Source organism: Diplotaxodon limnothrissa, linkage group LG13 (genome assembly GCF_057381915.1).
Source record: "Diplotaxodon limnothrissa isolate DT_005_m linkage group LG13, D_limnothrissa_male_GT1.1, whole genome shotgun sequence".
Lineage (NCBI taxonomy): Eukaryota > Metazoa > Chordata > Actinopteri > Cichliformes > Cichlidae > Diplotaxodon > Diplotaxodon limnothrissa.
Genome location: NC_140608.1, coordinates 18,053,582 through 18,197,760, shown reverse-complemented (window position 1 = coordinate 18,197,760; position 144,179 = coordinate 18,053,582). Strand labels below are relative to the sequence as shown.

Genomic DNA, 144,179 nt, shown 5'->3' with positions numbered 1-144,179 from the left:
TAGCAACTCTGAGTTACAATTCATTCACGTTTCACTCACTGCCACTTTATTATCACTTCTAATATAATTAGCTAAAATGAAATAAATGACTTTTGATGTGAGGTTATATCAGTGGGTGAAAACAAGCATCCGTCCATTTTTTTCCACTTATCCAATTCGGGGTTAAAGCTGTCACGGGGCGAGAGGCAGAGTACACCCTGGAAAGGTCACCAATCTATCACAGGGTTAACACATGGAGAGAGACAACCATTCACACCTTCGGTCAATTTAGAATTGCCAATTAACTTTACCCCACGAATGTTTTTGGACTGTCGGAGGAAACCGGAGTGCTCAGAGAAAACCTACACAGAGACGGGAAGAAGATGGAAATTCCACAACAAAAGTCTTCAACTTTTTTGAAGTTGTACTTAAGCTACTTAAGTTATTCTTTAGCAAGATGGAAATGAAAATTGGGAATAAATTTTGAGTAAGATGACAAAAATTGTGTTTGGTTGCCAAGATACGGTGGTGGGTCATCCTATCTGCTATAGTTCATTTGTCAGTATCAGTTTCAGAAAACATGTGCTAACTTTTATATACTCAGCAGGTTCGTCTTTCTGTTTGTACAGACTATATCTGTAACATAACTTGACCAGATAAAAATGTATTTTCTCAATAAATCTCCATAAGGGTTCGCATGGCAACCATGTTATGAAAACTTAATGGTAGACTTCACCAACCTCTCTGCCATTATACAGTACTTTCCATAAGTGGAGGCTTTCTGCTCCATTGTGCTCAGTGATTACAGGCCTGTGCAGTGGTGTGCACTTGAAAAAATGCTGCTCCTTTTTTCTTTTTCCTCCCACTGGCTTAAGTATTGACAACTGCTCTAAATTGCAACAGAGAAAAACATGTTTTCAAAGTGCAGTTTTGTTTTTATGTTTTTCTGGGAATACGGTCCAAAAACCTGAGATTAGATTACGCATGTCAGAAGTCAGACTGGTTTTGGATCTCTCTGTGTATCTGAGGTGAGAATCATTTTTTCTTGCGTCATCACACATTTGCACCTTTTTCCAATCTGGTTGGTTTTGGAAAATATACCCAGAGGTGACAATACAAGACCAGTGAAATGGTGTAGCCATGCTTGCAGATGTGCTCACACCTTATCCTGTCTGTCTGTCTCGTTCTGTCACTCTGGATATCTCCAGCATCAACACACACACGCGCTCGCGCACATACGCACAGAGAGCATATGCCTTCAGTCGCTCAAATGAGTATTGTGTGGTCAGATCCCACTACTGCGTGTCACAGTTTATGGGCCTGCTAGCTTTTAAGTGGCCTTTTAAGATGTTCTGCTGAGCCATTAGTAGCACTTCACCATAAAACTACATCATTTAGGGAGCTGACTCATTGGATTGTGCCTGTGCCCTTAAAGACTGAGGTTGCCCAGCAGGACTAAGCACAGTTCTGTCCTTTGTGAAGTGAGTCTGTGCCAGCGCATGCTATTTTGTTTCTGCACTCACTGCACATATATATATGTACCACATCTATGTCTGCAAGTAAGCAAATGTTTAACAGAGACACTGAAATAAATTGTAATCAGTCCCCCACATCTCCACCAGGGACCTACAGGGTCCAACTGACCCACGTCCATCCTCCATCCCTCCCTTTCTGTCCACAGCCACACTACACACATCACACTCCTGCCTGAGGCCATGACTGACTTTCTCTGGAGTTTGCCATGATGTAGCATGCAGTGTAGACAAGCTCTCTCCATGGTCCCCTCAGAGAGGGGTGTGTGTGCAAAGGTTGACCGATTTAACAGCTGCTGGGTAATACACAGAAAGTCATTTGTTAAAATCTAATTGATTGCTCCATTTCCACCTCTGCACTCAGTGGATGTTGTATCGGCTGTGTGAGTGTGGCTGAACAAAAAATGTCGTCTGTCCGGTGTAAGACAGCCCTTTTGTTTCAAACATTGAAGGACTTCTATTGAAGTCTATCAGACTACCCTTCACTTTGAAAAATGAAAAAGGGGTTACGCAGTGCATTAACATGTGATGCCAACAGCTTCTGACCAGTTTTCAGCCTTTGGATGACTGTGTGTGTGACAAATAGGGGAAGATAAAAAAACACTTTGCACTGTCATGTTGTCCTCATATATCTGGAAAAATATGAGTGTTTAATACCCCTTGTGTCGTATCCCTTAGCTATAGATACTGTGTTTGCACATGCAGGTATCTGTTTATAGTTAAATAAGTGCAATATAGTGACACAAGCCTCTGAAGTTTGCACTTTTATTGCATGCTCTACTACTTCTTGCACCATTTATTTTCACATCTAATCAGCAGTCCTTCTTCTAGCTATTCGCCGACATTGGAGGGATGTTTCAGGGATCAAAGCAGTGCCCTTGCTATCCCATGCCAGAGAGACCTTTCTTCCCGTTTCATTTTCACCTCCTTGCAAGTACCAGACCCTTTTATCTGGACACATTACCCAGAGATGCAGCCGGCAGCTGTGTTCTCACTCCTCATAACACATTTGTATACCAACAGTTGGATCTAACCCCCCCATCCCTTTGGACTCTTGGGGAGCAACTGGGATTGGGCTAACTTAAGCCTGTCTGACCATGTGACAATGACACCAGGGCCATGCCTGTGGTCCATGTACCTCAGAGCCACTTAAAACGCAATCATTTCACATCAAAGCAATCAGCCACCACCTCCAGGCACAATTCTCACCTGCTGAGCAATGACCTGGCGAGCACTGTGTACACACTTTCCCAAGCCTTCCCGCCTCCCTTTCTCACCTCGCTCCAGCATGTTTCTGTGACCTCAGTCGGCATATACCACCGTACGCCTACATATTATCATCAGCGGTGCCTTGCCCATGTTGAGTGCCCGCCAACCATACATATGTGCTCAGAAGGAGGCTCTTGTTCTCTGTGCATTGATGGCATAGAGCAAGCAGCTAATTATAAAACCCACTCCGGGTCCCTGGCTGTTCGTAGACGTTGCTACTGTGCTGCTTCCTGCAGAGTGGGGAAAATGAGCCTGTCAGCTCAGTCCCAAGTTGCTGTGTCGAGTGCAAATGAGGTACGACCCCGGAATCCTCATGGGGAGCTCCACGAGGGAAGGTGGCGCTGGAGGCTGCGTAAATACACACAGACACGCATACGCACTCTAGGCTGATGGCTCTGATTTGTGAGCTGTCAGCCAAAGTGGGTCAATATGTGACAAACAAGAGGGACTTTCAGATCCTCCTGCCAGCCAGAGCAGTGTGATCGACCAGCAGGTCTGTGCCACTCTGGGGCTCAGTTTAGACAGCCCAAATACCCACAGAAAATGAAGTCGCATTAGGGCGTAATGAGATTTTTCCCGTTCTTTATGTATACAATGTGTGATTAACCTCCTCCCTGAATGCCACCTTTGTGCTACTGTTGATAAAAAAGAAAGAATGTCTGGGGGACCCGATTCAAATAAAAAGCCAGCACTTTGCCTGAGTTCTTGTGTGATCAGTGCAGTGTAATGATGGCCAGGTGCAGCTTGTCATTATGGAAACTCAAAGGAAGGCACAATACTTTCTCAAGTAGGCAAATGGGTGACGAGAGACAGCAACATGCCACTGAATATTAGAAGTGTCCTGGCACCCCCAGCCCTTCCTGTCATTAAGTCCCATCAGTGTCTGAGCTAATTTCGTACTGAGTGCCCGCCATGATCACAGTCTCACATGTGCACAGACCAGCCGGCTTTGATTCCAGACTGCTTTCATTTATCCATCTCTGAGCTTCCCTTTTTCTTGGCTCTCTTCATCTACGCTCCTGCGTTCCCTTTCTGTAGCGCGGTATTATTAGCGGCCGTACAGAATTTTTGATTTCATTTATGTGATTGACAGCCAAGGTGATACCTTCCTTTCATTTGCATATTATGCCGTTTACTCTCCATACCTGCCACTAATGGTGGTGATTCCCAGACTGCTGTTCCTGAATTAGTATGCTCCGGCCTGGGAGTCACGGCTGCTAATCAGAGGCTGTGGTGAGAGGAGAAGGATGGCTTCAAATTATATCCTTCACAGTCAACAGGAGGTGCACATGAAAGTGCGACATCCCGCCGTTTTTCTCCGAGCTGAGGAAGTTTGCAGATCGACAGTGACAGCACCCCGCTTACCTCTGAGACACCCACTAGAGCATCTCCAATTAAAAGCGTCCTATGATTTCCTCTATTAATAATAAATGGTTCTGAGCTTGGCAGAGCTGTGATTGGTACGTGTCTGCGAGGCTTTTTAGTACATGTACACATTTCTGTCAGCAGCATATTTGCTCGCTGCTGTGCTCCTAAGCATGCCTGTCTATCTTTTTTTTTTTTTTTTTTTTTTAGAATAGTGCCCATGTGCAGTGCCTTTTCACGTACTTTCACTGCGGTGTTCAGTTTCATGTGGTCTCCACCTCCTATCTGTGGTGGTTGTTACCTCGTAATCACAACTGAAAGGCCATAACGCGCCTCTCTGGAAACTGAAGATGCCACATCGAATTTCAGCAGGAAATCCAAAGAGGTGCCACTGTCTTCACCGTTGAGGTAGATGCCGGGAAGCCAGAGACAGTTTTCCAGGAAAAATGTGTTACTGCAGACAATGTGTGTCCCTGTGACTTTTGGACAAACATTGATCAGGTTCCCAAACACCTGGAGTGATGCAGCATTTTACGAAAGGCATGGCTGCTCTGTTGTTAGCGTGATTGCAGATTAAGGGCTTCATAATCACCTCAAACCCAGATAAAAAGCCGGTCGTACAGTTGGTTGAAGCATGCTGACAGCTGCACCGCACCACCTCTCATCATTATAACGATAATTGAAGACACACTGGTGTGGAAGTAGAGGGCAAACCCTTGTTTTTGTTTTTGTTTTTGTTTTCAGGGCAGTTTGCACAAATGAAGCTAGTCAATGTAGTGGATAAAAAAACTTCCCCATAAATAAGCCGGGAAAATGTTTTCTCAGAGGACAATGAGGCTGTCTGGTGAGGGCATGACTTCAAAATGACACATGCACCTGGTTGCACTGTTTCTCATTTAGCAAACACAGTCCATCACAGTGGTGTATCGTAGCAGTGCAGGCTGAAGCTAATGCATCCTGATTGCAGGTTTATTTACATCTCCTATCTCTACAGAGCAGCCCTTTGTATTAAACTGTCTTTAAATGCCTTTCACTCACTGTTGCAGCAGTATTTCCTCAATGTCTCCTTCCTGCAGTTTCAACTGATTTTGCTAATGCCTCCGGGACTTAATCAGTATGCATGACTTAAGGTGTCAGTTATCAACTCAAGGGTGGGTTTTCAGGAAACATTATCCTTCTCCTCTGCCTGATTTCTACCTGAATAATAACGTCCGTTGTGAATGCATACAGTGGGTAATCAACTCAAAATTCACTGTGGCTGTCATGCTAACCAAGACCTTTTCCAGAGCATGTCGGCAGGATACAGTTTAATGACCACAGAGCATACTACAGGACCTAAGGAGAACTATGAAAAACACACAATGACAGGAGAGGGTATGGTTTTGGAGGAGGTATTTCTCTTTTTGCCCTCCTCCTCACCTCCTCTCATTTGACTTGTTTTTTTCTCCAGTCACTTTTCACTCTAAATCGCCAGACAAAAAAATATCCCTTGTGTCATTCTTATTGTCCTGCTTTTTCATGCTCTTGAATTTCTATTTGCTTTTTTCTTTGAATCAAATGAAAACCTTACTCACACGCTGAATAGTCATCATCAGTTTTTGTTAGCAATCCAATTTCAAGAAACGTGACTTCCCAGACCTCCATCACAAGCAAAGTAAAGACTGAAAAGTACAGACAATTTAAACTGTAGATTACGATGTTATTGCATGTGTTTATCACCTGATCGTGTTTATAGATATATTCCTGTGTGTCATTATTAATCTATGTTAATGGTGGTGTAATGTCACAGTCGGTTGAGCCTGTGCTGCTCAGGTCCCAGATTTTTCTTTTTCATTCTTTTTTTTGTTTTGTTTTGTTTTGGTTCCCGTTCGATTGGTCAGCTTTGTTCTCCTGCCTTTGACATCTTTCGGCCCATTAGTACCTAATGAGTATTGTTTAAATGACACAGTTTACTTGCATATTGTTGCTGACCCGTCTTATAACATTTCGTTAGAACGTTCAAAATCATCTCAGACTGGTTTGTTAAACATGACGGTGAGTTCACTGAACTCAAATGGAGCACTTTTAGAATGGGTTCGAGAGATTTGCATCATGGATGTGCAGTCAACAAACCTGCAGCTGCAGTGATGTTTTCATGTTAATACTGACCTAAATTCTTGAGGAATGTTTCCAGCACCGTGTTGGATTTATGTCATGAAAAAAAGGGTACTAGCAAGATGTACCTAACAAAGTGTCTTCTCTTTTGTCACGTAGCCTGTTCCTGCTGATGTTTTCCTAGTTTTGCACCCGGTTTAAGCTTTTCATATTTCCACATGTCCAGTTTAGTTTGAGTTGTGTCTCCAGGTCTTATTTTTTCAGCCAATAAGGTCACATTTCTGTTAGTTATCTTGTATTCCTCTTCTTGCCACATATTTCACCATCACTATCCAACAAAGGTAGGTCAAACTGCAATACGAGGAAGCAGAGGATGCTGAAGTAGCTGCAAAGTCACAATATGACAGATACATTATAAAATCTTATTTTATGAGCGATCAAAAGTGAACGAATTCATTTACATGATTACGCTTATGGCAAAATGACATACATATCTGATTAGGGCATTATTCATTGGTGTCACTCCTGACATTTCCTTTTCACTGATGACAAATGTCCTGCTGCAGATGTCAGCAACTCACTAATCACTCCAAAACATTAGCTAGGCAAGTGAGCTTGAAGTCTTCATGGTTCTGTAATAGCAGGTAAGACAAAGCAAATTCTCTGAGGTCATGTGTCCATTTTTGGATGCTTATGTGCTTATCTCACTGCTGGAGTTTCTCACTGAGGTTTTCATGGGATTTTTCCCACCCCAAAAGCATGATCACTTTATATGTATTTTTTTTTTAGTTTATAGAATACGTAATAGGTTAATCAAATCTGCCTTTGCTCTCTGAGCCTTAAATATCTATTCATCACGGAGTCTTTGATAAACTGCATAAATGATGTAGCTTCACTTCAAGACATTTGCTAAATTCTGTAGTGCAAAGTTAAGTGTTACAGGCTTGTTGCACACACTGCATGCTTAGAGGAGTGTGGGTGACAAAGTTGGTGCAATTTTGCAGGAAGAAATTATTTAAGGCAGAAAAGGTAGTGATGCATTTTCTGAGGGGGCACAATCACAATAGGACACGACTGGTCCAACACTCTCACAGCTGCTCTTAAAATGGAAAAATTTTTTTTTCACTTACCGCAGTTTTGCTGACAGCATCAGGCTCACAGTTGATGGTTCTGGAGTAACTGAATTCACTTCATCTAATACTAGTGTGAGGGGAAGGGGGTAATCTAAAGAAGTAAATCCCAACAGAGATCAGAAAATATCTGCTGGCGTGCACCGAATTAAAGAAATAGATAGTTAGGGCTTCTGTAAGGTTTCCCCAATGATGTGCAACTCCATAGTAAATACATAGCAATTAAATGTGGTTTTTTTCTTTCATAGAACAACAAAGAAAAAAAAAACAGTCACCCACAGGAATTACAGAGGTCAGTTCACAGCTCTAAGTGTTGGACAAAACAAATATATCACCACATACATAGACTGCATTTGGTTCGCTGAGCCTTCGCAGTCCTTTGCCACAAGCCATAACAGATTAATTAAATCCATTTCAGTTGCTGATTGGCTTCATTTTTCTCTCTGCCCAGATAAAGTGGAATGTAAATGCCAAAAATTAAAGCTTTCTAATCTAAAAGCAATGCAGTGCAGCAGTGGATTAATCTCTTCAGTGCCCCTCAACACCAACCAGTGTATAATGTTTCAGACAAGTTTTATTAGACTGGTTTTAATATGTCACTGATAGGATAAAAAGGTAGCACAGTCATGTGGTGGTCAGCCTCATGAAACCACCTGGTTTGAATGCACCTGCCAGCTGGGACGTTTCTTTGTGGAGCTTGCATGCTCTCCCCGTGGCCTTCCTCTGTACGAAAACATGCACGTTACGTTAACTGTTAATTCTAAACTGGTTGTAGGTGTGAATTCTTGTTCTCTCATTCTATCCCAGCTGGAATAGGTCAAAGCCCCACCCACCCATGACCCTAACTTGGATAAGAACAAGAAAAGGAATGGATGGAAGACCTAACTGAGAGTAAACACATGATAAAAAGGTAACAATTATACTATATCATTGCTTTACTTTACTTTTTAACGATGCCATGATCAAATGTAGGCATATAATACATAACTTTATATTCTGTTTTTGCAAGTTTCACTGCACTGATTAAATGTATAGAAAGCTGCTTCCAGCTGCTCCTTTGTCACAAAGGGTCACCGTGGGGTGTGTTTGAGTTGGCCTTCCTGACCCAACCCCAAATGGGATTAATGTCTCTGGCTGGAATCAAAGCAATAGTCGTTTGCCAAGCGAGTGTGTTAACCACCACACTATGGAGGCACTATATTAATTCAATGTATGTACACTAGTATTAGTAACATTATATGTATAATAGTTTATCATCTATTAATTAAAAAATGTGTATTGCTTGTTCAAAATGGGACAGATTTCCATCTTGAGTCGCAGCTTTTGTTTCATATTTATGTGTTTCTTTAAAGCACTTAAACTGAACATTCCAGTAATGATTTTCAATTATTTTTATTGAACAAAACTGAGGTGAAAACTTTTCTTTTAAAAGATTGGTTGTCACTCACGAGTAAGAAACATGAAAGAAAGCCAAAACATAATCATTCAAATTAGAAATAATTGCCAGTGAGTGACACTATGAGACATTTGGCTCTGTGCACTTATGGCCACAGTCTCTTGTACACAACAGGTATTTAGTGTCATTATAGCTGCTGTCACTTTCTTTCAAAAGAAAAAAAGAGGAACTGAAGACACTTTCCCATTTCAGTGGCTGTAGGACAAACCTTTGTATCTGCAGCGTTGAGAGAGCTTGCTATGAATTTTTGCTCTGACAGCATGTAGTACAATATGACTGTCCGTTGTTGTGGCCCTTGTTAGATGAAGAATGGCCCCCTCTACACAGAGCCTTTTGCCATCTTTTTGTCTGCAGGAGAGTAGTATGATGTGACCTTTAATGGCTGGCAGGCCAAAGGAGAGCACAGGACTTATAAGAAATGGCAGATCTGCAGCTGACCTTTAATAAAAAACCCTCATATTGCATTAAGACTCTTTGATCACTCGGATTATCCACTGCTGTCTGAGACCTCACTGGATCATTTCGAGCAGCCAGTCTGCGTCAAGGTACTGAAGAAAAGAAAATTACAAGCATCATAAACAAGGGTCAAACTTTAACTTAAAAACATAGTTTATCATTTATACTGGTGTGTTTTTGAGGCGATACACCTTTTAAACACGACAGCACATAATCGCCAAGACACACAATGTAGCACACATCAGCGATACTGTATGTATGTATCATGACAGTTAAAAAGCTTGTGGAATTTCTCTTTAAACTGCGGACAGTTCTCAGGATTAAAGCTGGCTATTTCAAGATGTTTTTTTACCCTCTGTGTCTGTTCGTGTGAGTCATTTGAAGTTGTGACAGTCGACAGATGAGCCCGTATGATCACGCTATAACAGCCGTACGAGTCTTGTCAGAGCCACTGAGAAGATGATAGACTATTATATAAAAACAAAGTTAAAGGTCGCTCTCAATAACGTTTAAGTCGACCACTCAGCTTTCATATAACTGAATCAATTAACGTGAAATCTGCCCAGTCTCCTTTCATTAGAAGAAAATATGTCAAGCTTGTCACTCCATTTGGCATACAGAAATGCTCCACATAGATTTTAATTAAAGACCTACACAAGTTCTTTGCAGAAAAATGTCATATTCTGAGGGCTACAGCAGAGCAAAGGACCTTTAACCTGATAATTACCATATTTGAGCTCTTCCAAGTCTGTGATCTAATGTGATGTATATTTTAAACTATTACTTCTCACTATCACTATATAAATGCCAATTCACTTATTTAAAATGAGATGCATAAGTGGAGGAAAAAGCTTTTCATCTCTTTACCAGCTCATTGTAATGAATACTGGGTTTCCACTTCAATGTAGATAATATTCATTGAATTGCCACTTTGTCAAAGTCTTCAAGTTTCTGCAGCCCTGACATCGAGTGGACCAGCCGCAACATTAAAACCACTGACAAGTAGACAGAATAACAAGCATGCGTCCTTCTCCAACAGAATAACGGCTGCTTTAGTAAACATGATGAAGAGCTCATACGAGATGACCAGGTCACCCCAGATGGCAACCTGATCATGCATCCCCACATCCAATAAAGGATGTGTTGGAACAAGTCAATCTAGGTCACCACAGGAACCCCAGAGGCCCCGTGTGTATTGTTGGCAATGAGGAGCTGCACAAGATTAAGCAGGTAAATTATTGCAGTAGCTGCACTTGTTCTTGTATAGTGCTATTCTACTCCACAACATGCTTCACTCACCCATTCACATGCATTCATGCAAGCACTTCTTTTTTTATACCTAACATTCACACAGTCACACTCGGATGAACACAGCCTGATGTTCAGTATATTGCCCAAGGTTACTTTGGCATGCAGCCGTGGATCAAACCACCATCCTTCCTTCCACCATCCCTAGTTATCAGATCACCATGTCAAGCTTCAACTCATTTGCCTTTTTACGTTCACAAGCTCTCCGTGTCTGTTTTGTATTCTCTGTGTTCTTCTGGTCCTGACCACCGAGCTGTTTACCTTGTGGTTCTATGTTTTGTGTGTGTCAGTCCTGCAAAATGTGATTCTAGACATCCCCCATTGCAGGAATTAAAGCAAAAATCTCGAGCATGTGGCTTTTGTCAACTTGATAGCGTCTGAGCATTTGATGATGCATTTCAGTTTCAGCCTGCAAAATTAAAACAAATGAGCTTACAGAAGCTGAAATGCTGAAGATGACAGACAGGAACTGCAAAGTCTGATAATAGACTGGGTTTATCACTGTTAGTGGATGCTTTCAGATCTATCCATCTATGCATTGCTATAAAAAATATAATGAGTTGCTTTCAATAAATGCTATGAAGATATTCTGTCATTTCCTTTTATCTAAAGAGATCTTTTCAGCAGTTTATCCGTCATACTGTGATTATAATATATGTAAATGTTCTGCACACAAAATGAGAACATGCAAATTGCACATTGAGTCTCAACAAATCACAAAATGAAAAACAGCTCATGGATCCTTCAGCACATCCCTCCACACCAATGCCTGTTGCTGCAGTTATTCTGCAAATTTCCAGAAATACAAAGTTAGTCTACAGAAGTCCTCACTAACTGTTTTAAGATACTTTGTGAGAACCATTTTTTATGACGTACAGCTTACTAAAAATAAACTTTAAATCTTTGTCTCAAGCATAATGTTTAGATGACAATCTGGCACATGACAATATATTTGAAAAAATCAGGCGCAGGTGTTGATGAGGTGCCAGACACATTGTGTTTTGTGTGCTATAATGTGAATGTGATGCTAATTATTGAAGTCCCTGGAGATGCTAGCAGTTGCTCCTGGACCAGGTGCTCCAGCTTCCATCTCATCTCAACTTGCTATTTCTGCCAAAGCTATCGCAACCAGCACAGCCGCGAATCAGAGTCAGTGAGGTGTTCATAAGTATAGCCTTGAGGGGCAAGGCACAGCTAAGAGACACTCCTTTGATACAGCCCCTTTACGCTCAACTCCACCCATCTCTGATATCCAAATCACTGCTGTCCCATATGGACGAGGTAATTGACTTAGTGATTTAAAGGGAGCCTGACCATCTCAATTCTCTGCATGAGTCTTGGAGATAAAATGTAAAAGATTGTCCTGTTAATCTGCTCACAGACCTCTTCCATTTTGCCGCAGAAATGCAGCGACCCATCAGCAATGCTAGGTTACCAGGATGTGCAAATCTTTCATTCTGCCATAATTACCACGTTACAAAGGGCTGTGTTAAATTACACCAGGAATAACGGCTTTGTGCATGTAGAATTGTGTCTGCATCTAGATACTTCTGTGTTTCTAAGCCCACACATGTAAAATAAATAAATAAATCTATATATACATATATATATACATATAGATATATATGTACTCAGAACAATGTCTTAACTACGCAAGTTTCAAATAACTATTAAAGGTGTTTACTTAATAGCATTTAGAGAGCTAAAGGCCACTACACAAGCGACACGAAATAGAGATTTTGGATTCGAACTTGTTGTGTAATGCATATACACACTGAAAACGTTAGGTTTTTTTTGTGGGAAATTCATCCTCAAAAAGCTCACAGGGGAAAAAATGGAGTCAACGTGAAGCGATGATGAGCCGATCCTGATGTTTCTAAACAAGAAAAGGAAGAAAGAGAAATTCTGCAGCTGCAGGGAGATTTTCATGGTTTGATCCAGGAGTGGATGCTGTATAGAGACGACTTTTGTTGTATTTCAGTGGGGACTATTTTCTGTCAGTGGGGTAGTCGGAGCTCTTGTCAGCAGAGTTAGGATAACATCTGAGGAGGCAGAGAAATAATTTCAGAAAACTGATTGACCCAAAACAACGTCTAGCTGTGGGTCCGAGGTAAAATAAGACAATTTTATTATTTTTGAACAATGAAAGCACTTGTTGCAGTGGTCTGATTGGCTACTTCTGTTTATTTCAATTGTATTCATCAGAATAGTCACAGAAAATAAAATGTCATTTATTGGTGCAATAAAACTATGTTATGTTTAAGGTACACGCTCAGCGCAATTATGATACAATTTCAAATGTAATTTTAGAAATATTACTGCTTGAAGACTGTTGCCAGGTCAAGGTTTGTGATGGGTAAATTAACAGAAAAGTGAAGAGATGAAGCGCTAATATACAACTGTCCATTTAAGCAATGGAGGGGACAATAAAGTTGATCACTTATGACATACTAAAAACACATAAAGCTCAGACAGCTTTGTGTGTCATTAAAAACTGTGCTTTTTAACTGAAAACAAATGGCACATGCCACTCACGTCCGTTTAATTCTAATAAAAATGAATTCCTCTGCAGCTCACTGGCTGCGATTAGAAAGTCCCTGTCTGTCAACCATGTTCCTCCAATGATTTATGTGCTCTCTGTTTAATTGCTGGTTTGGGAAATGCTCAAGCTTGTGGCAATTGGCACATTCTGACCTGGACACAAATGACATCCATTCAAAAGCAATGAATTTCCATCACCTTTCTTGTCCGTACTCTAGATTGGTTCTGCGTCAAACTGTCATTAGGATCACTCACATAATTCACAAAATGTGGCTGATGACATCATTCGTGTGGACTCTCAATTAATCAATCATTTCATGCATGCTGAAGCAGAACAGGAGCACTGGAAAAAACTTGGACTAAGACAGCAACCATAACTCGATATATTACATTAAACGTGTGGGAACAGTGTGCTTTTATTTGCCTGTTAGCAAGAATGTATCCAATTAAAAACAACTCTTTTTGGATTAAGCAGGAATACTGTTTCATGAAGCAAGTTGAGTGGAAAGCATCTGTAGCTTCTGAAGTGACTGCAACCTTCTCTGGTAAATGCTAAAGTATGATAAATGATCAAGCAGTGTTATTTTACAGTTGGTGTGTGTTGTCCCATTTTAAAGTCGAAATCTAGGAAATTTGTTCCGTAGTGGTTTTTGGAAAAGCTATTTACAGCGTGCTTGCTCTATACTGTATCGTGTAAGAGTCGAGGAAAAAACATCAAAAGCTTCAAATGTGTGTCCATTGTGCTTCCGTCTGGTGTCAAGCCTCAGGAAGAAAAAGGACAGTCTAACAGCTTCAGACTTTTTGTTTTTGCTGACCCCCACCTGTGAGATTCTACCAAACACGGCAGAATAAAGCTACCTCTAAGCTCTTAATATGTACCTCCTGCTCACAGATCTGTCTGGAAAGAATGACCCCTGGTGCACGGTGGGCAGTAAAGCCAGGAGGAGCTCTCTGTCCTGACTGTTAATGTCACTGCTCAGCTCAAACCTCTATGGATTTCTGTGTTTTTCACCATTATTTTCTCAATCTGTGTTGCTTGTCTTTTTCTTCCACCTCACCTGTTTGTTGTCTGTCTGTAACACATTACAAAAAAATGTGTTTCAACTGAAAATGTCCTGTTCTTTTTGCTGTTTGCAGTTCCTTACAATTACACCGGGTCTGTCTCCAGACAAATCGAAGGGGCCAGCTTTGTCTCGGTGACTGTGCGCAGCGCTGACCGATCAATGGGCATCACAGTTAATACCCTCTCTTGTTTTTGTTGAGTTCTGGAATGTTTGTTGCTGATGGATACGCCCATAGACTGCTTTCCTCTTTGTCAGATCAAGGCATTGCACTGCCTGGGGACGGCTTGTCGATCCCAGCCTGTTTAAAGTGATCAGAGTCACTGTCCACAGAATCAATAGGCATCTACTTCTCTCCCTCCTCCTCCCTTGTTTACTGGCTCCTTACAAGACTGACCAAAATACCCCTGCATATCCCAGCCGTCACAGGGCGAGACGCAGAGTACATCCTGAACAGCTGACCAATTCCGAGCAGGGCTAACACATAGAGACAATCATTCACTCTCCCATTAACACCTCCTGTCAGTTTAGAATCACATTAACACAACCGCATGCATCTCTTTGGATTGTGGGAGGAACCAGGACCTACTTGTTATGAGGTGACAGTGAAACTATTGTTTCAGTGCCGCGTTACTGTCTAATGTGCAGAAGAAGCATGGTGTGATAGACAACTGCAATCCTCACTCACTACTGACTTCATCAACAGATTTGCCTCTTTGCATCTTCATCCAGACGCCAACAAATGAGATCCGGCACCCATCACACAGAGACAAGTACAAGGAACAATAGCAGAACTTGCACTGCGAGATCTTGTTATGGTCCTGGCAGGTTTGGGGTTGTCTCTTTGTTCTCTCTTTCTTTCAGTCTCCCTTTTGTCTTGAGTCCATCTCTCAGTATCGGGTAGATTTGTGGGCAGGTGCTTCCTCATCGGCTGCCTACAGGTGAAGCTTCTCCCGCTCGAGCTGTCTTTCCCACACCTGTTTCCAGTCATCACATCAAGCTCTTAGTATTTAAAGGAGGGATGGTGATGCCGTTTTCAACCAGGTCTTTAAAACCAATACGGTGGTAACCAGGCCCTCTTTGATACCTGGAAGTTAACCCTGTTTTTCTATCTACACCTTGGCCACTCCAAGCATTGCTTTCATTTACGTTCCAGTTCATTCCTCCTTTTTAATGAACACTATGTTGCTATATACACTATGCTGCTGCGACTGTGATGAGTTTGATTCTTAAATTGTGCTTCAAACATAGTCCAGAGGTGTATGAGAAGACCCTGAATGTGAGTTTTAAATCAAGTAAAATTTAAATTTCCATGGGCTGTTCTTGGGACTTTTTGATCACATTTCCTGTGTGGTGGGATACACCGAAGGTATGATTCTGCAAACTGCTAAAAAACATGAAAAGGAAGTGGGGGAATAAGAGCTTGTAGTGGCTTTGTCGTGCAAGGCTCATCCTGCAATGCTTTGTGATGTGAGAAATTACTTTTTTGGGGGGGGGATGTTTAATTCCACTCACCTAGAATATTTGATTCCTATACCAATTCATTCATTTGATTTATGTTTAAAATAATATCACACAGTCTTACAGCTAGACATTTAGGAATGAAGATCTCTACTGCTACTGAAGCTGCCAGAATAACTGTCTACATTGTTTAAGGATTGTGCAAGTAACCTGTAAGCAGGATTGGTACCGGCTCAAAGAGATACAGACAGGTTGCGATATGGCCAACTCCAGCAGATTATTCTCTTTCCTACTGTCCAAGGAGCCCTTTTTTGACTTTCACATTTCTATAGTGGTAGTGCAATTATTTTAATCTACAGTTTTGTTTTTAATATGCAGTGGAAGTTGCATTTTATAAAATTCAACTGTGTTTTTATAGCAATTTATGAGGCTTTTAATAATTTAACACAAAAGTAAAAGACACAGGGGTTACTTGTTTTATTTGTGTTGACAAAGAAAGTTTTAGTTAGGATAAAACTAAACTTTATAATACAGATGGATGGAGTTAAAAAATTGTGCAATTAAAGAACTTAATAGGCCGAAAATATTTTGCAAAGCACTTGTAAAAAACCCCATTAGGAACTGAAAACCTTCCAATCAATAGGTCAACAAATTTATGTCTTTGGTGAAGCACTCAGTAGTCATCACGGGGGGGGGCAGTGACAGAGAAAGCTAAAGCTATTTTTACTCTGAGGAAAGAAAGTATTGTTTTACACAGAAACTGTCAATGGAGTTAAATTATCTTTGTGCACTACGACTCAGGAAAATAAAAGGCATCTGAAAAAGTGGGGCGAACGAAGATCAAAAACTGTCTTACGAACCTACTGTATGTCAAGACTGCAAGTCTACAGCAAACAAGAAGCTGTAGTGTTTTTATAGGTCATAGAAAGTTTGACCTTAAGACAGTTATAAAACATCCTGCAGACTTCAGATTTAATAGGTTCACAGAGGGGTTGGGAATGCCTTCAGTTATTTTTATGGAATAGGGGCCATTTATCCAAAAGTAATTATTTATAGTGGACACTTTGGCTTGATGATTATGCAGGCAAAAAAACCATCAAAAATTAACATCTTAGTTTTATTTACAGCAACATCTCTTGCCAATATTATAATATAGATAAAATATAGAATAGCTAATACTAGAAATAACTTTAAAGCAATTACATGGGATGCTGTCTGCTTCATGAGCCACATTAGTAAGGAATCAATATCTAGGCCATTTCCATATGCCATAAAACAGACAGTCCTCAAATCTTCCACAGACTGCACTGGCTCTGGCTGCTCTCCATTTGGCTGTGCTAGTGTACGGCGCGTTATGTAGCATCAAGGCTGATGATACCCAGTTTATTAAAGTGCATGTGGCATCCGATAGACAGCAGCAGGTGGTGGGGATGCTCTAAACTTTAATTTGAACATTTCAGGGCTTGTGTTGCAGATTCCTGCGACACCACACAACATTTCCTATTTGGAGTCAGTTATATTAACCCCAGTTTGTGCCCTTCGTGTCTCTCCCTGTGTTTTTATTGTTATGATCTCAAACATATGACAGGAATATCACATTTATATTATGTGAGTGACGCAAGATCCTATCCTCGGTTTGCCAGAATAGTGGAAGTAAAGCTTCACTACCTGAGAAATAATGGTCTTTTTTTTTTTCATGCACAATATGGGATTGTTTTTTTTTTTCTTTTTAAATCCAGATGTTTAGAGGAGTCTTTGAAGATTCTGGAAACAGCTTCTGAATCGACGTTGTCAAATGACCTTCTGGGTTTTTGAAAGATTATGGAACTGAAAATGGGATGCTTAGCTCTGTGACTTGAATTTATTACACAAACTGAGGATATTGTTATGTAGTCTGTGTGCTTTACAATGCTCTTGGCTGGTATTTTGACTAATGCTTTCCAATGACATATTACACATGCTTTCACCTTTGACATTAGAGCTTTTGTGTTAGTGGTCCCGACATGAAAAATGATACGTCACCAGATGCACGAGTTAATTATTCATCAGTACATTTGTAGTGCAGTCTAAGTATCTTGGAAGCTGTGCTGTGCACATTGTGTGAGGATTAAATTTAGAGAATCGAGCTGCAGTAATGCAAAAGACTGGATTCAAAAACGTTTATAAGTCTGAGAGGGTTGACAGCAACACAGGACTTCTGCTTCCTAGTGAGGATCACTAATGTATCAGATTAAAGAAACTGCTGCTGCTCGTGAACGCTCGGGGATTTAAGGCACACACTGAAGTTCAATCTGGAAAGAAAAAGCATTTTACCTCTGCGAACAAACATCGAAATAACATCATCCACACAAGTCTTTCCCGGAGGATTTTCTATGGTGATTCTCTCATCTCTTTATGAGACTTTTACATCTGAGCAACTTTATTCATAGCTCAAAGAGGAAACAATAGGGAATCCATCTTACGGTGTTTTGGATGTGAGAAGCAACGTGGCTCATGCTCATTCGCCTTACCTTGCCACTACTTTTCCAACAATAAAACATTACTCACGCTAAAAGCAGCTTAGAGAAATTAAATCACCATGTGTCCTGGCGGCTCAATAGACTTGCGTCTTCACTTGGATACACAAGAAGATACGATTAATCCTCTGGTGTTTGGGCACAGCGCAGAACTCTACATCACAGTAATTACTATCATCTATGCCAATTTACACCACATGATAATAGAAATCTAAAAAAAAAACTAAAAGAAAACTAAACAATTCAGGTAATTACACAACAGTGCTATCACAATAGTCTTGTTGCATTATTATTTATAAGTGCACGGGCCTGTGTTTGAGTCAGTCTCTAGGTCCCACTGGAGTCTGTGATATGTTTATGTGTTTATGCGAGTGTGTCACCCTCCCTTAGTGCCATTCTCAGTGTCAGTGTTGTAGTCATTCTGGCTACAGTTATCCCATCGCTGCGGTGGATTTACTGGCAACATGCCCCCCCTCCCAACACTCCCCTCCCTCCCCGGCCAGCTCTTTAATTACCCTGGCCTATTGATCCTCCAAGGGACATGGCACTCTGCAGCTGAACCTTGGCCTGCACCAGTTAATGACTGATTATTCCTCCTTAGGCCCTTGGGAATGAGCATGCAGTGTAGGGACAGAGGGAGCCTGAGAGCGCCATGCTCTGCAGCAGCATACCCACTTTCCACCGGCTCACCTGATTGCACAAGTGGCTCAAAATAGCATTTTGTACCTCTTGTTCTGCTAGCTCGAGGTTTTTGCCAAAGTGGACAACGAGTTTAAAAGTTTACACCATCAGGCTACTGTTACTTATTGCAACTGCTCCTGTATACGAGACATGTCTGTTTCTCCCAAGCAGGTAAAAAGACAAAAACATTTAAGTGAAATTGTGTTGTGTTGTACTTTTATGGCAGAGGCCCCGGGACACAAGTGCGACAGAACGGCGTGGAATCCAGCAATGACATAATGATGTGCGAGGAAGTAGAGAAGGTCGTGAGACAGCAAAGTGTTGATGTAAATGCACAGAGTCCTTTGAGGTCACAGTGTTAATCTATTTTTTCCTATAATCATTTCACACTGTGCTCACACCTTGACGTCTTCTTCAAACTTGTCGGCCTACTCAAAGCAGACGGGTAGCTTTTGAAGTCAGAGCGAGTGCTAATCATCGGCAGAAACTTTAATGCTTTTCTTACTGTTCTCTCTCCCTTTCATCCATCTTTTTTTTCTTCTTCTGAGAGCAACAGCTATGTCTGTTTGGAAACTGCAACTTTTCCCCCCTCAGGGATTGCCTGAGGGGGAAAAAGATAGTGCTCATGATGAGTGATCTTTAACAGTCACTCCTCTGGAACTGACACAAGTCAGAAAGATTAAGGGGAAAGTGCTGAATATTTCAAAGGAGAAGAAAGACAAAGATATAAATGCAGAAGGTAAAACGAGCCTGCGAGTTGATCTTATTCTTTGTATCACTGGTATAATATCAGGGACTTATAATCCTGATAAAGCAGCTTCTTTAAAGAGGCTATATCATACCAGTCTGTTGCTGCATCCGAATGTATAACTTTTTAATGTATTCATTGTTTTTCATTAAAGCCTTGCAGTTAAACTGAAATTAAATTATTTTTTACTTCTTTATCTTAAGTGTTTGATTTGATATCTGCATATATTTTGTCCAGGCTGTGATTAATGGTAATGGTTTTCCTGCAATGGTAACACACTGTTGATCGTGCACTGATCTGGGAAGCTTAATTGTTGCTTATAGAATGAAATCGATACTGTAAAGACAGTTTGGTGACTAGCAAGAGGCCAGAGGAGGAGCCAGAGTTTTATATTAGCCCACGTTTTTGTTTTGATTTAATGAAGCTACATTTCAGTTATTTCTGTTGTGGAGGTTTTATTATTGGCATCTTCCTCATCGTTCTCCTCAGTGGCACCACTCTAGGGAACCTTCTGTTCACTCCCTGGTTTCTGTCTGCGTCCCTTGCACTTGTTGTCGTCTCTCAGCATCAGACTTTTCTCCATTAAGTGGCATTAAAAGTCAGAAGGCCAAGCAACCATTGATTCAGCAACCCACATCTATTATTTAATAATGTGATTTTGACACACTTTAAAATGTACATTTCAAAAGGGAAGTATTTTACTGTGCACAAGGTCCTGCTTCAAAGATGTATTTATGGGAAATTCTTTCTGATATTAATCTATACAAATAAGCTACTTGCAATAGCTGCATGTTCATTTACCCTCTATAAGTATTATTGATGCAAAAACTAAAAAGGAAACAAAAAAGGCTAAAGCTGAGCTGTTTGGGCCATACCAACTTTGACTATATAGAAGGGGAATTCCCTCAGTTTTTAATATCCACCTGATGGACTGTGACCCACAGGCTGTGGTGTCACAGCTGTAGAACGTGTCGTCTACTTTTAGAGCAGATTAATCAACGTGGTGATTGAATTAAATTGGCCTGTTTTATGTATGACCAGCACACCAGTCCAGCTTAACAGTTTTTTTCTTGTTTGGAAGTGATTTCCCACGGCCACTCTGGCACAGCAGCAGGTATAGCATACACACTGTGTGATACACTTACACTGGTGAGCAACAGAGACACACTCTGCCTGTGTAGTTTGCAAAATGAACATATTAGGATGAGGTTAGTTTTACACTAGCCCCCAGGACATGTTCCTGATTTCACCCAAGAGTAAGGTTTTGTTCTGCTGTTTTTAACTGAAAATGCCATTTATCTTGACATTTTAAACTTTGAAGTGCAAATTTCTCCCTCGTCTCACTAGAAAAAAAAAAGTGTTATTTATGCAATGTCTATGTCATAAAAGCTGCTGAGTATACACATGCTGCTCTGAGGAAACGATATGCCCTGGGTATGTACACAGCTGACAACAGTTTTGTGGATGACACGTGTTTAATTGTAAAGCTGTGATTTTAATTAACATAAATTTAATCTAACACATGGACTTGTTACTACTTTAGATCACAGGGACATGTGATTGATCCACGCTGTTTGATGACCATTTTTTTACAGCAAGTTTTGTGTTTCCATAAATTTACTGAACATGTATATTTTCACTGTTGATCCATATTAAACCACATCTGGACAACGATTAAAAACATAGCTTCAGTTTCCTCTTGTTTGGAATTGATTTTATATACATGCAATCTAATAAGTGACTCAAAGCATCTAAAGAAAGAGTCATGGTCCTAAAACCGTTCACAGATTCCACACTGCTAAATGGAAAAACTTTATTAGACTGAATATCTGCACGTAGGCTAGTCTAGTGTGTTTCCTCTGTAGAGGTCCTCTGCTACGCCTTTACTGCAGCCTCCTTCAGTTCCTGCTTGTTTGTGGGTGTCTCTGCCTTCAGTTTTGTCTTCAGTAACTGAAAAGCAGGCTTTATTGGGTTGAGATCAGGTGACTCACTTGGGAAATTCTTTGCCTTGAAAAACTCTTGTGTTGCTTACAGCAAAGGACACCTTGAGCGTATTCCTGTGACACTGGTGGTATCAGAGTATTTCAGAGCCTGGGATGAGGATTTTGAGTCCTCCTTTTGCTACTCCTTGCTTACTTCTCTCATTTCATGGCCTCAGCTTCACAGTCCAAAGACACTGTCCAAAATAAACATGTCTGGAAATTCTGTCTACATCTGCTGCCGTTTCATCAATGAAGACAAATTCAAATTGGCAGTTCAATCTCGTTTAGTTCTTTAAACAGTATTATCAGTTCACCCAGCAGCTTTATCCTGTGAAGTTTTAAAGCCGAGATTGAAAATGACATATCCTGTCAGTTCAGTTACTGTTTGTTTCACTTTGTCAAAAAATGTGTGGGGAGCACAGTGGTGCTCTGCGGGTCTGGATATAGAGCACACAGAGTAGTTTGAGGGGGGCTGGTTGATGCAACTCGGAAAGTTAAGACAACATTTAAAATCACCCTTGACCAAAATGCGCACACTGTCATTTGGTTGCCATGCCAAAGGTTCACCAATTTAGGAGCCGATCATTATCTCAGAGGGAGACCTGATGCATTATCCCCATCTTATGCTTCACTGATATGTGTGACTGTGTGTGGCTTTCTTAAATCAACTTGTGGTGAAATCTTAATGCCCCTGTTTAGAGTAATGAGTAAAGAGTCAACATACGTTGAACAGTCACAAAAATTGTTTGACTCTCTAATAAATATGTAATGACAAATATAAATTAAAGTCCTTAAATATCATATAGACATATAGCTTAGCAGATTTTATTAAAACTGAAGATGTTTTGTTTTTTAATGTATTTTTATTAGTTTTTCTGTTTTCACAAATAATACATAATTACATAACATAATAAAGTGTACAATTCAGAACCAAAAATAAATTTAAAAAAACAAATAAACAAAAACAGACTGATAACTAAGCACAGAACACCAGCTCAGTTCCATCTAATAAATAAAAAAAATAAATAAAGAGAGAATGCAATACAGTACAATACCTGTGGTACGTTGCAGTTTGAACACTCAAGAGAATCCTTGTAACATAATATTAGAAACGTCAGGTTCCACATAATTCAAGTATGGTTCCCACACCTTAAAGAATTGATCTGTTTTTGAGTGCAGTACACATGTAAGATATTCCAATGGCAAAAACTGAAGATGTTTTTGATGGCTGTGTGAATCATTTGGCAAATATTGCTATATTTTATGGGACAGCTTATTTTTATTTGAAATGTTTTGTTGTTGGTTTTGATCACTGAACCTTAAGGCTACCTTAATACAGGCTCATACCAGGAGTTTTTGAGTGAAACAAATATAACCTCCACGCTTGTTTAGCAACTTCAATGCAAATCTAATCAATGAAAATCACATATTCAGACAATACACTCAGCTCAGAATTCAATGGCTCACCTGTTAACAATCACACAAAATATCTTAATTTCTTGGTAAAATTTGTTTTCTCCGTGGATTGTATTTTCAGGAGGAAACATAATTGTCTGCCATCTAGCTCCATGCTGGATCAGTTAAATTAATACTTTGACAAAAACGTAATAGAAATTTTGTTCACTGTTATGATTTAATTAGCTTGACCATGTCTCTACAATTGGATTTTAATAGTATACTGGAGTTAACTGAAACAAATGACAGTCTGGTTGATAGGAAGAAAAAAACAACTCTAATATTTGCTGCCCCAGTAGGATTGTTTTTTTTTTCTTTTAGAAAATTGTTGTCATTTACCAAGCCAAACATGCAAAATCACTGTTATGGTCATTTGTAGTGAGAAGAGCTCACTATGAACACAAGGTTAGCAGCAGTGAGTTTGCTTATTGTGTGTGGAGGAAAAAGACAATGCCTGAGAGAGGCTACCTTTGCTTCTTTGGTGTTTTCTTCATTCTGATTACTCTCCATCTGTTTCTTAAGTACTGTAATCATGTCTCAACCATGTCTCCAGACTCAAGATTCTATTACATTTATTGAGGTTTTCATCTTTTGACCATGCAATAATGACTTTACTTTAATTTAATAGAAATATGCCACACCTAAGAAAAAGAACAAAAAGAACCAGTGGTTGATTTTAGTCTCTCTGCCTTTTTATTATCATCATGTGTAGCATGTTGTTAAAAGGGTAAGGTGTACACTACAGCACAGGGATGAATAATGTTTGAACACCGGAGTAAATTTGGAATTAGTCCATTACATACAAGAGTCCATACATAAAAGCGGTTTGTGGAAGCCACCACGTCTAGAGCAGCAGTGAGTTTGCTTAGAGTGGTCAATGTTCCCTCTAAGCTGCGCGCGTGCGCAATTGCGCACTGCTGGCACGGTCTCTGCGCACAGGAAATCTGCGTTGCGCACAAAAAAAAATCCAACCTGAATTGAAATTAAAATTAATACTTTAACAATTCTGTTTTGCAGTGTTGGTCAGTAAGTGACTAGCTGCTCCAGTATGGGATTAGAATGATGTCACCTTATCCCATAGTCCAGCCAATTACGCGATTCACATTCGTACATAGGCAGCTAATCAACGTCGTCTATGACAGCGTCCTTATGTTCCGACACCGGTGCTTTAGCTAGCAAAGCCGCGTGGCTGATGTGGAATGAAGCCACGTTAATGACAACGTGTCACGGCGGGGTGCGCCGATGTGTGCGGAAACAGGACCCAAAAGCAGATGATGACGAGGAATAGTAATGATTAACAGAAAAGTGAACCTTTATTGCGATGACGGCAGGAAATGAACCAAGAGACCAACGCAAACAGGCAAAACACTAAGAAACAAAACACTAAAGGTACTAAGACCAAAAACTATAACTATGACCGAGGTAGAAAATAAACAGGCTAAGACTATGACGATGACTGTAACTCTGGTGAGAATAAACAGACGAACTGACAATGGCATGAAGAAAACAAAAGGCTTAAATACAGACATGAGGTGATCAGGGGAAGTGGCGACACATGAGGAAACAGCTGACTGACATGAATCTAATGACAGGACCAGGAGGAGTGAAACTAAATACAATGACCAAAGAACACATGACACTGTCAGAATAAAACAGGAAACACTAAAACTAGACATGACAATACAAACTTAACATACCAAATATGTGATGAATAATGCAAGAACTCAAACAGAAAACCCAGGAGCAATAACTGCCTAAACTAAAGGCAAATAGGAAATAACACAAAACTAACAACATCTCAAAAAATAAGAACAATACAAAGAAAACTCAAAGTGCTGGGTCGGAGACCCAGCCTGTGACAGAGCCCCCCCCTTAAGGGCGGATTCCAGACGCCCTAAAACCTCGAAAAACAAAACCAAAAACAACCCACCAAGGGCGGGCGGTGGGGGTCCAGGACGGAGGGCCAGAAACAAGGCCAAAAAAACAAAAACAAAACGTCCATCAAAATCACAGGAGCGCAGGGAACAGTTCATGACTCCTCAGGGGGCCGACCCGGAGGGTGACGGTCCAGAAAATCATAGTTCATGTGATCAGGGGGCCGACCGTGCGGACGGCAACGGCGGCGACACGGAAATGGTTCAGGGGGCCGACCTCGACGGCGGTGACGTGGAAACAGTTCAGGGGGCCGGCCGCGCGGAAGGCGACGGCGGCGACTCAGGCGATGGCGATCAGGGGGCCGGCCGCGCGGAAGGCGACGGCGGCGCCCAAGTGTCAGGCGTACCGGCCGAGGCTTGGAGGGCACAGGACCAGGCGACGCTGAAGCAGAGGCCGGACCAGGCGTAGCACAGGCAGAGGCCGGACCAGGCGTAGCACAGGCAGAGGCCGGACCAGGCGTAGACGATGAAGCAGAGGCCGGACCAGGCGTAGCCGATGAAGCAGAGGCCGGACCAGGCGTAGCCGATGAAGCAGAGGCCGGACCAGGCGTAGCCGATGAAGCAGAGGCCGGACCAGGCGTAGCCGAAGCACAGGCAGAGGACGAAGACTCTGACGAGGCCGGGCCAGACGAGGACGAAGACTCTGACGAGGCCGGGCCAGACGAGGACGAAGACTCTGAGGCTGGAGCCGGACCAGGTGGAGCCGGACCAGGTGGAGCAGGAGCAGCTGATGCAGAGGCCGGACCGGGCGAGGATGAAGGCCCTGAGGCTGCGGCTGACGAAGCACAGGCTGGAGCTGCGGCTGACGAAGCACAGGCTGGAGCTGGACCGGGCGAAGCACAGACCGGAGCTGGTCCTGGCGTAGCAGAGGCAGAACCAGGTGACAGTGAGGCAGCCACAGGTGGTGAAGCAGAAGGTGGCCAGACGGGCTCCTCAGGCCCCCCAGCAGACGTGGCATGAGGCCGGACGGGCTCTTCGGGCCCGCCAGCTGACGTGGCGTGAGGCTGGACGGGCTCCTCGGGCCCCCCAGCAGACGTGGCTTGAGGCCGGAAGGGCTCCTCGGGCCCTCCAGCTGATGAGGCATGAGGCTGGCTGGATTCTCCTGAACCTCCAGCAGATGAAGCATGAAGCTGGCTGGGTTCTCCTGAACCTCCAGCAGACGAAGCATGAAGCTGGCTGGGTTCTCCTGAACCTCCAGCAGACGAAACATGAGGCTGGCTGGGTTCTCCTGAACCTCCAGCAGACGAAGCATGAAGCTGGCTGGGTTCTCCTGAACCTCCAGCAGACGAAACATGAGGCCGGACGGGCTCCCCGGGCCCTCCGGCTGACACTGAAATTGGCTGCACCAGCTGTACCTCCGTCTCCGGCTCCAACCCGGCCTGGATAGCAGTCCCACAGCAGCTTAGCTGAGCCTGATGGCTAGCTTTTCCAGGGCAAACAGTCTCTGTATAGCCGGGTTGCGTTTGTGATACGGGGCGTCGGTGGCGCGCACGCCGCTTTTTCTTAGGAGTGGGAGACGGCGGAGCGATGGGCGGAAGTCCCTGGTAACTCCGAGGTCCCCCGAGAGCCAGTCGAGTTCCCCGGAAAGAGTACTCGTGCTCCGGAATGAGCCACGGCTTCCACCGGAGCTCCTCCTCCAAGAGAGCGCAGAATATAGACTGGCGCTCGTCGTCGTCCAAGTCTATGGTGTGCGGCGCTTCCTCGCGCTGAACTGTGACAGGAGTATGGCGAGACTGTGATGAGGGCGTGGAAACTGGTGAGCTGAGAGGTGGTGACGCTGCGGCGAATCTCAGCGAACCGACACGAACACACTCAGGTTCCGGAGGCAGCAATGGAGATGACTGATTGTGGGGTTGTTGTGACTGGTGGGTGCTGGAAGCCATTTCCTGACTCGACAGTCCCTGGGCCTGCAGCATCTCCTTTATCCTCGTAAAGGCATCAACTATGGCAGGTGAGTCCGGGAGCTGGAGAAGGCGGGGATCCCTCTCCATAATAGCTTCAGCAGCGTTAATCATTACCAGCTTGCGCTTCAAATCGGGCGCTGTGAGGACGCGGTTGAGGATCGCTTGGATCTGAGCCATCTCCTCCAGACACTCGGTGAGAGCAGAGTCTGCTGGGTCCATGACTGGTCAGTTCGTTCTGTCACGGCGGGGTGCGCCGATGTGTGCGGAAACAGGACCCAAAAGCAGATGATGACGAGGAATAGTAATGATTAACAGAAAAGTGAACCTTTATTGCGATGACGGCAGGAAATGAACCAAGAGACCAACGCAAACAGGCAAAACACTAAGAAACAAAACACTGAACTGGCAAAACACTAAGAAACAAAACACTAAAGGTACTAAGACCAAAAACTATAACTATGACCGAGGTGGAAAATAAACAGGCTAAGACTATGACGATGACTGTAACTCTGGTGAGAATAAACAGACGAACTGACAATGGCATGAAGAAAACAAAAGGCTTAAATACAGACATGAGGTGATCAGGGGAAGTGGCGACACATGAGGAAACAGCTGACTGACATGAATCTAATGACAGGACCAGGAGGAGTGAAACTAAATACAATGACCAAAGAACACATGACACTGTCAGAATAAAACAGGAAACACTAAAACTAGACATGACAATACAAACTTAACATACCAAATATGTGATGAATAATGCAAGAACTCAAACAGAAAACCCAGGAGCAATAACTGCCTAAACTAAAGGCAAAATAGGAAATAACACAAAACTAACAACATCTCAAAAAATAAGAACAATACAAAGAAAACTCAAAGTGCTGGGTCGGAGACCCAGCCTGTGACACAACGTGTACAACCATTGGAGATGTGAGCATGACAGATGGAACGACTGACGGAAAAAGTGTGGACTTTATACCAGCTTTTAAATTGTGTTGATAGGCCACATAAAACCAGAGTTATGATAAAAAATATCTGCAATGTTTGGTTTTCTTCCTGAATACTATCGTTGTTTATATGTACTGCGGGAGAAACGGTCAAAGCCAAATCCAAGAAAAATCCCACCCTTTCCTATTGGTCGAAAAATGTACCATGTCGACCAATCAGAAAATGTTATGTCAACATGACACTTAGTTGTTTAGGGAGGGGGAAGTTTTAGGAGGTGTTTTGAGATGTGAGAGATTTGCAACATTTAGCGCAAATCTTGTGTAGTTAGAGTGTAGTGTAGTCAATAGTTTTGTTGTGTGTGTCAGAACAATGAGGCGACTACTGAATGTTATGGGTGTTACAGGAGTGATACATCTCCTGTTGTCAGGCCTGCAGGTATCAGGCTTTTGATGTTCTCCTTTATCTCATAGTGGACAGAAATAATGAAATAAAAGTACAACACAACACAAATAATTTGTGTGGCATCAAATTTGATGCAGAACAGCGGATTGTTCTGTAAATAGTTTGAAATGTTTATTTTAAAAAACGCCTTGGCTGCATTTTTAGGTAAACTGCTGCAAAAAACTTTGTTGTTTGCAAAACTCAGTTACTTTTTTGAAGAAGTAACTATATAATTAATTGCCCAGCATTGGTCTTCATATACTGTATTTTGCAGACAGAGAGTTACAGGACTCTCACCCAGACCACAGACTCATAATACAAGTCAGAGCTTTATAAAAACAAAAAAAAAAAGAAAGAAAGAAAGTTTTGTTTTCAAAATTGGAGTTCAAGTACAAATTTTTTTTTTAAATTCTCATTGTAAGTGGGCTAAAGCAGTTAATTAAAAGTAGTATAACATAAATGTAAATGCTGTAATTTTATTATTTTAATAAACCATGTAACTTGGATGGATTTGATGCCGGTGTGACCACAGTGCACACGTCTACCGTTGCTCACAGTGGTCCAAGGGACCGCTCAGGGAGTTTGTGTGTTCACTCAGACACATGAAAAATTAGAGGGAACATCAGGATGCTCATCGCCATTCAGCCTAATTCCATTTTGTGTATGTGGCTAGACAAATATGTAGTATGCCAAAGCTCGGGAAGAGAATTTGTAGGTGTCCGTGTGCGATCAGGGTATATTTTAATCTGTGTCTGCACTCAAGACATGAAGTACAGTATCACACCTATGATTTATCCAACCTGATATCACGGCAAACTGTGTAATCAACACGCACGTAGAAGTTGCAGTAACAGAAATTCTATTACTGACACGAGCTGGCTAAATAGCAACAACTGCTTAGGTTTAGGTCCCATAAATATTTTTAAAAATCCCATTTTTGGTATCTTCTTCCTGCCTAACGATGCTGTTGATTTCTGCCCATCACAAAATTTTAACCCTTTTCCTACCTTCCCTTTGGTGTTATTTTTATAATAGCCTAGCCATAGCAATGTTGCTCTTCCCTGTGTAAAGTAGCCCAGCTTCAGTAAACCACCAAATCTCAGTGCTGTTTAGTTTTACATCTTTGTTTGCATACAAAGTTATAGCAAAGCTGTATGTTTTTTTTTTTTTTAGAGAGAACATGATATATCATCATTAAATGGAAACTAGATGGCTAACTCCCTGCTAATTTCTAGCTTTGCTAAACCTTGTGAAACCTCCTTTTTTATAGGTGCATACTATGAGCAAAGTTCAACACAGCCAAGCTTTCTTTTTGAGATGTTTGACAGGGTGTATCTGATATCCCAATGGGGGTGATCATAATAATATTGGTGTAGGATCAACATTCAATTCACCAATCATGTTGTTTTGATGCCATAGCTTTGCAATTTGGGGAAAATTAAATTCATTTATTTATACAAAACTTTCTTCTAGAACAAATGGTAAGCATTTCATTAAGAATGAATTTATACAATAAAATCAAATATTATCAAGTCAGGTTTACTGTTAACCAAATTTAGGTTACTCATGCTGGTTGATGGATTTTAACAGCATGAGCTAAATTATTTGCTACCGCTAACTAAAGAATCAAGTATAACAATATTTCTTCTTCACCAAAATAATACAAGAACATTCCCATGACTCTGCAACGCACAGCGCCTGTGCTTCACTTTGTAGTTTCAGTCTATATATATTATTTGGGCTGACACTGCCATTGTCCTAACAGGTTAAAAATTAAAATTGGGAAAAAGTAATATCCTGTCGGTATCACTGCTGATATTAACAAGTTAGGCTCAATCACCTTCTGAATAGAAACTTGACTTACATGCTATCTTTCAACACAACATTGGGTCAAAATACCTTTATTATATATTTCCTTACACAAAAATATTCCCAATCTATTATTTAGGTTAACATGTCTAAATAGCAGGACTTCGGGCAATGCAGGTTCAAATCCACCAGTTTGTCTCTGGGAGAAAACTGAAGGACTGAAACATCGAGATATAAACAATGTATTGATCATGAGTCCCCCTTACAGTGAGGTGACAGTACTAGCACATGAGAGATCACAACTGATGGTCTCCTGGGGTTTAGTTACCCTGAAGATGATGAAATTACCCAAGGTCAAGAACCCGAAGATTACAGAAAATGTTCTCTGGACACACTGAAAAGATAGCTTTAACGTTTTACTCTGAGAGAATCACTTCTCTTGTTTTTGTATATCCAAAGACTATCCGTCTCAACTACAAATATATATCTATATCTATCTATCTATCTATCTATCTATCTATCTATCTATCTATCTATCTATCTATCTATCTATCTATCTATCTATCTATCTATATATATATATATATATATATATATGAGAGAGATACTATATTTCCTATGTTTTTTGGTTTGGGGATGAGTTATCACTTTGAGACATTTTTGTTTGCTTAAATAGTTTTTATTCATTTAATTATGGGAAATGGTGCACGTGTGTATTTGACAGCTGAATATATATTTTGCTACCTAGTTGCTGACTTTGGCCGATGCTGCCCTTGTTCTGTTGCACCTCTGTTGCATAGCAGTCTGGCAGCAAAGGAACATTTTGCAAACACATGCATATGATTAATGTTCCAACACATACCATCCATCCCTGCCTCCCACCGCTGTATTACCAAAAAATGTCTCACAAGATTAAACATTCTGTGTAAGAAACACATCTTTGACTCTGAGAGAGAATAACCTTAAAGTAAAGAATTTTACAAGCTTTAATAATTGCTTAACTTTTTTCATTTGGTTATAAATCACCACTCTATGAAGTGCATGTTATTTTCGTCAGCAAGCACAGTTTGTTACCAGTGTGTTTGGTAGACATGAGAATTATGTGATAAGCAAGCAGTGGTTTGCTGTGCTGTTAATTGTTGATTACAAGATATATACTGCTGTGGTAATACAGTTTGTTTCCGCCCATGTCTGTGAATTTGCAATTATTGCGTGCTATTTCTAATTATCATTAGTCACAAACAACAATAGAGATTAAGTAATTGGCAGTCTAATCTTGCTTTTCTTCTTCATCGCCTGCCTGTAACTCTCGTTTATCACCCACTCTCTTGTCTTTGCCTCGTCACTGTAAAAAAAATATTCATCACAGCAATGTAAGAGTTCAGTTAACTACTTCAAATGCCTGTTTTTGCTACTGCTGTAACATAAACGCTGCTTTGTTTAGCGCTTCGAACAAAAGGAATAAAAAAGTTGCTGAATGAAAAAGCTGTGGATAAACCTGTCGTGACATCTTTCCTAAATGACTCATTTGCAAGCAGAAGAGGTGTAATAACAGTATAATACTGTTTCTTTTTTTTTGGGGGGGGGGGGGGGGGGGGGCTGTATACATTTAACATGTCTAAAAAAATTTGAATGTTTAATCAATAAAATAAATGTGTAACAGTCACATTTATATTGAATATAAAATAAATACAAAATCACAGTTAAGTAATTATTTAAAATCAGAAGATTTTTTAAAAAATTGTTGTGGAAATGACACGATATATACCTTAGCACTAACATACTGTTTTCAGACTGTTCTACTCAGAAGTGTAAAGAATGGATTCGTTTCCTGCAGTTTTACTTCCTGTAATTGGATGTTTTTAATTTGTGTCACTTGTCATTTTGTCACATTCCTTGACATTCCTCCCTTAGTCATTTCCCTAATTAAAGAAAAGAAACTTAAAGAAAAAAAAATCTTATTTTGTCATTAATTTAATTGAATCTAGGGAAAAGAAGCTCACTTTTACATGTGGCACCCTTGATGTTTACACATGAGAGGAGAACATGCATTATAAGAATAGCAAGCATACATCAAAATGCATCGATAGAGAATTCATCCTTTATATATTTTATTACGATTAGTAGGTAATTCCTAATAACAACAACAACAACAACAACAACAACAACAACAATAATAATAATAATAATAATAATAATAATAATAATAATAATTTATAACATTTGATCTGGCTTGTAATGATTCATCATTCTGCAAAAATGTTTTTAAATATTAAAGTTCCACCATTTATTCACTAAGCTTAACATTGGTCTTTCTATTAATATATTAATAATACAGTATAAATAAGGACGGATGCAACAGATAAGAACAGAATTTGTTTTGGATAAACTGCTGAAAAAGTTGGCTGCCAAAAAAACACTGAACACTGACAAGAAATTACATGAAGAGATGGAAAAGAAGGAGGAGGCAGAGAAGAGACACATGGAGCAGAAGAGATCTGAAATTTTGAAATCACAAGATGAAAGTATACCGGTTAAGTTAAAGCTGAAAGAAAAAGAAAAGTGTGCCAGACAAAGGGCAGTGTGGGACGGTGTGAGGATGAAATTAAGTATATATTACAATAAAAGGAAGGAAGAAGTTCAGAAGAGGTGGGGAAAAGGTATCCAATTTCAGAATGTAAACCTTGCCCTGGCAGCAGAAAAAGATTATCTAAACTGGAGAGGAGGGCAGAAGATCCTTCTCTCAAGGCTACAGAGCTGACTGCTGAGAAGGAGCAACTTTCCAGATATTTTAGAAACATATATATATATATATATATATATATATATATATATATATATATATATGTATATATGGGGCACCAGGCCAATCCAGAGATTTCACCTCTCTATAATGTCCTAGGTCCCCCACAATGCTTCCTCTCAGTTGGGCATGCCCAAAACACCACACCTAGGCGACCAACCACTAGGCATCCTAATCCGAGGCCCAAACCACCTTAACTGGCTCTTTTCAGCTCCAGTGTGAGTTCCTCCAAAATGAAGGGGAGCCCAGACACCTTACAGTGGAAACTCATTTCCACCACTCGTATCCGTGATCTCATTCTTTCGGTCAGTACCCAGAGCGCGTGACCAGAGCTCTGCTTCAGTGGAGTCATTTTCATTATAAATATTTACATTTCAGGACATAAAACAGATGAAAGAGATGCAAGGCTACACAGATTACACATAATCATAGAGATACCAGATGAATAATCAAATTATCATTTCAAAGACGAGGCTGAGCCAAATTACAGTCTGTTGAATGCAATTTAGCCATGAATGCTACTTTAAAAGAAGAATAAGTTATTAATAAGCTCATCTGCAAATAAAAAGACAGATTTAAAGCAGCATAATAACTATGTCAAGGAAAATGACCTTAAAGACAAAACAAGACAGAAAAAAACACGCCCACACTCTGCCAAACACAGTTAACATGTGCCAGTAAAGACACAGCTTGAAAGCCACTGTCAACAGCAGATAGGCATTTATGTAACACTATAGATGTTGACCAGTCTTTCAGTCTCAGCTGTTGCCACAGTATTAAGTGATGAGTACTGTGCAGTCAACTATACAAAGCTGATATTTCGTTGGTGAAGTTCCTGTTTGAAAACACACTGTCCAAAGGCTACAAATGAATGTATACAACCTGCTTTAAACCGAGACCTCGAGCATCAGTGAGAGGCATATCATCTCATGACTCATCTTTCATCCTCTCTAGATTCTGAAGAACGCTAAATGATACTTTCAACCCACAGTGTCTGTTGCTGACGGTTAAACATTGCAGCCTAGCTGTAATAGTAGGGGCAGCCTCCACTGGGGATCATTAGGTCTGATGATTGCTCTGCATGACTGCGTAACAGCCAAGGAACGCGAAGGTATTTTACACGAGCAAGTGCACCCCGTGGCGTAAATTTTGTACTCTTTCGATGGGCCCGTAAACCAAGATGATAACACCGTGACGCCTGCTGCTAAATAAATTAAAAAGTGGTTCCGTGAACAACAGGAAGAAGTCGCAGATCTTTTAATTCAAAAATATCTAAGAGGAAATTTTAACCTGTTTTCCTCCATTAAAGAATGCATACTTTCTTTCTTGAAGAATTTTTAATAGCACACTGTACATGGCATGACACAGTTTCACAGGGATTTGAAGCTACCCAGAAGGTTAGCTTCACAGCTTTAAAGGTGACGCATGCTCATATTACAGAATAGGTTTGATTGATTGCTTTTCTACCTTATATATGTCAAAGGTGTGTTGTAGGTTTTACTCTGTTATTGAATGTTACTCTACAGTCCTCCGGTTCTACAGTCTATGCCTGCCTCGGGGTCTAAATAGGAGAAGGTACCTGTCTCCTATAGGTGCATGATTTATGATGGTGAAGTCTCATTTGTGCTCTCTATGCAGAACAGGTGCATTTTGTTTGTAGCTCTATACTTCCCGGACTTGTCACTTGGTAGCTCTGTCCTTTCCTTTATTTTCAATTATGCTGCCATTCTGCCCATGGAAAGCTGCAAGTCACTGATCATTGATTCATATTTCTGTCCTAGTCGCTCTGGAAGAAGGTTTGGCTTTCATAAGCAAGAATACTCACTTTCATTTTTAGGCTGAGAAACTGGTAGTAACTAATTTTTATAGATACATACAAATGACTAAATGGAAAATGTATTCACTTCCCAGAAAAGGTTGTCCGACATCATACCCTTTCAGTGACAAATTATATGAAAATAACAGTTTGTGAGCTACGTTGTATCTGGTTATTTTCACTTCCGTTTCTACCTTTTTCTAATTTGCACAGAGTTGTCTTCTTAGACCTTATTCACAAACTTGCCACAAACTTGCCATAGCCAAGTTTTTTTGCTAATCTGTGTCTGTTAAAATGAATTTTTTCTTTTGAAAAAGAAAAGAAGAGAAAAGTAATCACTCTTGGTCTTTTCTCTCAGCTCATTTAGCTTGTTTATCCAGTTAGGTTACAAAGCTGTCCTTAGCAGAGCTACTACACATGTTGTTTATCCAATTAACAATTTACCACTAAGACATGATGAACTTCTTTTCATGTCAAAAAGTTGTCATTAAAAGTACAAACAAAAAAATTTATATATTTATGTGAGAAAACATACACAGCAAATTCAAAAGTGTTAAATTTTTTGGTGTTAATGGTCTCCTTGCAAAAGTAGAGTTAATTTTACTCTAAGCAGAGTCACATTCTTTTAATGTAACTCTGAGGTGTAAAATGACAGTAGTTAAAATCGAGTGTTAAAAATGAGTGTTTCTCTGTCAAATCTGGAGGTGTTACAATGGAAACATTAACTCTTGACCTCTTAACTCTGAACTCCTACAGGGGCTATGACACCAACAGAGTAAATTCACAGACTCCGCCCTCAGCACGGCTCCAATCGAAGCTGAAGTGAAGCCGTTTCAGAACATTTTGCTCTACATATTTGAGTTGTTTGCCATGCTTGGTAAGTCATTTTTTCAAAGATTGTTTCAATTATTATTATGAGCTTTTACTTCTGTGGCTCTTTGGAGTTGAGACAAAGCTGTGTGAAAGGCATTAGCCATGTTGCTCGCTGATAGCATAATATTCTGTTTTAGCTAGCTGAAAGGTATTGTTTGCGGGCAAATACCACAGCCTTGAAAAAAGCTTGCATGTGAATTTTCAGTCAAACTTTTGGTCTAATATACACCTAAAACAATGTCTAGAATGTGAAATGTTGGTATAATGGTGCTACTTGAAGCCTGAAAACGATTTCCCATTAAAAAAAACAAAAAACGAGCAAACAGCAGTAGCTGACGTCCTGACTCGATTCTACGTTAGCATAGATCCCTCCAGAGTTTTGTGCACACGGTTTAGGTAAAAATGAAAAAGGTTGAGGTTTTACATTTAGTTCAGTATTACCTGTTGCCTGTGTCCTTGTCTTTTGGGAAAATACTTTACACAAGTAATGGCTCAAAGAGGATTCCTTTTTTTTTACTGTGCTGCAATTGTTTACTGGATTATTTGTGCCATTAATTAGTGTCAACTAATTTTTATTCAATCTCCACACAGGATATGCTTGTGAAGATGGAATATGGGGGAGAGCAGAAGTGCGTTGAAGTTCCACAAAGGGATGAATGAAGGACATGCATATTGTATTAAAGAAATAAGTGATGAGAATGCTGTTATTTGCATTTACCATGTCAGACCTTTTGATAAACAAAATACTAATGAAAGTGAGAACATGTATACTGTTACATCTTTCAGAAAATGTTTTGAAATTGTGGTGCACAGTTCAGAATAAATGTTTTTCAAAAACCATTGCGTCTTTTTAGTAACTGTTTATTTCCAAAAGAAATTTCTAGAAGTTCAGAACAGTAAAATTCCCGCTTTTTAGAATGAATTAGAAGATAACTCTTACGTAGTTAAACTAAAATACTCTTTGAGAGTTAATATATAAACTCTTAACACCAAGTGTTAAATTATCAACTCCAGACAGATTTGGTGTTTAACACTAAATCAGAGTTAACGTACCAACTCTCCAAAAAGAGTTAAATTAACACTCTCTGGTGTGGACCCATATAGACACTTTAATAGTGTTGAAATCAAATCCAACAGTGTTAATTTGGACATGCTGGATTTGCTGTGTAGTTTTGAGTAGAGTGCCTGTGTTGCTAAGACACAGTTCTCAAAACTCCTAATACAAAACCCAGTTTTAAAATTACATTTAGAAAACGTCTTATCATAATGTCACTGCATCAGAACTTTATTTCCAAATATCACAGTATTTTACCATTTTTTCCCCCAAGAAAACATTAGAACTTGTATTTAAATTAAAATTTCCAAAAACTGTGCCTCACATTCAGAGCTGACTGCTTTTTCATAAAGTCACACATCTCTTGCAAAATGAAACGCAGCAATTCAAAATGGATTCAGTTTGCCAAACAATACACACAGCTATTATCTGCTCATGTCTTACAGAGCATCAAATAAACACTGATGTGATCAAAACGCTGCCATTAAAGTGTTCATTTATGTTTTGGCTTCATGATGCACATCATGTATTAAAATATATAGAAGTTTACAGAATATAAGTAAAGTTTTGGTTAATACAGGCTTTTTTTTCCTTTTGTTATTGCCAAATTCTGTTATAGCTGCTACATGTGGGCCGGCACATTAAAGCCTATAGATTATAGGCATGTCAACATGTGTTTTATGTTGACATTATTATTATTTCTTATTAATATATTATTGTATGTTTTATTAGCGTGTGTTTAAATAGGGGACTTTACAGTAGTGCTGGACTTTTTTTTTTTATATTTTAACAATACATAGACATTTTTTCAGTTTGGGGGATTTTCACGTTCAAATATAGCCTCGGATTTTCATCTGTTCTATAACCATTCTCTTCCGCTAATGCCCAGATGTCATTAGACAAGAGGTAGGGTACATTACAGACAGATCAAAGTCTGTTGTAGGGCGAAAACTTAGAGAGACAGACAAACATTCACACCAATGGGCAATTTAGAATCACCAATTAACTTAACTGCACTAATTGCATGTCTTTGGACTGTGGGAGGAAACCGGAGTACCTGAACAGAACCCACCCAGACACAGGGAGAGCGTGAAAACTCCACACAGAAAGGCCAAGAGATGGAATGACCTATATGCAACACAAATGCAACTTATTTTGCTTAGTATTTGGCAAAACTCTGTAATTTCCCCACTACAAACACTAGAAAGAAAATCGGCACACAGATACAAAAAGGTAACAAAAGGAATATATATATGTGTTTTACTGCATTACAAAGTCTTCTGCAGAACAGTCCAAAAAAACCTGCAAATTGCTTTTTGCTGCCTCCTAGGCTTCTTCTTATCCTTATCCTCACTCATCCTCTTCTTTTGTGTTCTTGCTGCTCCGTCTTCTTGCACAACTATGTAAGTCACTCGAGATCTCTTGTATACTCTGGCACACAACACAGTTGTTCTTCCAATTGAAGTTGAACAGGTGACACAGGAGTGAGACTAATTGGTAATCATTGTGTTGCATTTTCAAGGCCAGTGTTCCTAGGCGAACAAAGTGTGCTAAATGATTCAATTTATACTCAGAGACTTACGAGTCGGATATTTTGAAAGACGTGAGGCCAATGAAATTGTGCTTAGAGTTTAGCAGTTTAAAGTCATTTTGTTGATACATGAGCTTCATGTTTTCAGAATTTTGTGCACATGTGGGTTTTTTGCATTTCTACAAGAATCCAAAAAGGTTAAAATAGGTCTGAAAATTGTGCCTAAATCGGTTAAAGCTGCTTTTGGATGCTTGAGTTAAACCCTCAAGCATCCAAAAGCTATCATAACCAGGGGTGCACATAAGTGGTCCCCAGGTGTGCATGGGCTGTCAAAATAAAAGACACGCACCAGATGAGAAGCTGCAACACATGTTTGCGTACATATAAAAGGCACTGTTTCTGTCCGCTAGAGTGGGATTTTCACGGCATATTCTGCACCACATCTCTGTGCGTTCATCATTTGTTTGAAGCCAGCTCTCCTCCTGCAACCACTTTTCCAAGGATATGCGATTCTTTTGCGGTTCAGACTCCTTCTGACATTTCTTTGTAGGTGGAGGAACACCAAAGTAATTGCTTAAAGGAGCTTCTTCGACATCTTTAAGAGTTCTAAACAAATGTCTGTCCTTCTGCAGAAAATCGAATGTAACCAAATGTGCGTTGCAATTTCTTATCTGGTGCGCGTCTTTTATTTTGACAGCCCATGCGCACCTGCGGACCACTTATGTGCACCCCTGATCACAACAACTAAAGTCACAGAAGGGGCTCCTTTGTGAGCCAATTATATTTATAAATTTAGGAATACATTTTTAATGATTGTGTGTTTATCAGACATATACTGTTCCCTTTCTCTAATCTCAAATGGAAGTTCTGGTGATTATCTGCTTGAGAGATGTGTTGAAAGCCAGATATAGGCTTTCCTGTGACTGTCCCTGTGGCAGCACACTTAAATCAGTCTGTCAGAGAAAATGTTTCCCCCGGCAGAGCACATCAAAGTCATGATGGGAAACTGTTGAATGAAAAGAATCTCACAAAAGCACATATAAAATATATACAAATATCTCCAGTCTTTTAAAGGTTGGAGAATTTGTCAAAAAAGTGACTGATTCCAGGCAGGCATTGAAAATTAAGTTTTATAAATATAGTATAAAGAATTTTCCGCTTTCCTCTTTAAGTGGCCAGTTTCCTCATGCAGTTTACTGAACAAAAGTCTAACTTTAGGTATTTTATGGTGTTGTATGGTTTCCATGTCTTGAGCACCAAGGCACAGTTGGAAGCTCCTGTGCTGAATTTTGAATGTTGAATAATAATTTTCCAGCTTGTTTTCTGTAAGCGTTGTGATGACTGTTCTTAAATGGTGAATGCTGCCACACCGTTGCCATCCAGACACCTGAGGCTGCTCTTAAAATGGGTCTATTTTACCGAGGTTTCTGCACCTGCCCGTTGCAGGGGGGGTGTTTGCTCTAACATCGCATCGCTGCCTCTTAACAAGAACACATCATGTTCCGACAAAGTGCTGCTGACAGGCAGTTCAGGGTTTAGCAGCAGCAGTGCTGTGCCAGATCTCCCCTGGGGTATTTCCTCAATGCCTCCCATAGAGACACCCAGCGTCACGTAGCCAATCCCATACTCCAGTGATTCCATACACTGCTCTCTGATTGGCTTTAAGGAGGCTGAGGTGAGCTCACTGAGGTTCAAGATAGAGCAGCGTGGGCGCAGGATGGATTGGGAGGAGGGTGATGTTGGGAGTGGGCATAATTAGACTGTTGGGAGCCATGGTGATAATGGCCATGCTCAGAGCACGGAGCTCAGGGAAAGCACTTTAATTGAGATATAAAAGACTTACCTCCAAGAGTACTTCACAGGAAAGGGGGATGCCAGCTACAAATGCTTGCTCTGTGTAAACATTAAAACAATGTCACAGAGCCATTTGGTCTGTATTTAGAACACTGTTTATAACACACTATGTAATTAATTCCTAATTGACGTTAACAGCTAACACTAACTGTCTTACAGTCAATGGTCTTAATGTTTTAATAAGCAAAGGAAGTAAACAAGATTCATCAGAGATTGTTTGCATGAGCACATTTGGCATCCTTTTTAGTCAACACGACCGTTGCCAATTGCGCACAATGAGCCCTAAATATGTAGAATGAGAATGAACCAATCGAAAGTAACATCACTCTGTTTTCCAGTGTAGGTGTTGCGATAGCAGATGGAAAGTGCCTGGGACAGCAGGATAGCAGGTAGGGTGTGGCACATAGCAGCATACATGTGCTCTTTATTCTTCTTTCTGCCTACACGCTGCTGTAGTCAGTGACAGTCAGCCATGACTGCGTGCAACTTCAGGCAGGTACGTCTTCAAGTTCAGTTAATCTCTAATTCAAAACACATTCAAATCAAATGACTTCTGCAAATACTAATGATAAATATTTTCTTGTTTAGTTAGAGAATTTTGCATTTGTCTTTAGCCTCAATGAGAAGAATCATCATTACGAGCCCTATTTAGCATTTTCAACCAGTGTAGCTTTGTTTTTCTGCATTTGCATACAAATATTGTCTTGTCCTGCCCGGGCACAATTTTTAGTAATCAAAGCCTAATAGTGCTTAATTCCTGAAATAAATGTGTGTAGTCTAATGTGTTCCAACTGACTTCATTTGTATATCAAAACACAACAGACAAACACAGCTGAATATAATGTTAGTTGACGTGAATTTACATAGAGTGTGCATGTTGCTTAGAGACAAACATAGAGGGGTTGGTACATTTCCAAGCTAATATTAAGAAGATCAAATCCAGTCATTTCTCAGTTTCTTTCTGCAGCTGTGCTTCTTGCTATGCACACTCTGAACACCCCAAACTCACATGCAATCAAAAGCTCTCTCTTCCTATCTGTTTGCCTCTTGTCTTTAACTGACACACGCACAGAAACACTTACCCTCACTTTTGTCTGAGTCACTTTAGTTCAGGACTTTGTTATTCCATTGATTGAACAAGGCCATCAATAGCTTTCAAATTCAGCTACATGTCTGAAGAGGAGCTGTGGAGCATGAACAGAGGCACCTCAAAAGATTTCCTGCTAATGCTCTCCTTCCCTGGGCACTGAAGGCGCTCTGCTATTATTTCCAGCCTTTTGCCTTTGGCCATTTCTCTCTGTTCTGAGGTGAGAGGGCTTTGTCGCCACACGAACGCAGAGCCACCAAGACACCTTTCAAAGTCAAGGTAGGAATGTTTCCATGGTACCCAGCTCAAGGTCATCTGGACAACAATATAAAATTAGCCCTCCTGGGAGCAAACCTCCTCTGACACCTCTGCTTACGAGTCCCATTTTGCCACCAGTGCTCTTTCACATCTCTGTCCCACTCACACACACAAAAACGAGGTTGACTGGATGGATTTCTTTCTCTCTTTTTTCAGTGTGCTCCACTGGGATCTCGCTGAGCAGAAGAGCTGGCACCTGCAGGGGTAAGAGAGGCGAGGGGTAGTGCTGGTTGTGGTAGCTGAGGTGGGCAGAGTAGTCTGAAGCTTGAAGGAGAGTGGAGCAACTTGGCAATAGCGGCTACACAGGTCTCCCAGGTTTGGTCGGATGGCCCCTCATGGCCCAACCTACTGCTGGTGGTCAGATGGTCTGCTCTACTACCAGGCGACAAGGCCAGGGGTACGCTTTCACATTCACTTCAGGCCGTCTTTGTCAAAGACTCTCAATGACTTTCCAAAAATAGGCAAGTGGGAATTCAACACAGAAGGTGTAGCGTGTGCGAAGGAGGGAAAAAAAGATGTGAAATAAAAGCCAGTCTTAAATCGAGAGGTGTAAGGGAGTAACATATGTTGCTTTAGTGCTCTCATTACAGGTCCTCTTTCTCTTCCCGACATCCTCAGATGGGTCCTTCGATTTAAAACAGGTTCCAAAATGACAAAGAGGCCTGCTTATGTGTGGATGGCGAAAAGGGAGCATTTATACATCTGTACCTACACTTTCAGCAGCATCAGTGACCGATGTTGTGGCTAAGGATGCAAAACAAAACAAAAGGAGCTAAGCAGCAGGATATTCTTAAGCCAGTCACATGAAACAAAACAGTCAATGGCACGTCTCATGCAGTGCTTTTTAACAGTGCCTTTGAGACATCTGATGTTTTGTAATAAATTTGCCTGGTGGGCACCGTTTATCTCAATGTGACAGACAGCATTAAAGATGGGGGTTTTATCTGTACCACATCCAAAAGCCTGACTGCCCCCTCCTCTGCATCTAGACGCCCTGTTCCCCCACATCAGTCCCACATCCCTGGAGTGCAAGGCTGATAATTGTTAGAATTCCCAGCAGGTGATGCCAGTGGTTTAATCTAGTGATGGTGTAATCCCGTGCCCTGTCTGGTGCCGAAAGCCCATCGCAATACCTGCTGCACCCCTGAGCTTTAACAAAGGAGCACAGGTGGGACAGAGCTTTTAAATAAGACTCAAGTGTGGCACGTATGCCAAGTCCAACAGAGGAAAATATGGTGATAAGTATCAGAATTTTTAAAAATGAGTTGCCAGTGTGGAATTGCTGAACACGAGGATGCACGTTTTGCCTGAGGATATGAAAGATGGGATTTGACCTGTGTTAACTCTCTATTCCTGTAGGCTTAGAGCCAAGCTCCCACCCCTCAGGCTCTGCCCTTAGGGCTGGATAAATGTTGTCTTTTGTGGGCTCACTGGATAAATCCTGGGTATCAACAGATAATGAATGACTTGTTAGAATAGCTGCATTTTCCCCCCTAATCTGTAAATAAAATAAATTGACTGTTGGCATGGAAATCACAGATACTTCACTTGGATCCACATGCATAAATAACAACCTCCATCAACGTGCCCATTTCCTTGTACAGTCGAATTCAGTTAACGTTAACAAGCATGGGAGAACACGACTTCACTCTCCCTAATCTCCCTCCTCAGCAGCCCTACTCTACTTAAATGGCTGGGTTTCCACTGGCCGCAATTCTATATCTGTTACAACCTGTTTTTCTTGTTGACCTTCAAATCTCCTGTGGAGACCCTGTGCCATCATTGTGACAGTGTGGGCAGGAATGAGTTGGACTCTTTCCTATTCTGCTTTTCTAATGAGGGATATCAGCACTTTGGCACAGCTTACTGGCAGCCTGCATAGAAATGGATGGGGATGGGATGCAGCTCGTCAGAACTGTCCCACAGTCTTGGTCCAAGAAACTGGTGCCCAGAAGGATTTTGTTGCATTATCAAATTTTAAAATATGCCCATTATTTTCGCAGTTATATTTAATCCAAAAGCACCTTCGGGATTGTGGTTATTTGCAGATAATAGGAGCCACATTGTTTGCAGAGAGGTTTTTTTTTTTTTCTTCCAATGTCACGGTATGCTGTAGGTATCATTTTCTGCTCATTTTTCTCCCCCTGAGTTAGGTGCAGCATATCCACAAATAGCCTCTCTTGATTTTGGACATCATTGCATCTAAAATAGAGGTGCCTTTGAATGGACTTCTTGGTGAATCTGAAGAAAAAAAGAATACACTAACAGTCCTTCATAGAAAAGATACACAAGGAAAGTGCACCCACGAGAGATGTTTCGAGGGGTGCTGTAGACTCATTATCCTGTCACGTATCGTGAAAAAGGTAGCAATAGCCTACGTCAGGGGGCTTCTATGAATGTGCCCATACTCCCTTGGCTCTTGCTCAGCCAGACTCAGCAGCAGCCTCCCTTGTGGCACATAATGAGAGAGGGCTGTAGCCACGCAGCTCGGTGAGGAGTATTGATTGTCTCCCCAGAACCTTCTGCTGAGAGGTCTCATTCTGTCTATCACACTCCCACACAGGTGAGGAGCACACACAAAAACACACATACAAAAACAGACACGGGCACACTCTGCCAAACACACACGCACAACATATGTCACCCTAGAGAGCCTTCCTGTTTGATATCTCGCTCACTGGTTGCTCAATTAAAGTTTGAAAGTGTGACGTTAATGCCTTAAACCATTAATAACATAAGATTCTGTCAAGTGAAGACTCACTTTGCAAACCCCCACTCTCTGTCCTCCATGACTTTGTGACTTTCCTGCAAGGCCCTCTGGTGCCCAATCTTTGTCAACAGCGAGCTGGGAGGCCGTAAAACACCATGGCTTTACTGGTCTCTGCCACTCAGAGCGAGAGCAAAATATCCCCCTGTTAATAAGAAAGAATGGAGATGATGGAAAGTTTACCACCCATTTTCTCTCACTCTCGTTTTATTGGTCACGGGTCTGTGCATATGCGTAGGGGTGCTCTCAACTGATGACAACTGAATCACTGGGAATATATATTTTTTTTATTAAATCCTCATTTCACCATTGAGCTTTCTTATAGCTTTCGGTCGGGAACAGTGTAACCTCTCAAATTAAGCTTTTACTGCCTTTGTGGCCTCATAATTCCAAAGCGCGTCATGCTGAATAAGGAATAAACACACACACACAGGTCCTTTTGTCTGATACACTAATGTTGTGCATGCAGTCTGTTTCTCTAACGCACACTGACTCGCTCGCAGAAAAGGCATGAAATTAACACCTTTCTGATTCACTATATAAAGGCACAAAATAAACATGTCCATGCAAATTTAAACAAGTGTGTGAGTGGGGGGGGGAAGTGGGGGTGTTAATTGACCAACCTGCTAAGTAATTACTGTTAGTTGACCTCATAACCAAAACTTGTTTCTGATTCTCATGCTTCAGAACGTCTGTTGTCAAGAAAGCCTGTTCAGACAGCACCTTTCACAGTCCACAGAGGACTGTTCTCAATCAGGCGAGAATGTAATCTACACCGCAAACTAATGAAAAATGAAAATGAATATTTTTTTAATGCTTTCTTTTTCTCTTAGTATTTGAATTTGATTACCATATTCTAATTATACAAAGCTCTCGGAATGAAAAGAAGATTTGCATGTAACCAAATCATCTGCCTAGTGGACCACGGACGTCTTTAGGACTCAAAGATATTTACTCCAGGTTCTTATGCACGGCTCGCCCCTGACTGCAAACCGATTATTGAATTTTTCACACACCTGTGTAAATGTCTGTGCAGCAGCATGAGATATGACACAATTAAGAAGTAAAATTCAACTGTTTTTTTTTCTTTTTGGAAACTTCTGAGGTCATTTATTCCAGGTGAAAAAATGGTTTTTAGGGTGGTGGCTCCACAGCATGAGCAGAAATGTCAGCGGCCAGACAGGCAAGGGTGCTGAGCCTTGTGCGATGAAGATAGCTCTAGCAGAAAGAGGGGGTGAAGTTACAGTGTGTTTGTCCAGGAGATTAATATCCACACACACACATACACACACACACCCTGGGGATAAACACCGCAGTGACAGCGGTCGAATACTGTTTCCCTTTTATCAGGAAGCAGTTCCTGATAAAGGCGCAGTTTGTGTCTGTTTGCTTTCCAAAGCGCAAGTCATACCACAAATGAAGACAAACATCAAGTGGTGCAGTAAATTAGAAATTCTTTTCCCCCCGTATCTAAATCCTTTGAATTCTCCAGGTCCCCAAAGTAATTAGAGTCTCAGCAGAGTGGGGCTCACGGGGGCGCCCACAGTCCCTTTACTCAAATAGAGGGAATGCCCTACGCCTGACCAAAAGAAAATGATGTCCCAACCCTTCTCCATCAATTACCCCCCTCACAACTCAAATTTACATTAGGTCCTACTTACTGCTGCAAAAAATTTTTTAAAAATTGCGCTCCTGTATTTGCCTTCAGGCGTTCTACTACCTCAACAGAAAACCCATAGTTATATATTTTAGGATCAACCTCAGTTTGCTTATAGGTATATATATCTATATTTCCTGTGAGCAATATTATCTTCGTGTACGTACATGCACCACTGATAAGCCTCACTCATCTGCAGGCTCACTGAGGGTGATCTGTCCAGACAAGGGGAGACGGTACCCCAAACCAGCATGCCCACAGGCTGAGTGTTATCAGCCGGGCAGTAAGCGGGTGTTTAGCAGGACCCCGATAGCTTGTCCTCACCTAGCCTCGGGCACAGAATCAAACTCGCTGTCAAAGAAAGATGAAGTCAACACAGGCAGTCTGCCTTGGGTTAACGGCACTAAAAATGAGGGTCAGGACTTCTATTATGGACCAGCGCCTTATCAAACTCAGAACAGTCATCTGTCAGTCACCTGACTTACCTGCTATCCATCTGAGCAAGTCTTTAATTACGAATGACACGTGTGGACTAAGGAGCACTATATCTTTGAAGTGCAGCTGTGCAGTCATTTTTTTTTATCATTTTTTTTAAGGGGGGTGGTGGAAAATAATACAGATGCAGTGGTGCAGGTCAAAGCTGACAGATGTCTAAAGGGGGGAGATGTTTGCCCAACCTTGTCTGAGCAGATATCTTTAAAAAAAGTAGCTTGTTTTATTTTTATTTTTCTCTGGAGCGGCTGCTCTTTTCTCGGGCCTCAGTCACTTCACCTCTCTCTTTAGCCCCTTGTTTCTCTATAGATCAGCCGGCTATTAGCTCTTTGTTACCTCCTTTTGGTCTCTCACATCCTTATGCATCCTATTATCTCCAGCTGCTTTTCTTTCTATACGAAAAGCTCAATGTACACTCGAGTGGGCCGTGAGTAGTTTTCCTTTTTTTCCCCTGCCCCTTTCATCCATCCTCCAGTCTCTAAACCCACCTCTCGGTGCCTTTGCCTCTTTGTTCTTGTTTTCAATTCTTTCCTGGCCCCATCCCTCTTTTCCTATTTTTTCTGCCAATGGACTGATTTCTTTTTATCCAGGAGCGGAGCAGATTAACAGATATTGTATCATGGCCAAGACAGGCAAAGCCCCTCTCTGTCCCTGACATCTAATTAATGGTAATCCTTTAATCTGCTGCTTGTAGTGCAGACCCCTTGGTTGCTGTCCCATTTGCAGCAACAGAAACAAGTATGAAGAAGAGAAGGAGAAAGAGTGGAGAGGGTGGGTTTGCTCACTCAGCAGGTCGACCTGGGCTGCTCCGGACAAAAACACAATGAGAGATAAAGTCCTTTTCATTTCTAGGGATTACACGTATTTCATTTGTACCCTATACCTGTATGCAAAAGCTGCTGCCGTGCAAAGTAAGAAGAATAAAATAGGTTTTTGCATGTTATATATGCGAAGTGTATGCAAATTTACCATTTATTGGCAACACGAATTATGTTTACACACCTGCATACAAACATGCGCGTGCAAACAGAGCTTAATCCCTAGCAATGCCGGCGCACAGATGACATCTGTATTTATGGCACCGGCCCTGTGCTGTACACACAAACACAATGTAATTAGCAACAGGGAAGACAGAAGCAAATCCTGTCATCTTGATTAACTTAATTAATAGATATAAATAATCACCTTCAGACTGTCTTCATTTGTTAAGCAATAAAACCGGGTATTAAAACCTCATCTTGGCTCTGTCATAAACAATATGCACCCTCTCTCACTCTCTCTCTCACGGTGACACCCCAGATGGTGTTTGGATGTCATCTAACGAGTTCGTAGCATAGGCTTAATATGGCAGCACTGTCTTGGACTTCTCAGAAAAAAACAAAAAGAAAGACGCAGGAGCTCCTAACAGCCAAGTTCATGAGACAAACTTATGTATGACCAGACTGCAATGAGTAATCAGCTGCAGAAAAGTCTCTTACAAAAACAAATTATCACACTTGTACCATCTGCATTATATTATCCATTTGCTGAGCAGACAGGACGGTCCCTTCCAGGATGGAACACATTTTTAGTTTTGGGCATTTGCTCATTATCGTACAGGTCCAATTAATCAACACCAAAAATGTAATAATGAGAAGAGGACTGGCTTCTTGTATCTATGCAAACTTTGAAAAGAGCGATTTTAATTGAAAGAGCTACAAAGATAGATCAAGTTGCACATACATGGGCAAACACAGGAAGAACATGCATTGCAGCTATTAGTCTAACATTGTATCCGAACATAACCACCGCTCTGTGGGCGTGTCTGTATGCACAAATGCACCACATTCAGTTTGTGTACATCACCCGTGTTGGCACACATTCGCACAAAGCAACAGAAACGGTTCAGATACCCGCAGACAAAAGCTGTGATTAATGCATTAGGCACACCGCCCTGCTGTAGTAGGTGTCTGTGTCTTAATCACTCTCTCGGCGTGTTTCATTAGCTCTAGGAGGTCTCTGATGAATGGACTGGCCCTGAGTCTCCCAGCATCTCTGGCGGTGCTGTCACCCAACAGACTCTGCTTCTGAGGTGCTAATCGATCCCACCCCCTCTTCACCCATAATACCCACCCCCACATGCAGAGAGCCCCACCACAGATTGGCAGGTGTGTCTGTCAGGTTGTTAAAGATATGATGTTCATGACTGTCAGTCTGTTCCTGAATTCATTAACCTACATTTGAAGGATAATTCAAGCACCGGTTGTTGGCCATATGTGCTTTGATTGCTGGATTCTTTCCCACTGCTGGGATTTAGTGCCAGGCGATGGGCAGTTTAATAACACATGCAGATGGCCTCTGGTGTTTCTTCATTCTTACTGCTAGTCTCTTATCCTCATCTCATCTGGGAATGCTGAACTCATCTTACACTCTTAAGATGCTGCACTTCATTTGTAATATACAGTAAATCCCTAAAAATATGGCACCAGTTATTCTAATTAAGCTGCACTTCCAATTATACAGTATATCTTACTTTATTGCACAACTACTGCCCATTATATAATGGGAGTAAAACCGAATTACTTAACTGCTTGATGCGCATTCCATGCTTTTGCCACATCTTGGTCCACTCTTGGAGGCTCCGTCCTTTTTATAATATCTCTTTACTTTCTCTGCTTGACTGTAAACATGGCACCTGAGGTTTTCAGGTGCTGTTTCAGCTAAAACTCGTATAGACCCGAGGGCAATCGTCTCTTGGAGCTTTAGTACAGGAGTATTTTGAAATTTGGAAAAAGACAGAAAGGGATGTTGATCTCTTGCATTCAAATGTGCCTACATTATCGGAATAAATGCAGCGTCAGGATATGTTGTGGCCCATTACCTCCTGTTCTAAATGCTGTAGCAGAGATTGTTGCTGAGGCAGGCACTGGAGTGTTGGGGCTTGGTGTTGGCACATAGGCCACAGAGTTTGCCAACTCTCTCTCTCTTTTGCCACTCTCTCAGTCCATGATGCCGATGGGACCAGCCAGAGCAGGGGGGAGGAGAGGGGAAGCCGCCAGCTGGGGGCTACAGGAGGCTGCCTGGACTTGGATACTTCCAACATGTTTTGAATTAAACCTACACAGCACCCTGCTATGCCTTCACCCTCTCAAAAAAGAGCAACTAATAGTAAACATATTATTGTAATTTTCGTATTTTTGGCTTGATACATAGATAGATTGCATAAATTGTGAATACTAGTTGGTTGCGTGCAAGATCTGTGTTTCCGGCTTTCATGTAAGACACCACAAAAGTGGGTCCTGTCCCAAACCTATAATTTAACAAGAAACACTCAGAGAGTGTAAACCTACAAAAGCACACAAAACACATTGGAAGTTGAAGAAAACTCAACGGAAACAGAGAAAGCTCACAAAAAAAAAAAGCATAACTCACTGGAAGTGAATGGAAGTGTTTTTGCTGAGACATTAACATGATGGATGACGCTGTGAAATGACAAGCTAACAGTAAACAGCTAACAATAAACAGCGAACAGCAAACATGTATCTACAGTATTATGTGAATCACAAGATAAAAAAACACACATTTGCATCTTTTTCTCCCTCACAATTGTCACAATGAATACGTTTCTTTTAAGTGTGTCTCTGTGTGATTGTTCATATTTTGAATTTGGTTTCTGTCTCTTCCGCAGCTGTTCCGACATCTTATTGTCTCCGCAAAAGCAACCTTTGCAGCATTTTTTCATTTCCTAGCATTTTCTTAAGCTGCAGTGTGTGTAACCTCTCAGCTATTTTGTAGTATTTAATTGGTACTTTAACTTGTTAGCTACTGTTCTTACTGTCTTGGAGCAACTGTGACCACATTGTCACTGGGATCAATAAAGTATTTGGATTCTGATTAAAATGAATAAAAGTGTACTGGTGCTACAGTTTGGGGAAGGCCTCGAATGGGACCGGCACTGGCTCCCGGGGGCATAAAATTGGTGGTATTGTTGAAGGGGACATATATAGCCTGAGGCCAGAAGGGGCGTGAATGAGGTGTGGTCCCGCTCCTGAAATTCAGATAATATCTCCACTTAAATTGCGTATTTAAACCGTTATAACCTCTTAATCGAATGCACATAAAAAGGTCATAACCAGCATATTTCTTAAAAATTCCCAATAAAAACAAAGGTATTGGAATTTTAAGCAGGGTTTTAAGATAAGAGACATTTAATGAAAGTTTGACTTAAAGAAAATTTGACCTTATTTAATCATGAAAAAGAGGTCAGAGGTCTGAAGTAACATATATATTAAAGCTCCCCATATAGCTTTCCCTGTATGTTGTCTGTGCATAAGAAGGCAGAAAGATAGGTTTGACCTTCAGATCTATTTATGACCTTGAAGGAGAGGTCAAAGGTGTAATGTAACATGATATTTTAAATCTTTATATGGTGCTTTCGATATGCTGAAAATCATTGGGATGCGGTGACTTTTACAGAAAGGCAACCAGAGATTATTTTTGTAGATTTGAGAAGGCAAGCACTGCTGCCTTGCTTGTCCTGACAGAAAGCCATTGTTAAAAACCCCGCTTGAAAGAGATAGAGTCAAGTTATAAGGCTTTTTGTCAAATTCAAGCCAATAGATCATTAAGTTACCATGAAAATCTAAGCCAAATTTTTATGGATTGTTAACATGACCCCACTCTACACGCCGACAAAGTTTTATCAGAATGAATTCAAAACTTTTTGCGCTATCATGTTTGCAGACAGAATAACATTCACACCAAACACTATCTCCATGGCAAAGGTAATTGTTCCTTCCCGTAACTACAATACTACAATTGTAACAATAATATTTAAGTTGCCCCACTTTAACCATAACTAAGTTTAAAGCTTCACATCATAACATAATTCTGAACCCGCCCCCTCAGCTCAACAGAGCTTTATAGTGTATTTTAGCTTGTTGCTTCTGATTTCTCGCCTACAACTTCACTATCATGGCTCATTTTGTTGAGTCCCATCTGTGTTGTTTTCAGCCACATTAAGCAGTTCTTTTCAGTAAAAAGTTAAGCAGCAGACAGACAAAGTTATCAACTAACTGGGAAACATAGTAAAGCATTATGCAACCGTAGAGTCAAGTATGCTGCCTGAGGTTAAAGAACAGATGCCAATTCTTCTTTGCATCTTGTTGTCGCAGTGGTTACTCATGATAGTGTACAAAAAAAGAAAAAAAAAGATCAAGGTCCAAAATAAAACTGATGTCAAGACATCAACTACAAGTCAAGTGAGATTAAACTGTTTGCATTATGAATTAGAATCCATCAAGGTTCATCATCTGGAAAAACAAATTTTGTTGTTGTGAGAAATGCGCGTAAATATCAGAGGGATATCTATTTTTGCATTCTACATAATGATAACTTTGTTTGCTGTTTTTCCTTTTTACTTAGTTTGTTTGAAATAAAATCCAAAAAGCTGAAGACAGAATGTGTAGGTGATCTAACTCTGTGTGTGTAACTGAAAAGGCAAACTTCCCTTGCAGGTCTTTGAGGACTTTCTTTGCCACCCACGGCCACAGTAACCACAGAGCATTCACAGGGTCTCCATGCTGCACATGCTCTTAGCATATGCAATGGTGAGGAAATAAACATTCACACTGTTTTTCTTGTACATATGCCCTAAGCGCCTACCTAACAGAGTGTAAACACAGAAGCATTACCAAAACAACCCGAAACTGAAAAAACATTTAAAATACATCCAGCAGAGTTTTTTTTGTTTTTTCTGGGGTTTTTTTTTGTATGTGTGTTCTTGTTTTTGTTTTGTTTTGTTTTTGTTTGTTTTTTTTTGGGGGGGGGGGGGGTAGTTGTTGTTTTTATTTATTATTGTCATACCTGCAACAGAGAAGAAATAATCAGTCATGTATATTCTCCTGTGCATAAACTCTCAAGCTGGCTCGGTCTCATACAGATTAGCAGAGCGAGCTCGTACCATCAACATCATACATTACTTTTATGCATTTCTTACAAAATTAGATATTTTCAGCTATGCAAAGCAGCTACTTTGAAACATATCAACACCACATTTGTTTTTTAGTGCCTTAACATTTATAACCAAAAACAATAAAAGTGCAGAGATCAAAGTAAACGCGTACCAGGAAGCATCCTAAATATAGCTTAGAAAATAAGCCTTGTAGTGCTTCCAGCAACATCCTCTAGCATTTCCCTTTTTAGGTTAATGCATACAACTTTAAACACCATGCTGAAGCTATCAGGAACAGTTAGACAGCTTATGAAGCATAGCAGCAAGGTTATTATAGTAAATCTAAATAAAACTGGATGTTGAAAAACTTAAATAAAATTGAATGTGCTCAAAAACTAACTAAAATAAAATAGATATAGTGGTAATGTCGTCAGAATGTCTACTGGACTATGAATTAATGTGACCTTGTCAAATCTTGTCCCTGACAAATCCTCCTTTTTTAATAATTAGGAAGGTTAAAATTATGAAAACTGAAAGTAACTAAATTCAAAAACTAAAAAACTGTAAAAGACATTTCTATAAAACTGCGGACAGGACATCAACTATACATAAAGTCAGTTTAAACTGTTCTGACCCAGATTCACTCTGGAAACTAACTATAATTAACCGTAACTGAAAACAAAAACTCAAAGCCAATCTGAAAACTAATTAGAAAATACAAAACTCAACACGGCAATTTTAATTTACATCAGTCAAAGACAAAATCTACACTTCAGTGACAAACACAGTTCGTGTTCATTGTCTTATACACATCAGCACATCAAGATCAGAGCAACAGCATCCCAGTACTGAAAATTACAATTATAGCTTCAGTTTGAGTGACCGGGACAATACTGATGAGCTGATGCTGAGACGCCGTGCACCTCATTGAATGTAGATGTGCTGAATTCACTTGTATTCTGCTTTGTAGCTTCTCTACAACGTAAAGTATGTAAGAAATGTAGTTGATAAAACTTACCTGCTGACATTTTCTTCAAAATTCTGTCTGTTTTTGAAGACCGAAAACCGAGAGTTCACTTTTGCAGTTGAGTGAAGCGTTGGGAAATGGGAAAATGTGACATGACTCAGACTTTGGCTCAGTCTGAATATGATCCAAATAGTCATGTGTCTGTGGAGGTGAGGCAGGCTGTTACACCACACTTCGACTACATGGAACTCCAACTTTGTGTAAATTGTCGTATTTTAAAGTGAAGACTTGTTTTTATTGTTGGATACAGGTTAAGGTTAGGGGTAAGGTTAGACAAGGCTAAAGCCTAATGTAGCTAGGTACTTGCTAATGTGAGATGTGGTGTTTTGTGATATCCATTTGGCAGCAGAGCAGCTGTATTTCAATGAATGACCTCCATCATAAGAGTCCAGTATGCTTCATGAAATACAGATGAGGACAGAGAGTAAGTATTTTTTAAAGCGCTTTTAAAAAATGAAATGAACTATTAGCATAGCTTAGACCTGCTACTTTATTTTGGAATGCTTGCAATATTTTACATTGCACACAGAAAAAAAATTATTTCACAATAACTCAAAGGGACAAAATTATCATTCTGTGTCCTTTTTGCTTGATAACAACCTGCAGTCATTTGTTGTAGTTTTAAACAAATGTCACACTCGTCTCCTGCGCAATCCCAGCCCATTCTTCTTTGGCCAAACTCTCAGACTCCTCCAGGTATGTTGGTCTTATGGCATGGACCTTGGTCTTCATTTCACCCCACAGATTTTTAATAGGATTTAAATCAGGGCTTTGTGGAGGCAGCATTCACGTTGGTCTTTTGGAGGTGGTTCTTCATCAGGACCAACGCATGTTTTGGGGCGGCGTTGTGTTGCAGGACAAAGTGATGACCGAGACTCAGTTTTTCTGCTCACTGATTAAGGTTTTCAATCAAAATCCTCACATATCCATCTTTGTTCAGAATTCCTTCCATCAGTTCCAGAAACACGAACACACTTTCACCATTGTGCTTCACTGTGGGGACAATGGATTTTTTCAATATGCGTCTTTCTCCAGGTTGTCCTTAGTATATTTCAGTCTCGATTAAATGTGTCCCTTCTGCAGAAGTGGAGGGTTTTTTTGGTCTTCAACCTCAGAGTCCATTTCTGTGCCAGGTTCTAGTGATTGTCTTCTTTGAGAAGTCATTCCCTCGTGTCTTGGCAGTTGTTCTGAGCTCTTTAGACTCATCTCTCAGTAGTTTTCTTTCCAGAGTCTTTGAAATCTTTTGCTTCCTACCTCTGCCAAAGCTTGTATGACTGTCTTTGAATTTCTTGATGATGCTTCTCACTCCAACTTTTGACACTTGGAAACGCTGTGATAGCTTTGTATATACATCTCCTGCTTTGTGAGCATCAACAATTATTTTTCTTAAGTCTAAATTGATTTCTTTTGTTTTTGGCATGATGCTTTCTCAAGTGACAGCTCAGACCCTTGTTGAAGTTTTTAAAATGTGCACAAATTGGATGATAACCCTAGCAAGAAAAATCCAGTTTTAACTTGATTTTTAGAAGTTTTTAGAAGTTTTACAAAGTTGAAGCCCAACATTTTACAGCAGTGGATTGTGCTATGTCAAAAGGTCAGTTTTTCAGGGGGTTAATAATATTGATCCCAGCAATTTTTGTTTTCCTTCAGAAATTGCTATTATGTGCAAATGGAAATAATTTGTGTTTGCAAAGTTTTTGTAATCAGTCCGTGTTTTTCATGAGCCAACCAATAAACAATGGCTGCATTATTTTTTATAGCACCCAGCTGCAAGCTTAAAATACCTCACGTTGTCATGACAGCACTGCAAGAAATCAAAAATTCAGGGTTCACATGATTTTTTTTTTGTAAAAAATTAGAATTACGGCAGCATACAGCCTCACTGAAGCATTACTGAGTAGTTGAAAAAAAATTGAAAGACAGGTTTTGTTTTTCGATACGAGCATCAGAATGTGCTTTAATTTTGAAACGTTCCTGTTTTGTGGCGTTAATTTATATTCTTTTGCAGCTGACCCAGCAATTATGTTTGAAGGCTGCTGAAAGTCTTTGATTTCCATGCTATTAAAATCTAAAAGGATGCATAAAGGAAACATTAGGATACAAAGAGAGGAGCACTGCACCTTGACGCAGAGTTAGAGAGAGGCTGATTAAACAGAGTCTTGTAAAAATTCCCTACCTCTCCACTACCATGTGCTCCCTCCATCTTTTTTTTTTTTTTTTTTGCTTCTTCTTCTTCTTCCTCCCTGGTCTCCTGGCCCCATCACTCCTTCTCTCTGCTCATTTACTTTCCCCTCCTCCTCTCCCTTTCCCGTCTGTGCGCTCTGTGCTTCTTGGAGTCTCACCAATCCCTCGTGTTGTTTCACACCAGACTGTGTAGAAAACACTAAAAATATATGTGTTTGGTCCTGGCACTCCCAAAAGGCAACTTTATAGAGAACAAAGGAGATAGTAGGGCAGCTCAAATAACTCATGAAGAGAGAGAGAGGATGCTGCTCTTGGGGCTCTGTTGCCCCACTGAAGAACATTATTACTGGATTATTGATTTACAGCACAAAATGGATGGAACATAAGTAGGGTTAAGCTCATTAATCCCTCGCCCGTCTCTTTTATGAAAATGGACTTGTTATCAGTGATTATTCTAATGGATTGTTATGATTGAACACTTACTGTACTGTTTGTCAGCTGCCTTAGCAAAGAGTACGGGGACATTGTAAATGAGTTTTGGGGATGTGAATACCGGATGAAAGCAGCGAGGAAAAGAGGTGTCTGTTAGAGTGAATGCACCAAAATAAAAGCTCAAAGCGCAGACGGTGGAACTGCTGACATTCTGGTGACATTTGGTGCATTCAGTGGCATTTCGCAAGACATATGAGCACGCAGTTCAGTTCACACTCCTTCCATGAGACAGGACTGCATGGCAGTAATATAAGCTGCTGCGGAGTTTATATTTAAAATGATTTTTTCGTCTCGGGGCTTAACGTTTAATTGCAAAATGTTTGTTCTGATCTATTGTTTTGATGTAAATCTTTCTTTTATGAAGCCCAGTGAGTGGTTTCATTTACAGTAATGGAAACTGTACGACGCCTCAACCTCTATCTTTGTCTCCCCGCTTCTCTCTCTCCTCTCCTCTCCTGGATTCATGTACATCCATCAGGGAGTGCTCCAGTGGAGCGCAGCGGCTTTGACGATTGTCCTCATAAATTGTGTGTGTGTCAGGGTGCAGAGGGGCTAAGTGAGCAGTAAATAACAAAGGGTCCCGCCGCCATCCGTTCACCATCGCCATGTTTCCGGCCATGCAAGATTACCCAGCATGCCCCTGGAGGGGTGTCTTCTTCCTCTGTGTGATGAATGGACAAGAGGAGGGAGGAACAGGCCTTCACCATCCAGTGTCTGACAGATAAAAGGTGAGGTCCGGGAACCCTGCTGATTTAAATTGATGAGTGTCTTTATTTTGCTGTTGGAAAAAAACAAAAGAAAGAAGCTGTTTGTCTCCCTCTTTCTGTAATAACAGATCACTCGGCAGATATCTTTAACTGCCTGCATTCTTCACTGTCAGTCCCTTTTCTCTCAATCCCACTCACTTTCTCTTGCTCTCTTGTGCCCTTCTTTTTCTTGATTTTTCCTCTGCTGCTTTTTCTGTCTCTCTATTGACTGTGCATTTATAACCACCATCTGGTCATTTATTTCTTCTCTGTGTCCTCATACAATATTCCATCCCTCGTCCCTCCGGTGATGTTCGTCTCAACTCGCTATAATGGCCCAAGCAGCTATCAACAACGCCATTAAGCCCGAAAGTGCCACTTATGATTTTTTTTATTCACAGCTTATGGTTCTATATAGGAAACTCCTCTTTTCTTCGCCTTAGATTGATGTAATTGTTTCTAACGTTCAGTTTTTCCATCTTTATCGCTGTAACACCAGATCATTCTGGCACATTAATAAGCACAATTGCACCTTTTCTGGTTCTCGATTCTTCGCTATTCACCTCGCTTTGCAGTTTTTCAGCTGTACTGGTCACCTTCGTACTCACCATCACTACATCCATCGATCTTGATCAACATGTCCTCTTCTGCTCTCCCTTTATCTCCTATTTGCCGGATTTACACCTGGCAAGCTAAAATCTCAATCCTCAGCGACACATGCTTTTGTTTTCCCATTTCCCATCTGCTAATACAGACTGTGACAGGTTTATTGTACATTCTGTGATTTCAGTGCAGCTGCTCCATTTAGTTGAAAGACATTTGGCTGGCATGTGAAAAAGAACTTAATGTTAGGGTTTGTGATAGTTTGGTTTGATGAGAGAGATGCAAGAGAGTTTTCTCTCCGAACGCTGACAAGAAAGAAGATGAATGTTTCCCAACCTGAGGTTTAGTCTTTTTTTCTTTCTGAGATATTCTTAACATCACTTATGTAAGAGCTGAGTTAGAGGCAGTCCTGTTAAATGTTGTCTCCCTTCTTTTCTGTGTCTGTATGGGAGAAAACTTAATGTCAAACATATTGTGGGAAACAAAGTGTCAGATTTTGGCGTTGAAGTTTACGAGATGTTCAAAAAAAAGAAGCAGCATTAGTTATCATTAGTTTCCCCGTGCTTTGCTACGTGACGGCAAGAAGTTAAAATACTTACTTCATTTCTTACTTAGGACGAGAATAACATAGAGTATCTATAGATTTCCATAAACACACTGCATATTGCTCAGGGATCGATAAAGTATTTAATAGTTTGACGTGTAACCTTTTTAAGAATATCGATTCGTGCAGTGTTCTGCATGAGGGCTCAGTTTGGATTGTATTGACTGTGGCGTTGTTGTGATATGGTGAGAGAGGGCCTCGGGCTCCGAGCAGACGCTCTCAGCGCCACGGTTATTGAACCTCCTGACCGTCTCCCTACAAAAACAATATTGGCATATCTATGTGGTCCAGATATATTGTATCAACACTGCAGAGATATAAACTGAACTAGCTGTTCTACTCTTATTAGAACCAAAAGTGCTTAAAATGCTTCTGTCCAGCAGCAGTCCCATTAGTGCTGTGGACTGTCCTTCACCGCTTTCTGAGTACTGTTTTTTTCCTGTTATATTCCTGAATGCTCTGGGTTTTTTCCTTATTATTCGACCAAGTACATCTATATCTACAATTGAATACTGCATTTTATTTGGATGATGTGCCGCATGGTTCTACAGCACAAATCCATAATCCAAAAGCAAAATAAATTGTTACTCAGTGAAAATCAAATATTCAAACCGGTGTCACTTTTAAAATAGTCCTTCAATTTCTACTGACATATTTCAAAGGACAATGACGTCAATTAAAGGCAAAGCTGCTGTAAATCTGAACCTGTAGAGCAACCAACAACAGTTTTTTTTTTTTGCTTTCCAAGCCAAACTTTTAAAATATGTGTATACTTTCACATCAAATTCAACTTTCCTAACACCTCTAAAGCAAACAGTATTAACATATTTTTTGTCTACAGGTTAAGCAAATGTCTCAGTGAGTTCCAAACATGCTTGGAGGGAAATAATCATTAAAAAAACCAGTTGGCCGCAGCTAGGTTAGTGCTTACGCACAGAGAAATAATAATATATGTGGAGAAATAGCTGTTTTTATTTAGATAGCACTTTTATAAATTCAAGTTATAAAGTGCTTCAGGAAAAGCAAAATAAAACAAGTGTTAAGAAAAAGTGTGAAGTTCAAAAAACTAAATAAAATGATAACTCAGTGGAAATGATTTCTTTGGTCCAGTCTCTGGGTCTGGACTGTCTCCTTGAGGTTTCCGCTGAAACAGTAAGATTATATCTGCCTAAAAATTTACTGGCACTAAGGTCGGAAACCTCAGCAACTACTGGAGGTGAAAGGCCATGAAAGGATTTGAAAGTCCTCAATCAATTAATCAATTTTAATCTATTCCAAATACATACCAGAAGCCAGTGTAAAGAAGGTCACGAGTGCTGTAATTCTATGTTTCCTGTTCTGCTTAAATATTGATGTCCTGATGGCAGCTTCACAATTAATGGACAGATAGACATAATCTGGTTGTGAAAAAGATAAAAACAGCAAACTGTTCCTTTAAAGTGGCTTCATTTTAACTAATGCTGTTGTGGAAGATAAACGTTTGAGTAAAAGCATACTGTGGGGGAAATAATTATTTCATTCCCTGCTGAATTTGTATGTTTGCAGTGGTAGTTTTATGGTCATTTTATGGTAGTTTTATTTCAGTAGAGAAAGACAGAACAATGATCCCAAAACAAATGTTGACGTGGCGAGCACAGCAGTAACATTTTTTCTTGTAGCTGGCCATCGGGTTTGCACACGTCTCAGGAAGGATTTGGGCCCTCTCCTCTTTAAAGAAACTCTTTAAATCCTGCAGGTTTCTTGGCCGCTGCTTGGCAACTTGAAGATTCAGCTCCCTCCACAGATTTGTATACGACTGAGGTCTGGAGACTGTCTAGGCCACTTCATGACCTTTATGTGTGTCTTCTTTAGACACTCTTTTGTTGCCTTGAAGGTGTGTTTTGGGTCCTTTTTGTGCTGGAAGCCCCATCCACAACTCATCTTCAGTGGTCTGGCTGAGGGAAGGAGGTTTTTCAGTCAAGATTTTCTAGTAGATGGCCCGTCCATGGAAATCAATTTATAACTTTTATGTCATGTTTTTTTTTAAAGACTTTTGATTGATATTCTGTCTCCTGTTGGAGTGAAATATTATTTTACATTCATAATCTATGTTACTATCCATGATCAGTATTATTACTGTGGCATCACTTATGATTCATGATTATTATGATTTGATTGACACATTTATTGAAACTGATAATGTTATATTAAAGTCTGTATTTCAGGTGTTAGCATAAGCATATAATAATCTTTCATTGCAGGTGCAACTGTAATCATGTTATACACGTATTGCATAATTAAAGGGTTGAAGCTTGGTCAAGTTAATTAATGGTTTGAAGCTACGGGCAGTGCGATGTCTGGCCGGTCAATGGAGTAAAGTTCAAGCTGGAAGGATTGCTTATATATATACAATTTAATATGTATTTTCTATGATTGTTTAAGAAAGGAAATAAAGGCAGTGTGCCCTGTGCTGTGGATGTTTGCCTGGTAACAGATGACGTAGAGGGAGGTCATGCACTTAGATTAACGACACAGCCTGTCTGGATAAACTGATTGCAAGTGTTGTCTAAGTCTGGACAAGTGTAATAACAGGATGCATCTGGGAGGCGGTGGAGGAACTGAGAGAGGAACTGTTCTGTTTTAGAATATGTCCTATGTTGTTTTTCATCTGGGGTGACGTATATTGTTGGTCATCATATGTATAAAATGATCCATCTCAACTGTTGTAAGGAAGTTCGATGCTTTTTGGGTGATCGTGCTCGACTTCCCCCCATATGTGTTTCAATAAATCCTGTTTTGACGCACCTGAATGGGACTTTGCAGTCGTTTGTCTCTCCCCTCAAAAAGAACAGGTGACACTCCCTCCATTAAAATGAAATGACTATAAAAATTAGAGACTTTTCATTTCAGTTAAAGTGTGCAAAATCACAAATAAAGCAGGAGCTCAAGCTGCACCTCATAATTATACTGAAAAAAAAGATTGGTTTAAATTATTATCCTCTTTTACTCTTTTGTAAGGCGCCCTTGGGTTTCTTGAAAGGTGCTATACAAATCTAAGTTGTTATTAATATTAATATTAGGCTTAGCTGGCATGCTCCTCAAAATTTTGGAACTGTGTCCAGCTTCGGTTTGCAGTTTCCTTTTAAACTTTTCTTTGGAAACCTCCTTATCAATTTATTGATAACAGAGACAAATTTCACCTCGGGAAAAGAAAGTTCAGAAACTGCTGCTCTTTCTGAAGGAAAACAAAGAAGAACTAAATGACAGTGCCAAGTTCTTTTACAGAGGGGCAACAGAAGATATCCTAAGTGTGCCCATCACAAATTGGTGTGGTATATGAGTGGCCTAAGACCAGGAGGCTCTGCAGAGGGTGACTAAACCCCACAGCACATGACCTCCACTAGTCCAGCAGATGTGAGGTGGGATGAGGTGTACATGTAGAGCCCAAAGGATACTAAAACACGATACCCACACCGACTGCTGTCTGTTCACCCTTCTGCCATCTGGCAAGTGACACAGAAGTACCTGCTGCTGTTCTGCCACACTTCAGAGCAGTTTCTTTCTTCAGGCTGCAAGACAAATGAATTCATAACCCCCTCACTTCAGTACAAATTGTAGCTTTATATCATGATTGCATATATAATTTTTCTTAGTAGTACAAAGGGACTACATCTACTATTATGTTCTACAACCCTGTGCTGCTGGTGGCAATTATAATTAATCTTTAATTCATAATGTCTCATATGTTTTGGTCAAGCGTCTCCCTGAAGCTATTGTGCACACTGAGTGAAATATTCAGACCAAAGGTAACTTTTTTTGACTATGCTATTATATGAAGTGGAAAATTTTTAAAGTCTTGTATGCAGTCTGAAATTTCTGATGACTTTAGGGACCTTGGCTTCTTCCCTGCACATCAAAATTAAGCTCTGCTCCATCCTCCATCCAGAATAGAGTTGTAATAATGCTCCCACTAAGCGCTCGAGCAGTTGAAGGGGCAAATATGTGCATTCCTTTCACCAGTATACACTCTTTAAGCTGTTACAGCTGCGAAACCTCATTTACTTTTAAGAGATGACCAGCTGGACTAGGTGGGATGTGTAAGCAATATCATATCTCTTCAACTCTCTTATCCCCTTTCCTCCAATTTCTCTCTCTCTGTCAGCCTTCCTGTCCTCCCTCTACCCTCCCACTGCTGACTTGGGCATCCGTGCAGAGGTAAGCAGCCTCCCTTGGCTAGAGGTGACCCCCCGGACCCTATTAACATCACACACTCTGAGTGGCCAAAACACACTCCCTAAATGAACTCTCCTCTCCCCCTTGGCCACCATCATTGCCAGAGCCCACCGCTGGGTGAATTAGATTGCAGGCTTTTTAATATGGCTCTTAATGGTTTATAAATTGCGCGTAATGATTCCTCCTTTCCTCTCTCTCTTGCAGAGCTTTTTTTATGGCCCCTTGACTTTCCAAAGGAGTGGGTGGGATTTAATATATGGCGGAGGAGGCGAAACTAGACCTGCACAGGCTTTCTGCCTGGCCTTAACGCTTCCCCTGGCTATAGAGCGGGAGTCTTGGAAATAATGCTGGACGTTGATACTATCTGGCTGTGGCACGTAACTGCTCCGTCATGACGAAACCGTGTGATGAAATGCTCACCAGAGATGTACAAATAATCCGGCACTGTGCCGTGTTTGCTGGAGGGGAGAGGGCACAAGGAAAGGCCACATCTTAGGGAAAACTAAAAGTATACACCTCCCAATCAGAGGCTGGACAAAAAAAATATATGTATCCCAAAATAACAGCTATGATTAAAAGAGCCAAATGCAGGACATAGAAGGTGGGTTAAAAGAACAAAGAGTGGAGTATAGATAGGCAGCAGCTGACAAATAAACAAAATGGGTACACACCCGAATGTATTGCTTAATAAACACAGGAATGAAGCTTAGGTAAAGAACAAAGGTAAAGAACCCAGGAGACGAATACTCATGAATGCAGGGAATAAACAGACAGACTGATGGTTACCAAGGGAGGAAACTTGCATAGCTGGTCAGAGAAGTTCTGCCAGAAAAGTTTCTTTTTTATTTATTTAGATAGTTTTCTGCCACATTATGGTTACTTTTAGGCATTTGAACAACTTAATTGGTAACTTAACTCAACAGTGGTAAGCACCTCTAAGAGAGCCTGTCTGGCAGAGCCTTCAAGGTAGGTTTCTCTCATTTTAGCTAGAACATAAATATACAGAGAACTAATGAAATGACAATAACTAAACCCCAATCAATGCCAGTATCACCCCCAATGTAAATGTTATCATATTTTTAAACCGTATCAGTGCGGTTGGCATGGTATATTGAGCCTGAATAAAATCTAGTCAAGTACAAAGTGATCTTTCACTGTGTACTTTCTCCTAAGTGGTGTACTTGTAACCAGGAAACCTGAACTCCCTTTTGTTCTTACACATGAGGGAGGATGTGGTCCAGCTTTCCTCTTCTTTTCTTTCATTTTTAAACAGCCTTTAAAGGTCACTGTGCACTGTTAGCATTGCAGAGCAGTGTTGGCATATGCACCTCATCTGCTTACAAGAGATAAGAAATTAAAAAAATTTAAAAATTACTGACAACAGTCACAGTACACCACATGATTGTGTTTTGATACACTTAAATACATGAAATAATTATCCTGTTTATTAAGGCTTTTTCTCCCTGTTAAATTCACCCTGGCACGTCTTTCTTCCGCTGGCCAAGAAGTGCTTCCAAGCTGTCTGGAGGCTGGTACGCAGAGGTTTTCAATTCCTATTGCAACATAATATGAAGAGCAGCCAGCACAAACCCAGTGCGTTACTTGATGGTTCGTTGGCACTAAGTGAAATTCCAATTAACTGGCCCAAATGTCTACAGGGAGTGTTTGTCTGAGAGTGTGCTGAGAATGCAATTATTTTCCATCTTGTGCTTGGATGTCATCCGTGTGGTGAGCAGCAGAAACAGGGATCTAGCAAAGGCAAGTTTTGTAAAGCTTTACCTTTCACTCCTCCACTCTGGCGTTGTGGTATAAAATGTGATTTATTATTTGTGTCCAGTGGCCCACTAGACAGCAGAACTGGGGGAGCACAAGAGAGAAATCATTTACATTGTGTGCAGTGAACCCCACGAGGCACCAAAGCTCAGCTAGACTCCCTTTTATGCGGACATTGTCATAGTAAGGTGCAATGTTTGTAACAATGACTTCTACCCAACTAAAAGTCTCTTAGGAAGCAAGGCACCATGGGTACTGGTGAAAAAAATACCTGCATCCAACTGAGAACAGGTGGAGAAGCAAAGCTCTGTAACTGCCCCATGCTGTGCTTTAAAGAACAGTTCAAACTATTTAGTTTGTCAAAGAGGGACTCCTGCCCTACTTTCCCTAGCTTTAAATCTTCAGCTATTCCCCGTCCTGCCTCCAGACCTTTGCTGAAAAGAGAACAGCTCCAGGGAAAGAAATTTGTCTACATAAATAAATGGTTTGGTGCTTAAATACTCTGTTGGATGAATGATTATGTTAAAGAAAAAACACATAAATTGGACGTTAGCCTAATGCTTGAACTACTGATGCCATGACACGGCAGAAAGAAAAAGGGGAGAGGAATTGAAGAAGGATAAAGTAATGGCAGAAGGGGATGTGGTTTCCAAGGGGCAGACGGTGTAGGGGGAAAATTGAGGATATAGGAAATAATCAAACACTCAGGTGCACACACATAAACACACGCACAGAAGCACGAACAGATGATAAGATAAGATAAGATAAGATAAGATAAGATAACCTTTATTAGTCCCACACGTGGGAAATTTGTTTTGTCACAGCAGGAAGTGGACAGTGCAAAAGTTATGACGCAAAAATTAGAATACAATAAGAATAAATACAGTACACAGCTGTACAGAATAGAATAAAATAATATACTATATACAGTAGAATAAAATAGAATAAAAATATACAATAAGATAAAAATAGAATACGAATGCTATATACAACTGAGTAAAAATACAACGATGCCAGAACGATGAGAAGCGGTGAAAGAAAGTGCTGATCCATGTTCCCTGTCTGGGAAGGCAAAAACAGAACATTGATTCTGCAAGATCCACAAATGAAAAATCCATGGGAGTAAGGAGCTCTTGGCCCTGCGGCAGAGACAGGGCACCAGCGGTCACATTCTAGTATCGCAAGTGACACCGAGCCTAGGCCTCTCACTGGGTGGTAGTGGGCAGTGCTGGATCTGCTGGACAAGGGCCAAAGCTAATCTAACCAACAGGAAGGCTACCTGAGAAAACAGAAAAGAGGAGATTTAGTCTTCCGGTTAGAAAAGAAATAGGAAGCCTTCTTTTGTTTTAGAGCAGTATCACGGTGACTGAATGGAAAACTATAAAATACCATAATATTTTAAAAGAAACAAACAGGCTATAATGAAAGCCTGAGTCTGGTTATTTCTGTTTCTGCTTTGGTTGCCTGGTTGCTTAATCCTTTCATCTCACTGTTGTGCCAAAATTTAAGAAAACATGGTCACTCCCTCTACCTGTAACAGGGAGATAAAGAGGTCCTGCAACTCTATCTGTAGCTCAATTCGAAATCCCTCTGTTAAACCGTGGGTAGGGGTTTGGATTGTGGGAGGGAGGTCTTTTTTCCTCATTACCACCCTCTGTCACTACATGTACACACCAGTGAAGCACTAATCTGTGTGATATGCTAATCTCTCAAACCACCATCCACCACCCCTGACTACTTTAAGATTGCAGCCACACCTAAACGCACAGTGAGGAAAAGGAAGTAATTAAAGCACGCCCTGCAGGAGCCTGGCTGGGCCTGGCCTGGATGAGCTGGGACAGCACCAGCACTTTAGGTGGATATCCACAGCGGGAAGAGAAAAAGGATCCCTAGGGAGAGGCTGATCTGCTTAGTCACTGGCTCTGCTCTGGTTCCCCCTGGGGTAGTCCCTACCCCCAGCAGACAGGATAGCAATCAGACATGCAGGGTGTGGAGGGGGAAAAAATATTGTAGTGTGCAGTGGTGGTGGGGGTATTTCTGTGTTTGTTTGCATGCTGTTTTAGAAGATTAAAGGTGACAGTCATAGCTTTGCTATGACCTGATCACCTGCCACCATCTGTCATTAAGCAAAGCTGCTCAGGGAAGCGTACTGCACCTGTCATCTGCGAGTGTGCGCCATGGCGTGCAAACCTCGTGTGCGCACCTCTCACTCTTTGTGTCATTTCACCCGACACGTTAGGAGATATGCCTTCTTTAAAAGGGATCGTGGTACTGACAGTGTTCCAGTGAAGCACGGTCCTCCATCATATGCATCGACTGCGTGCATTCACCATCATTTAAAATGATCATTTTAATAGACAGAGAGTTTTGTGACACTTCAAAACCCCAAAGATTAACATGCTTTTGAGAAACACATTCTGATGGGTATTATGCGTTTGTGTGCGTTTGCCTGTTTGCATTTATGCACACTCAGACATCACCTATGTGAGAGAAGAACTGATGTTATTGTGTGCAATCTTCCTTCTTCCAAACTTCAAATGCGGCAGATTAACATATTTCAAAATATATAAATATACCTGTGCTTCAGAGCGGGAGAAGAAAAGCGAGAGAAAGACACAGACTGCATTTCTCTGCCTGAAACACCTTAACTGATCACATACAGTATGTCTCCTATCAAAAGCTATGAGCTGTTTAACAGTTTGAGTATAACCTCTTCATTTGTCACAGGCAATAATCACATTGTAACTCAGTTTTAATGGCTATGTGAAAAGCCATAATGTGAAATCATACTGATTACTGTGCGAGCATGTGTGCGTGCATGCTAGAGTGGGTGGGTTTCTGTGAGACAAGGATCTCTGCACATGCCTTATTAAAGCCGAATATTATGACAACTCAGTTTTTGACACATATTAAAGACTGTATTTCATCTTTACAGGCCCTTCGTGTTTTTGGCATAGTTTTTTTCTTCTTTTTTGAAGAAAGTTACAGTTTCTGACAGTATTAATCTAAGAGATGTTCAAAATTGCAGTCAGGGAGACAAAAGGAAAAAAAATGTGCGGATAAAAGCTAGGCAATACAGTCTAATGAGCTAACAGGAGATGAGCATTGCATTTATATGCCCACTGCATTCACATCAGTACCTCTTAACTGCATTTGTTGTAAATAAATATGAGCAATCAGCTAAGAACTGCAATAAAGGCCCTATAAAGTGCAGCAAATAGTGAGACGAGAGGAAATTGCATACCAACACAGACAGACAGACGGACAGGCAGAGAGACATAAAGAGCGTACAGCAGATAAAAATACAAAAGAGGAGAAGCCACAGTCATTCTCTTTGACCGCCATATCTGAAGACTGCATGGAAGGTGAGGAAAAAACTATAAAATACAAAAAAAGGTCATGGCATTTTGACCATTTCAGCACAAGCCCGGTAAAAAAGAGCTAACAACAGGAAGCGTGGTCTTGGAAACAGAGAAAAGAAGAGTCAGAGAGAGGTTAAAAAGAAGTGTTGTATCCTCTGCTACCTCAGCCCTGCGGCATGGGGTCACCTCGGAGACTGGAGACTGAATTACCCAGCAGCCCCGGCTGCTCGCAGGATCAGGCGGACAAGGGGAGAGGACGAGAGGAGTTAATGAAGGGAAGAGACAGTTCAGGTCCCCCGAGGGCCTCTAGGCACCTGCCTGGCAACTTCCCACTGCCCAGCCTGCGCTGGCTGGCTAATTATCAACATAGACTTAGCCCAAAGTCAAATCACTGATTGATTGGAGTGTTTTCAATCTGTCTTTGGTCTCTTGCTGTCCTTTCGCGCTCTTTTCTCTGCGGAAACTCTCGGTCATTGGAGTCCCACTGTGGCCTCATGCAGTACAATGGCAGCACAGGAGCAGCCGGTGACCGGTGCTTCTGTACAACACTGACACACGGCCCCAACTCTTGCGATTTAATTCCTCGGCGGAGGTATAGTTAATTTGTTAAGAAATGATTTTACTGTATGGATAATTGCTAATTACAGCCCAATAAGTGACAGAACATTTTTCAAATGCGAGCGAGGGAGGAAAGGCCGTGGACTCACTCATATTGGGTCAACGTAATTCCAGTAATAGATGTTATTTGCCATTACCATGGAGGATGTGGAGGTGTGATTAAATAAGTGTTGCTATGTTTGCTTAAATTCATTCATCAGCCAGTAAGTAGGTCCTGGTCCAGTAGGAGTCTTTGTTAAATGTCTGGTTCATTAGACTTTACATTAAAAGCCAAAGGGAATAAATGCTGTGCAGCTTATGACTGCTGCCATTAGTCAAGACAATTAATATGACTTTTTGTTTCCCTGTAAAAAATCCTTGTTCTTGTTTTCTTTCCCACTGATCCAAGGGAACAGTGCTCATTCTAACGTGTCTTTTCTCCCTTCATTTTAAAGTTATTACTTCCTAAGGCATTCTAGTTCATATCAAAGCAGTCTAAAAAAAACATAAAATAAAATTTTAAATTTGGTTTTGCTGGGTACTGGAGTAGTATCAAAATACATAACTATGTGAGTGCGCCTCAGAAGTGCTTCCCTTTTGTTTCCCTCTCTGCCAAACAGAATGCATGAGCCTGTTACGCTGACAGAACGAGAGATGAAGAAGTAGCTAAAACCGTCAGAGCACATGTTGCTTGTAAAAGAATGCAAGTAGGCGCGTCTTCCTATTTTTCAATGCATCAGATCAGTCAGAAGCCATTCTCTCTGCAGCTGGAGGAAACACAAGGGGTGCAAGAGCTCTCACTGTGGGATGGAAGCACTTTGCTTGTGCACAACTCCAGCTGAGAGCTTTACAGGGGGAGCAGGAATTCTGACTACCAACCTACATTAACAAAAAAAGAGAGAGCAGATTTAGCACCATGGCTACAGTCCGCACGACTGTTTGGGATGCCTCCCTCTATTTGCTGCAGTGCATCCTGGGACAGGACATCTATAGCAGTCCTGGGAAGCCCCATGGGAGGCTGGAGGATTAGCACTGGCCTATCTCTTTAGAGCTGGGAATTAATTAAGTAATTATGAAAGCCAAGCATGAAGGATGAATTATGCATGAGCCCTGATTGGGACATTTGTGATTGTGTAATCTAATTTCAACCAGCCGCCGTTCCTGTCAGCCAGGTAGATCTCACATCATAGGGTCAAACACACACATGTGTGCGCATGCAACAATAATGCTTTCAGGGTACAAAAAACATAACCAAAGATCACATTCACCATGGGCAGAATGGATACTCTGAGCATCTCATTATGTTAATTAAAATTAGGTAATCAGCGTGGATTAATCACCGTAGTAATGAGGATTGAGCCTCAGATTATGTCTTCGTACCTAATCCATATAATTGTATTTGTAGAAGCATGAGATTAATATTGCTAGCACCCAATTAGTAATAAAAAGACTGATTGAGCAGGAGTTTTGCTTTGGAATTTATTTATTTTTTTGGCATGTGAAAAAGTAGATTTTTTTTTTTTGTTTCTATCATTGTCTGTTCCTGTTATAGGTGCCTGTGGATTCCACTAGGGTTTCTGGTGCACTGATGTCTCTCTGCTGGTCTCGCTTTCTTTCTTTTTTTTTTTTAAATTTTTTTTTTTTTATTGATGCACTTCAATGCCTGTTTACAGCGAGGAGCTCTCCCCTGTTCTCCTGAAAAAATACTTCCTGTAGAAGACTCAGTCGATTGCAAACGAGAGACCGGTAGCCACAAGATCCACCACAAAAAAGACAGTCACATTCTCGATATACATCTGCAGCACAAAAGTGCAATATAGGTCTTAAGTGTAACCACTAAAGTGTAAAACACACATGCACATAAGGCACAAGGCTCCCATTTCCTCTGTCACCTGAAATCCTATAGATCCAGATGCGCCCCCCCCCCTCCTCCTCCACCACCACCCTTTCCTTTCATTTTTCATTTCTATGTATTGATTCACACATTGGTTTATTTGGAAAGTTGAATCCCAAAGTGTTTCAAATATAGACTTCTAGATTTGACCATTTTTGCCTCAATAATGACTCATGGTCTCATCTTAAGCTTCCAGGGCAACAGTGGTGCCTTTAATATCATCTTTAATGTGCCTTGATTAAAAGGGATTTTTCATATAAATTCACAACACCTTGAAAAAGGAAGAGAGTACTATATGTTTTACTATACGCTCCACTTCAGTGAGGCACTGCAGTTATAACCTCCAGTATCTAAACTGGTCCCCAGTGTTTGAACTCTGCTCAGAAAGCAGAACATAAAGCATTGAGATGAGAGGAAAGCTACACAGAAAGGAGCAGACATGAAAGGCTGCGGCGTGCCCTCCAAAGGGAATGTGAGAGCCCGGGAGCACGCTCACTCGCCGTGTTAGTTAGTTGTGTGATTGTTCCTTTGTCTCTTTTAGCTGCAGAAGGAGCCGCTTTAAAGCCTGAACATAGGAAATGTGACAGGAAAAGGACTGTAATTCTCAAGTAATTATCATGCTTCACGTTCACATCCATGCTGCTCCTCAAGTCATTGGATCGCTTTCCATATTTCTCTCAGAATTATTAAAATGTCTAAGATTGGAGGTCAGAATTCACCGAGGTGGATTTTCTTCACCTTGTGATTTTCTTTTCAAATAAAAATCATGTAAACGATGAAAGGAGCAGGTGTGTCTCCAGCACCGAAGCGTCCACCTTTCCCACCCTCTTCTGTTCCCTGTTAGCTGGTGTGATACTTGCTCTTTAATTCCATCTCAGGTTATGCCTTGCCTCAGTGTAGCAGTGCCCTGTTTCTCTGCCTGTTAACTAAATCATTGCTTTTTATTTTTTTCACAAACGATGGAGAGAAAAAAAGGCACAAAACTATAATTTAAGGTTCAATTTCCCATCATTTCAGAGAGATAGTATATAATATCACACCTTTTCTTGCACTTTGTCTTCTATTTGTGATTCCGAGGTGGCATAGGAAGTGGCTCATATTTCATGCTTTTATGTGAAAGAATAAAATTCTACTATCTGTACTTTGCTGTCTATACTTTTGATCCAAAAGCCCACTTTGAAGCTCCTTTGTTTTTTACACCGGCTACTGTAAAATCAAAGATGAATGACCTTCATGCCTGACAGGAACTTGCATATATGCTTTTTCCTTAGTTTGTCTGCAACACACAACCTACCGTCGCAATATGACCTCCTTGTTTGATGCAGTGTAATTACCACATCCTGATTTGTGGATTTAACCTCAGCTGAGTGCTTTGCATGGATTTGACTGGTAACTACCAACATAATTTGCATCTCGTGAAATAAAAAAGGACCTTAAATGCTGGAACTCAAAGGTTAATGATAATACTTAGAAACAAGATAAGCTTCCGGTTGTCCTTGCAGGTTCTGGCTCCTAACAACCTGCCAATATATTGATTATTCACATTAACAGATGTGGAACAACATTTGTCACCTTGCTCAGTGTGCACTCTTCCAATACTTCTATTAAAAGCTTGAAAATCTGTATTAAATTTCATTTAACAGCAAACCAGAAATATGTTATAAGTTGGTCATTGAAGGCTGGATTTTCTGAGTATTTCCCATCCATTTCACTCCCTCTCTCTGTCTTTCACTGCCTTCTCCTCTCTGCCCCTGTTAGCTCCCCACCTCCAGAAATGATGGGATACTGGTATAATGGGAGGCCATGTGCAGACAAACAAAGCCCACCCACACCTGAGCTTTTTATAGGCTAATAAGATGGCCACTGGATGGCTTTCTGTGGGGTCAACTCCTGTGTTATCTACCCTCCGTCTGCAGAAATCCAACCTATTATTATCAACATGATTGGCTGCCTAGTCAGACCTCTAATAATAGAGTCCGTTTAGCTTGAAGGAGAAATGTGAAAATTGTCACTTCTGTCACTGTCTGCTTTTATGACCAGAAAGGTAGATTTTTAATATTAGACTCCTTTTGACTGGCTGTTCGTGCTCTGCAAGCCATGATGCCACCCTGCTGGTGTTGTCCAGGCTACCCACATATGTTAAATCGATTTCAATATGTACAATCCCTGATAGGAAAACCTTAACGGTTCATTTCTGTGGTACGGCTCTGGTGTTTTTTTGGTTTTTGTTTTTTTCTTGGAACATCTTGTTGTTGTGTTTTCAAAAGTGCGATGCACAGCTTTGGTTTTGTTTTGGATAACAGCTGAAGATCACTCAAATGTGTCAGGCAAAACTGTTTCATACAAAATCACAAAGATACCTTCATGAATTGAAATGTTGTGAAACCATAATCTACTGTAAGGCTGACCTTACTTCATCATTGTATTTGCTTTACGCAATACTGTGCAAAACTGCTACCCTTCATCCATCTATGCATCCACCATGCTACCCTTCATTTCTTCATATTTTTCTTTATATTTTTCACTTATTTTCAGTCCAGTGCTTGTCTAATTTTAGAGGAATGGTTTTAGGTTTGATGAGAAACTTAACACTGACCTATGAAACATTCCAGTATAAAAAAGACACCTAACTCAAGAAATGAACCACTGATGTGTAGACATCACTTAGCAAAGAACCAATTTTGTGTCTTTACAAAAAGACACTTTAGGAAACTGTTACAAAAACTAATTTCTTTACTTGAATCTATTAAAAAAATACCAAAGACAGTTTGAAAGACATAAAACATTAATTTTGCATCAACAAGGTGATTTCCAAAGAGTCAAACTTGACATATCTCAGCATGGTGTGAAGTGTTTCCTTCAGATTTGAGGAAGCTGGACAAGTTATTGACAAAATAAGAAGCGGCATCAGATGACCAGTGTCCAAAAGTCATGTCCATAAGAAACGGGGGGGGGGATCCAGCACAGACCTGACACAGGACCTGATAGATGATTCTGGCCCTTCAGTTGATCCATCTACTGCTCACTGAAGCGTCATCAGGAATTGTCTCAGCGGAAGGGTGGCTGTCAAGAAGCTGTTCTTAAAAACTGGAAGCAGGGAGATACATACCATAATAATTATTGACTATTTTAGATTTGTGTTTGTCGAAATACACTAAAAATACAGGTACGTGGAGGTGACGAGAGACTATGCAATCATAACTGCACAACGGCATATAGATTTTTTATTTTTAATAGTAACAATAATTACACTTATAAAAACTAACAGTATTTTCATACATACTGACATGATTTCTGTGTCTGGCCAATCTCACACTTATTAATATAAACCAGATGTTGCATATCACAGTATTCTGCCCTGTCTCAACAATCAGCTTGTCCAACTACATCAACCACAAAAAACACACATATAAAGCAAACAACGTCGTGTTTTGCCTTAGCCACCCCCCACCCCACCCCCAATCTCGGTGGCAGGGGGGAGTGCACTAGCTGCAGTTCTTGAGTATTATTTCCATCCAGAGCTGTCAGTGTTTCCCACCAGATCAAGGCTGTGATTAATAAAATGGGCCTCCAGTTCCCCTCCAGCTTATTCTCACCTTCTCCCTTCATGCTGCTTTTGCAGCACATGCTTGTCTCTTGGTGTCTCCACCTCTGTCAGCTCCTCTCCTTATTCTCATTCTCTCGTTCTGGATAGCACTGTTGCTCCTTTCAGCCTTCCTACCTGCGTGAGCAGAGAATTTCTTTCTTTCCCTTTTCTCCTCTGCTCTGTATCGCAGCCTCTCCAGAGCCCCTGGTAAATGATGCATGGTAGACTCATGGCCGCTGAGCAATCATTAGTGAGGTGGCACGGGTGAACGGAACCGATGGATGATGAAGAGAGAGGGACGGAGGGAGAAGCAGAGGACAGCAAAAGTCACGCTTCCACCCTCAGGCGCATATCGTCACAAACCTAGAAGTTGTTTGTGTAAAACACTAGTCGGTGGCATTTCTTATGCCAGTGGTCATTAATCTACACACAAAAACACACACACACACCCCAACAAGTACACAAGTACATACAGAAGTGGAGCCATAATGTTGCTCTCACAGATGAAACCCTGACTTACAGTGTCCTAAAGCCCTGTGCTACCATAAAAAAAAAACAAGCCTGGACTCGACTGGCAGAGAATGTGCTGAGCAGCCAATATTATGAAGTGTACATAATGCTTCCCTCATGAAATATCCTCACTCAACAATGCCCTCATGCCCCTCATCATAAACAAAATTTGGGTTTATAGTTCATATCAGGGCTAATAAACTGAGACATTACCTGACAATGGTCCACAGTGGGTAAGAAACTCCTACATGGAGGCAGGATTCAGCGTAGAGGAAGAGCATTTTCCCCTCTGATCAATCAAAAAAATGTATTGTGTTTCGAACAACATAACAATAATACTGCGGTTTCTAATCGCAGATGATTTGATTGTGAGCTTGATAGCTGCCAGTGTCTCTGCTTCCAACAGATGTTATGTTTAATTAGTGTTCACACCTACTCTTCACCAGAGCGCAGAACCGCCTCGTAGTAACACAGCATACGCACGCATCTATTGTATTCCTCTGATTCTAATAGTGTAGCTGACACTGTATAAACTTGTGTTTTCAATTGTTTCCCCCCCTTTTTTTTTTTGTCTGAAATCACTCTTTACACAGCACCTATTTTACACTTTCACAAAAGAGAAAGCACAAGTGTGAAGGACTGCCTCTAGGTGAGCTAATTTTGCAGTCTGGCATTCAAACTGGGATGCTTGATGGGACCAAGGCATTACAAGCAGAACCTATTTTGGTCGCTCGTTTCCTGTGACATGTTCTTTGTGTGTGTGTGAGTAAGGCCGATGGATGATGTGAAATATGAACCCACCTGAAAAGGATCTGTAGCAGGTGAGATTGATGTTTTGACGATCCATACCTCTCAGTGTGCATCACTCACTTTCTAACACATGATCCCTCAGCTGCGCACATTACAGCTACATCCTTTATCTTAACATAGTGGCGATATGAATCAGTTGTAATCTCCTCAGAGACTTGTTTCTCTTTCTACGCTCCTGCCCAAGTATTCGGCACAAACGATCTTGTTGCTCCTCGGTCTGCTGTTTACTAATGATTCCCGTGCACGGCTGAGAGGAGAGCTCAATCTGATGGTGGCCATTAGAGAATAAGATGAGCATTACGCTTTCTAGCTTTCCTGAATATCAACATAGAGTTTTGACAGCAAGGTTCAAGTCATGAATTTAACAGTGCAATTATACCGAACGCGGGATATTTGTGGCTGATGAATTTTCTACTTACAAATATTTATTTTATGCAGTTCTGTGAGGAGATACATTTAAATCAGCTTTTCCAAGTTTGGATGAACTTACAAAAAAAAAGTTTGGAATTCATTAGGCGGTTACAGAACTGACCTTTCAGGGTATAAAAACCTTTTTTCATTTGTTTGTCAAGTTGCTATTTCTGTATAGCACGGCAGAGTTGGATATATATTAAGAGCAGCTTGCGGACAGATTCTCTCATTTTCTATACTGTTCTGTCACCTTTAATTTCATTAACTTTTTTTCCTCGCCCAGAAGCAAAGTGAGAGCTGAGTTTCTAGGGCAACAATCAGTGTAATTGTCCAAAGTCTGACACATGCAATCTGCTAAAAGCCCTCAAGCCCGAAAGGCCCAGGTGTACCCAGGGATTACAAAGGTGGAGGACAGGTGAAGTCGATGCACACTGACAGTGACACGTGCACACGGGCGCATTCATTCTGTCTTACTCTGAAGCACACATACTCGCGGACAGGAGCGGGCATACAGCATACAGCATGCCAGCATACGCCGACACATCGGCAAAACTCCAGCATCACATGCCATTGTGTACAGCACATACTGGTTGGTTTTATTAGACTTCTTAAAAATCTTGAACAAAGACATGTGTGGGAAATGCCCTACATTTAGAGTCATATGTATGTAGATGTAAAGAAATATTATTTTTAGTGAGTACTTGAAATTAAAACTTTAATATAAAATTACTGCACAGAGGCTCTAGCTCCCCTGTAACCCTGAACTGCATAAGAAGTTAAGAAATTGGATGGATGGATTACTGTACAGTGTACTGTATAATGTATTATTCATGATTTAAAAAGCATTTAATGTTCAGCTTGTGGAAATGCATAATCTATTCATATGTCCCATATATTGCATATTTTTATGTGCCCCATTTGTGCAAAATGTTTTGAATGAGATTATTAATATGCAAACTACATCCAACTCCAGCTGTCAAATAAATGTAGGGGGGGTAAAAAAAGTGTGCAATTTAACAATCAAGCAAATATGTGTCCAATACGCAATATAAATATTAATCAAAACTCAAATAATTAAAGTGTTGAAGAAATGCACACACAAACTATCCACCACCGATCTAGAAGAACTAGGACATTGCTTCCTGAAATGACAGAGGACACCATCCTGGAAATACCGCAAGAAAAATGTGTGATCATTCCCCAAGCCAAGCTCTAATGATGGGTATTATTCATTTTTCCACAGACACTGTGTATCCGGTCAGCAGAAAGTCTACAGACTGGCTGCTTTATTTTCCCTTATTCACTGCTACCCAAATCTATTAAACACGTTCTCCTCTGGCCTGCAAGAAATAATTAGTCTACTGGATAGGTCAACTTAATCATTCCTGAAAATAATATTCAATTATCTCCACAGCAACTTCTAGAGCATGCCTCCTATTTTTAGACCCCCCCCCTCTGTTTTACAGAGATAGGCAGTTTGATCCTTTTTATGTCAGTCCTACAACGCAAAGCAACAGAGAGTCAGTGGTGCTAAAAAGTCCTCGGAGGATAACCTATTATGCCTTAATAATAGCCTAGCTTCATATTGTCTCCTCTTCTTTGCCGTTTACAGCATATCAGTTCCATCCTACCTGATTATGGCTCTCCATTTCCCGAGCTTTCTTCTCCAGTTTTCCACTGGATGCCCTTGGCTTATATCTTCAATTAGTCTTAGCAAAGGGCAAAACAAAATAATATGTTATGGCAAGTTCAACTTTATCATCACTGCAGTAATAATTGGAGGAAAAGGAAGCGAGGGCAAATTGTCTAATTAGAGTTTGCAAAGCGCTAACATCCGGCATAACCTCATCAAGGTGGATGGGCCATGAAAACTGTCAAATGAGCTCCTCACCGCAAAGTGCGAGTGCGAGTTGCCGCTAAAGCGATCTGAAAATTAAAGGTCACTGTGTCATTCAAATATACTGTATATATCCATAATGCAGCACATATAGCTGTTATGTGATAGGACCAGGCAAGTGAAGAAACACTAGAGAAACACAATCAGAAGCTAGAGCATGCACGGGCATGTAAACAGAAGATGCATTTGCAGCTCCACGATCAAGATCTGCCTCAAACACAACCTGCAAAATCCATTTCACGCCCAACCTCTCCTGCTCTATCAGCAGCTCTCTCTCTCTCTCTCCATCTCTGTCTGTGTCACTCTCATCCTACCTCTCTCATTCTCACTCTCTCACCAGTCACAGTAAAGACACGGAGAATAAATAAATAATCCAGAGTGTACTCTGTGCTTATGAAACAGCATAATTGTCATCAGAGGAAGGAGGCATTGGGAGTCATCACTTGTCCAGATGGATTATGACCTTTGAAGTTGGATTTGAGCAAAGTACAGCAATGCTGTTCTGCTGCCAGCTACTGTCACATCTCAGAGAATGGCCTCGCGCTGGGCTCAGCGGCATATTGGCTCTCTGTCTGTCTCACCCCGTGCTTAAAACTCCGGGCTTTACTCTGAAACTCTTATGTATCTTATTTATTCTTCAGCATTTTACATTTACGTATGTCTAATCTCAAGGTACGAGTCATGCTGGGATAAGCCTTCCCCTCAGTGAACATCAACGTGAGTCAGTTCAGAGGGAATGAACATTAGCCACGAGCCAGACAGCGATACTGCTCACAGAGAGTGACGTTGAAGAAAGGCGCAAAGTAATAATCTGTGACATTTTTAGAAAAAAAACATAATAATACATTTCTGCTTTTATTCACCAAACCATACAATAGGCAGGTGACACAAGAAGGAAACACATTCAGTTTGCAGAACAGCATCAGCCACTCTCAAATACAGCAGAATATCTTGTGCGCTTCCAAAAGATTGTCTCTTAAGATGCTTCTGTTGAGCCCTAATTTCCCATTAGTGCTCAACTGTACTGAAATCTAGTGATTGTGAAGGCCACATAACATAATCAAACTGCTGAACGAGCCTTCATGCACTTATTTATTCTGGATTTCCATTTAATTTGTCCTCTGCATCATGTGACCTGTTAGTGAAAATAAACGTTCTAAAATCCAATGCTGTGGAGCTTTGTCACCAATAAAATCTCATGGGCAGGAGAAACAAACATGCAATTAAGACTGAAAACACAGAAGGAGGAGAAGGTAAAACTCCAGCCAGGTAAGGCCTTAAATTGGCAGGTGACCCCTAGAAAGGTAACTATACTAAAAATGAAATAATGCCTCAGATGATGGAAAGCTGAAGTTTTTAGTTGTACCTATTTGCTCAGTCACTGCTTTACAAGAATAATCAACAATAAAACACACAGTTTTAATGTCCAAGAAATGCACTTATCGACGCCACTCGGTCGTACAGAAAGCGACTTTTACACAGTCGTGTACCGCAGAAGACCCGGTCAGCTCTCGTCCTGGCCGCAGATGGTCTCATTTATGAAAGGGTGCTCTCTTGTGGACGCCGAGAGTAAAGAGTAAAATATGACCCATATGCGGAAAGAGAGGATTGACGAGAACTAATCTACACATGAGCCAAAGACTGCTGCTGCAGGAACATTTTCATGGACAGCAACAGGAAAGGAGACTGTGAGCTGTTCAATTTTCAAAGTAAACATAGATAGATAGATAGATAGATAGATAGATAGATAGATAGATAGATAGATAGATAGATAGATAGATAGATGTGAGTAAACTCACAAGCTCAACCTCATTTTGTAGCAGAAGGACTCCTGCTGAATCCAGAGCTGATCCGTGTTTTCTATCTCTCCCCTCGCATCTATTTCCTCCTTGCTTGCCACTACTTTACCTTCACTTGTTCAGCCTTCATTCTGAGAGGAGGAGGAGGATAATATGTGATTGGCCGGGCTGGGACTGGTAGTCCGGAGGCTGGCATTGTGAAGCTGGCGCTGATCCCCGTGCTCATGTTTACACCTTGCGGACGGGGACGAGACAAGACACCCAGGGGCCCAGCACAAACTCGGGAGTTCGGACTTTGGTGTTGGCGGTTACCTGACAGAATTACCTACCCCCGTGCTACTTTGTGTTTTGGGTTTTTTTTTCTCCTCCCAGACTCTGTCGTTTAATTTGACATCTTCGTTTAGCGATGCGTCAAACTTTTCGGTGACTCTCGCAGCACCTCTGCGCTCACGGCTCCCAAAATAGTGGAGCTGGCAATGAAGTCTACCAGGAATAGTCACGATGAATCGTTTCTTTATTTGAGCAGAGCTTGACATCCGCGGACCTCTTCAAACTTTAATTACGCATGGAAATTACGCCCTTTCAACCTCTCCCAGACGTTCTCGAGCTGCTCGGTGATGGATGTGATTTGAGCCCTTTGGCGTTTGCGTCAACAGTCAGGAGTCAAGTATTTACAAAAACAGCGGTTTCTAACTCAATTACTGGAGTCGCTGGTGTGTGACTCTTCCCCGCGCAACCATTCTGGGGGTAAAGACTTTTCCGGACAAAAAGCCACTCGGTGTATTAAAAGCTCCGCAGGTTACACTGCGTGGACGATCCGGGACATTCCACGACGGCTGGACGGGAAAGATGCGCTCTGTGCGGATGCAGCGTGGCCAAGGTCTCGGTCCTCTGGTTCTTCTCCTCCTGCTTGGGGGATTTGCCGTGTCCGCTACTGGTAAGTGAAATTAAAGATCAGTTTGTACTGTAATAACTGTGACAGCGCGCTCAGCTGTGTTCACACACACGCGCACGCACGCACACAACGTGTTTTTAAATTAGTTTAAAACAACTTAAATGAAAAAACTGAAGATTGTTTAAACTTTATGCGTTTTACTAAAAGTGTCTAACTTCAAAGTTTGCTTCAGACCCCAGCTACTGGTCTATGGGATTTTTTTAAATTTTATTTTTGTTTAATGTGTGAGCTGTGCAGGGGTCTGAGATCACCTGCTGACGAGGACTTTTTTATTCACAGCATAGCGTTCAGTCTTACAGTAGACCTGAGCTCAGAGCTCTTCTTTCTTCTTGGAGCGGAAAAATCAAACTCCCCTGGTGCGCAGGGAGTAATTAAGGTTTTTCTCCATGCCTTCTTGGCCTCTCCAAAAAGAAAAAGCAAAGCCCCGTGAAAAGTAAGACAGAACACTTGTAGTGCTTCAGGGGGAAGAGATTCCTTCTTTATTTCTTTATTCTCTTTGCAAGATATAGCGGCTAAATTTAGTGGCCCTTGTTTCAAGCCTGGGTGTGCCAGTTGTTTTTGAAATGCTAAACTTGTCCTCATAAACGATTTATACCTTTTTAATTATTATTTTATTAGACAACCTTTTGCAGAGTGAAGAGCACAGGCTTTGATTGCGGCAGAGCAGACTTTTATCAGTGGATTTCTCAGTGTTAATGCCATCAAAGACTGCAGCCAGCTTTCATGGAGATGAAATTTCTTGGCAGGCAGGACAGGTCAGTGCTGGTGAGCTGATGGGACAGGACCTGAACACCGAGGGGACACTTCACATCTCTAGTGTTAGATTAATGATTCCTTTCAGTGAAGCCGAGTGGTAGGAGATTCTGAAGGATTCCTCAGCACCCACTGTCAGATCAGATTGAAATACAAGGCAGAAATCTGAGGGTTTAGTGGATTGTGGATTAAGCTCTTTTACAGTAGGCTAAAAATAAAAAAGAACAACGCGGACAACAATGCGTGCAGATTCTGTATAGTTTTTTTTTGCTAAAAAACCTCTTCAGTGAGTAAATAAGACCCTCCCGGGAAGAACTCAGATTTTTAACTTGATGGCAACAGTAATCTTTTGGAAGATACACTGACTGTCTGCCAAGAATGTGACCATTTATTTGAATGCCAATAAGACCCCCACCCACCCTCCCACTCATACCATACCTCCCAAGGTCCTCATGTGTGTGTGTTATTCCCTGAACAGGCAGAGCAGAAAAGCAGCTTACGTTTATTAAAATTGCGGACTGTTCTGAAATCCTTGCATGAGAAATGAGAAATGTCGATATAAACAGTTGAGGACTGCAATGAGGTCCTGTTAGGGGAGCAGAACCAAGAGGAGGGGGACACCAGGGGACAATAGCACAGTGTGCCCCAGTAAAGTTTCTGTCTGGGAGAAAGGAAAGCAGGGATATATTTAGGGAAAGCATGATTGAACAGACAGATTGCATTTATCTTCTCTCCTATTGTGTTTAAACCTTACCTCTGCCCCCCCCCCCGATCCCTCATGTCTCTGTTTTATGCCTGTATCGTGGATGTGCTGAGCTCACATTTCTGCTGTGGTGCTCTTCTTTCTGTGTTGACATATACATTAATTACCAAGCCTGCCAGGAAAACTTGTCTGGAGTAACTAGCCTGCTGTCCAGCGCCTCTCTTGATGTGTCTTATTATTAATGATTTTAGCACAATTACAAAAAAACCCCAACTGACATACGTGAGGTGTGTTTCGAGCACAGTTTGTGACCCAGAGATGACCAGATGTCCAGTAAGTCCACATGAAGCCACTGTGCAGACTGGGAGGTCAAGAAAGGAGAAGAGTGTGTAAGGCTAGGGAAGTAGCAAAGGGGCAGTCAAGTGTTCGGAGTTAGCAAGCGTGGCATGTCAGACACTCCCATAGATGAATAGTGACACTCTCACAAAAAGTGCTGTCTCATTTGTGTTAAGTGTGGGAGTCTTCCTGTCTGGAATGACAGTGCAGTCGCTCCAAGAAGAGTCACATTCTTTGAAATTATATGTGAGCTTGTAAAGTACATTTTTTTGGTGGGGAGGGTTTGCCCTGTTTTACAAAGTGGCCAGAAAAATCCTGTAATTCTCTGACATTTCCGATGTGAGATTTAGACACATGGAAAGAAAGGAATGTGACAACAAAGCTAACGTCAAACAAACACCAAAGTAGATTTGGCTTCAAAGACGCTCAACAGATTGAGATGTCAGATTAGATTAAAGAGTCTCTGAAACATGTAGTCATAACAAGAGTGCTGCCAGGCTGTTGCATCTGCAGAGATCTGGACAGGTGGTTGGGCACCGTGATAAATAAACAGACAGACAGCTCTCTTCGAGCCAGGCCACGGGCCAGTCGAGCTCCACGGGCGTGCGCTGCTCCCAGACCAGATCAGGCCCCATTCTGGCCCCAGGCAGTGCATTAGTTTTACGGCCGTGGGGCGGCAGGGGATCGGTTCGCTGGCCAGCCACTGGCCTCCCTGCTGTATTATTCATACGTGCAAAGTGGTCTTTGTTAATATTTAAAATGTGCTTATGATGCTCAAATTTTTTGACATCAGAGACGGCAGGGGAGAGGGAGAGAGAAGTGGGAGGAGAACGGCTGCTCCTCTCCTATTGGCGTAAGTGACCCGGATGGCTCCGGGAGGTAGTGAAGGATTTTAGGGCACCGGCAGTGCATTTATAGACTGGACGAGAGCGGTGCAGTTCGAGCAAGTGTGCCAATTGCAGCTGGGAGCTGTTGACGATGATGCGTGTGAACCAAACCGGAGAGAGGTTACGCGGGGTAATGTTGTCCATTTGAAAGCAATGAGGGGAAAAACAGAAAGGAGAAATGGAAGAGAAATGGATCTGCGAGAGGCACATTGAGACAGATTGATCTCAGGGCATGCCTTTTAAATATCCTTTATGAGAAAAGAGTGAAGACAAAAAATTCCATAGCAGTGGCATTCAAGCATCATTACACCTCTGGCACAGGCCAGACAATGAGGTGGTGGAGTGGGGGCTGACATCGGTGGAGAAGGCTGGCAGGGAAAGCAAGCAAGGAAACGCTTTGAGTTAGCAAAGCAACACAAGAAACAGCGGTTAAGAAAGAAGGATATTGTCAGGGAGGGTGGTGGAGGATTGAAAGTGGAAAGAGACTAGGGCTGAACGATATATCGCATTTGCGATAATATCGCGACATGATCAAGTGCAATTTTCTAACCGCAAAGGCTGCGATTATACTCTGGACATGTCCAAATTCATGGGCTGCATCCTCCTGAGGCCGCATTTGTAGACCGATTACGTCACAGCGACGCGCCGAAGGCTGTCCAAATTACTACCATATCCCAGAATTCATAGCGCGGCCCAGCCAAACTCCAGTTTCCAGCAATGGCGGCCGCTACTAAGTTTTAAAATTACTCATACTAATCTTTCAGGGTCACAAAATAAACTTTTAACATATTTTCAGGCGAGAAAGTAGTTGTGTAAACATCAAATATCTGCTCGGTTTATCAAGATATCCCATATTTGCAAAAGTGCTTCGACGTTTTCAGAGGCGTCTGCTACCCACCAGCTCGACAGCTAGCCGGGAGCTCGAGGGTTACTGATGCGGCCGAGAACGGCACAACTCCCGGCACGTCATTTTCAGATCACCGCGGAGTTTCGCTGCTCGGGTTAAACGTAATATATAAGTCACTTAGACAACCTAAAAATGTTATTGTTGGGCTTTTTTCAGTGTTTTGTTTGTTCGTGAGTAAATCGGTTTGGCTGAGATTAAAGTTATTAGATTAGATAAAATAAAACTTTATTAATCCCCCGGGTGGGTTCCTCCTTGGTTTTCACACAGCTGACTAAACGTCAAACAGAAAACTTATTAAACAGAAGTATGAGACAGTCGAGAATTTACGCCAGTGTCTGGTTATATTTTAGATAGCAAGAAGCAGACGGCCGAGTTTATTAAACTCCACCGAGACAGCGGTGACGCTAATCAGAACTAGCCTTCTGATTCAGAAGGCTAGACCGTCCAATTTCACGCCTTTAAACTTTAAAGGCGTGTTTGTGTGTGTGTTTATACAATTGCTATTATGTTTGCACTTTATATGTAATGTTACTGACTGCAGAGATCAGTAAGATGTGTGTATTTTTTATTTATTAGTTTTATTTATTTAATATTATTTTTTAATTGAATGACTGTCTAGTAGTTCACAGATGTCGAAAAACTGAGTGTGGTAAAGCCACTGATTTTTTTTAATGTATATTTCTGCAATCTGCACATTGTACTGACTTTCATTTTAATGTTTACACCAGGGTTCCTTGTCAGCACTTTATGCTCAGATGTTTGTAAGCTAAAAATAAACTATTGTGTATGTTCAAATATACTGTTGTGATTGAAGAAGTTAAATAAAAATGTCAGTCATCAATTCATGCATCACCTCATGTCATCATAACAGAGGTCTGTCTTCCAGGAAAGAACAGTTTAAAATTAATGTAATATAGTATTGGCCATACTATATGATGTATTGCTTGTCTTTGTTTAATAATACAGAAGACAAAGACCTTAAAAAATAATCGCATATCGCATCGCAATCGCAATATTGGGGCAAAAAATCGCAATTAGATTATTTTCCATAATCGTTCAGCCCTAAAAGAGACACACAAATCCACTAGGGGGATGTTTTTATTAAGGCTCTTATCGATGGAGAGAGCACACAGTATTAAGAGTAGACATGTTTAATGCTTTGCCAATACTGCGCATGTTAGACCAGACCATAAATCTGCAGCAAGCAGCAAGAGTTCTGTAGGAGGGCAAAACAGCAAGGTAAATGGAGAAGGGAGCTGACTATGAAGAATGTAAAGAGAAATTAGTAGCAGGAGAAAGTTTGGAGCACAGACTGGCTGTCTTGAGACGAATATGGTTTCAAGAACAGGTCATTATTTCTGCAAATACAATGTGCTCTCAGTGTATTTCGAAGTCTGTGGTAATAACGCTTTAATCAATATTGCTGAGCCTTCACCAACTTCTTCAATCTGTGCGCTATTTAGGAAAGCTCACCAATATAGTGTAATTATCACGAGCTGAAGGTATTTAAATGTATCATGTATTGTCCTTGTGGATCCTGGTTTTGAAACGTCCTGTTTATCTCACAGCAGATGGTGCCTCCTACCTGTTTGCCTCCATATAAAAGCGCGGTGAAATACGGGAATGTTTCATTTAATTCAAACATTTGAGGTTTCAAATCTGAAAAAAAATTGTTTTTGAACAACCTGCTCATTGCAAGGGCTCAGAAAATAATGAGTAAAGTTGAATTTTATTTTGTCAAAAAGTATATAAAATAGTTTGTCTCAGTATAGATGTTGGAGTGAAACAGGAGGATGGATGGATGGAGAAACTGGGGGTGGATAGTTTTGGTGGCAGATGGGAGCTGAGTTGCTGTTCTGCCTGCAGGACAGGGTACCCCCTGCTCTTCCATCCTGGCCTGTGGGGGGAGATGGGTGGAGCGGACAGGGAAACAGGAAGAAAACCTCTGTGGGGTTCCATTGTGCTTTAGATGAATAGGAGTCTCCAGAAAGCCTTTTCTGCCCCTTTGTGTGGGGTAAAAGGGGACAGCAAAAGAACACACACACACACACACACTTTTATTCCCAACTTCAACAGAAGCTATAGATGCATGTAAGTGGCTTTAGAGGTGTGCGTTGTGCATGGAAAGTGTAACACACCTACTTGTTTTATTTTATTTTTTTATTATTATTTTCCCTTCAGTTGATGCACTGAGACGTGCTCACTGACTTCAAAAAAGAGAGCAACCCACCCACCCACGCACTCACACCCACACACACGCACCCGTTTAATGCAACACAGACGCACATCCTCTAAATGATAAAGAGGCGCCGTTTTTTGTTTTGGTATTTTTTGCGTGTCATACTGAAAGACATGCAAGGTCACTTGGGAGGAGTGAGTGAGTTAGTGGAGGAATTTTCATTTAAGATCTCAGCAGCACTCTGAGAGTCGTGACCAATAGGATCAGGATTCACGACGGGAGGTCAGTCCTGATCCAGAGAACCCCCCCCCCCCCCCCCCCCCCCACACACACACACACACGGTAAGAGCGGTTGCTCTGAGGTCCATAGATCAGAGGCAGAGTGAGCATTTGATTGGCTGTGCTTTTTTTCCAGGACTCTGCATGTGCTCTTAAATAGAGGTTTTTTTTTTCCAGCCCATGTAGATTCCTCCTCATCTTCTTAGCAGAGGCTGTTTTGTTTTCTAAACGCAGTTGAGCCAAGTCCACTCAGGGCTTAGACCACAGCCAATCTGTTAATGCTTGTGTTTGTGTCTGTTTGTATCAGTGTGTGTCATGTGGGCTTGGCTAACTGGAGGGAGAAAAAAAATCTGCTTAAAGTGTGTTACTAATACACTTTCCATCCTTAGAGGAAATGTGCTGCATTACAGAGGCGATGGAGTTTGTGTTAGTTTCTTAAATGAATTTGGCGTACGGATCTACATTCCTTCACACCGTCATTAATAACTGCTATCACTTGTCCCCATTTCCCCTTTCTCTTCCCTCCGTTTCTTGATAGTCTCATCAGGCGTATTTATAGGTTTATAGTCTCACATATACCAACCTCTGTCATCCATATCTCTCTCACTCCATCATTTTTTTTCTTTTTTGTAGCCAGCTTTCTGCCAGAGTTTGGGAATTGCTCTTTAGAAGGCAGTGTGAAAAATCCCATTTCTTTGAGTGTAACGCTTATTAGGGTCCCATCTGCCCTCGAGGTACTTATGAATGTGGGGGGTGTTTGAGTTGTCGAGGGTGGGTGAAAGAGGGGAGCGAGGGGAGCTTTGTCATGCCTATGTGTAAGTGGATGTGGGTGCCACTGGGGGCTTGTGCGAAGTAGGAAGGGGCTCTTAACACTGCAGAGCACACACACCGAGCAGCTGGTGTGTCTAAAGTAAGGGGATGACACATAGACCTCCCCGGGGAGTAGGGCTGAACGATTATGGAAAATAATCTAATTGCGATTTTTTGCCCCAATATTGCGATTGCGATGCGATATGCGATTATTTTTTAAGGTCTTTGTCTTCTGTATTATTAAACAAAGACAAGCAATACATCATATAGTATGGCCAATACTATATTACATTAATTTTAAACTGTTCTTTCCTGGAAGACAGACCTCTGTTATGATGACATGAGGTGATGCATGAATTGATGACTGACATTTTTATTTAACTTCTTCAATCACAACAGTATATTTGAACATACACAATAGTTTATTTTTAGCTTACAAACATCTGAGCATAAAGTGCTGACAAGGAACCCTGGTGTAAACATTAAAATGAAAGTCAGTACAATGTGCAGATTGCAGAAATATACATAAACAAAATCAGTGGCTTTACCACACTCAGTTTTTCGACATCTGTGAACTACTAGACAGTCATTCAATTAAAAAATAATATTAAATAAAAATACACACATCTTACTGATCTCTGCAGTCAGTAACATTACACATAAAGTGCAAACATAATAGCAATTGTATAAACACACACACAAACACGCCTTTAAAGTTTAAAGGCGTGAAATTGGACGGTCTAGTTCTGATTAGCGTCACCGCTGTCTCGGTGGAGTTTAATAAACTCGGCCGTCTGCTTCTTGCTATCTAAAATATAACCAGACACTGGTGTAAATTCTCGACTGTCTCATACTTCTGTTTAATAAGTTTTCTGTTTGACGTTTAGTCAGCTGTGTGAAAACCAAGGAGGAACCCACCCGGGGGATTAATAAAGTTTTATTTTATCTAATCTAATAACTTTAATCTCAGCCAAACCGATTTACTCACGAACAAACAAAACACTGAAAAAAGCCCAACAATAACATTTTTAGGTTGTCTAAGTGACTTATATATTACGTTTAACCCGAGCAGCGAAACTCCGCGGTGATCTGAAAATGATGTGCCGGGAGTTGTGCCGTTCTCGGCCGCATCAGTAACCCTCGAGCTCCCGGCTAGCTGTCGAGCTGGTGGGTAGCAGACGCCTCTGAAAACGTCGAAGCACTTTTGCAAATATGGGATATCTTGATAAACCGAGCAGATATTTGATGTTTACACAACTACTTTCTCGCCTGAAAATATGTTAAAAGTTTATTTTGTGACCCTGAAAGATTAGTATGAGTAATTTTAAAACTTAGTAGCGGCCGCCATTGCTGGAAACTGGAGTTTGGCTGGGCCGCGCTATGAATTCTGGGATATGGTAGTAATTTGGACAGCCTTCGGCGCGTCGCTGTGACGTAATCGGTCTACAAATGCGGCCTCAGGAGGATGCAGCCCATGAATTGTATAATATAATCGCAGTATAATCGCAGCCTTTGCGGTTAGAAAATTGCACTTGATCATGTCGCGATATTATCGCAAATGCGATATATCGTTCAGCCCTACCGGGGAGATGGGCGTATTTGAGCGTACGTGTGCATATCTCCGGATGAGAAAGGGAACGGAAATGATCCTGCGTCCTTCTGCTTGCATGGCGCTCAGCTAGGCAACAGCAGGACTCAAACTTACTTTTTTTTCTTCCTCCCTGATTTAAATCAAGGCAAATGATGCTTAATGAGTGTATTTGTGACTGTGTAGTGGGGGGGGAGGAGGGGAGGCTTGATGGATTTTGTGTGATTGGCTGCATGTCAGCAGTGTGCTGCTGTTATTTAACATAGCGGCTGTTGCGGAGTTAAAGCATCATGTTTGTCTCTTAAGCCCATTGCCTCTGTCAGTAATGAGGCTGTGATTGGCTTCCTAACCGCAGGTCAACAGGGGTGCACCCAGACATCCATTGTGCTTTCCCTTTACCTCCTTTTTGTCTTTTCTTTGCCCGTCTCTTCATTTCTCTTCTTCACTGCTCTCTTCTATCTCAGATTTTTCTTCTCCGTCCATTTCTTTGCTATCCTCTCCTTCCTTGCGTTGGATCTTTCGAGTCCATGTTAAAGGGAAAGGTCTGCCATGCAAAATCTATCTTCAGCCTTTAAAGATATGCAGGCGCACACAAACAGCCACAGTAGCTGCAGTAATCCCCGTTTCTGCTTTGACACTCTTGGATTGCAACCATAGCAAAGAGAAGAGTGAAAGAATGAGATCTGGCCTCATCCACCCTTTAATTCCTCCACATGTCTCCAGCTCCAGGACTTAATTCTTACTTCTCCTCTAGAGGCTTTGACTGAGAGCCTCCAATACACAGTAAAGATTCTGTTCTCGCCTTGGATGCAGGTCTTAATCAAGCACTGACAGGCACATCTTGGCTCGGTTTGTGTGTCTGGCGTGGGTGTGCGTATGTGCGAAAGGGTGCACAGACGATGGGAAAGCGACTGTATTACTTAGGTATTACTCCCTTTTCTGCATGGATCACAGTGGGGTCACACTCCTCGGTTTCAATCAGCGCACAGCTCGTGCACAGACTCATCTCTCTTGTTCTGGCAGCCGTTCTGATTGCACAGGAGGAAACCTGGTTTATTCTCCCGGTGCGTTCACCGCGCCAGGTGTTATGCGACGCATGCTACAAAACGCTACCAGGCATAAGCCGGCGAAGAGTTAGGAATCGTTTTAAACGGGTGCCATGTGCGAAGTGGAGGGACGAGCGCTGATCTAATGTGGCAGATGTACATGCATGTAATTAAGGTTAGATTTAAGTGTATGGGCTCACACTTGCATCAAGTGTGTCAGCGGGTGTGTGTTTCAAGCCTCTTACCTGCTGTTGACCAGATGGGCTCAACAGTCAACCTCGTGCTCACCTCTCCCCGCAACTCCACTCAGATTAGGTGGTGATCTCGGCTATGCCGCATAGGCTTTATAATCTACATACGAGCCCCTTCCCTTTCCCCGCGACACACAATCCTACACTCACACATATAGAGCACAAACCTCATAATTCACGTGGGATATTTAGGATGATGATGTGCTGTTTGCGTGTGGGTCTGTGTTGCTGGCTGGTTGAGCAGTGCCCATGGCTCTCTGTTTATGGGGATAATGAAAGCAGATGGACAGCCATGCTGACTGGTGAGGGTTCATTAACTCTGGGTGTCTCTGTTCTGACTCCGCTGCTCGGCTTCACTTGCCTCAAATCCTCTCAGCAACAAGACCTGGTGTGTGCGTGTGTGTGTGTGTTTCTGTTTCTGCGTGCCCATAAGTACAGCAGGTAGGGAAAGCTCCTCACACAAGCAAAGGAAAGCTATATAGATGTTTATCGATCGGGGATAGATGTGAGCTTGAAGTTTCTGTTTGATTGGTTCATGTGGCAGTGGTGCAGTGGCGGACACTTTTTTTCAGTTTTTTGTTGTTGTCTGACGCTATTCTTTTAAACTGCTTCTGCTTCTATAGGTAATTTTTTATTGAATCTTACCTTGTGCTGCCTCATGTTAAAGGAACATTTTTAAGCAGCTGGAGGGACATGATTCATATCGTGCAGAGTGAGGAGTTGTGATTTAGCATGATGCAGTATTGTCAGCAGAGGACCATTTCTATGGCGTTTCTCTGCTCTGCTGGGAGAGATGAATAGGTATAGTTATAGTGGATCATTAAACACTGAGCAGTGTCTCTCTGTGTCTATAGCTTCAACCTTCACGCTGCAGCCAGCTCCTGGTCTTCACTTGTGCAGCTTAATGAAAGAAGCATGGCTCATGTAGGGAAAGACAGACATACCTGTGGCGAATCAGACAGACAGACAGACAGACGGACGGGCAGATCTATGGACAGATGGGTTGTTTGGTGCACCTCACAGTCCTCGGTGCCATTAGACAGACAGAATTATGGAGAGAAATAGAGATTGCGACCATGAGGGGAAAAAAAAATAAACATAATTTTGAAAATCGTCACTCCAAAGTTTCAGACCCAAGGGGCTGTCTTTAAATCACTTGTGTTGTCATGTTCAGGAAACAATGGCTTAAAAAAGCAGTAAATTCCCAGGAAGCTAGCTGTGTTATTCCTTGGATTTTTGTTTGATAAATGAATTACAGGAGAGAGAAAAAAAACAGTTGCTAGGATTTTAGGAAATGCACAAGCTGTGCATGCAGTGTTCCTGAAAACCAGATAGCATGATTCATGTCTGTGCAAAAGTGTAAAGATAAAGACAGCAGCTGGTTAGCATAGCTTAGCACAAGAAACGAGCACAATTTCCTGTCATAACATTACAACATGACATTATGATGTTCAGATTGTTGGATTAGACATGTTAAATATGAGCTTTTGAGTTGCAGTTTACCATTTTTACTGTTGCGATATCATTTTTACTTATTTATTTTTGAATAAAAGTAACCATATATGGAAAAAGCCACATATGGCTACTTCTGCACGGACTAGGTTGTGCTCCACAGGCAGAGATACTTGCTAGGTAGAATTTCATTGACCAAAAGCACCAACCACAACCGCAAACACGACCATGAGATCTGTTTCAGTGATGGACAGGATTAGAAATGAGTACATCAGAGGGACAGCTCATGTTGAGCGGTTTGAAGAGACACAGTTAGAGAGGCGAGGCTGAGATGGTTTGGACATGTTCAGAGGAGGAGGATAGTGGATACGCTGGACAAAGGATGTTGACTATAGAGCTGTGGGGCAAGTGAAAAAGAGGAAGAACACAGAGAAGATTCATGGATGTAGTGAAGGAAGACATGCAGAGGGTTGGTGTGACAGAGGAGGATGCTAGTGATCGTCCATCAGCAGCTGAGCAGCTAAAAGTAAAAAAAGATGATCTGGTTTAGTGACTTAAATTGGTTGAAGTGATGGCTTTCAGGCAGCTACACTCTACCGCTTGTCTCTCAAAATAACCATTGCCCTGAATCATAAGAAACTTTAAGCCTTAATAGAATTTAAAAGGGGAACATTAGCTTTAGAAAGCAAAATCCATTTTTTGTACCAATCTCTAAGCTTGCTATGCCCAGAAATGTAAGTCTGATCTGCAAACCAGCTAAGAAGGTAGTTCATGGGGAAAGTGCTTTTAGATGAATAGTGCAAGGTGGAAAAATAATCCCTTTATGTTAAGAAAGTAACTATATTCCAATTTCAGCCAAAGTTAAGCTAGTCACATTTTGTATAGAGATGGTAATTGTGACATTTATTCCCTCAAGGCAGACAAAGAAGTTGAAGATGACGTTTAATTACATGGCCATTTTGAAGGCTTTCAGCTCATCAGTCACATTTTGAATAAACACAAATTCCTGAAGCAGGATCGATAGGAGGACGGCAAAACTGATAACAGACAACACTGCTTTGAACGATGATGAATGTCTTCTTGTTTGCTGATCGACTGATGGCGGCAAACAGCACAAATATCGACTCATTCCGATGGCCGGTTGATAAATCAGTAAATTCCCACTTTCGGTTTCCGTTTAAATGTTTATAACTTTAATATATTGCGTGTATTCTGTTACTCTCCAACTCTGCCAGTGTGTTCCTTTTTGTAGAGAAAATAGTGACTCCAGTGGAAGAATATCAGAGTTTTACAGTGAAACAGTGACAGATTGAAACTTAAGTGCTGCTCTTAAGTCCTTTTGTGATGAGATGAGGGAGTCTTTTTCTTAGATTTGGGTTAGGAGACTTTGAACGGCAAAAGGAAGTAGAACATTTATGTGTGCATGTCAATGTCCACCCACGTCTGTGTGTGTGTGCACTAGGTCTTGTGAGTGTATGTGTGTGTGCACGCTGACATGCTGTCGCTCATGGCGTCTATCTTTATGCTCTTGTGAGTGTGAGTTTGTGAATGACAGTTATACAGTAGTGTGGAGTGTGTAAATCTCCTTCCCTCCAAAGCTCTTAGCAGTGGGCCTTACATTAGCACAACAATTTACACATCTGTCCCGAGGCAAAGAACAGGCAACTCTAAAAATAATGAAAGCCTCACTCAAAGGCAAGGCAAGGCAAGGCAAGTTTATTTGTATAGCACAATTCAACAACAAGGTGATTCAAAGTGCTTTACAGAGACATTAGAAACAAGAACAAATAAAAAGCATGATTTAAAATTGATTAAAACAAGCAAATAAACTAACTAACTAATTAACAAACAAACAAACAAACAAACAAACAAACAAACAACAGTATATAAAATCAAAACAGATAAAATCAGAACAGTAGATAAAATCAGTAGTTAAATGTAAGTTTTGAAATTTAAGCTTAAAGTGTGGATTTGGTGCTTTATTCAAATGCAGCTGAGAACAGGTGAGTCTTCAACCTGGATTTAAATAAACTGAGTGTTTCAGCTGATCTGAGGCTTTCTGGGAGTTTGTTCCAGATATAAGGAGCATAAAAGCTGAATGCAGCTTCTCCGTGTCTGGTTCTGACTCTGGGAACTGATAAAAGACCGGATCCAGATGACCTGAGGGATCTGGATGGTTCATACTGGGTCAGGAGGTCATTGATGTATTTTGGTCCTAAACCATTCAGAGCTTTATAGGCCAGCATCAGAACTTTAAAGTCTATCCTCTGACGGACAGGCAGCCAGTGTAAGGACCTCAGAGCTGGACTGATGTGGTCCACTTTTTTGGTCTTAGTGAGGACTCGAGCAGCAGAGTTCTGAATGAGCTGTAGTTGTCTGACTGATTTTTTAGGTAGACCTGTAAAGATGCTGTTACAGTAATCAAGCCTACTAAAGATGAATGCATGGACTAGTTTTTCCAGGTCCTGTTGAGACATCAGATCTTTTATCCTTGATATATTCTTGAGGTGATAGTAAGCTGACTTTGTTATTGTCTTAATGTGTTTTTCTAAGTTTAAGTCTGCATCCATCACTACACCCAAATTTCTCGCCTGGTTTGTGGTTTTTAGATGTATAGATTGAAGTTCTCTGGTGACCTGTAATCGTTTTTCTTTGGCGCCAAAGACTATTACCTCAGTTTTGTTTTTGTTTAGCTGGAGAAAATTGTGGCACAACCAGTCATTGATTTCCTCAATGCATTTACCAAGAGCCTGTACAGGGCCTCGGTCTCCTGGTGACATTGTGATATAAGGGAGACTGTATGGGTGTGTGTGCGTGAGAGAGCGAGAGAGAGGGGGGAACTCAGGAGAGGTAGGAGAGACTCTGTAAACAAGAGACAGAGGAGGTTTATTAAAACCCCACCACCACTCACCATCCTTTTGTCCTTCTATTCTCTGTATCCCTCACCTCCTCTCCCCCTCTTTCAGTTAGAGGAGCGATTACATGCCTCTGTCTCTCTTGCCTTTCATCTCTCTCTGTGAAGAGGAGAGGAATGAAGGTCTTCTGTGGCGTGTAATTACACAGAGACATCCTGGATGAGGGCGTCTGTCTCCACAAGCAAAAAAAAAGCACCCCCCCTTCTCCCTTTAAATACCTCTTGATAAGGGGAGATCTAAAAAGAAACATTTAACTGCCTTTGATCCACCGCAGGGCTCTTGTCTTTACCTGCCACTTATGGAGGCTTAATAAGTACTACCACAAGTCTATTTATTTCATTAGAAGCCCTGACACCAAACATGCATGGCTCCGCTCCAGTACCGTGGGAATGAAATACACAGCTCCTCCATTCATTTTAAGCACAGAGTCATAATCATGACACATTTACAGTCCAGTGTTCCAGTCTTACCCATGAGTCATATTGTTGAATGATTATGAAAGGGTGGATTTTTATGGGCTTACATTGGTATTGGCCCAACCTCTAATTGGCCCAATGCACATTTGCATTCTGGGAAGGTAATAATGGGGCTCTTTGAAGGCACTTAAAATGAGAAAGTCACTGCACTTTGACTTAATTCTGCTCGCAGAAGTGCTGATGCCTCCAGATGGCTTTTTTTACTGAGTGTGATATGGCCATTTTGCCTGCATGATCATACACTTTGTCAGTATTTTGGGAAACCGTTAAGTTGCTTGTAATGCAACTAGTCTCTTGTTATCCATTTTTGCATTATGCTGGGGAGTTTTTTTTTAGTTTTTTATCGCTTTTTGTAATATACCTGCAATAGGAGCAAATACAAATAAAACCAGCTAATTTGACAGGAAATGATGGAAATAGAAAATAGCCCAAGTATTAAATCTAGTAGGTGTTTGTCATATTGAATTTGAACTTTTTTCCCATTTTCTTTAGAGCCTAATCTGTGTTCTGTTCAGTATGTTGATTGTTGTGTTGAATAGCCACACAGAGGTGATACTGTGGTTCTACTGAGGTCACTGTTTGAGAGCTGAGGTTGGCCTGAATGTGTTTAACGTGTCTTTTTTTCAACTTGTGTGAATCCGCCTCCATTCACGGGGAGTTAATTCTTTCTGTGAACTCACTGGGAGATAAAGTGAGCGTTCTTCTGCAGCTCAAACAGATCTGACGTCAGACAATAGGCCGGGGACCTTCGACTGCACCTAGCTAGAGCTGCTCAATAGGCCTGAAGTGGTGTGGCCATGCAGCTGCCGGACAATAGCCTGCTCAGCAGAAAGGCAGTCAGTGCCCTCGAGGCGTGGCCCAGCCCTGTCTGCTCTGATCTCTGAACTCTCTCCACACAGAGTCAGTGCAGGAAGAGCCACGACAGCAACCTGCTGCGAACTGAGCAATTCAGCCATAGTTCGGAGCTGTAAACGCAGTTATGCACGAGCATCAAAGGAAGTTTAGCAAAACCTGACCACAGTTAAGATACTCCTACTGAAACCTTTAAATGTTACCAGTTAGCAACAGTTATATTAAGTTTGTTCACTACAAATGAAAGATTTTACAGGTGCTTAGATACAGGAACTGGAATTTCTTAGCCGGAAGTGGTAATTCATCATTGTTGTTAGGCACCCACCACATTTCTAGAAATGTCAAACTGTTCCTTAATTTTTAGTTGAGCTAAGCTTCCTGGAAGACCTGCATCCTCTTATATCTGCATAATATCTGCTGTTTGAGCTTAAACGTGGCCCCACTAATTCTTTTGCCCCGTGTTATTATTCCCTGTCAATCCCTGCTCCTTTTTCCTGTCTTTTTTTTTCTTTTTTCATTTTAATGACTGGCAATGGTCATATATTTTAATAAAGTCTTGAAATGCACTTCCTCACTTTTTGTCATCTCGCCCGAAAAAGGGTCAGCAATCCACAACGCTGAAGGAATCAGCCTGTGTTTGAGCAGTCAATGGGAAGCAGTTCATCGTACTTTAATAAAAAGCAACTCCCTGAGCCTTAAACACACTCTGGTTTCCCAAAATAAACACCATCATCACTCTCACACCCAAAATCAAACACAACCAAACACAAATCCCACCATCAGGAATAAAACCATCCACACACAGGCGATGCAGCTCCCCTCCCGGCATTTGATCACAAGCAGCCTCCCCTCCTCCCCTCTTGTGTTTATTCTGGGGATTATTTTGACCTAATCTCTTTAGAGCATAATTCAGATTAGATTTTGTGTTATTATTATTGCTATGTCCATTCCCCACAGTCCTGCTGGGATTTCCTGACTGCCGTAGTGCTCCTGTGCTGGTAAAATTGATTAAAACTGCTGACCACTGCCCTAGATAGCAAAGGCTCTGGATAAAAATATAAGCAAACACAGACGATACAGAAGAGCATTTTCTTAAAACATGCACTCTTTAATATAACTGTTGGAGTCGGCACAATGCACAGTGGTGGCCAGTGCTGAAGTCCTACATTCTGCATTCATCCTGGGCTAGAAAAGCAAGCTCTTGAGGTTATTCACACTGAAACACAGCCATAAAGAGAGCAAACAAAAAAAACCCTGAATTCTCTGCTAATTACCTAAAGCAAGGCTGCGATCGTTCAGTCAAAGCTGCGGCTCCATCTGTATTTGTGCTGCCATACTGGCCTGAAAGTTGCTCAACAATTTGATATTCCGATGCCATGTTTAGTCTCCATTTTTAAGACAGTGTTTAAACGCCATCTGCCTTTTACCTCATTCTTTGAGCTCAGTACTCTTAACCAGAGAACCCTTGAATAAATGACAGTGTAACCAACTTTAAGGTATAAAGGTGAATTACAGCGCAATAATTACTTGGGCTCGTAATAAGACCCTGGCCAGAATCAGAAGACACCAAATTCGTATGGAGCCAAAGTATTGAGCAGCAATAATGACCTGGACACAATGTTAACTTTTGAGTAGCCACTCTTGTATTGTTACAAAGTATAACAGGTATTTGTCCAATTTGTACAGATAAAGTATAAAATAAAATAAATAGTGTGCACACTCAACAAAATAAAAGTACTCGTTGGGGCCCTTTAAGAATTTAGAGTTAAGCTGGCGATAGCCAACTTCAAAGGTCCTTGTGAATGTAACTGGAATGTATGAGTGTGTGGTGTGTATCTTCTTTGGGGTAGATCGTCCTCAAAGTGGTTGGCTCGCCATCTATCACAACCAGAATATCGTCCTGGTCCTTGGACTTTTCCGTCCTCTCCAAAAAACCTGACCTATAATCCAGGTCATAAAATGTACATTCTAATCAGTCTGTTTCAGATGCATTGTTTAAGGTTAAAATACAAAATCAAAATATTGCATCACCTCATATTCATTGCATCAACATCTTAAATCTTATCAAATCTCACAGTTCTGTTGTACAACATTCAATTTTCAAGCATATCAAATATGAGAACTAAACATCTAAGTTGCTCAAATATTTCTCTATTCATGTAAACATTAATTAAACAATACTTATGGTAAGTAACCATTGACACTCAAAATACAATACACCATAACAAATTCAGAACTATGTGCAAATAAGCAACAAAATATACATATGAGTTCAGTTCAGAGGCATTAAAGCAGTGTGCTTAATTTCTCCACGCTATAGGCCTATTCGTGAGAGAGAAATGCACTAAAAATTACCCTCTAGATTACTTTAAACTCACAGTGAACTGACAAAAATTAGCTTTAGAGCAGCTAAGAACATGTTGCTCACCGTTGCTCTGTTTCACAAAAGCCCAACACACACTGGCGTTGGAATTGCAGCAGCTCTCCGGATGAAAGGTGAGTGGTTAGCCTGTGAGACACCGAGCTAGCATTAGCATGATCGCGATGGTAAGTCTCTACAAGTTTTTTCCATCAGAACAACACTCGTCTTACCGACGTTGCCTCTCTCCTTCATCCAGCCACTCGACTCCGGACTTCCAGCAGGTAAGTAGGCTGGCTTTCCTTCCTCTCAATCCTGAGTTTTCCTCTCTTTTGTCTGTGGATTTCTCGGTTTGAGTAGCAGATGCCTCCACTCCTCTTGCTGAGATAAGAAAAACCCGGGACACCATGCACCTCCACCTCACTTCCTGGCTGACAGGGTCAATGCGGCCTGGGTAGGCTCTGATTGGTTGCTGAGCTAGGTGCCCTCACGTGGGGTGAACTGAGAGGTGCATTCAATGGTCATAGGAAATACGACGCTTGTTGATGTGGACAGTTAATATAAAGAGAATAAGTATGATTTTTTTCATCTGGGCTACACCCTCCCCTCCTGAACTCATGCACGTCCCTGTGCATGGTAGACAGTTAAATGATGATTATTTGACGGGTCAAGGAAGAGGGCGAAGCAGGCTCTTCACCATCACTGATGACATCGGCCCAAGCTGAAGACAGTCCTTGCAAGAATGATTTTGCTGCAGTGATCAGAGGATTGCCTAGCTCCGTATAGTCAAGCCGTCGTGGCGGACGACGGTTTCTCTCAGATCTCCTTACAGAATCATTTGTATCCATGTTTTCCCTTGTATCCACTGGGACTATCTCCTCCACTCTCTCCTCAGAATTCGCACCTCTGGTGCCAGCCTCCTGAAATGGAAGTTGCCTTTCTTGGACGTCTGGGTCATCAACAGGTGAGTCAGTTTCAGTTAAGGTTATTTCATCCACTTGTTCGGTCGGTGTGACTCCATTGGTAGATAAGTACTCAGTATCATCTGTAGTACTGTTAGGCATATCAGGTATGTTGCCAAAATCAGATTGGCTGTCAAAAACAGGTGGGTTGTCAATATCAGGAACATTTACAGGACTCTCACTCACTGTGTGGACAGGGGAACTCAACCAAACAGGAAAGAGCAAATCATCTTCTTCGTCTGAGGAGTTCTCTTCCTCTAGCGCTGGATTTGCACGGGTTCTTGGCCTGCGTGACACTGGCTTCTGTACATGCTCACTGCTTTCCTCCACAGGTAGGTAGCCACATGGTAGCAACAGATCCCGGTGTAGTGTTCTTAGGGGACCATCTTTGTTTTCAGGCTTAACTGTATATACTGGGAGGTTGCCTGCCCTTCTCACCACTACATGCACAGTGTGTTCCCACTTGTCTGAAATCTTATGTTTGCCCCGGATACGGACATTCCTGACCAATACCCGATCTCCAGCTTCCAAGTCTGATGCAGTTACATGTCTGTCAAACCTCATTTTGTTCTTGTGAGCCATCTTTGCAGCCTTGTCCATAGCTAACTTGTAGCTTTCTTTGAGACGTGACTTGAGTTTTTGCACATATTCAGAGTGAGATGAGTGTTGTTCCTCTTGCACTGGCAGGTTGAATGCAAGGTCAACTGGCAACCGAGGTTGGCGTCCGAACATCAGTTCGTACGGGGTGAAACCAGTCACTTCATTCCTGGTGCAGTTATAAGCGTGGACCAGGGGTCTTACATGGTCACGCCAACAGGACTTATCTTGATCACGGAGAGTTCCCAGCATATCAAGCAAGGTACGATTAAATCGTTCCACAGGATTGCCCCTAGGATGGTATGGGGTTGTCCTCACCTTGTGGATACCAGCCACCTGACAGAGCTCCTTGATTGTGCGGGACTCGAAATCTGGACCCTGGTCACTATGCAATTTTTCTGGGATGCCATAGTGTACCATAAAGTTCTCCCACAGACACCTTGCCACTGTGCGGGCCTTTTGATTAGGTGTTGGGATAGCAACTGCAAATTTAGTGAAGTGGTCCGTGATCACCAATATATCTTTGGTTCCACTCCTGTCAGCTTCCAGGGACAAGAAGTCCATGCACAAGAGTTCAAGAGGTCGTGTCGTATTAATGTTGACCAAGGGGGCCGCTCTTTCAGGCCGTGCCTTCCTCCGCACGCACCTGCCACACGTCTTCACTTTCCTTTCCACGTCCAAAGCCATCCTTGGCCAATAAAATCTTGACCTTACAAGGTCCAGTGTACGGTCGACTCCCATGTGACCCATATGGTCATGCAGGCTGGTGAGAACTGTGTTGCGAAGCTCAGCTGGAAGTACAAGCTGGTAGGTTTTCTGGGACCCCTCTTGGCGTCGCCGGTACAAGACATTGTTGCGGAGCTCAAGACGGTTAAGCTCTCGGAGGAGCAGTGGAAGCTCAGGGAGCTGTGTGCGCACGGTTGGAGGTGGTGTGTCCCCATATTCGATCTGAGAAATAACATGCTTTATACACTGATCGGCTCTTTGCTCGTCTGCCAGCTCTGCCTCAGTTAGATGGGGAATGGTTGGCAGACCTCCAAACTGTTCCTCTTGCCCATAGCTATCAGGTACAGCACTAGGAGACACAGCAAGCACCTCCACCAAGGCAACACAATCTGCATCTGCCTCTCTTTCATTGTCAGGACTGACGCTGTAGGTGAACTGCCTCTCACAGATTGCTTTCACCACAGACTGATTTACAGCATTGATGTTGTCTGGATCACAAAGGTGATCTTGAGTGAACTGTTGTATGCGTTCAATCTCTTTTTGTGATTTCAGGTCGTCCGCTAGCCCTCCGTGTGGTCTGCGTGATAATCCATCCGCATCTCCATTCTGCTTCCCTGGACGATAGAGGAGTTTGAAAGAGAATGTGGACAGTGCTGCTAGCCACCTATAGCTAGTTGCGTCAAGTTTTGCTGAAGTCAGAATGTAAGTCAGCGGATTACTATCCGTTACAACAGTGAAGTGGTTGCCGTAGAGATAGTCGCTGAACTTTTCTGTAACTGACCACTTGAGCGCCAGAAACTCCAACTTGTGCGCTGGATAGCGATTTTCGCTCCGTGACAGCCCTCTACTTGCATAGCCTATGACTCTAAGTTGTCCCTCTTGCTCCTGATACAATACAGCACCAAGCCCGGTGGTACTGGCGTCGGTGTGCAGTATATAGGGTTTCTGGGGGTCAGCGAAGGCAAGTACAGGGGCAGTGGTGAGACTTTGGATGACTGACTCGAAGGCTTCCTGGCAAGCTGGCGTCCAGCGACCTCCGAAAGGGTCTTTTGGGTCATGGTACTGATGTGCACTTTGTCTTGCGTTTACTTTTGATTTCTTGTGGCTAGGTGGGTACCCCGAAGTTAAGTTGTGGAGAGGTTTCACAATGCTGGAATACCCCTTAACGAACCTTCTATAATACCCAGCAAAACCAAGGAACGACTTTAACTCTCGCAGGGTCTGTGGGACAGGCCATGTTTTAAGGGCCGAAATCTTCTCAGGGTCAGTCCGAACTCCATTTCTGGAGACCACATGTCCCAGATAACGGACTGAAGTCTGGAAGAAGACACATTTCTCTGGTGACAGCTTTAACCCAAACTCTTTTAGACGAGTGAGCACTTTCATGAGTCTTTCTTCGTGTTCCTCAAGGGTTCGGGAGAATACTATCACGTCATCAAGAAAGACCAATGCATCCTTCAAATGCATATCCCCCATGCACCGCTCCATTAACCGCTGGAACGTGCTGGGGGCGTTCGTTACACCCTGAGGCATTCTGTTGAACTCCCAGAAGCCGAGAGGGCACACAAAGGCCGTCTTCGGTTTGTCTGCTTCTTCGACCTCGATCTGGTAGTACCCTGATTTTAGATCAAGAACAGAGAACCACTGTGAACCATTGAGGGCTGAGAATGTGTCCTCTAGCTTCGGAAGGCTGTACGCATCTTTTATAGTCTGAAGGTTTAGACGCCTATAATCGATGCACAACCGGACTTGGCCGTTCTTTTTCCGGACTACCACTATGGGTGACGCAAATGGGGACTCTGACTCTCTAATAACTCCTGCATCAAGGAGTTCCTGAATGTGCTTCCGGACAGCCTCAATGTCCCGTGGGTGGATTGGCCGGGCACGTAGTTTGAAAGGCGTGCCATCCGAAAGTTTTATATGATGTCGCACCTGGTCCGTCCGGCCAAAATCCAGGTCGTGCTGTGCAAACACCTCAGGCATGCCGCTGAGCTGCTGAGTGATGCGCTGTTTCCATTCCAATGGAACTGGGGAGTCACCAAAATTGAAGGTTATGGTGGGCTCTTGGAAAGACGGAGTCTCTGGAGTTCTCTGGGATAGTTCTGACTGTTTGGTCTTGTTGTGTTCCTTTAATAGGATGGTCTGATAAGCACTAACCTCTGCAATAGTACACTTGGCAGGGATGACAATGTCGTGGTCAGACTCGTTGCTTATAACAACTGGCAACTTGTGGGGCCGCCGCTGGGGAAAGTCCACCAGACCGGCTTTAAGTAGCAGGCCACCGGGCAAGGGGGACGATGATGGGTACTCAATTACAACTGATTTTTCATCCTGAAGGCCCTCGCCAAGGGCGACTCCCTCCACCACTACAGTTGAACCAGCTGGAATGACTTGAGGCATCTTGCCAAGTAGCTTCACTACCCCCTGATGGGTGTCACTTGTCTGCTTCCGTCTCAACTCAATGATTTTGAAGACTACTTTGTAGCCATGTGGGAGGGGTTGACGATTGGCTAAGTCAGTCTCTGAGTAGATGTCGAACAGTACATCTAGGGTGTTTGTGCCTATGAGCATGAGGGATTGTGAAGTGTCAGGGACGATTAAAGCAAGTGTGTTTACATCTACTGGAACACCTATAAAGTCCTTTGGAAAAGTTATGGTCATTTCTATATAGCCAAAGTAAGGCACTAGCTGGCCATTAGCACCTTCCACTTCTAAGAGGTCATGTAGTGGCTTGATCTTTTGCTCTGAAAGGTGCTGCTGGTAAAATGACTCAGGAACAGTGGTAACTTGGGAGCCTGAGTCAAGAAGACAGTTGACTTCTTCACCTCTCACAGTCACTTGAGCTGTACTTCTGGTACCAATCAACTGTTTAGGGAGTTGGAAAGATTGGTTCTGCTCTGAATGGTTTAAGCCAGAACATGTTTGTGCTTTGACAGTCTTTGCTGGGGTACTTACTTTGTTAACCTCAGCTGTGATTTTGTCACCATTGTTTACGTCTGAGGGACATTGTTGACTCTCCTCAGCTCCTGTTTGTCCCACAACAGGAACTGTTAGATGTTTAAAGGTGAATCTGTACAATCTCGCGCTTCCCACTGGCATTGTTTCTCCTCCAACTGCTTCTTTTTTTCTGCTACTAGGTTGGGGTTAGCGGGGTCAACACAGCATGGAGCGATATGTCCATCTTCACCGCAGTTGAAACAATACCAGGGCTTGGGTCTGCCCCTTTGCCTCTTTGAAGTCTGTCTTTGCATACGTCCATCTACACCATGTGGCTTTGACATCTTACTCTGCGGCTTCCCTGCAGGGTCCTTGCTGTTTGCAAACTTTGTTTTTTTCTGTGACATGAATGTAGTTAGTTGACTTTGCAGACTCGCCACCTGCTTTCGCAGATCCTCAATAGCAGCAATGCTACTCCCATGTTTCTCCTCTGGTTCACAAACATGTGCACCCTGGAACTGTAACTGAGTTCTCTGCTTTGTGGTGCCAATGTGTTTTCTCATACGGTTAGTTTTTGCTTGCTGTCGATCTTCCTCAGAGCGAATCATTAACAACAGGTCTGAGAATTGGGGTGGGCTGCTCTTCTTTTGCTCAAGTTGCAGGGCGCTGAGTAGGTCGTTGTCCCAACATCCCCTGCAGAACTGTTTAAGTAGATGTTTGTCCACTTCTTCACATGCGACTCCCCCCCTCTTCGTGGCTCTGTTTAATGCTAGCTGTAGCCGGTGAAGGTAAGTGGATGACTTCTCACCTGGATCTTGAAGGGTGTTCAGGAATTGAGCGAAAAGTTCCTCGCCATCTTCTACAGTGCCAAAGGCTGAATCTAGAAGCTGCAAATAAGTCACAGGTGGTGACTCAGGCCGCAAACTCTTAACTATATCAGCTGCTGGTGGGAGCAGGCTCTCATGGATCTTTCTGGATATTTGCAGGGGGGACATGCTGGGATCATTTTGGAGCAGTTCAATTTGTGTGCGCCATGTGTCATAATCAGTTTCATTGTTAGGTCTGGGAACCTTACCGGAGAAGGAACGGAGTCTCACCTGGGACTGGATGTGTGGGACAAGATCTTGCCTTCGTACGATATGCTCTACCACAACCTTCTGAATGTCAGGTGGGTTCAAGTCACTTACTGAGAGGGACGCTGCTCTCCTTCCATTAGTGAGGGGAACATCATCAGTGGCACCAGTATCACTTGGTGTAACATCTGAATGTGAGGTGTGACACTGTCGCTCTTTAGAAGCGGGTGGAGATACAACAGTGGTCTCGACATACGTGGGAGAAGGTTCTTCAGTGGTAGGTCGCATGGCTTCAACATCCTCCCCAATTTGACACATCATCTCCTTCAGCACCTCACCGTAGTCTTTGCCACTCAGCTTGGCTAGTTCCTTGAGTTCCGCCAAGTAGGTTTTTGTAACATTACTCCCAACCGTGGTAGTGTACATGCTACTGAGTGTTTTAATTTCATAGACAACGCTGGGATCAGCTTGTGCTGTGTATGTGTATGGTAAACGAGGTTCTAAACCTTCTAAGGCTGAACTGCTAGAGTATTCTACGATCAGGTTTTGGTAGAAGTTGGACAGTGAATCATCAACAAAAAGGACTCTTGTGATTTTACCATACTGTTTCAGAAAGTCAATGACCTGTTCATCTTTCTCAGATACCTGTGTTATCCCAGCGACAACAACCGCATTAGGTATTTTGACACCAGACTTTTGTATGAAATCCATGCTGGTCATTGCCTCAATATTGATGCTCAAATCAATTGGCTCCTGGCTGGCTCGCCACTTCTGTAACCAACTTTAAGGTATAAAGGTGAATTACAGCGCAATAATTACTTGGGCTCGTAATAAGACCCTGGCCAGAATCAGAAGACACCAAATTCGTATGGAGCCAAAGTATTGAGCAGCAATAATGACCTGGACACAATGTTAACTTTTGAGTAGCCACTCTTGTATTGTTACAAAGTATAACAGGTATTTGTCCAATTTGTACAGATAAAGTATAAAATAAAATAAATAGTGTGCACACTCAACAAAATAAAAGTACTCGTTGGGGCCCTTTAAGAATTTAGAGTTAAGCTGGCGATAGCCAACTTCAAAGGTCCTTGTGAATGTAACTGGAATGTATGAGTGTGTGGTGTGTATCTTCTTTGGGGTAGATCGTCCTCAAAGTGGTTGGCTCGCCATCTATCACAACCAGAATATCGTCCTGGTCCTTGGACTTTTCCGTCCTCTCCAAAAAACCTGACCTATAATCCAGGTCATAAAATGTACATTCTAATCAGTCTGTTTCAGATGCATTGTTTAAGGTTAAAATACAAAATCAAAATATTGCATCACCTCATATTCATTGCATCAACATCTTAAATCTTATCAAATCTCACAGTTCTGTTGTACAACATTCAATTTTCAAGCATATCAAATATGAGAACTAAACATCTAAGTTGCTCAAATATTTCTCTATTCATGTAAACATTAATTAAACAATACTTATGGTAAGTAACCATTGACACTCAAAATACAATACACCATAACAAATTCAGAACTATGTGCAAATAAGCAACAAAATATACATATGAGTTCAGTTCAGAGGCATTAAAGCAGTGTGCTTAATTTCTCCACGCTATAGGCCTATTCGTGAGAGAGAAATGCACTAAAAATTACCCTCTAGATTACTTTAAACTCACAGTGAACTGACAAAAATTAGCTTTAGAGCAGCTAAGAACATGTTGCTCACCGTTGCTCTGTTTCACAAAAGCCCAACACACACTGGCGTTGGAATTGCAGCAGCTCTCCGGATGAAAGGTGAGTGGTTAGCCTGTGAGACACCGAGCTAGCATTAGCATGATCGCGATGGTAAGTCTCTACAAGTTTTTTCCATCAGAACAACACTCGTCTTACCGACGTTGCCTCTCTCCTTCATCCAGCCACTCGACTCCGGACTTCCAGCAGGTAAGTAGGCTGGCTTTCCTTCCTCTCAATCCTGAGTTTTCCTCTCTTTTGTCTGTGGATTTCTCGGTTTGAGTAGCAGATGCCTCCACTCCTCTTGCTGAGATAAGAAAAACCCGGGACACCATGCACCTCCACCTCACTTCCTGGCTGACAGGGTCAATGCGGCCTGGGTAGGCTCTGATTGGTTGCTGAGCTAGGTGCCCTCACGTGGGGTGAACTGAGAGGTGCATTCAATGGTCATAGGAAATACGACGCTTGTTGATGTGGACAGTTAATATAAAGAGAATAAGTATGATTTTTTTCATCTGGGCTACAACAGCGCATGCATAAAATCACAGTGAGTACAGATGATCAAAATACAGGCTTCATTATGCTTGCAGCACGGAGGATCTCATTTTCATTGCTCTTAAAATATTGCATTCAGTTGCAACAATTATGTCAATTTATTTAGTCGTTGTGGCAAATGAACCAATTGACAGTGAATCATGACATAAAGCCTGCTTCTTTTGTGTATAACAATTTTGCATCCAGTGTGATTGTTTTGCATCCAAGCCCATTAGAGGGAAGGAAAAAAGGTTTAAATAAGCGTTGCAAAATAAATAATAGACAAATAGTGTGATCTAGCAATAGGAATCCCCTTGCCTTATCGTTCACACTGTGTCATCCAATTCCACAAATACACACCCTGCACATTTTACATCCGCCCACCACCCCACCAGTCTTTTTCCTGCTTGAATTTCTCAATTAAGATGAATTATAAAATTTCACATGGGAATCAGGACTTACAGCACTTATTGCGATGCTACCCAGAGGCGCTCTGTCAATGGCTTAGAGAAGCTTAGTGCTGTGGGTATTTGAGTCTGTGTCTCACAGCCCTCAGACTCTTAATGGACCACACAACATGCAACTTTGACTCTGCATAAGAAAGCGAAGTGAAGGGGTGGATGGGGAGGAGGGGCGGAGAGGAGAGCAAGGTGGAATTTATTGCTCATATGTGAAGGTGGAGAAGATGAAGGAAGTGAGGCAGTGGTGGCATGGGGGCTATGTTTGTGCTAGCTGTGGGGGACTTTGAAGATAGACTGGGCTGCAGTGTACATTTCATTACTCGTTCTCCTCTAGAGGCCCAGGTGTGTGTCACAGCTCCTTTTGTGGGCAGCAGAGCACTAGATGATTAGATGAGCTGCACCTCAGTAAATGGATGCTATTGATCTCCACACCTTGTTATATGGAGCACCTCAGAGCATGATAAGTCTAAGACAAGACGGCATGATGAATCTCACGCTGTCCAAAATTGCCTCTTCTGCTCAGCTTACTTTCTCTGTTTCATCTTCACACTCCTTAAGTACACATCCCATCCACTTTGCTGCTTCCCTGTGTCTTTCTGTCCCTCTTTCCTCCCTTTTTTATTTGCTCCGCTGATTGCTTTCAGTGTCTCCACAGCCATTAAAATGATTGGAGACTGTGTAATGTATATTAATGTGCTTGTACTTTTAGAGTAGTTTAGCTGTGCGCTATAATATTTCATGGGGAGAAAACAGAGTAGCGAGGCTTTGTGCTGGGGTAATTAAATGGAGATTGTGATCTGCTGCTTTTCTATATGCGTATGCAGATAAAACGTGAGTGCCGAAACCTGAGATTTGCCTGTCACGTATGCATCAAAAAGGTGAGAGGTCAAGGGGCCATGAGAAGGTGTGTCGAGAGACTTTGCAGGTTACACAGGTTTTTCTCAGTGTAGTGTGACATCGTAGTGAAGCACCACTGTAATAACAGTTGAACATTGATCAGTGCAGCCTGGCATAAAGAGTTAGCGGGAAGCTGTGACCTTTGACCTACAGATTAGCACCAATAATTTGCAGGGTTGGCGCATTACGAGGACAGGGCCAGAGCGAACAAGCATAACAGAAAAGACAAAACACCGCCATTATTATTGAATTTCATTAACTAGCCGCCAAATGCTGCGGAGTTAATAAAGCTATGGTGTCGGGCTTAACTTCTGCTTCACGCACATTTGCAGAGCAGCTGCGCGCACTGCGTCTCATTTCATTCCCATCACTCATTCGCTGTTTGTGTGTTTCTGGTTTGATGCTAGCTTGTTAACTATCAGCCCGAGCCTTATTGTGCCGCATATAATGCAATTCATAATACCAGACAAAATAAACTATAGCTCACACTGCATTTCTGTAGTCTGCTCAGGCGGGCTCATGCTCTCACCTGCACTTCAGCCCATGCTCTATATGAATAGCACACACACACACTATAAGCTGTTTCTTTGTTTTTGTGAAAAATAGAACCTCTGAAGTCATTCATGCTGAAAAGATTGTAAATTGTGGGAAAAATATAAACACCTTTATGTTTGCAGACTGCCATTGTGCTTCACAAATGACCCATCTGACCGCAACCATATGAGGGTTAAGCTGTTCTATTCTTACAGTTTCCAATGTAGTGTGGTCATTCAAGAGCTACACTTTGTTCCCCTTTTTTTGCTCTGTGGGCAAGAAGTCTTACAAAGGCTCACAGAAATGAGAAAGTTTAGGACTGATGATGTTTTAACCCCTGCATACTTCGAGAATACAATAACTCAAACGGTCCGTCCAGCCGCCAAAAATCAGTGCTGATTTAAAGAGAAAGGATCGCACGGCTGCTTATAAGACACGTGGAATTACTCATAGTGATAAACTTAAAAATAATGATCTTATTCTTCTCAGTTCGGCAGAGTATTTAGCTCGAGTGCTTACTTACCTGTTCTGGTTGACACCTGTTTCCTGGTGCAACAGATTGCTGTTTTCCCACAAGAAAAAAGTGCTATAAAATCAGCTGTGAGAGTGAAAGCAGAGTGATCTGCCTTCATCAAGTGATTACAATCAGCGCTAATGCTGCAACTTTCGCTGGCCATTTAAAAAGTGTTGAGTTTATGGCTTTCGGCTTGTTACAAACGACAAAAAAGGGGAGGAAAAAAAATCAGCTGAAGCATTTCTATTGTTTGAATCTATTTTTGTGTAAACGTGCTACGTGACAGTGTAGATGGGTTTTCCTGCAGAAACAGCTTTATTTGCTAATATATAAATGTAGTGGAGCATAACTGAAAGTGTCTGATGTCGTTATGTGTTGAGCTGAAGGATGCACAGATATTTCTACTATCTGTGATACATTTATTTAAGTTTTTAATGGCATATCTTTGCGTAGCCTCAATGTTTTTTAAGCTCTGATATCTCAGACTTGCTATTGTGTACATGAATGAACCCCCCCCCCCCCCCCCCCCCAAAAAGAGCTACATTTCACACAGCCCCCTGTGTGCTGGATATGCAATCCTGTTTAACCTGTTTTTATGTGACACCAGTTTCAGCTAATTGCCCTAGCTGTCATACTTTTTCTCTGTCGGTATTGCAAGTCATAGTCATGCATGAAGTGGCTTACTCGGTTTTCTTCCACCTCATTAAGATACAAGCGTTAGATACCTTTCTCTGGTACTTTCACCTAGTTTTGTCTTTGTACCTTCTCTCTCCGTGAGCTCATTTATCTAGTCTATAAGCAGGGTCTTTGTTTGGCTTTTCAGCCTTAAGTAATCAATACTGGCCCTATGAATCCAGGTCATCTTGCTCCTGTGGCTTGTCTGTCCTTCCTGCTCACACCCTCCTCTGTCTTTATCAATCTCTGTCTCTTACTCCCTCTTTTCCTCTCAACAGTCTTTCTCCATTTTTCTGTTCCTCTCTTATTTTTTCTTGGTATTCATCCATTCATATGTCTTTTTACTCCCGCTCTTCACCTCCTGAAAAATTACTTTGCCCATCTGGACGGAGCTCTGCTCGGCCGTTACGCTATTAGTCCTTGTGCGGCAGTGATTAAAAATAGATCGGCGCACCAAGTCAGAATTCGTAGAGACTTTTCTACCTCTCTGATCTCCTCGTGTTCTCCCCTCCACTCACATGAAACTGTATTAGCTAGAAATGGATATACGATTGAAAGCGAAAAGTTAGCAACAAAATGTTCCAGTCTTATCCGTTTTGTTTTCTGCCCAGAGTCTTTGTGCGTAAGTGCGTATTTGTATTTGTCAGCAGCAGTGAGTGTTTGTCAGTGAGTCTGTGTACTGCCTGCGGACCTCTTCGCTGGGTGCTGTCTCATGTCGAGCTGTGTGTTTGAGAGGCTTGTCGAGGTAAAGCTCCTGTCAACGCCTGGCCGGAGGGAGTGTACTGATGAAAGGCCTCTTCATCATCCTAATGGGATACACAAACCTCTTAACCAGCACTGCTGCCTTGGCTTCGTCTGGGTGAAACCAAGAGAGACACAGAGAGCGCGCGAGAGGGGGAAGAGAGAGCACTAAGTGACTAGCTGGACCGCACGCACCGAGGACCACACTGAAAACATACACAAGTGCACAGGTCAGAAAAATGCACAGTGCAAACAAAACAATGCTGCTGGGAGTCAGTTGCAGAGGAAGAGTCGTGACTCTGCGCGGCCTTGGGATTGTGAGAGTTTCAGTAGGCCAGGGCCATTAGGATCTGGGACAGAGAGTTAATGCCCTGCTGTTCACTAGAACTATGACAACATGTCCCCTGTCCACTGGCACGGACCCAGGGTAAGGGGACTAGGAACAGGCATGTGTAATATTATACTTTAATCGTGTCATTGCCTTTAACTTTGAGCCGAATTTGAGTTTGAAATTTAAAAAAACAAAGACAAAATTGGAACAGCTGGACAAACAGACAAACATCTCAAGAACATCATCTTAGAGCGGTCCATTTTCAGTATCCTCCCCAAATCTATACATGTTCACACCTGAAAGCTGCTCAATAAAACACAATCTGATTTGTTGACTGCTGAGCAGCTCCATTTCAGCAATGGGAGGTTATGGGCCTTGAGAGAGTGAGGTAAGCCCTGCTGTTTTATATTAGCCTCCCACACTTCTCTTGTATGTTCAGGTACTAAAGCATATTCTTAAAACTTTAGACCATCACTGTCCCAGTCATTTTCAGGGGACAGCAGTACTAGTGTTTCAGGTTACTCCCCTTCTTTGCTCCACACCTAAATATTGGATTGTTTTTTGAAAATTGCATACTGCACAGAGTTTGGATCATCTATGAATGTTTCCTCTGTGCAACAACAAAGGATTCATTAAATCAATTATCATGAAATACTCCACTTACATATGACTCCCGGTGGCACACCTAGAGCCCTTTTTCACTTTGAGAGAGATGTTTCAACAACTATCGAAAAGATCTGTTCTAATGCTGAAAAACTGAAGGTATGAAATAGATATTATTGCCTACATTAAAAAATCAATGTGTTAAATTTATCACTGTAGGTACTTATTGGCATTTAGCTCTAAAGAGCAACTTGTGAAGCCTGTGAGTACATGTAATACTAAAGTATTACACAGTCAAGATGGCAAATTAAGATACAAATACATATTGATTTCTTTAGCGAGTTGCTCACCAAACTATGAGAAATTTAACACTAATGACTAAAAAAAGGATCTGCCACTGTTAGCTAGCTAGCAAGTATGGTGACCACTGAGGGGGGGAAGCGAACACATGGAGGGTCTGTCACAATAAGCGCTGCTTCAAACCAATTAGCTTGAAGTGGAAGTGGGTTATAAAGGTCTCCCAACATCAAGTTTGCACCTGTGCAGGATTACTGCCACTAACAGTGAATCTGCAGCACCTTTTTCTTGCTGATCTCTTTTTATAAACAAAACTAGCAAAAAGAAAAGAGTGAGAGACTGTTATAAGTACACCATCAAGGTGTACTTCATACAGCCACACTTATTCACTCATGCACTAAAAATAATGAATAGTCAAAGTATCTAATTTGAGACATAGCAAGTATTGTAAAGTGTTGTAAATTGAGAACGCACTGTACACAGCTCATTATCACAGTCAATTTAGTTTTTCTTTTCTGAACTTCAAGAAAAAGTCAGAAAAAAGCTTTTTGCTGACTTTTTGACTTCCACGTGAGTCGGGGTTTGTGGGATTATGCGACTTTGCTTGCCCGCTTGGTTTGACCCAGGCCAGGAGTAGGACACACAGTCAGGGTGTGGATCAAAGCACTTGGCCGCTGCAGGGGGGCAACAGAAGGAGGAGGGACGGACAGAAGAAGGAGAAGCCGCGGAAATTGGGCCTGAGTCTCTCGTCATTATTGTCACAGTGTCACACACTCTGGCCACTCAGTGTCACCATCAGTCTGCGCTGGCCCTGGGCGTCTGGCGGGTGACACTCTGCCTCTTCTTCAATCCGCCCGTCTTTCCCTATTTCAGCTTTTCATCACATGCACAAGCAAGTTTTCTCTCTCATTCACAGCCGCCTACTTTATTTGTCTATGCCAAAGGGATTTTTGTCATCCTCTCCCCATCGCTGCTCTCTATCACCGCCATCCCTGCCAGTCCAGTCATACAGTACAGGTCCTGGCTCGAGGCTGCGCGATGCCCTCTTTTTCGCTCCATCCCAGTCCCCACCCAGTCTTTGGGTCAAGGACACGTGTGCAGCTGCAAAGAAGAGCAGAGACAAAAAAACTTTGACATCAGGCAGCAACCACAGCCTCATGAATGATTGATGTGCGAATGCTGACTCATCACACTTGGGAAAGAACCAATATTTTGACCTGAAACATAACAAGATTTAGATTCGTGGAGGAGAGCAGAGACGCGTGCGCACAGGCTGCCCAGGATGCACCAATGTTCCGTTTTCCCTTCGCTGCGATGCAGAGTTATCAGTTCTCACTGTTTCACAATCTGTTAGCAGCAGAGATTGCCAGATATAGAAAAGTTGGCCTGGCCAAAAGTGATAGTCTGTGAGATGCTTCTGCTTTAGTTCTTACTTTTATGTGTGCTGGTGCTGCACTGCGCTGAGATTGCCCGGCAGTCAAATGGTATGGTGTGTTTTTCCCTTCCTATCTTGACCTGCACATTTCCTTGTGAAGTCTGGCTTCCTCTGGGCTTACAATTTTTCTTGCTTGCTTGTTGGGTTTAAAGAAAAAAAAACTAAAAGTAGCACAATAACTATAGTAGAAATACAAAATGGACATGTGTGTCTGTTTCTTTTTTTTAAGTTAACAAATATGCAGAGGAAATATACCTTTAGTTGAGCAAAGAAAATAGTTCCTCTAGTTTTTTTGTCGTCTGGCCTGATTTGAGGGACTGGGTCAGAGTTAAGGCGGGCAGGGAAATGTATCTTGAGAGAATGATGAAGCGGGGCATAAAGGGAATGAAGGGAAAAGATCAAAAGGATAAAACAACCATTAGCTTCACGCGCTAGACTACTTTTGCTTGCAAGACCCTGACATTCTGCAGAGTGAGGAGATTGAATCTCATCTGTTAACTCCTGCCTCTCCATCTGTCCTCTTCTGCTATCACCGCATCACCTCTCATCATCTGTATTCTCCAGCACTGATTTTCTGCCTATTAGTGCCCCACTCCTTACTACGCCTCACCTACTTCCTGGTCTCCCCGTGTAATCTGTGTTTTTCACTTTAACATCTAGTCTAAGCCAAGCTTGTTTTTCAATCATGTTATCCAAGCTCTTCATTTAAACAGCAATTTGATCCCTAAGTTCGTTTTCTGTGTGCGTTTTGGGAGCGGAGGCCTATTTTCGTCACCTCGAATATACATTGAACGCTACTTTTCAGAATTTCATTGGCAACTTTACAAAGCTGCCTCTCACGAGCTTACACACAGGCGATCCTACAGCATGCTGCTTGTTGTGCACTGCGCATCTAGGGATTTCTCTGATGCAAGGGGACGCAATGAAGGAACAGAGTGACGCCAACCCTGCCGGTGTTTGTGTGGAGTATAATCAGGCTTCTACTTTTTAGGTGCTGCTGTTGGGTTTTTGGTTTTTGTTTGTCCATGTGTCGCCACCTCTGTCACACTCCCTTTGCAAGTAGTTATTTGCGCGCAAAGATGTCTGTCGGGCGCTGTACATGCTGAGGATATCGGCATCTTCTTGTGTCTTCATATAGACCATCTAAAAACCTATTTTTTCAGGCCGTGAAGGGTCATCGGCGTGACCCGTTGATTTGCTGTCAATCCGGCTCATCTCCTCATCTGTTCATTAGCATGACAGAGGAGCTCTCCTGCCAAAGCAGTTAGTCACAAGAATCAGCCCCTGTCACAACACATTACAACAGCAGGCTTCTCTAATAGCGCTGGCAGTCGTGGCAACCATAGCCAATGCTCAGTGCATGTACACACCCTTGCACACACACTCACACCAATCAAGAGTTGCTCTTGATCTGCACCCAGGGAGTGTTTCTGTATCTCTCTCCATCATTTTCTACCTCGCTCTTTCCATCCACATATTCTCCCTCCTTCCTTCCTTCCTTCCTTCCTTCCTTCCTTCCTTCCTTCCTTCCTTCCTTCCTTCCTTCCTTCCTTCCTTCCTTCCTTCCTTCCTTCCTTCCTTCCTTTCCCTGATGCTTGGCTACCCATTTACAGCCTGCCATTAATCTCCCTCTTTCTCCCCTCCTCCTCCTCGCCCTTTCCCTCCATCATTGCCTTACATTAGCGAGGTTACCTGTGCTTACCATCCATCTCTCCCATTTTCTCGTCCTTTTCCTAAGTTCTCTCCCTCACTGGCTCTATTTCTGTCACCCTTCTTTCTGCTCCGTGTCTTCATAATGCTCCAAGAGATAGGGACTTTTCATTTTTAATCCATCCATCTTTCCCCTGTGATATTTTAGTTTACTCTCACTCTCTTCCCACAACTCGATAAGCCCCCTAACACTCTCCTCTCCCTTCATTATCACCTGCTCGGAGTGTCTGGTGTGATTTGTACAGGAAGTTTGATCCGTCCGTCTTTCTCCCTCTCCGGGGAGTTGAGTTGTCATATCAAATAATAAAAGAACCGCATATGTTTTGACGTAATTTGCCGACTCGTCTCACGATCGCAGGTCTCACTTCTTGACGTAGCGCATGGTAACGTGGCAGGACCCTAAGACAAAATCAGAAACATGAGCTGAATTTAAAATTTTCAAACAGAGCACAAATTTTAAAGTGCACAAATTGTAAAAGATGGCCATTCTGATCATTTACTTGAGGCCAAATGAAAGAGCAGCGAGGACCCAGAATGCAGCTCTGTGCACCAATTAAGGGTGTTCTGGTGAAGGACGTGTAATTTGACTGTGTGTGTGTCTCCAGTCTTGCCGTAATCTCTGAGTGGGGTGGATTTACTGGTTTTGGTGAGGTTTGTGTATGCGTGAGGTCAGGTGCTTATCTCCACCTGTGTGTGTGTGTGTGTGTGTTTGTGAGAGAAACAAAAGTGGGGTGAGAGAGCAGAGTTTTGCCTTTAAGGCAGAAACTGTCTGTTCTAAAGGAGTGGCCACTGGTATTGACTGGAATTTAAAAGCAACCCTCCTCCCTACACACATTTACACACAAATAGAAGTGCGCCTGCTATACATGTAGTAGTTACTTTCATCAAAAAGTAGCCTTTATGCATTCTGATGCAAAGTTTCATGCTTACATGCATAGTCAAGGGCTTCATAACACATGGGATTTAATGTCAAAGAGATCTTTAGGAAAGAAATTGAAGGCTGTATGCACTACATTCATGATGCCACCTCCGCTGTTTGTCCTGTGAGTGGTCTCTAAGCTCTAAGTGTGTGTGTGTGTGTGTGTGTAAGGAGTAATCAGTTCAAGGAGTTATGAGTGAGGACAGAAGAATGACCCGGTGAGCGAAGGGGGAGGTAGACTGTTGCAGAAGTTGGGAGAGAGGTGGATTAGAGGACAGGAGAGGAGGGTGAGGTGGGGGCACAGACCAGCCAAAGCAGAGAGAAACCAATGCAAGTACAGCGGGATGGAGGGTGAAGCGCCGGTTGGGGAGGGTAGGCAGGATAGGGTGGGTAATTACAGGGGCCCAGAGAGGAGAGGCCTGTAATCAGTCTGCCCTCAGGAAGGAATGCAGCTCATCTTCTCATGTAATTACGGCCATTTAAACGGCTCCGGCTTCCAAACACTCATCCCACTCAACTGCTTACCTATTCACTATACATGCTTGCACACACACGCATACACAGAGACACCGTGAGACAATCAGCGACAGAAACGGACAGATTTTTAGGGAAAACTTCCAAATGGAGGAAACGAGGAGACAGGCTGTGGGCAATGTGTGAGCGTGTGTAGCTGCAGAGTTGATAGCCGTGTAGACTGCAGGCCTCTAGAGGAGAGGACTCCATGTGAATACCCACCATGGCAACCAGCCACTCCAGGTAGATTTGCGCAATTCTCATCAAGCAGCTGTGCAGTGGGAGAGTAGGCCAGCAATGGCGCCTTGCACTCAGCTCGTGCACTTGGATCTACACGTGCAGTAGGAAGGGCAAGAGTCGCGTTCTCATTCGCGTGAGCTTGACCTCCAAGTAACAGTTGTGATGCTGGTCTGTAATTTTGAGAGGACGTTTTGTCTCAGCCCTCTCTAACCCCCTGTCTACATCTGCAAAAGTGATTGATAGCACTGTTTGTGTACGCCTGTGTTCCCATGCAGTAGGTGGTCGTCAGGGCATACACAAACAGCACAGAGCCACTTTTTGATGGGCCATGATTAATGAGCTCAGTGGGGGGTGGCGCCCCCTAGCTGTGACAGAGCACACTTTCAGCCATGATGTATCCCCCCCCCCCAGTCCCCGCGTCTATTCAAATGCACCAGTAGCAGCAGTGGGCTCACAGCTACAACACAAGCCCAAATCCTCTTAGCGCTCCCACTCTCACAGTCACACTCACCCACACATCCAAAAACACAGTCGCAGAAGCTCGCTTATGGATGGGGGGGGCACTGACGGTTACATGCACGGTGAGTAAATATATTCTATAGATTGCTGCAAACACACCCACCATGTCGCTCTTTTACACACACGCTTTGAATATAGTGTGGGTCCATGTGAAACAACCACGTAATTCTCCAGTATTCACCCAGTTATCAGCAAAAACCACCACTGTCTGTCCCTCTTTCATTTACTGCCTTATTTACCGTTTGTAACCATGTGGTTAGATAACATGTTTACGTGTGTTTCTGTGCATTTCCCCCCACCAGCATCGCCTCCAAGAGGACTGGTTAAGTATTATTGTGACAGGATATGTTTGTGGGAAGAAATGACACAGGAGGCGAGTCCTTTGAGAAAAAAAAAGGGGGGGCAGGTCACGCTTCATTTACAATTAGATGGTTGTAGGGCAACACACCTTGCAGATAAGAGTGTAGGATAACATTCTGTATACAATCAGATCGGTAAATGAGGTCTTTGTTGTGTTGCATGTGTGTGTGTCTGTGTGTGTCTGCATGCATATGTGTTACTATGTCCTCAGGCTTCCTCGCTCTCTCCTGCTGCCACCGGGACATACTGGATGGACAAGCAAAGGATTTCTGTCACTGTGCATCTCCATCACCTGCTCGGCCTTCCTCCTCTGCCAATCTGCTTTTCTTGCCTCCTGTCACCTCACTGTCTCTCTCTCTCTCTCTCTCCCAAACACACCTTTTCTTTTCTGCTTACTGCCTCGCACAGATTCTATCTTTCTTGCCCGCTCGCGCACAAACCCTGCACAGTTAATTAAACTCATGCACTCGTATCTTGATGAAACGATCGGCTTCACACCCCACAGAAATAGCCGCTCTGCAGGTGTCCTCATTAGCATGTTGGAAGCAATCAAAGGTGTGACATTTCCACTGCTATGATGAACTTCCAACAAGTTGCATCTCACAAATATATGACAAATATACAGAAAGGGTGGCAAAGCATTAACAATGTGTGTGTTGTCATATAGTCTTCAGTGCCATTCTCAGAAAATGCCGGCATCATGGGTCTGACAGAAACAGATTTCTGTCATTTTACTCATAAGTTACTTTTACATTAATGTTCCTCGTGGTTCATTGTCAGATTCGTAAAACTGCTGTCACAACTTTTATACAAAACTAAACACATCTTTATATTTGAAAGCAATCTAAAAGAGGTTTTAATGTTGGGCAAGTTCTCTCACACCAAAGTCCTGTGAAGTAACTTACAAATATAGCAGCTAGCATAGCTAATATGTGAAAAATTACAGCTGAAATTTGCCTTATCATTCATGTTGGAACAATGGAGCAGCAAACTATGGCATATATGGACCTATTCAGAGGTGTATAGCACAATTCAAAAACTTCTTTTACAAAATGAGCCCATGCTTTTCAGGTTTACAACTTCTGCACAACACATCAGCTGCTGTGGTCACTGTTTGACAATGTCCGTGACACTAATATCACTATTACTGTGTTTGCCTAATGCAACATTTATTGTGTATTGTAAATAGCTGATAAAAAGTTAAAATGTCAACCAACACTGTGAAAAAGCCCTGTTTCTGTGACAACAACTTACCCAGCTGCCTAATTACCTCAAGAAGAAGCTCTCAACATCTAATGGAAGGTTTCGCAATCATCATCCTTGAATTCAACTTCTTATTCGCTGGCAACAGATGTGCTAAAGTTAGCTGCAGGTCTTTCTGTGAATTTGGCTTCTAGGCTATCAAATGCGGTCGTCTCTTCAGCTTTTAGATATATTTTGTGGCTGAGGTTCTTTACTCAGGGGGCAGCACAGTGGTTAGCCCTGCTTTTTCCCAAAGACCTTGCAAGAAGGTCAGAGGAAATTCCATCATCGGGTCGGGGCATTTCTGTGTGAGTTTGTATGTGCTCCCTGTGTTTACGTGGGTGCACTCTGGGTACTCTTCCTCGCAAGTCTAAAGATATGCAGTTAGCACAGTCGTAGGAATGAATGTGCGTGCGAATGGTTGTCTGTCTCTCTGTTAGATAGCCCCATGTCAGCTGGGATAGGCTCCCCGAAGTAAGGTTTAGTGAGTAGGAAAATATATAAGCACATTTATGTGTTTTGTGTTCTTTAAAAAGCTTTTAATTGGTCAATATTTGACAAAAACTAGTATTTTCAGTCTCTACTAGCTAATTGTTTAACAAAAGAAAGGTGGCAGTTCCACTTTTAACAGAGCAGACTGTAGAGATTCTTTAAAAAGATTGAAGCTAATTACACAAATTACAATATGTAACTGGTTTCTTTTTCTTTTCTTTTCTTTTTTTTTTTACCAACTTTAGAGTATTTCAGTATGCAAATTGCAAGAAATTACTCTCTCTTGCATGGCTGAGGCACTATTGTGTTCACAAAATCGCATAACCTACAAACACCTCCCGTAGTGCTTTAAAACACATATTCATATGTAACACATATGTAACATGCAACTTCTTTTGGTGCTTTGCTACTGGAAACTGAATTTCCCAGAGGAACCCACCCGAGGGATTAATAAAGTTTCATCTATCTATCTATCTAAATTTTCTGCTATAGTATTGCTATGACCGTATTTTGCCGGGATGACAAACACTCACGAATGCTCGCAAGGTGAAAGCCATACCAGCCGCGCTGTCGCCGCTAGTAATCATGAAGCACATGAAGGGGAGTTCGTGTGCCTGCTGGTGCGAGAGAGGAAGTCTGTTAGTTAGAGAGTCACCATGGTGAGTACAAAGAAGCGGGCTGCAGAGACATGTGAAGCCGCTGCAGGTTCACATCTTGGTGGCAGTATCAAAATACCCAAACAAGAGCTTTCAAGGCCAACATTTGGAAGACTTGATGAGAGAGCACACAGAGTTGGAGCTGTGGTGCTCTTAGCAGGAAATCAAATTCTGCTTCCTGCCTCCTGACGACTCACAGCAATCGTGATGAAATGAAAATAATGGCACTGTTAGTCACTGGTGAATTAATGACATTTCCTATTAAAAGATGACCAATTTTGCCCCCTGTCTGCGCTCAAAGGGGCTGCTTATGTTGTAAGCGTTTCTGCGAGTGTGTGCGTGTTCGGTCAGATGGGTGAACCGCATGACTCCTCACACTCCGTCTGCCTTTGTTGATGTGAGAAGCGATGCTGTGTCGCTCCAACCTGTACTCATGTCGCCTTGTGCCCTGCTTGACGCCAAAATACACACACACTGTGACTGCCCCACTCACACGTGCAGTGATTCTCCATCAGATCCTTCTAAGTCTCCACACATGCTTCTTTCCAGTCTTCACATCTCTTCACTTTATCTTTTTTACCTCCTCCCTGGTTTCTTTTCTCTCCTCTTGTACGATTTTTTTCAAGCTGATGAGGATGAGGTCAGGCTGAATATCAATCACTCAATGTAATTGTCCTTTAAGGAAGGCAAGGAGAGACTGTCTTCCTCCATCAATCTCTGTCTCTTTCAACCTGCCTCTGTGTAGTGTGTGCAACTTGCACCCCGGGGCTTCCTCTCAAGAATGATGATAATGAGGTGGATAGGGTGAGGATGATGTATAATGTCAATGTTGCATAATGGCTGTTGATCACTGTATTAATTGGTCTTGTTTTCTTAGTCATAAGCAGTGTTGTCACATTTGACCATCTGTCCTCACAGCTGTTTGACCTCAGTGGGCTGAGTAGAACCAGACAGTGATAATATGTAATATGTTTTAACATTCTGCCACTTTCATATTTTTACATATGTCATTTTGCAGTGGCTGGTTCCTCTTACAGTAGTATATAGATAATAAAAAACTATGTTGTCATAAAAAGGAAATAAAACAAGACAACAACACCAAAACAATAAACAGGAATAGTACTTATGGAGTACTTCCCTACTCTTACTGAGCACTCAAAGCCACAATCAGCCATTCACACGCACACACACGTTCGCACTGCACTTTATCCTGTGCCTTCGAGTGCTTTTACCTATCACACACGTTGAGTCGGATGCATTGGCGGCAATTTATATCCTGCCTCAGGACACTTCAGCGTGTACTGTGGATCAAACCGCTGACCTTTCAACGAGCAGTTGATCAGCTCTGCCTCCTGGGCCACAGCGACCCCTACTCTTAGGCTCTGTTAACAAAACCTGTAATATTTTGTACGGGGCTATGAAGTCGGTCCTTAACAGGCTGCCTGTTGTGCTTTTCGGTTAGATGTAATGCCACTTCTTGTTCCCACTGTTTGTAATCAAAGTCAACATCTGGCTCGTTAGTGTTAATGTTTCCACAGCAGAGCTGTGAAGTGCTGCCTTGAGACATATTCTTCCAAACTCTGTGCCACAAATGAAGCCGTGGCTGGGAGAAAAAACACCTGTTAGCCTTGAGTATCTTTGCCTCACCTGTTTCCCTGAGATTGTGTGCGTAGGGTCTGATCTCCGCCTCCAATGAAAGCCAAGCAGAGTGACCAGAAGTGACAGCAAAACGAGTCAGATTATTTAAAACTGATAAAATTTTAAACACCATACGCAGCTCCTGTCCAAGTTGCTTTTGGTCCTATCTGGCCAGCACCATAATGTTTGCTTCGCTGAAGATATTTAGCGTCAGAACGAATAAATCGTGTCTTATATTAATATTTTGCATCAAATGTTTATGAGAATGAGTAACAAGGGGCCCATTTCTTACAGGTTCCTTCTCCATATGTTGCCTGGTGGCCAATAATAAAACACATTCAAACACGCTGAAAAGCCACAGTGGGTATTTTTGTCTGTTTACCGGTTTAGCAGCATTTGAAAAATTCATATCATGCATGAAATTACTGGCTGGTGTGCTGCTGCATCCAGTACAGCACCCAGCACTGGGGTTGGTTGTGCTTCGTAGTTGGGCCCATGTTTTCTTTGCATGTGTATTTTTCATTAAAGTAAGATGTCATTTGAAGTTGAATGGACAGAGCAAAGTGCTTTGAATCCAGGAGGCAAGAGGGAAGGAAGACTGGAGTCAGGGGAGGGCAAGAAGGAAAGCATTGCCACGTCATATACGAGGCAATGGGATGCTGCACCGCCGATTGTTTCTGATATAACTCATATTTTTTTTCTATAAAAAAAATAAAAACTTCATGATCTTGCCAAACACAACTTAACCCCGTCTCTTTTGTAGTATTTCTCTGTCGCTCGACCTCTTCAAAGTACTCTTCCTCCTGTGCTTTATTCTCTCATGCTTGCTTTTCTCCTACTTCTGAGTGCAGTGTTGGGATAGTGAGGGCACTGAAGGGGACAGTAATGACTAACTCTGTAAAGGTAATGATAAAGTACAGATGCTTTAGACTCCACTCTGGCTAGAGGCGCTGGGGCTAAGAAAATTACAGTCATTCATGTGTGTGTGTGTGTGTGTGTGTGTGAGAGAGAGGGAGAGACAGACAGACAGAGAGAGAATGAGGAGCAAAAGAAAAGAGAGGGCAGAGAGAACAACAGAGAGTTTCACAGGCTTAGACAAAGACAGACATTGCTGTGATTCATTTCCCTTGCCAGTTATTATAGCTGTCCAGTGTGTGTGAATTTGTGTGTGTGTGTGTGTGTGTGTGTGTGCGCGCGTGCCTTATTGTCTCTCTGCTCACCACTTGGCTTTGAGTGTCTCTTGACCTGTCTTTGGCCAGCTCTCTTGTCTTCCCATCCTGTCACCCCTGTCCAGACGCCCTCTGTCTTTCTCCCACGCAGTCCTGCCTTGAAGTGACCACTGTCACTTCAACTCTCCGTTACGGCGAACTGAAGCTCTGCACTTCACCACACAGTCAAACGTGAAGGAGGGGACTCCTTCATTTGCAGATGAGTTCAGCATGCATGAATAAGAGTGGTTGAGAATGCTCTGTATAACTATAGGTTGTCATCTAGTGTCTGGGTCTACTTGTGCCTATGTGTTCACACAATTGTGTGCTCTAGAAAGGAATACCCAGAAGCCTGTGTTTGCTGTCTAGCTGTCTGCTGTCTGTCATTAGAGTAATAAAAGACTTGCTGTGCTGCACGGTGAGGAGTTCTTGTCTTTAAGGCTCCTCCATTCCGCACAAATTGCCAGCTGCTGAGCTCTGATGGATGTTTGTATGGTGGCCCAAAAACACAGGTTCTACTTTAAACCCCTAGCTCCATTATCCCAGACAGAGATGCAGGGGAGAAAAAGGGTGTCTGTCTGTCCGTCTCCTTCCTCTGTCATCTAAAAGTGTTTTAATTAAACTGTGCCTCTCTGCAGGCCTCAGAGCGCACACGCGCGCACACACACAGACACAGCACAGAGAGGGAGGTTTATCCAAATACGCAGTGCTCTCCTTCCATTCTGTCTCCGGCTGAACCGCCGCCTCTCTTTTGTTTGTCTTTCTGCAACCGTTCTTTTTCTGCCTTTCCTCCTTCTCTCTCCGTGCCCCCTCTCATCGCGCCTGAAGAGTGACAGGCTGTGTTTTCAGCCGATGTTTGAACACAGAGCGATCAATGCCGGACAAAGGGAAAAGAGCGGGGGAGTGGGGCGGGGAGGGGCGACACAATTGGTTGTTGACAGAGAATACAAAGTTTGAGGGACTGGAGGCGACAGCTTAGCAGGGAGAGAGGAACCGAGAGAGGGAGAGAGGCATGCCAATGAATGCGATTCATGCTCATGGTTAAGCATCACGTTCTGATGTGTTAACTTCCATTATTCATAATTGTTTGTGTTTACCTGCTGGTATCCTCAGCATTGTGCATGCTTAATTGAGCGTAAGTGACGTAAAAGTGCGAACACCTGCTCTAAGGAACAAGTGGGTGTTTGTTCCTGTGTTTCTATTTGTTTCGCTGTATTCCTCGGAAACTCCTTGAGGATCGCCCTTGGCATTTAGAAAAAAAAAAAGTCTAGTATGATGAAGCCACTCTCGTTGAACTAAAGTAAAATTTAGTTTTAAGGTGTCCATCACTGACACAAATATTGCACTGGTGGCTAGCTGGATCGTTTACGATGCATTAATGCTCAGTGAAACAGAAAAAAAGTATTTGAAAACCTTTATTGATCACGTTGAGCTCATCATCACCGTCAGCATTTCTGCTTTTACTGTACACTGCCGAGGTCTGGGTGGGTTAAAAGGTGAGGGTTCAGTTTAAGGTCACAGGTGATTGCAGTGACTGGAACAATGAAGTGTTTGCGTGGGAGAGAGAAAAGAGTCAAAAACAAGACGCTCCAAAACAGCGATCTATCCTGGATCGCTGTAATGCCTTGAGCAGCTGATGGATTTCTTGTCTCTGGCTAGCCCTCAGTTGTTGGTAATTCTACTTTTACCTCAGCTAGACCTTTTATAGTCATATAGATGTGACTTTACTTGAAGATGGTACAGCCTCCTGAATACCATAAATCCTCGTTGGCCTTGGTTTCAATCCTGCTACAATTTTTCTCTCCTGCTTCCTCTGCGAGCTCTGCGCTCTGCTTTGCTTTCCCTAATGTCTCAGACAGAATCTGTCAAGGGGAACAGTGGGATGAGAGTGGGCAAGTGCTCACTTTCCTAAAATAGGAGATGGTATCTTTCTAAGTACTTTCTCTTGTTCCCTGGTTGTAGAATACCTGATCAGGTTGAGGCTTGATACATTTTGAAAACTGAACACTGCAAATCTGCCTTGTTTAAATCTCGTAGTTTAAAAGCAGCTGAATTTGCTCACGCATCTCTCTCTCTCTCTCTCTCTTTTGTTTTAGCCATTCTGAATATAGAGGATGAGATTTGAGAACTGCAAGGCTGTAAGGCTGTAGTGTAGGAAAAGCACAGTTTCCAGTGAGCGGCTCCCACATATGTGAATTCATCTGTAGGCATACATGTGAAGTGAAGACAGCGCACCGAGTTCGATATGCCTTTAGCTTTTGGATTATCCTGACTGGAGAAAATGTAAATCTTCTTCACGTTAATGCTCATTGACTCCACATCATTTTTACAACCAGGTAAAAACAAGTTTTCTGCTGTAAAGTCAGACATATTAAAAATTTATAAGAACCTGTATTCCTCAGAAATGCAAGGGATGGGACCAGTATGATAGAGTGGGGCAAAATTAAAGGAAAACCTGGACTCCTCATCTCTACAATGAGGGGATCCAATGGCTGTTATGCCATGAGGGCCATTTTCCTGCTTCAATTCAGGTCAAATTATCCCCTTATAGAGAAGGGTCCCTGCAAATGAGTATAAATTGTCATCTTTAGGCTATGACTAGTCATTTTTAGACTGATGGTAGTGGTCTGTTCCAAAATGACAGTGCTACAGAGGCCCTGAGAGGTCAAACACACTGCAACTTAAGAAAACACAAGCAAATAGTAAAACACTTTAAATGAATGCAAAACAGACAATGGAAGTAAAACATTTAATCAAAAAAACTCTGAAGAAGCACTATATAAGACCCAGTCCATTTACCATTGTGATTATTATCATGTGATGAGAACACACATTCCCTGCAGCTTTTTCATCCTTACAAAAGTCTCAGTTTCTGTCACTTTTGCAGCTTTTATTGTCACATTATTGTCTTCCCCAAATCACCGCCATTCTGGTTTTTGAGCGTTTGCAGAGTTTTTCTACTTGCTGGTGGTGCTTAAGTTGCAGTGTGTCTGACCTCCCAGGGGCTCTCATCTAAAGGGGTCTTTGAATGTTTTGGTGAGAGATAAGCTGACGTGAATCATCAACAAAATACCAAATGAGCGACTATATTTTGGGAAAATGTTTGAGGCACTTGTAGCCCAAATGCCAAAATGCACCGAAGCTGTTCAGTGTCCCAACAGTTTTTATTTGTTTTGCCTTTCATTAGTCACCTGTGTGTAGCTGTTCAACAAAACGAGAGAACATTTGGAGCAGCTGACCTATTGCAGCTTTCAAAGTATGCCTACACTTTTTATGTATGTGCTACTTTTGTGCTAACTTTTCATGTTCAAAGCAGACCCTTATATCCCTGCCGTGCTGTCACACGGTCTTTTCCAGTCCACCTGTGCACCTACACACTCGTGCACACAAGGGTAGAGTTCATGTAATACATATATGAGTTGCAGCACGGTTTATTTTTATACATTATTGTAATATTCTTGAAGCTGTCCAGGCCATTTTATTTATTTTGACTACTGTCACAACTTTTCCTATTTATCTGTATAGCACGCATTTTGTCACGCATTATCAGTCCATATACACAAATCTGTCTTCTGCAATAAACATCATTGGTATACTGCTTGGGATCTACTCATCATCATTAGAGTACCGCGTCTGACAAAAGAGGTCAGAAAGACTGTGTCCTTCCTGCCAGGAAAAGCTTTTGACAGCTTTTCCAAGACGGACGTGTCACATCGAAAATGTCATGGGATAATGTGCGATCAACAGGACTGACCCGCAGAAGGTCAGCGGCTCTCTGCTCCAGCTGAGAAGCACAGACTCTTCCAGAGAAACTAGAGCAGGGGGTCTGCCTTGTCCAGATTGCTGGTTATACAGGGAGGCAAAAATGTCACTGTACTTCTTCCATGATGGTACAAACTATCAGCACCTTAAATGTCTTCTTGAAATGCACTTACAGAGTGGCTTTCCCCCGAAGCTTGAGAGGGGCACACAAAATAAGCTGTCATACAGACATTTTCTCCCTTTCGATGTGTGATAGGTTAGTGATATGGACAAATTTGGCATTTTGCTTTTTCCATACCTCCTCGTCAGTGAGGTCAGCGACCAGGAGAAGCCGCAGATTTGCCATAGATCAGATTCACTGCACTGCTCTTTTGTCAGGTCGGTAAATAATTTCTATTCCCCCCCCCCCTTTTTTTTTTTTTTTCTCCAGAGAGCAGCGACTACAGCGAGGCCGAGGTTCTTCCTGACTCCTTCCCGTCAGCGCCGGCAGAACCTCTCCCGGAATTCCTGCTAGAACCCGAGGATGCTTTCATAGTGAAGAACCGTCCAGTCCAGCTGCGCTGCCGGGCGTCACCCGCCACCCAAATCTACTTCAAATGTAACGGAGAGTGGGTGAACCAAAACGATCACGTCACTAGAGAGAGTCTGGACCAGATCACAGGTGAAGACCTGCACGCTCACACACTGTAAACACACACACACATACACACACAGTAATGTCACCTTGTATTTTACAGACATAAACATCATCCTCAATTACTAACATCATTTTCAACTACATAATCCATTAGCTCCTATAGGATTTTATGTGCACGTTAACTGCTTTTGGCCTGCAGCCAATGCATTATTTATATGCACTGTGAAAAATGTGCCTCACTAATCTCTCACTCTCCTGCTCTTCCCGTGTCTCTCTTCTCTCTCTCTCTCTCGCTCCCTTTCTCACTCTGCACAGGCCTGGTGGTGCGGGAGGTGGACATCTCAGTGTCGAGGACCCAGGTGGAGGAGCTGTTCGGACTGGAGGACTACTGGTGCCAGTGTGTGGCCTGGAGCTCAGCTGGCACCACCAAGAGCAGCCGCGCCTACGTTCGCATTGCATGTCAGTATCAAGGCGGCGTGTTTGCACATGCTGCACGTATGCGTGTGAGAGACAGAGTGAGAGAGCAAGAGGAAGAGAAACAGCGAAAGGGCAAATGTTTTCAACTTTCTCCTTGTCACACGCGTCAGTTTAAGTATATATGCAAATAAATTGCCGTAACACTCCATCTTGATCCCTGGTGGTAATGTGGGGCGCGGTGTGATTGACACGTCGCATGTTTATGAGAGTCTGGAGTGTGGAAAAATGACACAGTTACTGAGGCTTTTGGGGGCTTTTCCTGGTGTGTGTGTGTGTGTGTGCGCGTGTGACAGGCAGTGTCGCTGAGATAAACTGAGTGTCACTCTCTGCTGTCACAGGGCAGCCTTCACTAACTGCTGACTGCATGTGTGTCGCCCTCTGTAGACTTGAGAAAAAACTTTGAACAGGAGCCTTTGGGGCGGGAGGTGCGTCTTGAGCAGGAGGTGCTGCTGCAGTGTCGCCCCCCAGAGGGCATGCCTGCTGCCGAGGTAAATGCTTTTCTCCCCACCGTCACTCTCATCACCTACAGATGAGGACTGAATTTGTAACCCCCCTATGAAATTTAAAGTCTTTGTCAAAACTTTACCAAGGACTTTTTTTTAAAGAGCATAGGGTTTTCAACATTACAGCATTTCTACACATACTAGCTCTCTTTAGAGAGCATAAATTATCTCTATTTGCACACAATAACAGAATTATTTCAGAAAAAAGTGATAAAAGCCAAGATTATTAGCCTCCTGAAAAACTGACCTTTTTATTGAGGCGTATTACAAAACTAAGGGTTATCGTCCAATTTACACACAGCATAAAAACTTCAGCAAGGGTTTGAGCTGTCACTTGAGAAAGCATCACAGCAAAAACAAAAGAAATCTGTTTAGACTTAAGAAAAAGAGTTGTTGATGCTCGCAAAGCAGGAGATGGATTTACAAAGTTATCGCAGCATTTCCAAGTGTCAAGAACTGGAGGGAGAAGTATGATCATGAAATTCAAAGCGAGCCATACAGTACAGAACAAGCCTGGGAGAGGCAGGAAGCAAAAGATTTCAAAGGCTCTGGAAAGAAAAGTAGTGAGAGATGAGTCTAAAGACCCCAGAATAACTGCCAAGACACTAGTGAATGATTTAGCGACGTCAGGAACATGAGATGAAACTGGAGCGCTTTATCCGCAGAAGCGCTGCTCATGTTTGGAGAAAGAAAGGAGAGACATACAACCCAAAGAGCAGTGACCCCATCGTGAAACATGGTGGTGGGAGTATTATGCTTGAGTATGACTGAAAGTAAGAATCCTGACAAGATGGAAGGAATCAGGAACAAAAATGGATATGTGAAGATTTTGAAAGAAAACTTTCAAAGAGAACTACCTCCAAATGCTCAAAGTGAACGTTACTGACTGACCTGCACAAAACTCTGACTTGAATCTTAATGAAAAATCTGTGGGGTGAACTGAAGGTCCATGCCAGAAGACCATGAAATCTGAACTGCAGGCTGCAGGCTGTTATGCAGCAAAAAGGACGCACAATTGACCATTAGCATTGGGAGAGCTAATCATTTTGACCCTGGTAGTTTTTGTGTTTTCTGAATAAAAATCGTATTTATGTGCAAAGTAAAATATTATAAGCATCCAAACAAAGACACGCATGTTTGGAAAAGCTGTGTTAAAAAATTCCTTGCTCTGTTTAACGGCACTTTGGAAATACTTTTAAAGAATGAATTTTTCATAGGGGGGCTAATTTGTTCCTCTTCTGTAGCCTTTTCAACACGTTCACACTCATATTTTTCTTCTTGATTCTGATGAGCAATAAACAGCTCAAATCCTTTTGTGTTGTGTTGTTTTGATTTCAGATTTATGCTGTGCAATCTGCAACAGCATAAAACAAAAGGAAAGAAAGTAAAGGGCGAGATGCTGACATTTTGACACCATCAATAAAAGAGTCACTAAAACACGCAAAGAAATATGCTTGTGTCATGTTTTAACACCAAGCTAGTCTAACTGTAAAACCTTGTATCTGAATTGCTTATTTTACCCACATTTGTATTGTGAAAGCTGTCTTTTTCTTTTTAGATACCTATTAACCAGGAGAATTTTGACATAAAAAGCACGTTACGTAAATTTCAAAATAAAAGCAAATTGGTTTAATTATAAAATTATACCAATTTTGTTAATGTAATCAGTTAGTTATGGATTTTTGCCCATTAAAAAGGCAAAAATTAGTCAAAATAAAAGTGAATGAAAGACATTTTTCGAGAGAAGAAACAAATTAGTGTTTTTGCTTGGCAAAAACAATCACATTTTGACTGCATGTTTGATCAATACTTTGTGTTGTGATGGCTTGATACACTGCAGGTTTACCGTGTTTACTGAATGGCTCTGTGCGTGGTGAGATGACTCATATTTATGCATACACACCTGCTGATTTTATGTGAAAAACATCGAGCATCTGAGACTGTGAGAGCTAATTTCTTGTTTTCTTTATATTTACTCATTGTGAGTGTGAAGCGCCTGATTTGTAATTTTATTTTTTTATTTTTTTATGTTGGATAATTATAACTTTCATAACCTTTTTGAGGCTTCCTCATCTTTATTTCAGCGGTATGTGTCGGCCTATTCTTGCTTGTCTCCAGGTTGACTGGCTGAAAAATGAGGACGTCATTGATCCATCGCAGGACTCCAATTTTCTGATCACAATTGATCACGATCTGATCATCAAGCAGGCCAGACTTTCGGACACGGCTAACTACACCTGTGTGGCTCGAAATGTGGTTGCCAAAAGACGCAGCAGCACAGCTACGCTTATTGTTTATGGTAACACATCCGTTTCGCACCCCCTCCACACCTCACACCTCCTCACATTAATGACACGTTTGCTTTGGATTAAAGAAAAAAACTATGAAATGCTGGTTATGAATTCGACTTGTGACAGCATGTAGCCATTATCAGAATCATCTGTTTGGTTCTTTGGTTTAGTGATTCAATATGCTGAGCAATAACTGACTGAAAAAAACAATGAATTGTAATTTTAGCCCCTCTTGTGTAAATCTTTAATACTCAGTAAACTTAATTAATGGTAGAATTTTTTCAGTAGATGTATATTAGCAGTTAAACCACTAAAACAAATTTAAAGTTCTGCTAGTAAACCTTTGATCTTTGGACGAGTTTAAATTATTTTTACTTTTATGATTATTAGAATATTATTACCAACATTACTGTAGACCAAGCAACTCCACTTTCTGCAACTGCAGCAGCCTCTTCCCACCAGGAGAGTGAACGATGCACACAAGAAATACTTAAATCGCACCCACATCATGCACCAAAAGCACAGCTTTACCCTACAAGCAACATGATCCCAAGCATCCACTGCCAATGCACTGCTTTGAAAAATCAAATCTCCTATCAGGGCCCTACACAATATCAAGCATGTTGTTTTAATGTTGCACCTGATTGGTGTAAGTGTGGTAGACAGATTTCAGTAAATATACCTCAGGAGGTGATCCTGGCCATCACTCACTGATATGTATGTTAAATATAATAGCAAGAGTTGATAAAGTGATTGTCATGAATGTTAAAAATCATCCACGTATTAACTTTCAGACTTGCTCACTTTGTCTCATTTTGTGCGTCTCAGTGAGCGGAGGTTGGTCTTCTTGGACGGAGTGGTCGGAGTGCAACGCTCGCTGTGGGCGTGGCTGGCAGCGTCGGACACGCAGTTGCACCAATCCGGCCCCTTTGAACGGAGGAGCCTTCTGTGAGGGCCCGCCGGTACAGAGAGTAACTTGCACCACGCTATGCCCAGGTGAAGACCAGATACTCATTTGTTGATTTCTAAAATGTTCAGATTTTAAGTAAACAAACAGCTGCCAGTTTTGTTCCTCAGCTGGAGATAATTTATCTGAAAGTGCTCTATTGAGGTGATACGGTACTATGAGGTATTTAAGATAAGATAGGGCCTGATTCATCGAGACCTTGTATCTGAGGAGAAGGATTTAATGTCCATTCAGGATTTAACAGTTAAGAGAAGCCAGTATTGGAGAAAAAAGCTCTTTTCAGGGAGCATTTAAAGTGGCCTGACAATAATAAATTAGATGAATTATTGAATTGAACTAGTTTTTCAGCATCACTCTGAGACAGGACGTTTCTAATTTTAGAGATATTGTGCAAATGCAAGAAAGCAGACCGTAACATTTGTTTAAGATGCTCATTGAAAGACAAATCATGATTTAAAGAAATCCTCCCAGTGTTTCTGGATGCCTGATTAATGCAATCGAGTCTAAGTACCTGATTAGACACCAGGCCTAGATCTTTGCTTTCTCCATTCACCATTCAATTTCAATAAACATTGTCTGATCATATTTGAGGTTGTGGTCCATGTTAGAGAAAACCAGACGACTGTTTACTCCATCATAACTTTTCCCAAAGAGCACAGAGGAGTGTTTGCTCTTACGAAAGCCGTGGCTTCACTGTTAAGAGGTGCCTGCACTGGGAACACAGTGCAAAGTTGTACAGTCACATAACATCCTGTCTAGACCACCCTAACTCCAAAGCACAGAATGTTGTTTTTTTTTTTTGTGCAAAATTGTTAAATTATGCACTTCGAGCCATTACATATGCATCAGACTGCATTATAACAGCATGCCCAACTCCCCTTTACCCGAAGCGATTAAACTGTTTTGCTGTTGGCTTACTGTAAAGTGACTCACATCTCTGTTTTCATTCCAGTGGATGGAGGATGGACTGAGTGGGCAAAGTGGTCCGCCTGTGGGACAGAGTGCACCCACTGGCGCAGCCGAGAGTGTCAAGCCCCCCCACCCATAAATGGAGGAAAGCACTGCAGTGGCAGCATGATGGAGAGCAAGAACTGCACTGAGGGGTTATGTGCAAGAAGTAAGTGTCCAATATGTTGGAACTGGATGTTAAACATCAAAGCTGGGTAAATATTTGGCTTATGTATATGTATTTCTTCATGTATTTAATGTAACCTAATACTCTCCCCTGCCTTTTAATAGAGACCACCATCTGTTGAATTCACTCACTGATGCTTATAGTTGATAGAAGATGGTGTTATTGATGTATCCATAGGGGTCATTTCCCTAACAGCATAATTTCTCCTTCAGGTGGTTGTTGAATTGATCTCGCAGGCGCGGATTTCTTTGCTCACACTTTTATAAGACATATTATATTTCAAAGCTATTTGGTAAGAAACTGTATTCCCGAGGCGTTGAGCCACTGCAACATGGTGAGAGATATAAAAAAAAAAGGGGGGGGGGGGAGAGGGAAATCGCAGACAGATGTTTCAGGAGGAAAAATTCAGGTTCACAAGGAGAGCAGGCAACTGATCCACATCTAAAGAACCACAGATGGAGAGAGAGAGAGAGGGGGGAAAGTGAAAGATGTGCGTGGAGTGGGAAGCGAGCATGACACAGCCAAGTCGAAAAATTAGCACAGGGAAGAGCATATGAGAGTGAGTCAGACTCGCGCTGACACCCAATGTGCAGCCTGTGATGAGCTGGGAGGAATCCAGCTGACAGCGCATTAGAATCTTAGAGATGCACATCCACAAAAGGCAGGGCGAGAGAAATACATTCAAGCACACGCTTAAAAGACACACACACAGAGATGCAAACACGCCCAAGTATGCAGAGACAAACCTTCTAAATGCACGTGCAGCTGGGTTGCAGAAGGTGTGTGTGTCGCAGGGGGGATCATATGCACACTCAAACCAATGCTGAGCGTCAGCCGTGTCAGCCACACACACACATGCGAGTCCTGCCATAAACAAGCTTCCACAGAGCACCCACTTTAGACGGAATACGCTGCTGTCCGATCCGGCTGCACGTAGCCGGCGTTCTAAGGAGGCCATCGGGGGAAAAAACGAGCACTCGAGTGGCTCTGACAGGGAGCGAGGATGAGAAGCACTGTGCTGTCGAAAATCTGTAAATGTGTCAGTCTGCAAACTACAAGTTACTGACTGACTTATTCATGTTCCCAGCACATCATGTATGACTATCCCGTGGTCACAAACACAAACACACCTGATGATATTAGAGCTCTTTGCATCCCTCGCACGCTTTAATCAGAAATCAGACTCTTTAGCTCACGCAATGTTAATCCCTCCGAGGATCGGCTAAATACCCCGAGTCGTAAATGTGCAAATGCTCTGAGACACCGCAAACCCTCATCTTCATCGCATCCTGGTAGATTCTAATTGCAATTGGACAAATGGCAGCATCTGGGGAAGCCATTTGTGCGTTCTGATGATGCCACGGAGAGACGCTTATTTGATTTGAGATCTAGTCAGCGACACAATCCTGAAAGATGGTTTCCATATTTCCTCAAACCACTTGGTGATGATTCACGCCGGTGTTATCGTAGGAATGATTGTTCCCGTCAGCGGAGATGTTTTTTTTGTCCTCATAGGATGAAGAGGATAACATTCAGGTTTCAGTCTACTTGGTGTCAGTCATGTACCACACAACCGCCAGAGTCCTGGTTCATTTTCTGAAGCAGCCTCATCCATATGATACTGATATTATTCAGAGTGTTATTTTTCCTCATGCCACAAATAAACAGTTATGCTGAAATTTATCTCACATTTTCGCACATTTCTAGAAGAGGTTTGTTTGTTTGTTTAATATGAATTTATCATTTCTTGCCTGTAGTATGCATTTTATGTTCACAGATTGAGCTATTGTTTACGTTCCTGTTTTGGCTTTGTATTATGTTATTGCATCTTTCATTTGCATAACAAACCAGTCCACCCATTTTTTACATTATGTTTTTTTTTTTTGGTTTTTTTTTCTCCTGTTCAAACAGATAAAAAGATTTCTATTGAACATACAAGCCATCGTAAGTCCACCTTCCCATGACTTTGCTCTGTCACCGCTTCACGCCGCTTGCCTTTTGCGTTGTGTGTGTCGTGTGTCTCTCTGCTCACGCAGGTTAGGACTCCTAACACCTTGCGTTAGCACGTGGGGCTGAATGCGTGCAGCTTTTTGTGTTGCCTGTCTGTCCGTGCTTTTATGTCAGCTTGCATCACGCTCAGCGTAGACACGCCTCACCTTCTTGTCCAGCCTGCTTATGAGTGTTGTTATCCACGCTTGTCTAGTGTGTTGACTAAGTGTAACATTGGTTTCAGAGCTGACTCAGTCCTAGCATGTCTCATCTTTTGTACAGAAGCTTATTGTGATTGTAAAGGGGGGGGGGGGAGGGAGAAAAAGCAGTATCTGATTACAAAATGCTGGTGTAATTACACACACTGCCCAGAATGGTTTAGCGAGAGCTACTCCGTCATGACAACTCTGTTATGGAGTGAGCAAAATGACATGCCTCTAAGCTGAGACTCCTTGATCCATAGGCTGTGTGGTAGAAGCACAGCGCTCGCAGGAGAAAAGCCCTTGATTTCTGTCTGACTCTCAGTTAATCTGTGATATAGTTTACATTTGAAGTGATGGTAATTCCTCCAGCTCAATGTGATGTGGACTCAGGGGAGAGCAGCCTTAGTAATGCACCTAATTCGCTATTGTTCCGTTTCTGGTAATAAGTGTGGACGGCTGTCCGATTCGGTTCAATCGCGCCACGTGAGCATGGGAGCTCTCCTCTTCCACAGCCTGCCTGCCTCCGGCTTTCTTATCCTCCACCCTCTCTTCAGCTCTAACCGCTGCTCTGTAGTGTCTTTGGTTGTCTTCTTTCCTAAAGCACTGCTATCCTTATCTCCTCTCCCCTCCTCAACACACTTATAATCCCTCTGTCCTCTCTACAAATCACAACCTTATCTAACTTCTTCCTATCCCTTTTGCCAAATTGCCTCTCATCTAGCTCTCTCTCCTCCTGTGAGTCTATCTAGGCCGTCTACTCCTTCTCCCTCTCCTTTTTTTTTTTTTTTTGCTCCTCTTCGTCTCCCGCCAACTTTGCTCCTTGTCTTCTCTTCTTTGCTACTGTGGCGCGACTCCCTCACGTGTCTGGTTTGGGTCTGGCTGTGGCGAGCCTGCTGACCAGTCACAACCAATCACCCAGCCAGAGACGTGGGAGGGAGCTCGGTGGGGAACAGGTGAAGTTAGGGCCAAACACCCCCTGGAGGAGCTGTTTATTAATGGGCCTTTCAGGGATGATTTCTATATTTAAACTGACTACATGGTGCATAGTGACAGGCAGACCAGAGTGAAGCAATCGTAAAGTATGTCTTTAAAAACAACAAAGTGTCCACAAGTACTCCAAAGCCACAAGAATTATTGGGCCCATTCCTCATAATCATCATCATTTTTAATGCACTTCCAGTGGAACAGATGGGCAAGAAAATCCACGGGCTTTGCTCCGTGTAAAAATTCATTTCTAAGTTTCAGCAAAAGCTACGAGGCTTAAGCTGCCTGATTTTCTAGGTATGAATAAATCCATCTTTTTCTCCCCTGATACCAATGATACTCAGAGTATCTGCATATGCTCAGATAACGGGGCTCTCTTTTCCTCTGCTTACTGCATGCAGCTCACTGTTATCTTTTTTATGGAAAGTAACACTATAACAGGGGATTAAAGTCTCAGACTGCAGAAACAGTCAATTTTATCATATCATTGAAAAGACAATGCAATTACTGGTCACATAATGGCCTGTATGGTGATTTAATATATCAGATCAGTGGAGTATTTTCTCTTTGAAGCTTTTCAATATTAATTGATCTCTTTCAGTTTCCTGGACAACATGTTTATGTTGAGCTGTAATAGTACGGCGAGCACTAAAATGACCGTAACTCTAGTCGATACACCCTTTAATCAGCTTTCTGTGAAGCTTTATAGCATGTTTAAGAGCCGTTTTTAAGGGAGGAGGTGGTTTTTAGGGGTTGGGGGCAATTGATTTGACGGTGCAAATTGAGATAGACGGGGAGGGGGAGCGGGTAAATGCAATAGCATGCAGTAGGGGTCCTGTCGGGTAGTAGCGCTCAAGCCTTTGCTGCTTAGGACTTTAGCCCATGTGGTATGCGGGCTGAGTATTTTGTGCCCCATCTGTTAGATCATAATCATGCTGGGGAGGTCATTCAAGTGCAGCAACTAGAGCGTTGAGTCGGTCTGCTATTTGTGCCAGTGCTGTTTTAAAGAGAAATGAAACGAACTAGCTAAACTCATTAACAGCCACTTTAGTAGGTACACCTTACTAATAACAGTTTAGACACCTTTCTGCCTTCAGAACTGCTTTAATTCTTCGTTGCATAGATTAAACAAGATTGGCTGCACATCCATGATGTGAATCTCCCGTTCCTCCACATCCCAAAGGAGCTATACTGGATCTGTCACCAGATCTGAGATCTGTTCAATATTGAGATATATATTGTGGTCACAGAGAGATAGACATGGTCAGCAACAATACTCAAGTTGGCTGTGGTGTTTAAAAAATGCTCAGTTGTTACTAAGGGCCCCAAAAGTGTCCCAAGAAAATCTCCTCCTCACCATTACACCACCATCAGCAGCCTAAACCACTGATGCAGGCAGCATGGATCCATGCTGAGACTCATCAGACTAGGCAATGTTTTTTCAGTCTTCTATTGCCCAAGGTTGGTGAGCCTGTGTGAATTGTAACCTCAGTTATTTGTTGGAGTGGTATCAGCGTGGTTTTCTGTTGCTGTAGCTCATCTGCTTCAAGATTCATCGTGTTGTTCAGAGATGCTCTTCTGCAAATTTTGGTTGAAATAAGTGGATACTTGAGTAGCGTTGCCTTCCTATCAGCTCAAAGCAGCCTGACCCTTCTCCTCTGACCTCTGGCGTCAACAACAATACCACATTCAACGTCACTTAAATCACCTTTTTTCCCCATTCTGAGGCTCAGTTTGAACTTCACCAGGTCATCTTCACCATGTCCACAGGCCTAAATGCAATGAGTGGCTGCCATGTGATTGGCTGATTAAATATTTGCATTAAAGAACAGTTGAACAGCCGTACCTACAAAAGTGAGCAGCTATGCCAGCCCTGATCTAAAAAGGCTGAAAACACAAATTGATTTATTTTAACACAGATAAATCTGATTTTTTTTTTTTATTAATAACAGATGTTACTAATTACTAATTAGAGGTCATTTCCTGAGTTCTAGGAAAGTTATTTTTACCCCACTCAATACATTGACCCCCAACAAATTGGATTTACAGCTATATAAGAAAAAAAAAAGATTTTTTAAAATATATTTTTTATGTTCAGGACTCTGTTTTTAGTCTGATGATGAACTAATGTATTAATCAGCAAATGCTTTCAGCACTAACTTAGACTTCCATGACTAATTTATTCTGCTTACTCTACAGCATGTAGTAAATCAGATGATATGCCATACATTATGCTTCCTTCCCTCATGGTTTTCCCTTGCAGATGTAAATGTGTGTTTTCATCTGAGTCTCTTGATGATGTCTTGGCTTTCTGTCCCTCTTTCAGCCCTGGCTCCAGGTATGGGTGTAGCAGTCTACACGGTTCTCGTGGCCCTGCCGCTGAGCGTAATAATGGCACTGTGCGTGGGAGTGCTCGCATACCGCCGCAGATGCCGACATCTCCACGGAGACATCACCGATTCTTCATCAGCTCTCACCACCGCGTTCCACCCTGGCAACTACAAACCTCCCAGACAGGGTGAGTTTGCACACGCATGCACACTCGCGTGAGTCGGCAGGTATTTGCACTCAATTTTTTTTTGCATTATTCCTTTTTTCCCCACAGCTATTCTCGTGTTTTTCTTATTTTCATAGAAACACTGTCCCTGCTCATTTTTATCATCGCGTTGCTATTTATATCATCCCATAAATTAATTCTCTTATACCATTATCTCCTCTCAGTCAGCTCTCCATTCTTTACTGCGTTACATTTTTTACATTTTAAACATTCGTCGTGGTGTCCTTTCTCTTGCTCTTGCCATCAAATATTAATTAGCAACATTAATCCATTCCACTGGCGTCACTTTCGGCTCTCTCAGCCCTGCTCGTGTCATTTCTAGTGATAAGCTCCTCTCTTCTCCCGTACCCACAGATAACCCTCACCCTCTACATCCCTCAGCTCCTCCAGATCTGACAGCCACAGCGGGGGCTTTCCGTGGGCCGCTCTTCTCCCTCCAACAAGGGGTCAACGACAGCCCCCACAAAATCCCCATGACCACCTCTCCGTTGCTGGACCCCCTGCCCAGCCTGAAAATCAAGGTGTATAACTCCTCCACGCTTTCTTCCCTGGAGCTTCCCAATGACATAAGCTCAGGTGACGGAGAGATCCTCAGCTTAAAGTCGGTGGGTACCGTGGGCAGAGAGCGAGAGTATCACACCCACACGCTATCCAGAGAGGCTGGGTTGAGTACAAGCGCCACGCTTGGAAATCTAGGAGGACGCCTCACTATTCCCAATACAGGTACAAAGCTGATTTGTAGCTAGTGATAACTAAAGACACCTTTAGATGCATTGAAGACAAGATAAGTCATGACCCCCTTCTCTTTTTTAGGTGTAAGTTTGCTGGTCCCCCCTGGCACAATCCCCCAGGGGAAGTTCTATGAAATGTACCTCATCATCAACAAGTGGGACAAAACAACGTGAGTGCCCCTTAGTTCTTTAATTCTTTATTTCTCTTATCTGTTTCACCCATAGAAGGCAGAATAGACCTTAGTCTCACCTCAATCAGAAAACTTTCCGTTGCAAGACTCGCTTCCACTTCTGAGCATAAAAATATCAACTTGTCCCAGCCTTTAACTTAAAATTGAAGAAGCTACTTTCAGCTGCTCCCTTATTCGTAAGGGTTCACCACGGCGGGTAGTTCCTGGTGTTTGATTTAAGTTAGGATGTTCCAAACATATCTGCCATTTTCTTTTAAAAATGAAGCGTGTGCATGTGTGTGATATCTACAGGTTACCCTCTGAGGGCAGTCAGACTGTACTCAGTCCTGTGGTGAGCTGTGGTCCATCTGGTATGCTGCTGAATCGCCCCGTTGCCCTTACTTTGCCACACTGTGCCCAACTAGACACGCCAACACCTGACTGGACTCTCACACTGAAAACGCAAACGCATCAAGGAGCATGGGAGGTGAGAGAGCCTCACGCTGGTATCAAATGATGAATGCCTTCCCTTTTTTTTGCTCTTTTTTTGTGTCACTGATTGCTCCTTTTATCCCTGTTCAGGAGGTGCTGACTGTAGGGGAGGAGACTTTGTCGTCCCCATGCTACCTGCAGCTGGAGGAGGAGTGCTGTCACGTTCTCATGGAGCAGCTAGGAACATACGGCCTTGTGGGCCAGTCGTGCCCTCCACAGCCTGCCTGCAAGCGCCTGCAGCTGGCTCTCTTCGCCCCCCGCGCACCATGCCTCTCCCTGGATTACAGCCTCCGGATCTACTGTATCCATGACACCCCACATGCACTCAAGGTGCTGCTCTCATGTTTATGCATCTGTGTGGGTTTATATTACTGTCTCCTCACGTGCACTTTAAGCTGTTCACCCTGTTGCTTGCCTGCGATTTCCTGTCTCTGTTGCTTTCTATTCATTTGTCTTTCTGCTCTCCCGAAGCATTTTCCTATACTCGAAAACATTCCAAAATTAATTAGGTCTTATTTATTCTACGTTTTTTATTTCCTTAGCAAAACATGGTACCCATACACATATACAGTGGGACTTCCAAAGGTGTGTAAACTTAAAAATAAATAAATACTCATCAGATAAGCTGAAAAATACCCTTGTTTGAGTTGATTATGTCACTAAAGAGAGATATAACACGACTCTGAAGACATGCGAAGCAAAAAATAATGTAACACAAAAGATCCTGCATAAGACTTGGACATGCAAAACCAAAAAGCATAGCAAGAAATAAAATTAAATGAACTATAAATAGAAAATAACATAGACAAGGTGTATTATATTGAAGCATGTCACGGAATAAAAACATTAAAAGTTAATATAACTTATTTCCATAGTGGTTCTGGGCGATAGAGGAGTACCATCCCCTTTCAACTCTGCAGATCCATCTCATTTCTCCAAATTAAATTTGGTGCAATACATTGAGTTTTCATGTCCCGCAGGAAGCAACGGCTCAAAATAGTAGAGCAAAATACAAAAACTATACCAAACACAAAGTGAGTGTTCGATTCAGGGGAAAAATATTTTTCCTCTCTCAGACCAGCCAGGATAGTAAACACGAGTGCGCTGTGTGCAGTATATTGGCATCCCGCTGCATGATTTCTGGCTGGAAAAGTTCAAACAGCTTTTAAACTGTTAGCTCAGAGCATTTCCATTTGGACACATTTTAATTAGGCATCTTTTGAAAGCATGATCTTGCAATGCGAGGGGATGAGCCCGCGCTAAAACCAAATAAATAAAGCCCTAAGCCCATCTTCTATGGCTTTCTGTGCAGGAGGTGCTGGATTTGGAGAGGAGTCTGGGTGGAGTTTTGCTGGAAGATCCCAAGCTGCTGCTCTTCAAAGATAGCTACCACAATCTGCGACTGTCCATCCACGACATTCCCCACACTTACTGGAGAAGCAAACTTCTGGCCAAGTACCAGGTGACATAATGCAGCAGACTCGTTATAGATATATGCATATATATATATATATACATAATATGCATTATATGTATGCCTGAAGTCCAACTGATATTCACCAGATTTCTAAATAACCTTATCACATCAACATCATTAGGCATTGCAGATTTGCAGCATTTAGGTTTTTGATGTCACAGACCTAAACTGTTTTTGACATTTCATGATTGTGGTTTTAAGTGAAACACCACCACACTCATGTTCTTTGTGAAATGACTTGTTTCTTCCATCAGTCCAGTCTGGCGGCACGTGAATAGAAGAGAACAGAACACAGAAGCTTTAAAAAAGCTGATACAGACCAGTGACAAATTAAGGTGTCTTTTTAAATTGCAGGGCAGCTGAGCACTGGCTCTAAAAAGTCTCTGGCAGTCTACTGAAGTGATTAAACAGTGTTTTTTAAAAAGATATTCCCTCATTTAGGGTTTTAATCATGGTGGCGGCGAGAGCTGTCTAAAACCTCAGTCCAAAATCTCCCATAGGTGTTCAGTTGGCTTGAGCTCTGATGATAGTGATGACCATGGCATATAATTTAAACATTTTCATGCCATAAGGATGGGGACATTGTCATCCACAGACCGACCACTCCCACCAGGATAGAAAGGTTTCATTTAAGGATGAAGCTGATCGCTCATGCCAACTTTATACTGTGCAGTAGCCTGCAAAATTATACCAGCAAAATGCCTCCCACAGCTAAACAAAACAACCAGATCAACTCACTGGGGTGCTCAGGCTTTTCCTTTAATTTGTCATAATGAGCAGTACTACACAAGCTTAAACAGTAATCTTGCTTCATTTCAATAAGAGGGCTATTTTACAAATGTTATAGCATACTTGACTGCTGTAAACACTCAAAGTCTCTCCTGCATTCTTTTCGCAGGAAGATTGCAGTCTGAACCGTTTCTGAATAAACAAACAGAAAATCTGATAGCGCTTCTAATTTATGGACAGTGCGATTTAGAAATAAATTATCCTCCAACGCACAGAGACCCAGTTGGTGGAAACACCCACTATCAAAATAAAGCATACTGCACAGACCTTTAATGGAAACTGCATTCTAGATGATCCCAGATTGTGCTGCTCGGGAAGAGGTCGCTTTAATCACAGTGGTAGAGAGCCTTTTTTTTCCTGGCTTTTCCTGTTTATCACTTTTGTCTGTGTGACAGGAGATACCGTTTTATCACATTTGGAGTGGCAGTCAGAGACCCCTGCATTGCACCTTCAGCCTGGAGAGAGGCAGCCTGGCTGTGTCGCAGCTCACCTGTAAGATCTGCGTCCGGCAGGTGGAAGGGGAGGGACAGATATTCCAGCTGCACACTGACATCCAGGAGGTAATGGTGACGTCTGAGAAAATGCTTGCGCACACACGCGCACACACAGATAACGCTGCAATGCAGCTGCACAGTTACTCCAATCAATACAAAGGTTGGTCTCAGTGCTTCTCGACGCCTCTGTTCTTCCAGACTTTACCTCCGCACTCGCCCCTCCCCTCAGGAGGAACGTGCCTACCTTCCTCTCAAGTGGGACCTTATGCCTTTCGCTTGCCTGACTCCATCCGCCAGAAAATCTGCGCCAGTTTGGATGCACCCAGCGCTCGAGGATGTGACTGGAGGCTACTGGCTCACAGTCTGGGCTTTGACAGGTCAGATAAAGCACGTTTGTTACTTGAGTTGCATTCTGAAACGACTGTAGGAGCTGCAGTGTTCATCATTGTCTGATATGAGATGATTTAAAGAGGCCTCAGAGGTCAGTTTAGAATTGGGTTTAAGTGAATTAAATTTAGACAGACGACTATGAAAAGTCATGTTATATCTGCCCATACTGATTAGAATCTCAAAAGCTGGGCTTGAATATTAAGTTAAAAAATATGATTCAGTCATGCGTGTTATATAATGTTACAAAAATCCATCTTGCTAATTATCTAACCATGCCTTTGAAATATGATGCTTAGCTGGGTATCAGTATTGGAGTGTCAGAGGTTTTTCCTCCAGTATGTGCAACATCCAGTAATGACCAAAAAAAGAAAAAAGAAAAAGATAATCAGTGATGAAGGACTGTTTTTGCTCTCTCCTTTTTCTTCTCACGACTTGCGCCTTCTTTCCTTCATCCAGGTATTTGAACTACTTTGCCACAAAGCCCAGCCCCACAGGTGTTCTGCTGGACTTATGGGAAGCATGTCACCAAGGTGACGCAGACTTGGTCTCTCTGGCGACCGCACTGGAGGAGATGGGCAAAAGTGAGGTGCTAGTTGTCATGACAACTGATGGGGATTGTTGATTGGTCAAGAAACAAGAGAGCAAGACTTTTTTTTCCTCTCTCACCACCACCGCAATGAAAATACCTGCCTATGAATGAATATGCACACACGCCAGCGCAAATCATAAACCCACAGAGCATTTTGGTTGCTTCACATAAACTTTATTACCTCTGCCTCATTTCCCTTTTCACTGGCCCTGAGAAGATCAGCCACTGTAGCTCCATGGCCACCATAACATATTCCCATGCGTGCCATCCACCTGCTAACCCGATTCGGCTTGAGCCCTCCAAAGCAACGTTGCATCTGCGAGGTATAAAAAAAAAACTATCCGAGGGTACCAAGGCATAAAGTGGCTCTAAAGTTGTCTGTCAGACATGGTGTTGACTGCCTTTGAATGTTGAAAATGGCTCCATGCTTGTATATATAAATATGAGTGCTTTGGGAAAAAATGGAAACGTTCATGTATTCAGCACACTGAAGCACGCACAACGACACAAACGCTAACGCGGGATGGCCTGTGTTTCAGTAGCAGCATGAAAGTGCATGATTTAAGAACACCCTCACCTCATGGCAGAGGACTTTTGTTTCTTCATTGTCATCGCCATGTGTGCGCTGAAGGACAGGCAGCACCGACCTGCCTCCAGCCTCCCCAGACTGCACACACTCCAACACACACACAGGCAGAGCAGTCATTAATCGGCTCTGAAGCAGGCAGGCTAGGATTTCTCATCTAACTGCTTCGACTGATGACAAATCGTGTAACGATCGAACCCTCAAGGTTCGAATTTTTTGGGCGTAAAAAAAAAAGCTGCCTCTCCTATGTTGTAGAAGTGCGAATTTTTGAAGTTTGCTTCAGAATTGGCGAATAACTAGACTGACTCTTTATACCAACAAACGCCTCAAAGCCTTGGCATATCATTCCGACTCACAGGGGTGTTTCTCTTTCATCTCTCCTTGCATTCCTCTTACGCTCTGCCACACTTCAATCTTTTGAGAATAAACTGCAGGAGAGCTTTCTGGTCATCCCTTAAAAAAACATCAACAAAAACAAAGTTTCCTTTGGGGAACGCTTTCATTTATTGTCCAGATTTGTGGATTCTTTGTTTTCTGTTTCTTTTCCTTTTACTGTCACTGGTGTTACGATCATGTAGAGCCTGTTTTAACATCTGTGCTTGTTTAGGCTACTGATCTGCTGTGTATTATTTTTTTGATCCTAGTAGAGCACGCCAAAATTGGAGAGTTAGGACACAGTGGATGTCTCTCTTGTGAATAACAAAACTATGTTTATTTCTGGGTTGTTTTTTTTTTAAATCTTGTGCATCAATTCAAAAAATGTAAAATATAATCTGTAAGACATGATTGGACGGGGGGTCAAGTGTCCTGATGAATTTGCTGCACGCTGTAATTTGGAGGCTTTGCTGTAATTGAAGGCCATTTCCCGAGATCACACATGATTGTAGGATAGAATAGCCCTGCTTTGA

At 42.1% G+C, this 144,179-nt stretch overlaps 1 protein-coding gene and 1 long non-coding RNA gene across 2 annotated transcripts; one reads left to right on the top strand and one right to left on the bottom strand.

Annotated features, from left to right (window-relative positions):
- The first annotated feature begins 79,610 nt into the window (after positions 1 to 79,610).
- unc5b (unc-5 netrin receptor B) lies at positions 79,611 to 142,718 on the top strand. The gene is made up of 17 exons (XM_085369419.1): positions 79,611 to 79,698; positions 126,241 to 126,471; positions 126,763 to 126,906; positions 127,309 to 127,412; positions 129,546 to 129,726; positions 130,547 to 130,714; positions 131,638 to 131,802; positions 133,732 to 133,764; positions 137,323 to 137,514; positions 137,908 to 138,276; positions 138,367 to 138,454; positions 138,767 to 138,941; positions 139,037 to 139,276; positions 140,259 to 140,408; positions 141,608 to 141,772; positions 141,905 to 142,083; positions 142,553 to 142,718. The coding sequence occupies exons 1-17, from the start codon at positions 79,611 to 79,613 to the stop codon at positions 142,716 to 142,718; spliced, it is 2,838 nt and encodes a 945-aa protein (XP_085225545.1).
- On the bottom strand, positions 104,125 to 106,029 carry LOC146620153 (uncharacterized). Its single transcript, XR_014906655.1, has 3 exons — positions 105,689 to 106,029; positions 105,525 to 105,605; positions 104,125 to 105,036 (listed from the first exon to the last, which is right to left on the bottom strand). It is a non-coding gene; the product is annotated as an uncharacterized LOC146620153 (long non-coding RNA).
- Positions 142,719 to 144,179: the final 1,461 nt, after the last annotated feature.

Coding starts and splice junctions, on each gene's coding strand:
- unc5b (XM_085369419.1), top strand. CDS start 79,611: ATGCGCTCTGTGCGGATGCAGCGTGGCCAAGGTCTCGGTCCTCTGGTT. Junction 126,907..127,308: donor CGCCTACGTTCGCATTGCAT/GTCAGTATCAAG, acceptor CGCCCTCTGTAG/ACTTGAGAAAAAACTTTGAA. Junction 130,715..131,637: donor TTGCACCACGCTATGCCCAG/GTGAAGACCAGA, acceptor TTTTCATTCCAG/TGGATGGAGGATGGACTGAG.